The sequence below is a fragment of the Coenobita brevimanus genome, chromosome 86, assembly GCF_032717465.1.
Source record: "Coenobita brevimanus isolate Jiangsu-jjx chromosome 86, ASM3271746v2, whole genome shotgun sequence".
Classification (NCBI taxonomy): domain Eukaryota; kingdom Metazoa; phylum Arthropoda; class Malacostraca; order Decapoda; family Coenobitidae; genus Coenobita; species Coenobita brevimanus.
This window is the reverse complement of record NC_137039.1, coordinates 22,569,104-22,708,772: the sequence shown is the minus strand read 5'-3', so window position 1 is coordinate 22,708,772 and position 139,669 is coordinate 22,569,104. Positions and strand designations below refer to the sequence as shown.

The 139,669-nt window shown below is 41.3% G+C and overlaps 2 protein-coding genes and 1 non-coding gene across 3 annotated transcripts; 1 reads left to right on the top strand and 2 right to left on the bottom strand.

Moving 5' to 3' along the window:
* Window positions 1–32,014: 32,014 nt before the first annotated feature.
* Window positions 32,015–32,133, bottom strand: LOC145410872 (5S ribosomal RNA). The gene has a single exon (XR_013899324.1). It is a non-coding gene; the product is annotated as a 5S ribosomal RNA (ribosomal RNA).
* Window positions 32,134–35,257: 3,124 nt separating this feature from the next.
* Window positions 35,258–49,703, top strand: Polr1D (RNA polymerases I and III subunit AC2 l(2)37Cg). The gene is made up of 4 exons (XM_080280836.1): window positions 35,258–35,504; window positions 41,037–41,134; window positions 44,976–45,132; window positions 49,591–49,703. The coding sequence occupies exons 1-4, from the start codon at window positions 35,433–35,435 to the stop codon at window positions 49,651–49,653; spliced, it is 390 nt and encodes a 129-aa protein (XP_080136962.1). The 5' UTR covers window positions 35,258–35,432; the 3' UTR covers window positions 49,654–49,703.
* Window positions 49,704–58,928: 9,225 nt separating this feature from the next.
* Window positions 58,929–97,082, bottom strand: Rpn10 (regulatory particle non-ATPase 10). Its single transcript, XM_080280890.1, has 10 exons — window positions 97,029–97,082; window positions 92,733–92,873; window positions 91,151–91,262; window positions 87,418–87,573; window positions 83,960–84,091; window positions 79,133–79,222; window positions 71,752–71,920; window positions 70,787–70,996; window positions 67,423–67,496; window positions 58,929–61,373 (listed from the first exon to the last, which is right to left on the bottom strand). Exons 1-10 carry the CDS (start codon window positions 97,052–97,054, stop codon window positions 61,173–61,175), a joined length of 1,311 nt encoding a protein of 436 aa, XP_080137016.1. The 5' UTR covers window positions 97,055–97,082; the 3' UTR covers window positions 58,929–61,172.
* Window positions 97,083–139,669: the final 42,587 nt, after the last annotated feature.

Sequence of the window (139,669 nt, the reverse complement as noted above, 5' to 3'; positions counted from 1 at the left end):
CAACATTACTGCCACAAATACCACCATTACTACCAAACAATCACCACCACCCACCACAACCACCACCAGAGCTACCACCATTGTTATTGCAACCTGAAGTTAATATACACACCTGACAACCATCGTGACTGAAAGAGCTTAAATTCACAACGACCCACACTGCACTAGGCCGGGTGTGTGGATCCAGTGGGAAAAATGTTATAATTATGTGAAGGCCACACACCTTATGGACCTGCAGTGGCGAGGTAAGTTCCAGCCCTACACAGGTGAGAGTGCGTTACGGTTCGATGATATTACATCTTTTCATTACAACCATTACCACCACAACTAACACCACCATCACTAACATTCCTAAACTATCACAAACCACCATAACTACCACCACCATCACCAACCTCCATAAACTATCACAAACCATCACAACTAACACCACCACCATCACCAACCTCCATAAACTCTCACAAACCACCATAACTAACACCACCACCACCACGAACCTCCATAAACCATTACAAACCACCACAACTAACACCACCACCATCACCAACCTCCATAAACCATTACAAACCACCACAACTACCACAATAAAAACACGTTTCTCGACCACGAAACCCGCGTCGCACCACGAAACCGTCCAAGGAGGATAGTAAAGAAATAAGGGCGGGGTGAGGAAAGGAGTGGGTGGGATGGGCTGACAATTACTGGGCGGTGGGGCTATGAAAATGGGCGCTCAAAATATCGTCCGAGAGTGAAAGTAAGCGTCATGGGAGTAGGTAAAAAATAAATAAATAAACAAATAAACATGGGAACAAAAAAATGGGTGGGATGAGCTGGACATGTGATGGGGATGGGGAGAGGTCATGATAATATATGCCGAAAAAAATGGGTGCTTTGGATTAAATGGTTCCAGTGAAGTTTTCTAGTAACAAGTTCGGGCTATTCTCATTTACCTGGTTTGTTTTGTTTTTACGTAGCTAACAACTAGGCGTCAACAACCATCACCAGTAATCATGGCTACCACAACCACTACCACTGTCACCATAGATCATACACCTACCACTATCAAACCCACAACGACTATACTTACCCCTCATTAACTGCCACCCAAATATATCACTACCAGGATCACCTACCGCAACTACCACCTCCATCACCGCAATCACTACCACTATCACCAAAGACCATACACCTACCACCATCACAACCACTACACTTACCCCCATTAACTGCCACCCTAAAACACCACTATCAGCCTCACCTACCACAGCTACCACCACCATCACAACCACACACTTAAAATACCACCACCACCAGTAAACCATAACCCCCACTACTACTACCACCGCCATACACTACCACAACCACAACTACTTCCATAACGACTACCATAATCATTTACTCCCATTAACTGACTCCAAAAACGCCACCATCACCATCAATAACCACAGCCACAATTCCAACCACAACCACCACTACCATCATCGACAACCACAACTATCATTATCACCACAACCACCACTGCCAACATCAACCATCACTACCATCATCAGCCATCACAACCATCATCAACAACCATAACCATCACTACCATCATCAACAACCACAACCATCACTACCATCATCAACAACCACAAACATCACTACCATCAACAACCACAACCATAACTACCATCAACGACAACCACAACCATCACTACCATCATCAACAACCACAACCATCACTACCACCATCAACAACCACAACCATCACTACCATCATCAGTGCACATAGCAACCTCTACCACCACAACCACCACTGTCACCATCAGCTACCACAACCACCGCTACCACCACCAATTACCACAACTACCACAATTACCACCGTTACTCCCAATTAACTACCAAATTACTACCACCATCATCAAGTACCAATTACCCCATTACTAGGGTCCAAACTACCACACAACCACAACTACCACCATCGACAACCAACATTTCTGAACCTTTGGCCTGTCACCTCCTATGGCTTCCCTTAGATGTCGACAGTGTGAGGCCAGAGAAGTGTGTGTGTGTGTGTGTGTGTGTGTGTGTGTGTGTGTGTGTGTGTGTGTGTGTGTGTGTGTGTGTGTGTGTGTGTGTGTGTGTGTGTGTGTGTGTGTGTGTGTGTGTGTGTGTGTGTGTGTGTGTGTGTGTGTGTGTGTGTGTGTGTGTGTGTGTGAGAGAGAGAGAGAGAGAGAGAGAGAGAGAGAGAGAGAGAGAGAGAGAGAGAGAGAGAGAACCCAAACAGTAAACTTTAATGAATCCATACCCAATATTGACAGGCAAATACAGAGAGCATTTTGTCTACATAAAACATGGCAACAAATAAATAAATAAATGTCACTTAATAAAAATAATAACAAGAAAAATGGGCGACTTTTTAGGGGATAAGAGAACAAGACAGTTAATAATGAAGCTCAGTAATGTGTACAAACTGACATCACACGCCAGAGAGACCCCGGCGCTTCTGATGGTAAAAGCAACATTCTCCGCCTGAACTCCACTTACACTCAAACCAGCAGGTCATCAAAAAAACAACGCTGCCCCTGCCACACCACCCTGACCTGGCATTTCAAAGTTTCCTCCATGACCTTGTCCTATGACGTATTTTCACCAATATTTAATAGCTTCATCCGGGTCAGTAACAAGTTTACGAGGGTGGCTACATTACCTTAATCCTCTCAATCTGGTGACGTGTTTTCATTTTGGTTTGGCTCTTTTCACGCGATTTGGCTCTGTTATCTTGTTTTTTATTTTTTCTTCGAGGGAATAATCTGCGGACTTCTAGCCTTTGGTTCCTTCTTCCTTTAAAAAAAAAAAAAAAAAAAAAAAAAAAAAAAAGCTCAGGGAGAGAAGTAAGACTGCGAATGGACTATCGGTGACTATAACCACATCTCTACAAACAGTCGCTTCAAACCTTAACAAAATTATGTGGAAGTCCCGAGAATAAAACAGAAGTAACATGCTCAGGGTGAAGGGGTTAACCATATCAATACCACCACGTCAGTTTTAACTCATTCTTGTTGCAGAAATGCAATTTTATTCGGCTAAAAAAAAAAAAAAAAAAAAAAAAGTGGTGAAAGGGTTACGGAAGAATATTCGCAAATCCAATCATACTCTGAGCAGAAAAGTGTGCAAATGGTAAAATTAATAAGAGATATGTCGTTGTCAACATGCAGCTAAAAAGACATCCCAACTGATTTCTTTTATATTGTTTCAATACCGTGAAGCAGGATATCATTTTCGGCAACGCGCCCTATCCCGTGTGTGTGTGTGTGTGTGTGTGTGTGTGTGTGTGTGTGTGTGTGAACTACTCCTAGGCTATCTGATGGACTTGAATGAAACTTCCCAGATGAGTCCAGCTGGTTACTGGGAAGGTTTTCCACTATGTACAATTTTGTAGCCATGATTTTTTAGGGGTCAGCCCCTTCATCAAATCCCAGAAAAAGTGACAGTAGGGATGATATGGCTTTGATATCTTAGCACTCGGTGCACAATCAACTCTCATCCGCAATGTGACATTTGGGGAGCGTGACCTTACCCCCAGTGTTTCTTGAGGGACGTCAGCCTTCCTCCCAAAATAAAAAAAGATCCGAAATAAGGGAAGTGAGTGCACGCATTTCAGTGAAACGTATCGTGTCAGTTCGTCTGTTCCTTGATAATCTCTCCACTATATAAAGTTTTCCACCATTACTGTTGGGGGGGGGGGTCAGCCTCCCCTCACCAAATAAAAAAATCTCATAGTGAAATGGGGACAGATAAGACTTTGACAGCACATGTTTGTACAATAGACTCTCATCCGTAATGCGATATTTGTGAATTATGACCCGCTAGTGGTTCTTTGGGGGTCAGCCCCCCTCCCAGAAAGAAAGACGATCAGAAATACGGGAACTTTTGAATGAAGCTTCCCAGGCGAGTTCGTCAGGTTACTCTGAAGGCCCTCCACTATATATAGTTTTCCAACCATGATTTTTAGGGGGGTCAGCCTCCCTCACCTAATTAAAAATTCTCAGAAATGGTGAAAGGAGGGCAGATAATGATTTTTATATCTTAGTACATGTTGTACAATGAACTCGCATCCGTAATTCGATATTAAGGGAGCAAGATCCCTCTCCCAGTTTTCTGGGGGGTCGACCCCCCAACCAAAAATAAAAATTACCAGGAAATAGAAGAATGTCCACATACGGATTTCAAAGAAATTGGCACACACATCGCAGGGCTGGGTGTGGAGTTTCCAAGTTACCAGAATGCACAGGATGAAACTACATAGCTTCTTTTTTTCTATTATCTGGAGATGGTTTTGTTTGGCCTGGAGAAGACCTGGGAGTGGGGGGTTCAACACAGACATCATTAACCGCTGTTAATATGGCCTTCATTAACACCTGATATTACCTTCATTAACACCTGATATAGATTCATTAACAGTTGCACTATTTGGGTAGTCTCCTAACCTGGATATAATCGCTGGGTAAGAGCAAGTATAAAGATAAAAATTGTTCTCCAGCCCTCAAACAAGCAATTTAAGACTATTACAGAGAGAGAGAGAGAGAGAGAGAGGTAGTTCAGGCTGGATGGAAGTAATGCATTTTCAGAGTGACGGTAAACTATGGCTGCGGCAGAGCCCTTCTCTTGTGTACACACTACCGTCCACAATGGCACTGACCCGTCCCCCCTCCCCCCCCCGAATATCTCACAGAACACCTTGACGACCTCCTCACAAGACACAACTGCCAGCACAGTGATTAATTATCGGAGACCTCAACTATCGCCTAGTGCAAGCCTATGAAGACCTTTTGGCTGTGCATGGGTTAACTGTTAGCTAACCATACTGACTTTCCAACCCACAGCCATGAAGGCACCTTAAATCCAGTGATATCAAATCCCCCTGCCAATGTAATTACTTGCTCTCAGCCGGGTGTGGTGGGAACCCCCGATCACTCTGCCATCCTGGCACCCATCAACCTGTTCCCAGCATGACAAGATGTTCCAAGAAAAACTATGAATCTGGGAACATGCTCACTGACCCTCTATGACAAGGGATCTCACCTCCACTAACTGGGACAGCTCACTGTTACGCGGAGCCAATAAGAAAGCCGTAGACATCACAAACTGTCTCACCGAGATGCAGGAGTCTCCTCTGCAAGCACACGATATTTCTTCAAGACCTAATGACCTACCCAGGTTTGATTACCTGTGCAGTCTTGCCGCAGACCATAAATACGAGTATTGGCTGAGGTACAAGTTGAATCAAAACAGGCACAATAAAAGCCTCTTCTGCAGCACCTCTCAAAGAATGATGGCCACCAGCAAACGTGCCCAGCAAGGGTGGCAAAACGATATCTGCCATAAACTATCCATGCTAGAGGAAGCAAGATTTGGTGAAAACTTGTGAAAGACAAACAAGGGCACACCAGGCAAGAGAATAGCCCACCACCAAACAGGTCTATAAGACGGTAGTTTCAAGCAACCCACAAATGCTGAGCTACTGGACAGGAAAATCAAAGGAGAATAACATTCACTAAATCCCAACAGGTCATCCCCTCACCTCCCACATACACCAGGAACAAATGATTAACATTCACGTGCATCAGGACAAGGTGAAGAGATTCCTCTGCGACACTAATACCAAAAAGGTAGCAGGAAAAAATGCAGGACATCATGTCCTGTATAAATGTGCTATCAAATTCACAAATCCCATTACATTCCTCTTCAAGACGTGTGGAGAACACCTGGCCCTCCCTTTGGAAAGAAGCAGAGTAGTCTCAATCCACGAGAAACCAGGTCCAACCACAGCGACTACCGACCCATCTCTATACTCTCGGTTCTAAGAAAGATTTGTAAAAAGGTGGATGCTGATGAAATCAACAAGAATTCTGATCAACAAAATCTGCTATCAATCAAACAAATTGGCTTCAGACTCTCATTCAATGACTGATCTCAACAGGGAGTGGCAGGACGTCCTTGATGTAGGCCTCGACACAATATCGATCGCCCTTGATACTGAAGGGGCCAAAAACAGGGTGTGGTATAAAGAACTCCTGTCAAAACTCAATACCAGGGACATCCACGGTGAACTTCTGCGGCTCAAAGTGGTGGTTTCTAGTCAGACTTCACAATACCAAATCGGTGCATCTGTGCTAAAGGGATCTGTTCTTGAACTGTGCTCACTGGAGCATCTTCACTGACGACCTGTTTCAACAAAACCCGGAACTGTCAAAGGTATACTGACGACAGCATGCTCTTACAACCAAGATGACCCTCTACAAATAGCTGTGCACATCAGCAACACTTGAAAACCAACTGGCATTTGAAATTTGTTCCTGCTAAGACACAAACAATCGTAATCTCTATTCCGCTGCTTCAGCTGCCATTATGACGAGATGTAAGTAATGGACGAGGCAACCCCTCTGCAGAACTGGCTATCAACCCTGAGTGTTGACATCGACAAGCTGAGATACGAGAGGCGCATCAGCAAGATCTGTCGGACAGCCTATGTTACAAGGTGTCAGCCCTCAACTACCTGACTAGATACCTTCGGCAGTAGGTACTCACGACTCTGTACAAGGTAAAAGTCCACATTCTTGATGAGTATTCAGCTCTTGTCTGGATGTCCATTGTCACCAGACATCTTAAAAAAATAAAAAATACGAGAAAAGCCTGTCGCCTGGTTCATGGCTTCCATTTCCCTCCACAAGTAGCCTCATGAGAGCACCGTCATGATTTTGGAGGCCTGACGGTCCTTCACAAGACTTAAGTCCAGGAAATGCCCCACCTGACCATCCTTCGCCTTCCAACTCACGCTGCACAAAGGAGCATAAGAGCGGTGATCTCTAACCAGCTGTTAATAATGATGCCAAGATCGAGGTTAAGCCAGCACCTCCGGACCCTCACAGCCAGAAGTGCAGGACTATAGAATCTGTTATTACTATTCAAGCTTTCCCAGATAACCACTCAGTAGGCAGAGGTGGCTGCACATCACTGGAGGGCGACACAAAACACTACTTCTCCTCATCTATTATATGTTATAAGGCTAGGTCTTCAGGTAGTAATTCTAACTAAATACATTTTAACCTACCCCTGACTGCATTATAACCCACTACGTCAGCTATTACCCATGTCAAATAAGTACTTGACTGAAAAAAACTGAAACGAGAGAGAGAGAGAGAGAGAGAGAGAGAGAGAGAGAGAGAGAGAGACAGACAGACAGACAGACAAACAGACAGACAGAGAGAGATGCAGGAAAGAGCAGAGTAAAAGGGAGAAGGCAAGTATTAAAGAGAAAGAAAAAAGCGGCATGAAGGACAGCGCAAAAAAAACGGACTGCCAGGGGGAAAGGATGGAAAAATGAGAGAGAGAGAGACAGACAGACAGACAGACAGACAGACAGAGACAGAAAGAGAGAGCAGAATCCCTCAGGCATATAATAGTACTGTAGTCAAATATTGTAACTCACTCAAATATGCACACTTCCTCCAGCGTGCGTGAAATATGAAAGTGTGTGTGTGTGTGTGTGTGTGTACAAAGAAACACACACACACACACACACACACACACACACACACACACACACACACATTTACCATTACCCCTCTCAAATCTCGTAATCCCTTCCACCTAACACCGGGCGATTTATTTCATCTGAGATTTTAGTGACGGGAGGCTGAGAATTATCCTGTACAGCCAAAGGAAGCCAGTTTTTATCTTGCTGCCACCACACGATATTCTTCAGCTGTGGGGAGACATCACGTGCTGAAGAGGTTGATGCGGTGGACGGCCATCAACTTCACCCCACCCCTCCATCGTGGCCACCTCGTCCTATTTTATTCTTGCTGCGTCAAACGATTTCACTCAACGTACGAAGGCTCTCCATTAGTGACCTGGCTATTTAGGGTTGTAAATAACACTGACCGTACGAAAAGTCTCTCCTAAACAGAACAAAGCGGCTGGTTGTAGCAAGCACAACAAAGAGGTACCATACTCGTGGGGTTAAGCCCTGCTAGGATTTGGTCATGTGAACAAAATCGACAGATGATATAGACAACGCACTAAACACGTTAACACCGTATATGACTTTAACCCCAGCATTATACTGACTTTTTAAAACTACTCTTGCCGCTACAAGACGAACTGATTTATTTTAGGAGTACCACCTGGTGATCAATGGGTCAATGAGGGCTTATCTAACTGTAACCCGTCCAGTTCCAAAGGTGTCCAATGAACCGGATAAAATCGCCTGTAAATAACAACAAAATGTTAAAGACATCCTCGCGTTGTAGTTGTTTAAACGTGTGCCCGGCACTCAATATCATCCACATACCAAAAACAAAATAATAAAGAACTCCTGTAGTTGACGGCACTTACATTATTGTGTTGTGTTACTCGGTGAATTTAAAATCGGACGAGCCACACAGACCTCTCTCTCTCTCTCTCTCTCTCTCTCTCTCTCACACACACACACACACACACACACACACACACACACACATATATATATATATATATATATATATATATATATATATATATATATATATATATATATATATATATCACAATGCCGTAACACCAGGATTTTATTACAGGTAACACCACACGAGTTTTTTTTTTCTGACTGAGCTACAGGAGACTGAAAGTGAAAAGACTAGATGATATAACAAACATAAAAGAAATACAATGAATTGCGGTTTTGTATTTTATTCTTGCTTCCACAAGACGGTATTATTCAGCTTGGGAGAGACTATCCAAAGTGAAGAGGTTGGATAACATAGCAGTGATTAACTCCTTCACAACCAGACATTATTCCCAAGTCGAAGCAAACCCGTCTGGTGGCAGCTGGTTAATACAGGGGCTAAAATCATGAACCTTCTGAGAATATATTGTGGATGTTGTGACAGACGGAGAAATGACAGAAAAATGTCAACACCATCAGTACCATGACGTCTTATACATCCTATTTCCAGACTCGATTCAGCTGAGAAAAGACCTCGTTAGGGAGAAGTTAAGCAGTGCAAATACAGACATGAGTATAATTACAATAATGAGACAGCGATTACATTATTTTACGTATATGAAATAAAAATGTAAAATTCCAATGGGTCCACCTTCACTTGTCGGAGATTTTCGTCCTACTGTATCTTATTTTCCGTAGCTCAATGGCACAAGACAGCACTACAGCTCTTCATTCTCTCCATAGCACTTTTTCGTGACTAGCATCATTTTCGTGTTAATCATTTGTTGGAGCTCAGTAGCAGAGGATGACAATATTACAACTCTACATTTTGTAAATAGCACTTGTTCGTGACTAGCATCATACTGCAGTGTTAATGTGTAGTTAAAACAGAACTCACGATGGAGAGAAAAGTTTTAGACCACGATAAGGCAGACAGGTTAAAATTTGAAGTAATTAAGTACAGATAATGACAGCATGACAGTTAAGTAGCCCCAGTATACGTCGGTCCTGGTTGTTTCGGCCGTGTGCCATTTAGGCCGTAACGCCCAAAGTAGCAAACGGCCGAATCGCCTAATGCCTAAATAACCACACTTCACCAAGATAAAATTGCTGAAGTTAGGTTAGGTTAGGCCCGTATACAACAACCCAGCAAGGCTAGTAAATCATTAATGAGATCTGCACAAGCAGGTCATTACTGTGGCATCATTAGAGTACGCAATGAAACATCAAAAATTAAAACTGGGGATGCTTAGGACACCGAAAACTATACTGTACGCTTAAAACGAGACAGTGACGGATAATAATATGAAAGGAAAGTGACAGGTAAAGTTAATATTCCTGTACAAACGGTTCAGGATTAGTGTCAAACATTACACGTGAGTGTGGCGCCATATGTTGGTGCACTTTAGTTTAGAATCAATATTAAGGCACAGAAATGCATATCATCATAAAGCCTATAAGTAACATTGTAAGCAAATACATGTAGTTCCAGTAACAATAAACCATTATATAAACCACGATACTGATATCAGTACAATTACTTGGAATAAATCACAACTGACTTCATTAGGCATCTACAGAAAGCATAAACACAGGCATAGGCTACAACTAGTAATGAAAAAAAATAAAATCTTGGCATTACTTTAGACGTTGAGTAACAAAACAATGACACGTGAGAACCAATATCATTACATATATATATATATATATATATATATATATATATATATATATATATATATATATATATATATATATAATATACAGTATATATATGGATCATTTTGTAAATGCAACTGACTATAAACTATGCATACTCTGCAATACCATCACAAGTTGTTAGACACTTGGTGCAGCCGCAGTTTAGTACACAAGGATACTCGGGCATAGGTGAAAACGACCCAACATTATTTCCTCAGCCCCTCCGCAGCCTGTGTAGTTTGTGTTAAGTCTTATAAATCAGCATACAAAATCCATACCATTTACCCGGGTTTTAAACGCACTAACCCTACCAAATTCCGCAATTTTCGTCACATATATGTTAACATACAGTACTGTACGTCATATTCAAATATCCACTAATATATATGCAATTTTACCACTATTCCGTTCAGACATAATACTTCATAATACATAAAAACATAAGCATGATGTAGTAACATTAACAACCTCCCTTATAAGAGACAAAGTAAATTAATACCAAACAAACTAAAATTGCCACTGCCATCATTATCAACACAAGTCTGATAATTCAAAAATCCTAACACACACACACACACACACACACACACACATACACACACACACACACACGACACAAAGTTTGGCCAATGACCCCCCCCCCTCTCTCTCTCTCTCAATTTTTGCTAGAAGTTGGGAACTGCTGTTTGTAACTGAAAATCTCTCAACTACCGAAGCTAAAAACCACAATTACAGGATGATGACAAAACTGGGAAAGGAAACACAAAAAGACAAGGTATTTTTTAACCCCTTCACACCGATGGCGTACTTAATATTTTAATGGTGGTATTTCAGACGAATTTTCTAACCGAAGGGAGCAGATAAAACCTTCATTATACCTTTCACTGCATGACGTCCATCCCCATGTTAAATGAAAGATTTGGTAGCAGCAAGGAAAAACATATATAGAGAGATAGATAGACAGATAGATAGATAAATAGATAGATATAGATATATATATAAACAGATAGATATATAGATAGATAGATAGATAATTTTGTTTGTAGGCAGTAAACTGTAAAGGTATAGAAGCAATATCAAAGTTCTTTTCATAAAAATCAAATATAAACTTCAATCAAAACTCTTCATCTTCGGGCACAGGGAGGCACTTTCATTTTACTCTTGCCATCCCCTGACGAATTTATTCAGTTTAGGACAGACTCCTGAAACAAGAGTGGTTGAATGTACAGCTTTCATAAACCCCTTCAGTAAGAGACACCTTTCCTATGCTAAACAAAATCGTCCGTTATCATCAAGACAAAGGGCGTCACCCGGAGTCAAGAGGCTATGTTACTCCTTCACTCCAATGACGTACTTTTTATTCCGTTCTTGCTACCTTCGCTATGCACTCTGGGGGAGATCTTTCGAACTGGAGGGCTTAGATACAGCTTTCATTAACTCTTTAGCTACGAGAGATCTTTACTAAGTTCAATAAATTCGTCTGAAGGAAGCAAGAATAAACAAAACTAAAATGACGTCACCGAATACAAAGGGTTAACTTACTAATGCCGCATATGGCTTTTACACATTTTTTTTTCTAGTGCAGTACGTAATTAACCCTCTGAATGTAAATTACCTACTTTGCATTTCACTCCTTCCAACATCAAACGATATGCATTCCAATCACTGTGCGGCGAGACGGCTCAGCGTTTTCAGTGTGTAAGTTTTATAATTTGCTGTTTCCCATAACCCTTTACATGCTTACTGTGCCTGCTGTTTCACGTCCATTGATTGCATTGTTGATTACTAATTCCACGAGGCAGCCAGACAGAAGCAGCCCGAGCCGTACCCCCAACACACAAGACTGGACAGCGCACTTATACGGATTACCCTGTATGCTGAAGACTATTACCTTTAACGATTTGGTAGCGAGAATAAAAATCGGAGTGTATTCGAGCTTCCAACGGTGCTTTAAAATTTTGATAAAAACTAGAAGTCACTGCTGCCAAAGGGTGGGTTAACTCCTTCAGCTAGAACGTCATTACTAAGTTATTCTCGCTACCGCCTGACGATTTTATTCAGCTTTAACATCTAGACTTTTGCAACCAGAGGGATTTCATACAGCCTTCATTAATTCCTTCCGGGGGGCTCTCCCTTACTAAATAAATTTGGTGGCAAAGAAAAAAAAATCCGTCCTCGTCCTGAAGATATTAAGCAGCAGAAGTCGCCAATCTGATAAAAAATTCCAAATACTTCTTCTAAACCCTTTCGATCCAGTGATTTGTTTTTATATTTTATTTCTTTTGGCACCGTACACTTTTATCCAGCTTGAAATACTGGCCAAAACAAAACAAAACGCATCGATCACATAAAAATGGGAAAAGATGGAGAAGGAGGAGGAGGAGAAGGAGGAGGACACTGAATGAGTTAATGAAGGCTATAGTTAACACCCTCAGTTTGAAAAGCCTCTCCACAGCTGAACAAAAGCGTTTGGTGGTAACAATACAAGAATAACAGTGAATGTGACGATTTCTTCTATATTTTGGCTGCCACCGGACGATTTTACTCAGGTGAGGAGGGGCCGCGTCTTTATAATTATGCTTACAGCCTGTCTCAACCCCCAATGGAGGGCTGCGATAGAACAGGATGCCACCAGATGATTTCAAAGTTAAAACCTACCGAACTTATGCACGACGCTCCTCAACTTTTACCAATCCCTTCAGATCACAGACGTCTTTATTTAATTCTGGTCTGCATCTGACAGAATCTCCAGCAGTGAAAGGGTTGATGAAAATTATATCTAGGCCCACCAGCTCGGAAGCTTCCTCTATGATTAACCAAAACGTATGAAGAAAGCAGGAATATAATGAGACGCATCCTAGCAGTGAAGAGGATGATGCATGACAAACTTTTGTCCACAACATGAAGCACCAGACTTGCGAATCACTACTTTTCACGAACTTCCAAACGACTACTCTATATTTAGAACACAAAAAATTTTGGGGTTTTACGTTTTTCCTTGGGATTTTACTAATATATCTGCTTTATAACCTTTCCTCCATTTAGTGTGTGTGTGTGTGTGTGTGTGTGTGTGTGTGTGTGTGTGTGTGTGTGTGTGTGTGTGTGTGTGTGTGTGTGTGTGTGTGTGTGTGACTTTTTTCAGCTCAGTGCTAGATATTTTCAACAAGGTCTACATATATCTGGTTTATACCACTTCCTCCACCTGTGTGTGTGTGTGTGTGTGTGTGTGTGTGTGTGTGTGTGTGTGACTTTTTTCAGCTCAGTGCTAGATATTTTCAACAAGGTCTACATATATCTGGTTTATACCACTTCCTCCATCTGTGTGTGTGTGTGTGTGTGTGTGTGTGTGTGTGTGTGTGTGTGTGTGTGTGATAAACCTTCCAGCGTAACGCCAATCTGATTACCATGGATCAACAACCAAAGGCCTTATTTACAATTCCGTGTGACCATCGTGCTCTTCATCGTTGTCGCCAATTTTCACGTATTTCCCGGATTTCCTGGCTAGATAGGCTAGTTTCTCCTGTATTTTCCTTGCTTCCTCTTCCAGCTCCTTCACCTGCCTAGCCTCCTCCTCTTGCCGCGCCGTCTCCTGCTGCTCTTGCTTCAGTTTCTCCTTGAATTTCTCGTAATCACTCTTCATGTACGGATTGGATTCCATTTCCGAACTGATGCTTGATATAAAGTGTCCCGATAACTGTGCATTCAATGACCTCATGATCATTACCGAGTACCATCCAACAGCCGCAAACACTACCAGGAAGTATATTCCCTTCACGGCGTCAACCATTTTTGGTGACAGATGGAATACAGACACTAAATTACTGAAAAAGTGGACAAATGTTTGCTTCTCAAAATCACGGCTAATTCACGAAGTTCTGCACGAAGAGTACCAAGGGTGAAATAACAGTTGGGAAATGTAGGACTATAGTTCTTTCACCTTAACTTGCCCTGATTTTTGTCCTTTTCCGGCGCATTCCACGCAACTCCGTGGCAGAAAGCGACAGTGCTATGGCTCTACGCTCTTTCCATGGCGCTTCTTCGTGACTACCATCATATTCTAGAGAGAAGGTATCGTTGTAACAGCACTGAAGGTGGATAAATGGCAGCTTAAGGCCTGGTTAGAGTATACGAAGTGCAGTAATTCTGGCTATACACATATAAATAACAGTAGCTACCTATAATTAATTCAGGTGTGCATTATACTCCACCAGCATATTACTGGAAGGTACAGTTACGGACATTAATACAGTACGTTGTATCAGCTCACGGCCATATATAAAAAGACAGTGAGCAATGAATTTCGAAAGGCACTGATACAATCTTTGGAACCCAAGAAACTTATCAGAATACTGGCAAGTGTTTCATAATCGTTAACATATGGAGAGATGTTACTGCCCACGAGTGTACATATGCCCACTATAAATTCTATTTTGTGATATAAATGATCAGATATCCTATGGCATGCAGAAGAAACAATATCAGATTCACACGTTTAAATTCCACCAGCAGTGAATGCCACAGTCCAGAAATAGCCGACAAATAAACTACAAGGGACAGTGTCTATGTTTTCGTCCGCTCTCACAAAAATACGACACAGAAAAAGTCAGGAGCAACTTCGCAACCGCTGCAATGTTCAAATATCAGTTTCCCACATTCCACCAAAACAAGTGACGGTCCTCCACGCAGTATTGGCGCCTCAGGTAGACTCAACTGAAGTAGTCCATGAGCAACGCCCACGCCTGCTGCAGCTTTGGTAGACCGAAGGTGAGGAAGAGGACGAAGGACTGAGCAAAGACGAAGTATCTCATGTTCTCCACCACTCGCGGACTTTCCAGCCAGTTTTCGGGTTCTGCTGGAGTGGAGTCCTTTTTGGGGTCCTTTTCCTCGGTGTTTTTGGCCAGGTCGACGTCTCTCACAGGCGTCTTGTCCTCCCGTCGACGCTCCACCTCAAACTCGACCTCCTTTCGACCCATCACCCCTCGTCCACCTCCACACTCGATCTTGCGGCCAAAATTTCCGCCCCGGGGTTTATTTTTGCCAGTAACTTCAAGGTGCTGAATGTGGGCAGAATTTTTTGACGTCCGTGTCTTCACGCCCTGGTGCTGCCGTGAGTAGTGAGAGTGACGGGGCGGAGGGAGGAAGCGGGAAAAGAATCAGCAGCGCAGGAAGGAAGCCACAAAATGGAGTAAATCTTATTCCTCCACGCTGACGCCACCATACCGACAAATATAGACTACCACGCACCACCTGTCAGTATCAAACTGCACACAAGCGTTAAACTGACACTAATAAATTCGCACACTCAGCCAGACCGCATGTTTACGAAAAAGGTACCCAGCAATATACAGCCACAACGTCATCATCCTAGCCCAATGCTCTATGCTCATATTACCTCGTTCAGCCCAGGGACATCTCTTTTGTTATATTCTTGGTTACATCGGATCATATTTCGCTTGAAAAGCATCTGGGCCGTGAATGAATTATGAAGCCTGGATTAAGTTAAATCCCACAAGTTCGACAGGTTCCTCATACGCTGAATAGGCTATAATCGTCTGGATATCACACACACACACACACACACACACACACACATATATATATATATATATATATATATATATATATATATATATATATATATATATATATATATATAACACACACACACACACACACACACACACACACACACACACACACACACACACACGTCAACTGCTTGATGGTGGCATTATGGGGTGAAGATATATATACGATTTTTTTTTTTTTCATCGTTTCTGGGGCATGATTCTGAAAAGAAAAGAAGCTCCTGAGACATTAACCCCTCTTCTCCTGCAGCACACGGAGCTACGAGACTGCTTACAACACAAGTGATGGGGAGTGGACTCGTCATAGCCATATTCCAATATAAAATGGGAGTGGCGCCAGCTGCCACCGCCATCCACCTATAACGACACAGTGGCATATCGAGAACACTAAAATAACTTATATCCAGATACTGACGCGGAGTCTTATGGTCGTATTCTAAGAGGATTTAGTGACTTCGTAACACCTCTTCCTTGGCGATTTATTTTGCATGTTACATCTCAGTATATTCTGGTATGCTGTTGACATACACTACAAAGATATAAATAACACATTAAACTACTGGGGTACGTAAATATCGCTAAAAAAAAAAAAAAAAATGCTGCCAAGCCTCCGATACCACTTAATATTTGGACCTTAATTCATTTAGTTGGTATAATTTCCCTTTGAACAATGCACGGTGCAGTGAAATCAATATCTGACGTACACAGAACTCTCTCCATAATCTCAATTATCTGTCTGTAAACTATAACAACTTCAAACTTTTTCTTTTCCCGTGCTCGAGAAGCACGAACGGGTGTTAGGTTTTGGTGTGTGTGTGTGTGTGTGTGTGTGTGTGTGTGTAATTCACCGGGTCGGTCAGGATCACTTGATGGTCGTGATCGTCAGCTTTTACCCTCCCGGAAGGGAGCTGAGAGCTCATATAGTCCGATCTAAGGGCAAGGCTGTGATCTTCACACACGCACACACCCGTCCCCTTGCTCAAGGGGGACAGTAACCACCCACTTCGTCAGTGAAACTTTTTCGCAACCTGAGCGGGGCGCGAACTCTCGTCCACCAGTTGGCAAGCGAGAGCGTTACCACTGCACCAGCGTGTGCGTGCGTGTGTGTGTGTGTGTGTGTGTGTGTGTGTGTGTGTGTGTGTGTGTGTGTGTGTGTGTGAACAAAATTCGATTTTATCCGATTTTAATCACACTTGGTGGAAGGGTTGAGGGACAACCAGTAAGAAACCTTGTTTTACTGAACAACAGGTCAAAGGACAACGCGACATGGCTAGGTCACGAGCTGACCTAGCAAAATTTACTCCAGACTTGGAAGTGGTAGGTAGTGGCGTCCATAATCCACTCACTTTATGCAGAGCTGCCTACTTCTTTCACCTTTATCATTTCTTTTCTGTATCTGCCTTCCTCTCTTCCGATTTCACCCATCCTTCCTGTCACTTTTCAGTACTCTTCCTTCCACTTCCGGTGACTCTACAATGAGTGACATGCCTAATGGCTTCCTGTAACCCAGGAAACCATTTGCTTGGTGGTAATAACATCGCTAATTAGCTGGGGGATATGGAGCCTACTATGATGCCCATGTTAACTGAGTGAAAACGCAAATGTGATGTTCATCCAGGAACCAAACCTCCAAACTTTTCCCCACCCCTCTCTGTGGCGAGGCGTTATTGACCACAAAGGAATATCATTTCACTGCAAAGGAAGGCCCCGCAGGAGTAGTTGCTTCCCCGCAGTTGATGGGTCTGCTCAACCAGATAGACCAGGGTTACTCAACAACAATAACCCCAAACTTGGTGTAGGGTTCAAGGGAAGACAAGAACGAAGTGATCTTATTGTGAGAACAATCAGTTAAAGCTCGAGGTCATGAGGCAAAGTCAAAGTTCGATGCATGTGCCTATGAACAAAATATATATATATTTTTTTCTGATTTTGCTCAAACTTAACAAATGGGTTGAGGATCCACAAAGTGGTTGAATTATTGCTTTTTATAAGAAGAGGTCAAAAGTCAGAGTCACAAGGCAAAATCATCTTGCTGTTTTAATCCGATTCAGACCAAATGTTCTGGAAGGGTTCAAGATACGGCAAGAATGGAGGGATTCGAAACTGAGAACAGGTCAAGAGTGAAGGTCACAGGGAAGGGTCAAACATCAGTGAACTCAGTTTTTATCTCCTTTGAACCAAACCTGGCAGAAGTGTTGAGGGTCAGGTAATGAGGAAGGAATTTAGTTTTGAAAATAAACAGTCAGAGGTCAAGATTACAGGGCAAAACCAATTTAAAGTTTTTAGCTATCATATTTAGAATAAACTTTGTGAAGGGGTTTAGAATAATGCAAGGATAAAGACACTCTAATTCTGAGAACAAAGGTTATAGTTACAGGTAAAAGTCAAAGGTCAAGGCCACTGGGCAAAGTCAACTCATTCAAGTCAAAGGTCGAGGTCATTAGGCAAAGTCAACTCATTGAAGTCAAAGGTCAAGGTCACTGGACAAAGTCAACTCATTCAAGTCAAAGGTCAAGGTCACTGGGCAGTCAACTCATGTAGGTTTTATCTGATGTGAACCCAACTTCTTGGAAGAGTTAAGGATTAGACAAGATACAAGCAATTTCTGCATAAGAGAAACCAGTCGCAGGTTAAGGTCACTGAACCCTAAGACCAGTTCGTGGGTACCCATGTTGCACTTGGCTCCTCCATTATTTTCCTCTCTCTCTCTCTCTCTCTCTCTCTCTCTCTCTCTCTCTCCCCGTAAATCAAGGTATCACCTGACGATTTATTTCAACTTAAGGGAAGAACTCTCGCTGATACCAAGTAAATAAACCCTATATCAAACCCCCTCAAAATCTCACAAAAGTTTAATAAAATCGTCCGCAGATAACACAAACTAAAAATTAAAATATCATACAGGTGGTAAATTCCATAATGTACATAAAAAATTAATAAATTATGGCAGAGGAGGTTCATTCCATCTTGTACATGCAACAGTGGAGGCAATCTCTGGTAGGTTTCAAACGTGTAGATTATCTGTGACCGTACACTGATAACATCATGCAACCAAAGTATCTTTCACGTACACTCTTGGGCTTGTTCTCACCAGATAAAGAGGCTCCACAGCACCTTTTCCCAAAGCGAATTATTCGGCATGTTACACCTTAGTGTCTACTAGGCTACTTACCTATATTCTTTATCATGAGCCGCAGAAGTGAGACACAAGAAAATATTTAGCTTACCAGATGTAGAAATAAATTGTTAGAGAGGATGTATTACACACACTTCTAAGCAGACGAACATATAAATATATGCCTACGTTGTATTAACGCATTTTAAGTCGCAATGTCTTACTTTCATCATGTTTTGCCTTTTCATGTTTCGAAATATCACCAAAAATTTTTCATTCTAACTTTACTGGGAATATTTCTGTTCAGCAAAGATGAGCAGTAACATGTGAAAATTAATTAACCTAACTCTGATATTACATTTTGGCGACCACCAGATTCAGCTGAGGACAAATACTATATATATATATATATATATATATATATATATATATATATATATATTGTGTATATATATATATATATATATATATATATATATATATATATATATATATATATATATATATATATATATATATATATATATATATATTGTGTATATATATATATATATATATATATGGTACAGTGGTAAAGTGTGCGTTTTCATGCACTGAAGAATGAGGGTTCGCGCCCCGCCAGGGTAATAAACTTTGGGAGCGTTATTCTGGCCACAAACTGCTTGGCGGACATCAGAGGTGCTGTGGTTGAACCAGTGTCGCGCACTCAGTCGGCTTGCGCGGACCGATTACACTTGGTTCACAGACTACACACACATCCAAAGCCACTACAATACTACAATTACACTTACAAGCACTTCTCATTCTATATACAATCTCTACCAGACAGCCTAGGCCACTTGGTAGAGATACATTGGCTGTATCGCTCCCACCTTGGTAGGGATAGGCAGGTCCTGCAGTGGACACTCAAATGGATGATGAGATGAGATATGAGATGAGCTACATATATATATATACAGTACATACTGTATATATATATATATATATATATATATATATATATATATATATACATACATACAGTACATACTATATATATATATATATACGTACAGTACATACTATATATATATATATATATATATATATATATATATCCACAACCCAATCCTACATTGCCCCATGAGAAGCGTAGAAGCCCGGGGCTAGGCAAGTTGGCCCTGACATTTAAAATGAGTGAATATATATATAAATATATATATATATAATGAATATATATATATATATATATATATATATATCCATTCATCATCCAATCCTACGTTGCCCCATGAGGAGCGTAGGAGCCCGGGGCTAGGCAGTTGGTCCTGGCATTTAAGATGAGAGTGACCAACCTCACTCATCCCTGAGTGGCATTACGTGAGCAATAAACCCCAACTACCCCTTGGATATAAACCTTCACCGGCTCAATCCAACTGGAGCACAATAATTACACACACCTATATACTGTATATATATATATATATATATATATATATATATATATATATATATATATTTATATCCCATTGGATCCCAGGGGTGCTTGGCGAGGCATGGCGGTGGGTGTGTACTAAGCGTACCGCCCTCCGCCTATCAGCTCATAGTCGCAAAGCTCATAGGTCCCTACCCAGGTTTCTACTTTATAAAGACTTGAAAAATCCCAGTTCTCTCCAATATTTTGGACACCAGGCTCCAATGGGTTAAATATATATATATATATATATATATCTATATCTATTGCCAGATGCCTCAATCCCGTTCGGGGTGGCCACAAACAAATCGCCTCCACGTCGCCCTGTCCCTCGCCATTTCACTGCCCTGCTCCCAACTCACACCCCCCTCTCTCATATACCTCTCCACCCCATCCCTCCATCTCATCCTCGGCCTCCCCCTCCCTCTCCCCCCCTCCACCTCACTCACATACACTCTCTTCATCAGTCTTTCACCCTCCATCCTTTCCACATGGCCAAACCACCTCAGTGTATTCCTCCTAACGCTTCCTATCACATCCACATCCACACCACAACACTCCTTTACATCCTCATTTGTCAGCCTGCCTCTCCATGTGACTCCACAGTCTCCTCTTAAATAGCTCATTTCCACTGCTCTCACTCTTGATTTGTGTCCCTCCAACAACGTCCAACCTTCACTTCAATATGTTACAGTTGGTATCACAATACTGTCATGAAGTAACTTTTTCACTTCCATGCTCACTTCCCTGCTTCTTATCACTGCTTTCAAGGAACCAGCAACCTTTCTTCCCTGCTGTACCCTTTCATGCCTTTCACCCTCCAAACCTCCATCCTTACTCATCACACTACCAAAGTACTTAAACGTACTCACATTTTCCAATTCTTCATCATCCAACCTCGCTGTACATTCACTGACTTCACCTCTCTCAAAGACCATCACTTTACTCTTCCCTACATTCACCTTTAGATTCCGTTTCTTACACACTCTCCCAAATTCATCCACCAAGCCTTGCAGCTCCCCTTCATCTTCACTCAACAACACAGTATCATCTGCAAACAACAGTACAAGGAGTTTCCAAACACTACCCTCTCTCACCAGGGCCACTCCAACATCCACTACCCTACCTTGTACCTCTTTTATTTCCCCATCCATGTACAGATTGAACAACCATGGAGACATGACACATCCCTGTTTCAACCCAACCTTCAAAGAGAAAAATTCACTCAGTTCACCATCCACACGCACTGCAGCCTTAGCACCCTCATACATACTCTTCACGGCTGTCAGCAACTTCCCATCTACTCCATATACTGTATTCTTAATACTTTCCACAATCCTTGTCTATCCACCCTGTCATATGCTATCTCCAAATCCATGAAAGCCACATACAACTTCTTTCCCTTCTCTAGAAACTTTTCCACTAAAGATCTAAGAATGAATATCTGATCTACACAACCTCTTCCCTTCCTAAAGCCTCCCTGTTCTTCTCCAACTAATTCCTCTGTTCTTTCTCTAACTCTGTCAATAAGTATCCTACCATACACTTTTCCTATTATACTAAGAAGACAAATGTCCCTATGATTACTACACTTCTTTTTCCCCTTTTCCTTTGTACAAGGGAATACTGTAATTATATCTGACTTCCAATCCTCCAGGACTCTACCTTCCTCCCAGGCCAATCTGCACATCTTCCACATCCATTCTACTACTATCTCTCCCCCATGCTTCAGCATTTCACCACACACTCCATCAAATCCTGGGGCTTTCCCCAATTTAACTATCTTCACTGCTTCCACAACTTCTATCCTACTGATTTCTTCCTCTCTTCTCACCTCCCTCCTTCTCCCAGTCATTCCCCAGCCACTTATGCTCGCATTACTTCCATCCTCTATGTTCAACAATATATATATATATATGAGCCTCTGCGGTACAGTGGTAGAGTGTGCGTTTCGCATGCTGGTGAGCGGGGGTTCGCCTCCCGCCAGAGTTGTAAAAACTTTGGGAAGCATTCACCAAGCCACTTGCTACTTTGGCGGACACAAGGGGTGCTGTGGTTGAACCAGTGTCGCATACTAGTATGCTTGCACCCAATCGGCTTAAGGTGGGCCGATTACACCTGGTTCACAGACTACACACACATCCAAAGCCACTACAACACTACAATCACACTCACAAGCACTTCTCACCCTACATACAGTCTCTACCAGAAAGCATAAGCCACTAGGTAGAGATACATTGGCTGTATTGTCCCTGCTTCGGTAGGGATAGGCCGGTCCTGCAGGGGACCTCTACGGCTAATGATATATATATATATATGAAATGAAAGTAAAAGCAAAAAAAGATGAAACAGAACGAGTGGAATTAAATAACCTTATCAACAAAAGACAAAGAGAAGTATAAAGAAAGAGAAACATGGATCAAATCAAAGAAACCATCAAAAAAGAAAAAAGTCTGAAACAGGTCTGCAGTAAAATGGCACTTGGAAAGCAACAAATTACATCACTAAAAGATAAAAACGGTGAAGCCATTAAATGCAGAGATAAAATGTTGAAGAGAGTTGAAGGATTTTACAAAGAACTGTATGCATCAAAGACCGTAGTGCCAATAGCTAACTTTTCACTTGACACAAGGTAACACCAGACAAAGTACATAATTCTCTCAAAAATATGAAAAGGGAAAGCTCCAGGAGAAGATGGAATAGTAGCAGATTTACTGTTGGATGCAGGAGCAGAAGTACAAACTAGGCTTGCTCATTTATTTACTCAATGTATAAATAGTATTGTGATCCCTACCCTGACGTATGGAAGCGAGGCGTGGACATTGCAAGAGGGGAACAAGTCAAGAGTGAGAGCAGTGGAAATGAGTTACTTGAGAGGAGCATGTGGAGTGACGTGGAGGGACAGGTTGACGAATGAAGAAGTGAAGGAACGTTGTGGGGTAGATGTGGATGTGGTTGAAAAGATTAGGAGAAATACACTGAGGTGGTTTGGACATATGGAGAGAATGGAGAATGAAAGACTGACTAAGAGAGTGTATGTAGGTGAGGTGGAGGGAGGGAGAGGGAGGGGTAGACCGAGGATGAGGTGGAGGGATGGAGTTGAGAGGTACCTATATGAGGGAAGGGGGGGTGAGTTGGGGGGAGGGGAGTCAAATGGTGGGTGACAGAGTGACTTGGAGGCGTTTTGTCTGCGGCCACCCTTTGCGGGATTAGGGCGTCGGGCTATACAGTAGATAGATAGATAAATAAGAAGAAAATTCCCAAAACACGGTGATATGCAATAGTTATTTTACTTTACAAAAAATGTCACTCAAAAGACCTTAGTAACTATCAACCCATTAGCTTGCTATCAGTCATTTACAAACCCTTCACTAAAGTCCTTACAAACAGAATAGCTACAAATTTGGAGGAAAACCAACCTAGTGAAAAGGCAGGATTCCGAAGCGGGTACTCAACTACTGATCATCTACACACAATGAATCAGCTAATTGAGAAAACTACAGAATATAATAAACCACTGTACTTAGGTTTTGTTGATTATGAAAAGGCTTTCGACTCAGTGGAGCACATAGCAATTATAAATTCACTGCGAGAATAAGAAGTGAATGAGAACATTGTAAAAGTGTTCGAAAACATATATAAAATGGAAAATGCTACAGTTAAATTACATAAGGACTCAGAGAAAATTAAGATTGAGAAGGGCGTGCATCAGGGAGATACAATTTCACCAAAGTTATTTACAGCATGCCTAGAAAGTATTTTCAAAAAAGCTAGACTGGGAAAACAAAGGAGTGAACATAGATGGAGAAAAGCTACACCATTTAAGATTTGCAGATGACATTGTCCTAATCCCAGAAACAGCAGAGACATTGCAAGAAATGTTAAATGACCAAAACAGAGAAAGTCTCAAGGTGGGGCTAAAGATGAACCGGAGTAAAACTAAAGTAATGTTTAATCCTCAAACACCAAAGAGCGTCATCAGAATATGTGAAGAAATGGGACAAATACTAAAATTAATGAAAGATAATGAAAGCGAAATAAAATGGCCCATTACAATTGGATGGAAAGCTTTCGGTAAACATAGGGACATTATGAAAAGTAGCTTGCCAGTTTGCATGAAACAAAAAGTATATAACGAATGTACAATTCCAGCTATGATGTATCGTTGTGAGACCTGGAAACTGACAAAATCAATGAAAAATAAATTAATCCGTTCTCAGAGAGCAATGGAAAGGTCAATGTTGGGAATATCTATAAGAGACAGAAAAAGATCAACTTGGGTGAAAGAGCAGACTAAAGTCAAAGATATTATAGAAGTTATAAATGATCAGAAATGGAGGTGGGCAGGCCATATAGCAAGAATAAGGGATAACCGATGGAGCAAGAGGCTGACTGACTGGATGCCAAGAGATTGTAAGCGTAGCAGAAAAAGGCCAGACAGGAGATGGAGAGATGAGATAGAGAAATTTGCAGGGAAAACGTGGCAAAGATTGGCTCAGTCAAGGAATTCGTGGAAAAGGTTGGGGGAGGCCTTTGTTCAGCAGTGGACTAGTTATGGCGGCTGCTGCTGCTGCTGATGATGATGATACATACATACATACACACACACACACATATATATATATATATATATATATATTAGTGGTAGGTGGTGACGACCATCATCCACTCACGTCATGTAGTGCTGCCTACTTCTTCCTTAGCCTATATCATTCTTTTTCTGTGCCTGCCCTCCTCTCTTCCTATTTCTCCCATCTTTTCTGTCACTACTTATTGCTTTTCTTTCCATTACAGGTGGCTATACATTGAGTGACAAGCCAAATGGTTTCCTGTAAGCCAAGAAACCATTTACAACGCTGGGTGGTAACCATATAACCAAACCATACGTGCTCCCTACGTGTCAAGTGGGTTGATGGAGGGTTAGTGCCCCTCCCTGTAAAACAAATAACTCAGAGTCAAATGGCCACCCCATACAGGATTATGGCGTCTGGCAATAAACAGATAGATAGATATATACAATAGAACCTCTCTCATTCGGACTATATGGAGGGAAGGGTTGTCCGAATTAGCAGATTGTCCGGACCATCAGGGTAATCTCCAGTTCATACCAAAAACTATCTACATATGGTATGTTTGTTAATTATTAACATATGTGGCATTTTTAGAGTTTTTCTTTTATTTTCACCACAGTCACTGTTTGTAACATCAAATTTTAAAGCAAACTGTCTAATTTTATCTTTGTTTTTCTTGATGTCCGACACAGTTTGTTTGGTGATACCAAACTCGTTCACGAGTTTTCCTGGAGGAACACCAGCCTCCAGTTTATCCAGTATTTTCACTGTATCTGCAATACTTAGTGTTACATGCTTTCTTTTAACATCTTTATTCACTGCAGAAGCTACACTTGCATTAAGGGGCATGGGAAGGAGGATTAACTTTTGAAATACAATGTAAAAATATAAATGTTTGGTGAACTAGTTGATGGAACGAATGCTAGCATGTGTTTAAACAGGCGCCCATGTTGCGACCTAGCATGATCTGAGACTAAATGAATGACGATCGCTTTCCGCGCCAATACTGAAAATGACTTTAGAATTACTTTCGACATATTTTTGGAGCTTATTATTTTTAAATTTTGTCCAAATTAACAGAAATCCGGATTAAAGGGGTCCGGACCAAAGAGGTTCTACTGTATATATATATATATATATATATATATATATATATATATATGAGGTGCTACCCCAAAGTTCCAGTAATTTGAACAGAGGGAGCCAACTGTTTGCAGGTTTGCCTTTTGCCACTAGGAGGAGTCAGCAGAACCCCTTGTGCGTCACTGTGGCCCCGGCCGTGTCTGTGAACAGACGTGTTTCACGGAACAAAGAACTTGCATCAAGTTCTGCTTCAAGATCAACAAAAAGTCTGCAGAAACTCACTGGTTGCTTCAGCAAGCCTTTGGTGACAATGCCATGTCCCAAAGAAGAACTTTCTTCTGGTACAAATGGTTCAAGGAAGGACAAACGTCTGTCGAAGACTATGACTGCTCTGGATGACCATCAACGGCAACAACACCAGAAAATGTCGGAAATGTTCGTCAGGCTACCCTTGCAGACTGTAGACGAATTATCCATGATGTTTGTGATATTGTTGGATTGTTGTACAAGAGTGTGCAATGCATTTTGTCGGACGTGTTGGGCATGAGACGCATCGCTGCAAAATTTGTGCCATGACAAGCAGAAGGCACATCATGTTGCAGTCTGTAGAGAGCTCAAGAATCAGGTCAGAGACACCACGTTCATTTCCAAGGTCATAACTGGTGATGAATCATGGGTTTATGGTTATGACCCAGAAACAAAGCAGCACTCATCGCAATGGAAGTCTCCCAATTCACCGAGGCCGAAAAAAGCACGTCAAGTTCGCAGCAATGTCAAGTCGATGTTGATCATTTTCTTTGATATCTCAGGGACTGTTCACAAGGAATTCATCCCATCTTGTCAATCTGTCAATGGAAAGTTTTACTGTGAAGTTTTGCAGCGTCTGAGGGAGAACATCCCCCGCAAACGTCCAGAACAGTGGAAGAACAAGGACTGGGTCCTGCATCATGACAACGTCCCCGTCCACACATCAGTTGTTGTACGGCAGTTCCTGGCTTTCACTAACACGGCAGTCATTCCCCACCCACCGTCTTCGCCTGACCTTGCCCCCTGCAACTTTTTCCTGTTTCCCAAGCTGAAATTATGACTGAATGGGTGTCAACTGACTCAACTGAGGAGATCCAGACAGAATCGCAGGAGGTGCTGAAGACCATCATGCCTGAAGCCTTCCAGGGTTGCATGAACTCGTGGAAAAAACATTGGCACCATCGTTTGGCCATGTGGAGAGGATGGAGGGTGAAAGACTGACGAAGAGAGTGTATGTGAGCGAGGTGGAGGGGGGAAGAGGGAGGGGGAGGCCGAGGATGAGATGGAGGGATGGGCTGGAGAGGTATATGAGAGAGGGGGATGTGAGTTGGGCGCAGGGCAGCGAAATGGCGGGGGACAGGACGACTTGGAGGCGATTTGTTTGTGGCCACCCCAAACGGGATTGAGGCGTCTGGCAATAGATAGATAGATAGACCATCGTATACATGCCCAAGGGGACTACTTTGAAGGCGACAGTGAGAACTAGGAGGTAAGGTAACTTATTTTCTTACAATATTCAAATTATTGGAACTTTTGAGTAACACCTCATGTATTATGTGTGTGTGTGTGTGTATATATATATATATATAATATATATATATATATATATATATATACACAGTCACTACTTGTTTTACGTTGATTCGGTTTACGATAATTCGCTACAACAATAATAGAAAAGTTCCACCCCAAAATTCGATTTACAATAAATTTCCCGCTATAACGATTTTGCCATCGGAAAGCGCCAGGCACACGCAAGATGACCGTCACTTGCCACAGGCAAGATGGCGGCCCCGGCGTGCAGCGCATTGTTATAGTTCAGGTCACGCCACCGCTTCAAAGCCCTGTCTTTTCAACTTGTTCATGTGTGCCCCCCTGTTATTGTCACCTCTCAGCCAAACATCATACTACAGTACTGTGGATTTGAGTGTCCAGTGGTAAGATCAGTCCCAGTGTAGGCCCCAGTGCTATGGTTGGTGCAGGTATGGGCCCCAATGCAAAGGTTGGTGCAGGTAAGGGCCAGATTCCCCTCCCCCTAACCTGTTCCTGTCTGACTCAGAGGCTGACCACTAGTGCCTGTAAGCACAGGCTGTCCACCAGCCTCAGGGGGGACGACTCGGAGACAACTTGGACCAACACAGGAAGGAATGAAGGTGGGTTGTCATTTATGGTTCAGTCTTGGTAAGGTGACTTTGGGAAGTTGAGTTGACATAACCCCCCTTTTATAATGGGTTTCAATCTATCGATTTACAATAAAATCGGTATATGATAAGGTATGACCTGACGTAACCCCATTGTAAAACGAGTAATGACCATATAGTCCAAAGATAGATAAGATAGATATAGATAGATAAATAGATAAATAGACAGACACATAGACAGACAGATATACAGATACAGTAATCTCTTGATTATCCAATGTAATAGTGCCAAAAGCATGTCTAGAATGCGGATCCATCCAGATAATGGACTTCTCCCCTGGCCCCCCTTCGTACATAACCTAACTCTGAAAGCCATTGTAAAAGGCCACTACAGTACAGCATATCATACAACAATATTATTCTCCCTGTTGTTTAACACTATCTAGTCAAGCAGACCTATAAACCATAGCCAAGAAATTACCACAGTCAAGCAGATCCACCAACCACAGACAAGCAATCACCACTTCTAAGCCATACCCTGCAGTGACATGAAAAAAAATGGTTACACATAAACAATGCAGTGGGCACACAAACATGGCAGTAAAATGGAATAAAATCATGGTACAGTACAGTAAGCTTGAATAAAATCATGGTACAGTACAGTAAGCTTGAATAAAATCAATGTCAACATTCACAATTCCTCGCAGGGCATCGAGCTGAATGGCCCGCTAGTTCCTTGTCTCTGACTGTTGCACTACGGCTGGTAAAGCTGTTGCACTGCACAGTACATCCCGTGTGGTCTAGAAGCATACCCTGATAGGGTACGGAACAACCACAAATGAGGGTATGCGTGTCCAAAGGGGTTCTCACGCCAAATTACAAAGTGCCAGAAAACGCATTCAAAGTTCACCAATCTTCGCGTGACCATATCTTTGTTATTTGTCAATTTAAAAAAAAATGAAGGTTCTAGCTTAACAAATAACAAAGAATGGTCACACAAAGCTTGGTGAACTTTGACTGCGTTTTCTGGCACTTTGTAATTTGGCGCGAGAACCCCTTTGGACACGCATACCCTCACATGCCACCACAGGCGCTGTCAGCACAACTGTCTGAGAGAAGCTGTTCACTACACGGTCCCCAGGCAGGAACTCAGAACAGCTGAGGGGGCCTCTAGTGGACGCTGGGTAAACTACGGGGCCAGACAGCGTGGCGCTACAGAGCTAGCCTATTCCTGTCCAGGCGGGTGAAATGTTCACATGGCCATAATTTCCTCCTTGATGGAAGCATTATGTCTGGATAAAATGGAAAAATGTAGGTATAATGGTTTAATACAGCCAGATCACAGCATCCAGGTAATGGTTTGTTTGGATAATGGATGTCCAGATAATTGAGGGATTAATGTATATATAGGCTGTATACAATTCCACGGACATTATGGGCTCTGTTGATAAGCTAACTATTGTGCTTTCCTGGTTCTGTTTTTTTATCTGTCCTACCCCAGATATTCTGGGCAAGGATTTACAAGTCCATTCTCACTCACTTTCACATTCAGATTTGTTTCCCTATGTTTTTTTATGTTCGTTCAACTGACATTTTTTCCAACAAAAAACTGCCACTAAATTGGAGGGCTTTGTCTTCATCCCACAAATTTAATAACTGCTGACCAATCTGCAGAGGAAACGCCACGTAAGAAAAGTCAGTAAATACAAATGACACTGACACACGGATACGAGCCGTTCTCTTATACATCTATGTTTTCAAAGAAAATAATTTTAGTACTAGATCCATCTCAAGTGATTAACATTTGTTTTTCAACTTAACAAATATTGGGAACAAACAAAATATACCATACCTACTTAGTGATATTACAGAGAGCCGCCTGAATGTCCCCGACAGCATGTTTACTGCCGATCCTGCTGACTGGACATGATGTCAGCACACCAAAATACACAAACTCAAATGTATACAATTTAAAATCATAAAGGGCAGTGGAAGCCTAACTGGAAGCACTGAAACCTAGCTGGGGGCTTTGCTTCCCAGACGGCAACAATTATAACCTACCTAACAGCATACAAACTAAAATATGCATTAACCCAAGGCGTCCCGTCTTTGAGAGAGGTGAAGTCAGTGAATGTACAGAGAGGTTGAATGGTAAGGAAATGGAAAATGTCAGTACATTTAAGTACTTGGGGAGTGTGATGAGTACGGTAAGTATGGAAGTTTGGAGGGTGAAGTGCTTGAAAGGGTACAACAAGGTAGAAAGGTTGCTGGTTCCTTGAAAACAGTGATAAGGAACAGGGAAGTGAGCATGGAAGTGAAAAAGTTACTACATGATAGTATTGTAATACCAACTCTAACTTTATGGAAGTGAAACTTGGACATTGTTGGAAGGACAGAAGTCAAGACAGCAGTGGAAATGAGTCATTTAAGAGGAGCCTGGGGAGTCACATGGAGAGACAGGCTGACAAATGAGGATATAAAGGAGCGTTGTGGTGTGGTTGTGGATGTAATAGGAAGCTAGGAGGAACACACTGAGGTGGTTTGGCCATGTGGAGAGGATGGAGGGTGAGACTCTGATGAGGAAAGTGTATGTGAGTGAGGTGGAGGGGGGGACAGGGAGGGAGAGGCCAAGGATGAGGTGGAGGGATGGAGTGGAGAGGTATATGAGAGAGGAGGGTGTGAGTTGGGAGCATGGCAGTGAAATGGCAGGGGACAGGGCAACGTGGAAGTGATTTGTTTCTGGCCACCCCGTAAGGGATTAAGGCATCTGGCAATAGATAGATAGATAGACAGTCCTGTTGACGCATGGATACGTCACCACGTTTTGTCACAGTGACACCCGATGACGTATCCATACGTTTTGCAAAAGCGAGGTCTGTCATTTGCACATTTTTCAAGTTTCATGGGTGATTTTTAGTAGGCATATATGGTAGACCTTCCTCTACCTAATGCCAGGGGGGGATAATGCCTGGCCCCACCTGACCCCCCCTCCCCCCACATGCCATTTTCTCAGCAACTCACCTGTTAGCAGTGACCTGGCCAGCAAAGACATGTCAAACCATGGTCTCTCCAATGACGGAATTCGAGACGAAAGTGATTCTCAAGGTGGAGAACAAAGGAAGAAACAAGTCAGAGGAAGAAACAAGCAGAAGTGATGAGGCAGTAACGTCGTAAACGAAGGTGCCATATGGTGATGTGTTTAGTGAGTGAATAACGCTTATATCGCCTATATTACTGTGTGAAAACCAATGTACCCGTACTCTTGTACTACATATAAATTCCTATCAAATAAATAAATAAATACCATTTATGAGTGGTGTGGAATAGGCTAGTTACCTCTCCCACAGAATTTGTTTTCTCTGGAGCCTGGCTCATAGAAAACAGTAAGGTAAGGGGTACTGTTACCTGTATCCGGTATTTTAAACCTCAGGTGAGCGATTTCTCTATGAATTTTCAATGTTTCTTACCAAAAGCAGAGGTTTGAGCCCAAAATTTTTTTTCCAAAATCTGTCAGGATGGGGGGGGGGGGCAGTAGTGGAAAATCGGTCAGGAAAGGGAGGGTTAAGTACAACTTGCGCGCAAACAATATCATGCATTAAGGGTGTTCGATAATCATGACGCACTTGTCACATGACCTGGCAATAGCAAACATAGGTACGTTCATAAAGTGAATCTTTATATACGGTACGGTATGTCACACAGGTGATATTCACTAAAATATGATACAGGTTAGTAAATCATTTTTTTTCATTCATTCATTGCCAGACGCCATGTATCCCAAACGGGGTGGCCAAGGGCTCAGAGTTAATTGTTTTACAGGGAGGGGCACTAATCCTCCACCAACCCCACTTGACACGTAGGGAGAACGTTATGCCAACAGCATCTGGTGTTCCCAGACGGTCACCCATCCAAGTACTAACCAGACCCAACGTTGCTTAACTTCGCTGATCAGACGGGAAGCGATGTACTCAACGTGGTATGGCCGTTGGCACTCACTTGGCTATTATATAAACTCATTTCATATTCAGTATATAAAAGTTATGCACAGTATTATGAACAATAATGGAACCTCCTATTTACAAACTTAAAAACAAAAAAATTAACGCATACCATACCATGCATTTTTGTAATTTTATACCCACCCAATCCCAGACCAAAAACGGAAAAAAAATTTATTGCATAAAACAATCCAAAAGGACATATAAATCAAGGAAAAGCAAAAAAAAGTACCGGTACTCCTTTTAGGAGAAATAAGTGCAGGATGGCCGTCCATCGTGTTTCTAGTCCAGTTTCGCAAGCTGTGAGCTACATTTTCCCACCCAACTGGGCAGGATGAGAGAGAATGGGGGAATCCCCATTCTCAATATCCTTCTCCATTGGCTTATATTCCTTCCCAGAAGAGTTATCCAGGTCTTCCTCTTCTATAGAATCACTAAATGAAGGGACAGAGGGTCCATGGGACAGTTTCAACCGCCTCCTCCAGCCCAGTGAGGCGGAAAAATGGCGTGACTTCCGCGAGATTCTAACACTGTGACAGACAGTGGCACACTGATGTTACCCAGTCATGCAGAACCAAACTCAGTGCTACAAGTGCTTGTGCACAATGTTGGCAATACATTAAGCTACTCTTTAGCAAAAAATTTGCTAGATTGAAGCATTTAGAGACGAGCTACAATGCTCGAATTTTGCTGTTGGCACCATCACGTCGCTGGGATTATATACCTGGGACGTTTTGTACTGTCGGCACCATGCCGACGGCAGGATTGTACGGGTTAAAAACCCACTGTACGGTATATGCTAATCAATAAAAAATAACAAATGATCCCGTCAACACTCCATTGCATTTGGAAATCTGGAAATACTGAGACCAGTCGTACATAATTAATGATAAGTCATTTATATTGATGAATATAATTTTTAATGAAAATAAAATTTTTGATACCGTACCTTTTGAGAGTGATTTTATTAAACAATAAACAAATTCTGTGGTTAAAAAAAGTATGAAATTTACCACTGACATTTAAGTGAACAGTTTCTGTTCCTCAAAAAACAAATGACGTGTGTAACTTAAGCTGCAATTTCATGAGGCCTTTTTTTTTAACTAAAGACTGGTCAAAATTTTCTGGACCTACTTGATGCTCACAAGAATGGATTTTAGACCAGTTCCATCCTTAATGTGCTCCTACTGGCTGGAGGATGGAGCGGGCAAAGTCATGACAGAATCAGCTGAGTTATGTCAACAAAAAGAATAACATAGTAATAAATCAATTTTGCTATAAATCTCCTCGTTATTAGCGTACACAGTAAATGTTTCCGTCATTTATTTACTTTTTTTTTTTTTAACTTAGGTGTGCAGCATGTACCACTTTATGACCAGATGCCCTTCCTGATGTGTACCAATGACCCTTGGGTGGACTTGAACCTCCTACGCTTCGGCCAGAGTGGAGCACTCTAACCCACTGAGCCATGGGCATGGCTGCTACATATACAAGAAACTTGACAGCTTGCCAGTGTGTCACTATTGGATTCATGATGGTGAGTTTTCATTACACCATGAAGCGAAATAACTGTGCAGCTTATCTTTTCAGTTAAAAGAGAACTAATAACCAGAGGCAAAGGCAGTACTTGTACTTAAGGAACTACTGGGAAATTGTTGTAAGTGCCATCATTACCTTACAATAATCCATTGACACAAAATTTAAATTCCTCTCCAGACATTATTATCTTACTACTTCAGCCATAACTGATCACGTTTTAAAATTTTGGTTTAAACAAGTATTCATATTAACTAGCATCTGCAATATATCACCATCCTATGTTACTGTTCACTGTTATTTGTGTGAAATTCTATTTTTAAAATAATATTTAACTTTCATGTATGTCAGCCATCTTTGCCATATCAGCTGTTTACCCTGGGCACAGTACACTCCTACTTGTCCTCTCTGCCTGGTGCTACCACGCATCCTTCGTGCGCAGGACTAAGTAAACCCAGTCCTGGCTCTGGGGCAGGACCACTTAAAACCATTTATTTTTCTGAAACTTTCTTGCCAGAACAGCCATGAGACTAAGTTAGTCTTGACCAGTCTGAAAGCCTCACAAAAATGAGGCATTAATGCATATTAGTCTAACCCTAAGCCATCTACAATCCACAAGACACTAATGGCAAATGGTTTACCTTGTTAACTATATTTAACTAAATAACATTATACGCATTACAACTTAACTCGTTATACCCAATAAACATACTCTTGCCGTATACAAACAAGTTTTCCACATTCCGGCATAGTATACATTTACACCACAAAACAATGGACACAGTTCGTTATGCTGTCCTGGACACAAAACTGACAAGAACATGTTAAGTCAATCACAAATATCAACATAGTTAATTAACACTCACCTGACCAGCTACTGAAACACCTGGCGTCGTTTTCCCAACCCGCAAAGCATTTTCTCTTCTTATTTTCCCGACTTTCTTTTTCTTCCACACACTAATCCCCGCTTCTGAGATTCATCGAACGAACTTCCATTCCATGTCCATCTTATCACTCTATATACACTGCTCAATCAATGTCAAACCTTGATAAAAATGCAATATAAAGGCTAATTAGAAATTGTAGTGAAGTTTGTTTACAGGTGGTGTTTTGAACGGTGGACCAGCAGGGTCACAGCGTCCTCACCTACAGAAAATCGTATTTTGAAGGGTTAACCAAGGTAAATGCTTTAATTCATTTCATTTCCATTTTAACGTCCTTGGTTATTAGTATACCCTACTATGCTTGATTTGGAGTGTGTTTATGATTCACCATCGTAACCCTATTACCTATAATACTTGGGGTGGGAGTGATCCAGAAAGATTAACTTATATAGCCCACTATGTCTATTGGGTCACCCCACAAAGAGGACCTCCAAATTTAGCTAATATCATCATATAGTATTAATAAAAGATATTTTAATATGATATAAGTTTTTATTATTTCACTTTACAAATAAATAATGGTATATTAGAACGTGTTCTCTAGAAAAGCTACTGGTATTTTAATGTAATCACAGTAAGCTGGAGGGCCCCATGTGGCTCATGCCTAGCAAGTCTGCAAGAGTCCAGGACAAGAAAGAAGAAGACTGGACTCTGGAGGTGGTGTGTGTGTGTGTGTGTGTGTTTGTTATGAAACCTGAAGCATAAAGATCAATCTCTTTTAAAGTTAAAAATAATACTACAGTATCAGATCTCGACTCCCGAACAAAAACAACCGTCTTCCTTGACTGCCAAAGGAAGGACACTAGAAATCATGCCAGTGGGCGCTGACGGATTTCGCCTCCCAAATGCAAATGAGAATCAAGCAAAAAATAAACTGGAATGGGTAAGTTACAATTATTTTGCACGGAAACAACTAATGGTAGAGAATAACCTCCAAGTGGACAAGTGTAAGCTGTGGGTATACGGAGTATTAGCGGATCCTCATTTGTCGTTATTACATTTTTTTTTTTTTTTTTTTTTACAAACCACAGAGGTTCCCAATAAATGATTAAACCATGGTAATCCAGAAGGACACAGACGATTACCTCAAAAAAAAAAAAAAAAAAAGCGCAAAAGTTCATTTTCGAGTATCAAGAGGATCTGTCAGGAAACAAGGATAATATGATTACATTAGGGATATGTTTGGGTAGGATAAGTGTGATCAGGTTGGCACAAATTTGGCTAGTTTAGCATTAAAGTAGGTTAGGTCAGGAATAAATAAGATTTGGTTGTTACAAAATTTAGGGTAGTTTTGGATAAATAGGCAATGATATGGGTAATTTTGTTACTAAATGGCATTCAAAGATGATATTCATGTCTTCATGTGGCACAATATGGCATCCTTCTGTAAACAAGCACCACTGTTTTAAGCGCTTTTCACGCCTTAAGTATTAAAACTTGAAAATTCATTCATTCATTCATCCATTGCCAGACGCCATGTATCCCAAACGGGGTGGCCAAGGGCTTAGAGTTAATTGTTTTACAGGGAGGGGCACTAATCCTCCACCAACCCCAACTTGAAAATGCAGTCAGCAAATACGGTACTCAAAGAATTCTATGAAGATCTAAGGTAAGGGAAAAAACAGAAGAAAACTGCATAATAAGGTAGTCCAACATTTCCTCAAGGATTACTGAAAATCTTATGATAAGGATTGCTTTTCATAATGGTAAATTCACCTATGAAACTCGGGTTCCGCAGAAATATCATTTGTGTTACTAAAGATCATGTACCGGTACAGGTATTTCATTCATGACACTCAAATCCTGCGGTATAACTTTAGAAGTAACCAACGTTACCAATTTCCATTATATTACATCCCTGAACTATTCTAACTAAGACTTAGCTTTTAAGCCTAGTTTGAGTTGGGGGAGCAAATTTTGTAGGGATAGTCATATAGTGGCTTAGGTTAGGCTATCGCTCAGTAGCAGATGAATGTCGCGCCATATTGGCTGGTGCAGGCGTGTGCACTTGGTCTGTCAGGCCCTAGGTTAGGTTAGGTTAGTTTGGGTTAGTTTAATGCAAAATAGTGTGTTTTTAATTAATTTTGATCTTGATTTTGGGGGATAAACCCACTTTTGGAAATCTTACTCAAAATTCCAAAAGGGGGATTTTCCCCCCAAAATGAAGGTCAAAATTAAGTAAAACACAGTATTTTGCATTGGAAAACATAAAAATAATAATAAAAGAAAATGTTGGTTACTTCTAAAAATTTACCAATCCTGCAAAAATAACATGTTACTCAAGAGAACAAAGTTAGGTTTGTTGACATCAACGGTGACGCCCTAATGAGGGCAGTGGGCCGATTTGGACCCAAAAGGTATGTCCCCAAATCATTCAGGTTAGTTAGATTAGGCTAAATTTAGTTAGGTTTGGTTAAATTAGGTTAGGTTAGGTAAAAAAAAAAAAAAAAAAAAAAAAAAAAAAAATGGGTGGGCTAGGGAGATAGAGTGTATGTAAACTGACCCAGCAACTCAAATAGCCTACTCCAGTTCAATGCCATGAAGAACATTTTTTTGCAAGTACAGTAGGGGCCCGCAGCTAAGGTTTTTTTTGACTAGCGATTTCAAGTCTAGTGATAGGATAGGAACTGTCTTCAGCTTCATAACTAACGACAAAAACCTCGAAACTAGCGACTGTGTGGCAATCGTCATCTAGCGAGCGAGCCATGGCACACATTTCAACTCGTTTTCCTAGCAAGTGAGTCTCGTCTAGAGTGAGCCACACCTAGCGAGCGAGACATATGGCGTGTTCTGATTCAGTGTTGTCCTGCCTATTGCTACGCTAGTGCAACCTTGCCCTTTTTTATACCTGGCTACCCCCATTGTTCACTGTTTTCGCTAGCCTCATGGCTTCTGTGGCTGGTGGTGGAAAGTGATGATGAGATACTACAGGACATACGGAGAAAGATTGGTGCTCGAGAGGGTGGCAGTGGTGGTGGTGGCGCATACTCGTAGGAAGCATGTGCACTCCCAGCTCCCAACTTGTTCTTTCAGTAAACTGCATTCTGAGCATTTAATTGTGACTTTTTGTTGCCCTGTCCTAGTAATTATAATAAGAATATAAAAATGTGACTATTTAGTGGATAAAAATAGACAGAGATGGAAAAATAGTCTAACTTTCTGAATGTTCCAGTCAATTTTAATTTTTCGCTATAAAAAGTTTGCCTCCAAACTAGTGGTTTCACAACTAGCAAGGTTTTATCAGTCTCTTAAGAGCGCTAGTTGCGAGGCTCTACTGTACAACACAGGGTTACAAAGTTGGTACCAGAGTTGGCAAAATTACCTTACAAGGATACCGGGTAGGTGTAAATCCCTTGGCCTGCAAACCTTTGAGGACAGGAGGAAGGAGGGGACATGATTGAGATATACAGGTATACCCCAAGATGCGATACCCCGGCTTAGCAGGGGGGGTTGAAATACCACTGTACTCCGCCTAATGATGGCCAGACCCCGGTTTAATTTTTTTTTTTTTTTTTTTTTTTTTTTTTTTACCAATTTTGATATTTTAGACATAAATTTTGTGTTTAGGTTGATCTATAAACTGTTTTTAGACATAATGTGTTTTAGTCATAGGTGGGTTGAACATTGTCATTTTGGAGTACAGTTTATTTAGTTTAATTTTTTTCCTGACATTTTTAATTATTTTCAGATTTTATTTTTGGGTTTTGGGTGTAGGTGAATTATTTAGACTTAGTTTAGCTTGTTTTAAAGCCATTTGGGGGTTTAGGTGAGCTAGAAACTTGTTTCTGGACTCATTTGGGTGGGTTTAGGACTTGGTTTGGGGGGGGAAACCCAAGGCTCAAAAAAGCATCCCTATTCTTTACATGTTAAATCTACCCCAATACATGATACCTCACCTAGCGATGGGTTTTTACTAAACCAATTTCATCGTTAAACCGGGGTATACTTGTATAAGCTTGTCCACAGCCACGAAGGCATCTCCTTCTCTAAGGTCTTCAGTCTCAGCACCACCAACCTGAGGGAACACAGTCTTAAGCTTGCTAGGCTTGACCACTGGAGGACCACATTGAAGGGAAGCTGTTCTCAGTTTGGGGTTATAAACCAGTGGAACACACTACCAGAAAATGTAGTGACAGCACCATCAATAGCCACGTTAATTCTAGGTACAACAAACATATAGGGCTGTGTGTGGGATGAAGAGAAGATAAAAGGGAGTGCAAGGAACAACATGAAGGATTGAAGAAGTGAGACAAGCTGTGGTACAAACGAAGAAATCATGTAGTGAATGGAAAACAGAGGCATGGAGGAAGTTGAGAGACAAAACAGAGAGTTATATGTAGAGAAGAGAGAGGTAGGTGAAAAGGTTAGTAAGAGAGAGTAAGAAGAGAATGGATGAGGAGTTTGGAAGAATTTTGAGCGTAAAGTGGCGGGAATGGAAGAAAATGTTCTTGAAGGAGATAAAGAGAGTTAGAAAGGGTGAGAAAGAAGAGAGTAGGGGATTGAAAGACAAAAATGACAGAGATTGCTGGTGGAGAAGGGAGGAAAAGTGAACAGATGGAGAGAACACTTGAAGGAACTGTAAAAACTTAGAGAATGAAAGTAACATGAATGCCGTATAAATAACTGGGGAATTGCTCGGAGAAGGAGGAAAATGAGAAGGGAGGAAGAGATCAGTAGGATGGAAGTAGTGGAAGCAATAAAGAAAAGTCAGAATGGTGAAATCCCCTGGAATTGATGGAGTATGTGGTGAAGTGCTGAAGTACGGTACAGGAGATAGTAGTAGAATGGATATGGAAGATGTGCAGATTGGAAAAGAACAGGGAGGTTATAGGAAGGGAACAGGTTGTGTAGATCAGATATTCATCCTAAGTTGTTTAATGGAAAAGTTTCAAGAGAAGGGAAAGAAGTCGTATGCAACATTCATAGATTTGGAGAAAGCATATGACTGAGTCAATAGACAAGGCATGTTGAAAATATTAAGGGTTTATGGAATAAATTGGAAGTTGTTGGATGCCATGAAGAGTATGTGTGAGGGCGCAAGGGCTGCAATGCGTGTGGATGGTGAACTGAGTGAATTTTTCTGTCTGAATGTTAGATTGAATAGAGATGTCATGTCTCCATGATTGTTCAGTTTGTACAGTGTATGTATGAAGTTATAAAAGAGATACAAGGTAGGCCAGTGGATGGGCAACCCTAATGAGAGAGGGCAGTGTTTGAAAGCTTCCTGTTCTGTTGTTTGCAGATGATACTGTATTGTTAAGCAAAGACAAAGGGCAACTGCAAGACGTGGTGAGTTAGTTTGGTAGAGTTTGTAAGATATGGAATCTTACAGTGAGTGTAGGAAAGAGTAAAGATATGGTTTTTGAGAGAATTAAAGTCACTGAATGCACAGTGATGCTGAATAGGCAAGTGATATGGAAAATGTGAGTGCATTTAAGAACATAGGTAGTATGATGAGGAAGGATGGAAGTTTCAAGGGTGAAGTTCTTGAAAGGGTACAGCAGAAAAGAAAGGTTGCTGGTTCATTGACGGCAGTGATAAGAAATAGGGAAGTGAACATGGAAGTAAAAAAGTCGCCGCATGATAGTATTGAGATCACCACTCTAACGTAGGGAAGCAAAGCTTGGACCTTGTTGGAAGGACAGAAGTCAAGAGTGAGACCAGTGGAAATGAGTTATTTGAGAGGAGTATGTAGAGGTACATGGAGAGACAGACTGACAAATGAGGAAGTGAAGGAGCATTGTGTTGTGTTGTGGCAGTGGTTGTGATAGAAAGCGTTAGAAGAAATACATCAAGGTGGTTTTGCCATGTGGAGAGGATGGAGAGAGAGATTAATGAGGAGAGTGCATGAGTTAGGTGGAGTGGGGGAGAAGGAAGGGGAGGAGAAGACCAAGGATGAGATAGAGGGGTGGAGTGGAGATGTTTGTGAGAATGAGGGGTGTAACTTGGGGTTGAGTTGTTTGTGGCCACCACATACAAGATTAGGGCAGCTAGCTGTAGCTAGATAGTTTTTTTTCACTGTGCTCAGCGTGTGTGTGCTGTGCTACAGTACTGAAGGCAGTATCACGTTTTTAATGTTAATGGCATAATATCCTGCACGTTTGTCATAATATCTGTAGATTGGTTTTATATCTTTAGTTTTTGTGACATGAGGGGCATTTCATTTCAGAAATAAGCATATGAAAACTGAACAAAACATGATTTTCCAGTCCCCTCCATACCTGCCCCATCCCACCCCCCAGAAAAGCGCACAGATTTTTTTTTTTTTTTTTTTTTTTTTTTTTTTTTACCGTATATTTCTAATGTTCCTGTACATTATACCAATTTATGCCTTTACTTTTCATATTTAGTTAGACCCAGGCATTCATGATATCCTCATTATATTATTATCAGCACATACATTGTGTTCCTGCAGATAACGGGCCCAGGCCAGGATGAATACTGCCGCACTTTTGTCATTAACGAGGAGGACCACACACTTGGCAACGCTCTCAAACATGTTCTCATGCAGCAGTAAGTCACCAGCTGATTGTAATGCCCAGGCCTGCATGTCAACTGTGCAGCAAGTCCTCTCAGATGCTATACTAGATGTGTCCCAGAAAATGTGAATATGTATGAAATGTATGCAATTTCCCATGAAAATGGGTTGAATACACCGTATTGACATAACAGAAAAAGTGATTTTATAAATTTACTCGTGTATTCTGTATTATCATCAGTTCATTTACCAGTATTTGCATATATCTGCCTACAGTGTACAGTACTGGTACTGTATGTTTTAAAGAATAGATTCAGAAGTAAATGTGATAGTGCATAACGGGAATTTGCATAAATAGAAGCCTTACTAGTACGTTTTGACAGATATATACTCGTATTTATTTACCTTTTGGTCCATTTCACAAATAGAGTAGCTATAGAAATACATTTTTGGTAAGCATTTTGTGGTGATGGTGTTATCTGTCTATCTTTTTATCTATAACCAGACACCTTAATCTCATAAGGAGTGGCCACAGACAAATCACCTCTTTGTTGCCCTCTCCCCTGCCATTTGCCACCCTCCCCCTGCCTTACATCCCCGTCTCATATATATATCTCCCTGCTCCATCCCTCCATCTCATCCTCATTTCCCCTTCCCATGCCCCCACCCCACCTCACTCACACACACTCCTAGTTAGTTTCTCACTCGATCCTCTCCACTTGGCCAGACCATCTCTTTGTATTTCTCTTAATGCGTTCTATCACATCCATATCCACACCTTATTTGTCAGTCTGTCTTTCTGTGGAAGTCCACATGCTCCTTCTAACAACTCATTTCCATTGCTGTCACTCTTGACCTGTGTCCTTCCAACAAGGTCCAAGCTTTGCTTCCATACATTAGAGTGGGGATCACAATACAGTAAACTCTTATTTATCTGGCGTAATTCGGCCAACCCCCACGCCGTAAATTGCAGAACGCCAGATATTGCTTAGTAACCCCAATTGCCTATCTGTTTGTTGTTGAGCCAGATAATGTGTTACTATCCCGTCTTGACCACCTATCCTAAAAATATTCCTTCATTATTACCCATGAGTAAAAGATTAATATCAAACATAAGATACAATACAGTATTGATACAGTACATATAGTACAGTAATACAGCTGGGAGCAGCAGTGTTACTAAGGCTCAACAGTGGATGTTTTCACTATACTCGATATGTTTTGAGATGAGTGACTGTTTTTAGTAAATTCTGAATAGTTAAGTTTGCTTTGTTAATTGTTGATGCTGCGAGGTAAACATAGCCGACAATGAGGGAGTGATACAGATAGAAGAGGGTAGAGACAGCTCGATACTCTGTTCCCAAACAGCCTCGCTATATTGAACTTCATTTGTAAAATATTGTAATTTCCTCTTAGTTTAATGTGTATATACATGTGCTACATTATTATATTATTGAGGTATTTAGAGGTTAATCTGTCTATCTATCTATCTATTGCCAGATGCCTTAATCCCATAAGGGGTGGCCACAAACAAATTGCCTCCGTGTCGCTCTGTCCCCCGCCGTTTCATTGCCCTGCTCCCAGCTCACACCCCCCCTCTCTCATATACCTCTCCACTCCATCCCTTCATCCCATCCTTGGCCTCCCCCTCCCTTTCCCTCCCTCCACCTCACTCACATACACTCTCCTTATCAGTCTCTCACTCTCCGTCGTCTCCACATGGCCAAACCACCTTAATGTATTTCTCCTAACACTTCCTGTCACATCCACATCCACATCACACTGCTCCTTCACTTCCCCATTTGTCAGCCTGTCTCACCATATGACTCCACATGCTCAAATAACTCATTTCCACTGCTCCCACTCTTGACTTCTGTCCCTCCAACAATGTCCAAGCTTCACTTCAATACGTTGGAGTTGGTATAACAGTACTGTCAAATAGTAGCTTTTTCACTTCCATGCTTACTTCCCTGTTTCTTATCACTGCTTTCAAGGAACCAGCAACCTTTCTTCCCTGCTGCACCCTTTCAAGCACTTCACCCTCTAAATTTCCCTCCTTACTCATCACACTACCCATGTATTTAAATGCACTCACATTCTCCATTTCCTCCCCATCCATTCTCACTGTATATTCACTAACTTCACTTCTCTCGAAGACCATAACTTTACTCTTCGCTACATTCACCTTTAGATTCCGTTTCTTACACACTCTCCCTAACTCATCCATCAAGCCTCGCAGCTTGCCTTTGTCTTCACTTAACAACACTGTATCATCTGCAAACAACAGTACAGGGAGTTTCCAAACACTGCCCTCTCTCACTAGGGCCACTCCAACATCCACTACCCTACCTTGTATCTCATTTATAAACCCATCCATATACAGATTGAACAACCATGGAGACATGATGCATCCTTGTTTCAATTCAACCTTCAAATAGAAAAATTCACTCAGTTCACCATCCACACGCACTGCAGCCTGAGCACCCTCATACATACTCTTCATGGCTGTCAGCAACTTCCCATCTACTCCATATATTCTTAATACTTTCCACAATCCTTGTCTATCCACCCTGTCATATGCTTTCTCCAAATCCATGAAAGCTGCATACAACTTCTTTCCCTTCTCTAGAAACTTTTCCATTAAGGATCTAAGAATGAATATCTGATCTACACAACCTCTTCCCTTCCTAAAACCTCCCTGTTCTCCAACTAATTCCTCTGTTATTTCCCAAACTCTGTCAATCAGTATCCTACCATATACTTTTCCTGTTACACCAAGAAGGCAAATGCCCCTATAATTACCACGCACTTCTTTTTCCCGCTTTCCTTTGTACAGGGGAACAATTATACCTGGTAGAGGTTAGTGAGAGTGCATAATTAGTGATGGCAATGAAGTAGTGTTCAAGAGCTTGTTTGTAATATACCAGTCAGCTGTGCAGAAAAGACTTGTCATACAGTATTTCATTTGTATTTTGTTAAGGGATATTTTTTCAGTCAAGAAAGTGAAAGTGTTCTGTAGGTACTGAGACATCAGGGGCAAGCTACCATACAGTAGTCTCACGTTGTACTGAGTGAAGACTGAATGTGGAAAGATATCTTAATATTGAAAGTGTGGAGTATGAATCTGACAAGTACAGAGTACTTGTAGGGTAAATAAAATGCTGTAAACATTCACTGAGCTTGATTTTAAAAAAATTGTGTTGTCTGTGATTTTAAATTACATACAAGCAATTGATCTGGAGATAAATTGTATTTCAGTTTTTAATGGCCATCATATTGTCTTAAATGAATGAAAGAATGAATTTTATTGAGTTCAGTTGTTGTTTTCAGTTAATTTCAGAAAAAATAATATTTATTTCTCTATATTGATAAATATTAATTATACTTTAATGGAGATGAGCTTTAATTCTCAAATTATTGTACAAGAGAAGCTGGACAGTTCATAAACGTAAACAGTGTTAAGATGGCATCGTGGAACGAAGTAACTTTTTGTAAGGAAGGGATTCTTTGTTATCTTTTCTTGTTCTGTTCTTTTACATAAAAATAAAGAAACCAATGCCTGATCAGCAGTACTGAATAGAGATTCTGAAAGGTGAGCGTGTATTTTAGTTAAAACTACTCATATCAAGCAGCTTTTTTGTAGTCATGGTCAAAACAAACTTTTTTTTTTCCCCACCCAACTATCCTTCCAGAATTATGGTGCATCTTTAACGCTGCAGCATCTTATATGCTGTGAAATACAGTACTCCGTTATCCTTTTTTTTCTTCTTCTTCTTCTTCTTTTTACAAGTATTGCTATCCAAGCAGTCTTCCATTAATGTATCCCATTTGTATAATGGGACCTGCCTTATTGCGCTCTCGTCTTACCTTCCTCAGCCCAGCGGTGGAGGTGTGTGGATATACTGTGCCACATCCAATGGAGCGGAGTATTCATGTGCGAGTACAAACTCGGGGGATGCCAGCAGTCCAGGCACTCTATCAAGCCCTTACCACACTCAAGAAGCAGAATCAGCAGGTCAAGAAGATGCTACAGGTAGTAGTTTGTCTGTGGTTGTTTGTTATGATTCACATACCAGTTTGTGATTACAGATAGCTCTTGACTTATGACCGATTCACACTAACGACAAAGGCCCCATAGAGCCTTCACATGTACTTTCGAATTGAAACCGACAGCGTTCATAGTCCTATGCAGCAAATTAGGAAGGCTGAAACAGCATTCCCGAAGTTCAGTCACATAACAAACCGATTTTGCTGCCAGCAATATGAATAATGGTATTGACTATCAATTTATAGTACTTTAAGCTACAGTAATCCCTCGATTATCCGAACGCTCCATATCCCGTCATGCTCCATATACTGATGTTAGGCCTTGACTTTGTTAGGTCCATAGCTGGATTTATTTGTCCGTACCCAGACATAAAAGCTCCGCCGTCGGTGGCCGGCCAACCTACAAAGTAAAAAAAGTCCGATGGGTGGCTCACTGGCCTCTCTGTTCACAAGCGGGTAATAGACCATAACCCACAGGCTGAGTGAGAATGGCTGTCCGGCTGTCTACTGAATGGATAAAATCTTCCAGCCACCCGGTTCACGTGGATGCTACCAGCTGCTTATGGGTAGTGGACCGTAACCCACAAGCTGAACGGAAGTTCTCAGTACCCATGGGCCAGAGAATGTTTTGCCAACCGTGTTCCAGACATATTCATCCACAACGCTAAATGACTTACGTGATTTAGTGAGAAAGCAGTGGAAATTTTATCAGACAGAACACATTCCACAATAAATGTACATTAAAACAGTCACTCCCCAAACTTCTACTAGGGTACAAAACTCTTACTGGCAGCATGTTTGGTCTTGGACTCCAGGAGGAGAGCCCATCTAAACTCCAAATAAGGAGGAGTGATTAGTACTGGGCTGACATTGGTGAGATGAAAGATGAGCAGGAAAGAAAGAAATTCCTGCAACTGATTGTGCTTGCCAAGTGTGTGTTGACTCAGAATCATGAAAATGCTACCCCTGAAAGTGGGTTTTCCATCAACAAGTCTTATTCGTGCAGTTCATAGCCTTGGACAAGAAACACTCATTGCCCAGTGAATTGCAAAAGATCTTTTTGTGAATGTAGGTGATGTAATGGGCATCCCAGTCACTTCAGATCTTTTGAAAGGTGTGAGTCATGCTTACCAGAAATACCAAGCTGATTTTGAGGCCAAGAGAAAGGTAAGGGAAGATGAGCAAAAAAGAAAGAGCAATGAGAGAAAGAGGCCACAGAGAACAAAAGGAAGTTGGAGGAGATTAAGAAAATAAAAGAAATAGAAACATCAAGTTGAAAAGATCTGCATTCATAGTGGCAGATGCAGCAATTTCTGAGGGTAATCAGAAACTTCAAAATGCCCTTTGTCAGCATGTAATGTCCAGGACTGAATTGCAGAATGCTCAGGCACAAATTGACATGGGACTGGAGAGAAAATGTCCACTGGAGAAGGAAATCTCTGAGCTTGAGAAACGGATAATTGACATTGTTAAGAAACAGAAGAAACAATTATCATTTGCACTTGGGAATCTAATAGTGTTCCAGATGTACTATGTGATGTTGCATCTTTAATGTAGTAAACACAAAATGTTGTGCTATTAGTTTCATAGTAAACTAAGGTAGTTTGCTTTGAATATATGCTTATTGTAAGATTAGTTACCATCCACTCTGAAGAACATCTCAGCATATTTGAATTCAGTTAATGTTGCAGAGCCAGTACAGGATACTGATGCTTCAGTTTATACCAGAATAAATTGATGCATTATGTTTTTAGTTATGTTTCATGACTTACCACTTGATGATTCATGGTTAACTCGTAAGAAAGCACTAGAAAACTACAGATAGGAACATAAAGGCAGCATAGATTTTAATTGCCAGTGTCATAAAATCTGAATGAAAAAGAGCATCAGTTCAAAATGGGGGAAAGCCCTGGGAGTAGATGGAGTGCATAGTGAAATGCTGACATATGGGGGAGAGATAGTAGTAGGATGGATATGGACGATGTGCAGATTGGTCTGGGAGGAAGGTAGAGTCCTGGAGGAATAAAGTAAGGTACTGTATAATTATTCCCCTGTATAAAGGAAAAAGGGGAAGAAAAATGTGTGGTAATCATAGGAGCATTTTTCTTAGTGTAATGGGAAAAGTATATGGTAGAATACTTATTGACAGAGTTTGGGAAATAACAGGAATTTGTCAAAGGAAAACAGGAAAGTTTCATTAATGGAAGAGACTGAGTAGATCAAATATTCATCCTAAGGAGTTTGGTGGAAAAGTTTCTATTGAAGGGAAAGAAGTTGTATGCTGCATTCATGGATTTGGAGAAAGCATATGACAGTGGATAGACATGGAATGTGGAATATATTAAAAATATATGGAGTAAATGAGAAACTGTTGAATGCTGTGAAGAATTTATAGGAGGGCGTGAGGAGTGCAGTGTGTGTGGATGGTGAACTGAGTGAATTTTTCGTTCTGAATGGTTGATTGAAACGGGGTAGATAGACAAGGATTGTGGAAAGTATTAGGAATACAGTATATGGAGTAGATGGGAAGTTGTTGAATGCTGTGAAGAGTATGTATGAGGGTGCTAAGGCTGCAGTGTGTGTGGATAGTGAACTGAGTGAATTTTTCTGTTTGAAGGTTGGGTTGAAACAAGGATGTGTCATGTCTCCATGGTTGTTCAATCTGTACATGGATGGGGTTATAATAGAGAAACAAGGTAGGGCAGTGGATGTTGGAGTGGCCCTAATGAGAGAAGGCAGTGTTTGGAAACTCCCTGTACTGTTGTTTGCAGATGATACTGTGCTGTTAAGTGAAGACGAAGGGGAGCTGCAAGGCTTGGTGAATGAGTTTGGGAGAGTGTGTAAGTATCTAAATGTGAATGTAGCGAAGAGTATAGTTGTAGTGTTCAAGAGGAATGAAGTCACTGAATGCACTGTGAGGCTGGATAGTGAGGAGATGGAAAATGTAAGTACATCTAAGTACTTAGGTAATGTGATGAGTAAGGGTGGAAGTTTGGAGGATGAAGTGCTTGAAAGGGTGCAGCAGGAAAGGATGGTTGCTGGTTCATTGAAAGCAGTGATAAGAAGCAGGGAAGTGGGCATGGATGTAAAAAAGTCACAACATAACAGTATTATGATCCCCACTCTAATGTAAGGAAGGGAAGCAGTGACCTTGTTAGAAAGACACAAGTCAAGAGTGAGATGAGTGGAAATCCCCACTCTAATGTATGGAAGGGAAGCATTGACCTTGTTGGAAGGACACAAGTCAAGAGTGAGATGAGTGGAAATGAGTTATTTGAGAGGAGCATATGGAGTTGCATGGAGAGACAGACTGACATATGAAGAAGTGAAGGAGTGGTGTGGTGTGGATGAGATAGAAAGCATTAGGAGAAATACATGGAGGTGGTTTGGCCATGTGGAAAGGATGGAGTGAGAGACTAAATAGGAGAGTGTATGTGAGTGAGGTGGAGGGGGAGGGAGGGGGAGACCGAGAACGAGATGGAGGGATGGTGTAAGTTGGGGAGAGGGCAGTGAAATGGAAGGGGTCAGGGCGACATGAAGGTGATATGTTTGTGGCCACCCCGTACAGGATTAAAGTGTCCCCCTACGCTCCAGGTGTCGGTCTTAAGGATATCCCCGATGGGTGGATGTCAGGAGGGGGGCTTGTAGTATGGTGTTGTGATCAGTGTGTTGTATTGTCCTGCACATGAAGTGAGTACAGGTACGGTGTGAACCATAGGTGTTTTTCATTGCCAGTGTTGGAATGTCTGGATGTGGGATGTTATAGAGGGTTTGTTAATGTTTGTGCAGTGAGTGTTTTATGTTCCTGTGTATGCTGTGTGTCTTTGTCATTTGATGACAGGGGTGTTATGTATTGCCTTAGGCAGATTAATGGAATTGAATGCCCCTCATTTCAAGGTAGTCTCTGAAAGGGAGGACTCTAGTTTTAGAAAATGAGCTATGGCAGTGGTTATGGTGCAGCCATTGTTGATGCATAGGGTGCTGTTCTGTATAATTTTCAAGGTGATTAGATAGGATGGGGGCCCATGGCATGGAAGCATAGGATATCACTGATTTAATATATTGTTTGTAGAATAAGGAGAGTTTTGTTATGTTGCTCAAAGTCAGTTTCCCTGAGTGCATTGAATCTGGGGATGCACCACCTCTTGCTGTGTGTTTCATTTTGTTGCTCAAAGTCTTGCCCAATAGTTGCTCTGAGTGCATTGGATCTGGAGATGCACCACCTCTTGCTGTGCTGTACATGGTCCTTAATGGTGAGTCTGGTGTCATGGGCCACTCCAAGGATCTTAGTGGAAGGGGTGTGTGGCATATGTTCAGTAGTCTGTTGTTAGCCTAAATGCTTTTCCAAGCACTGATAGCACTAAAGAGTTAAACATAGACTAAGATATACACTGGAAGCAAGTAACATGCTTGGCATTCCATCCAGCAAGTTTCCTTTTTGCAGGATGAAGTGAAAAGACATACAGAGGATCACCCACCAGAAGACGCGGAGATGGACACTCAGTAGATGTAACATTTTTATTGTTAAATTACTTTCAGATATATTAAAACCATCGCATAATAGTGGTTTCAGTATCCTAAATTATTTGGGAGATTTTTGTTCTGGTAATTTTTCTACTCAAAGATGATTCCTTATCATCACCATCATCTTACTTTTAACTCGGTGTAGTATCTGACTGAAGATGACTCATCATCACCGATCATCATACATCTTAATGAAGTATCCCATTGTTAGTTGCCTGGTAACTGTTTAATTGGGGCCCAATATGGGGATTCCTTAAAAGAAATCATGACATCATTTTTATGTATGAATGTATGTAAGTACTGATGCATTGTATATGGGAGATAATGGAAAAGTGAAACCCCAGCCCTTCCTCAAAGTGCCCACGTGGACTCTAAGATCTGGAATGGAGAAATACAATCAACAGTCTTCTTCCAGAGATTAAGATCCAATAATTTTTCAACTCATTTTATAAGTGAGGAAGGAGTAGTTCTGGATGCACCTGTTTTGTGTCATGAACCAAGCATTGCCTGTCAGCATTGTGTCCATGAAGTAGACTGCTGTGGAGACCAGAAGTGGAGAACATACCTTGGCTTTCCCATTAACACTTTGAGCAGGTCTCAACTCACAGCATGCAATTGAGGCACTTTTGACACCTGAGTATATTGTCTTTGGATGGAGAATGGCAGTGACGGTAACTTCAAAGTATGCCCAGCAACTGAAGATGTTGCATGGGTTTCAAGGGAGACTGAACTGCTGAACATGAATCTCATCTGACCTTGCTGAATCACTTTTCAAATCACTTACTGACTATCATTCTGACTGGGCTGTGACTAGCCTAAGGTCAGAATATATGATTAAGTCTGTACCTAACTTGTTGGTTCTGAAAAGAATCTTTGGGTGATGCAATGGCTGAATGGAAGGATCTTGAACTGAAAACTTGTTCTTCCTATTTTGAAGGCCAGAAGTGTAATTGCGATGTGTCTTAAAAGCTATTCAGCAGTTGTTGAATAGGTGTAGTCTGTCTGAGTCTGTTGTAATCATTTTGAATGTCTTGGCATTAATGTATTTGCTGAGAATGCTGAGGTCTTGAATGAGGTGCCTCTTGCCTGAACCCTAGTTGGAAACTGCAAGTAAGTGAGAGAATATTAGAAAGGACATCTCTATGATTCCCCGTTGGTAGACTTAGAATGAATCCTCGGAATTTGACCTGAAACCTTAAGTAATTGAATGGGTGGGAAAGAGAAGGACACTTTATCCAAGGCCACATCAGCCTTTTTATGGCAATGTGTCTGCCCTTGGATCCTTTTGGCAATGGTTCAAAGGCATCCTGGGCAGTATATAGGTAACTCTTGTGGTGGAGGACTTGGTCTAAGAATTGATGGGAGATTTGGGAGTAGAGTGGGTAGTGGTTCCTCTTCCTTTGCTTATCATCCCAGAATCTCTTGGAGGAGGAGAGTGACAGAGAGCACTGGTGCCTTGGCTGAAAGGTTTTAGAGGGGTGATTCCAAGTAGAATGAAGAGTTCTGGAGGAGTCATCTGAAGGAGCAGAGGTCCTGTGCCTTTTGGTCAGCCTTGAACAAAAAAGCAGCCCAGCTTTAGTTTCCAGAACAATTGGTCATAATAGCATGACACTGCAGTAATGAAGGACCTGTTTAGAGATACCCCATGGATAGAACAGGCTTTCTGAAATAAATTGGTGAGCAATCTTCTTGAAGCTGCCTGAGCCCAAAGCTGTTAGAAGTTAAATCCTCAATATTTTTTATGGATTGTCTGGAGCCATGTGACAGATTAACAGTGGAGCCTCTAGTAATCTGAGAAAGGAATTCAATGGAGGTGATGTCCACCATGTGTCCATCCTTAATTTGTTTGCCAGGGATCAGAGTGGCATCATGGAATGTGGATAGTTTTAAGGGTAGAACAGGAATAGTAGATGAAGCTATGAGTAGGAGGTGGGTGGATGTTGGCTGTGTACACGTACCTAAGTACAGGGGAGGATCAGCCAGAATGATTGGCAAGAGGAACTGTAGAAATTAACAGTTTTGGCAGGGATGTGCAGATGAATTTAATGATGGTGAATTAAAGGATTATAGCAGTGAAATTCTGTTTGGTAGGCTGACAGTTTCATTTATATTGGCATATGCTCCAGAGGCTGGCTTGGATGATGTAGAAAAAGGTAGTTTCTGGGATGACTTGATACGTGTAGCAAGTGGTAAGGGGGATGAAGGTTGTAGTTTTGGGAGGGGACTTAAATGGTCATGTGGGTGAAGCAGCTTAAGGATATGAAGGGGTACATGGGGGGGTGGAAGGGGCAAGGATACTAGAATTTGAGGAGGCAATGAATATAGTGTGTGCAATACACATTTCAGGAAAAGAGACTAGGTTGCTTATGTATGAGTCTGGGGTAAATAGTAGCCAGATTGACTATTTCCTGGTCAGGAAGGCTGACAGGAAGTTGGTGAGGGATGTTAAAGTTATAGGGGGTGCAAAATGTGTAGCAAGACAAATTACTGATATGTGACATGGTGCTTAAGGAGTGTAAAGTAACCGGGACTGCTCCAACTGCAACCACTGATGGACAACACACTGCAAGGAGCCATCACCGAGTACCCACAGTGCACATACACAAGCCAGAGGGATACAGGAAGCTCAGGCACACAGCCACCATAACATTTTCTAGCCCGGAATCGTCACCCAGACACCATCATCGCCTGAGTCACCTGTACCAATGGCGACGGGAGCCCGGGGACTTGGTGCCTGCTAGAGGCAGCACAACCAGGCTTGCTAGGTGCGGCTTGGCAATACCCCGTGCTTGTTAGAGGTGGATTGGCAACACAGAAGGAGTTCCGGTTTTCCCTCGTGGTTGCTAGACAGTTCAGCAACACAGAAGGAGTTCCTGAATTCTCCCTTGCAATGGACATACTGAGGCTGGTCCAGGGACTCGAGGGTCACAGCACCCCCCCAGAGGCAGGCCGATTACTGCCCCTTACAGTACTGCAGCTTCTGGAGTGGACTTCCCCGCCATATGTCCTTCCCCCTACACTGCTAGACCTTGCCCCTCTACCACTGGAAAAGGAATCCCAGACTTAGTAATCTAAAACTTGTTGTCCCGACTATTTCAGATCCCTTCTAACTTCACTACCAGAGCCACTCCAGGCACAGACCACACCACCCTATCCCCAGGCTGAGAGAGAGAAAGAGCCAGATATCAGGCCTCCACTTTCTGGAGCCAGAGTCATAGTCTGTCTCTCCCTTAGTTGTACCGCAACTAACTTATACACCACAACACCCCTTACAGACGTAGAGACAATCCCGGCCCCTTCTGTTTTCCAGAGACCCTTGCAATGAGTGTCAGTGTTGTATTCGGGTCATCACCTCCAGACCACTCCTCCCTATTCCCTTCTCACCCTGACTGACCATTTCCTATGTATAATTCTCCCATATTGTATGTAAAGCTGTGTATAGTGTCCTCAACAATAATAAACCTTTTGTTCTGTTATTTTGAGTTTATGTGTGTACCCTATACTCTTAAGCTGTGTTGAATCTTGCTTTGGTGTTCCTCCCTGTTTAGAAGAACCCCACGTGACTGAAATTACACTGGTGGCTAGCGGTGGTTCTAAATACGGAGGGAAGGCAAAGCAGAGTTTCACTCACCAAGCTACATGGTAACACAGATGCCAACACGGCAGCAGCAAGGTCCCACACCCCCATTGTCAAGTACGATCCCGAATTGTATGATATTGCAACATTGGAAATGGTTAAACAGGTCTTGGATTTGATATATGAGGAAGATGTGCAGAAAATTGAAGTATTACTGCCCCACTTAGGGAAGTCAGTAGCACTGGCAGCTGGGAAAATTAATGTGGCCCTAACATGGGCCACATAATTTAACCTGGGACTCTATCAGATAAGTTTGTGTGAACCTACAGAACGTGGTGAATATTTTTGGCATAACAGATAGAGCCAGGATTCCAGGGGCTTCAGTGATGAGCGAATGGAAACGTGGCCCATTGGGTTGGGTAAATTTGGGCTGTCTGATTATTGCTACTCCTCACCATGCCCTAAGGTGAGAAGGGATGATGATGATGAAAAAAATCTGCTAAAATGAAATCCCTGCATAAAGAAACTTTATTTCTGCCAGCTGTGATAAATGTCAAAATAACAAAAATGTATATACAGCATTAAGAAAAAAAATTGTAGTCAAACCTGATACATTCCAGACACCTGAGTTTTGTAGGCTTTCTCTGAGGCAGTCTTAACTTTACCTAATATTACACCACTGTAGTATGAGAAGTAAAATTCCCGGGACTCCAGCTCAGACAGAAAAGTACAGTACAGTATACCACAATCCCGGCTCCTGCTGCTACCAGAAACCGCCACCAGGTAGCTGAAATACAAGTGTCTACACAAGGACACAAAGAGCTGGTGCACCCAGCACCTGGAAGTCACTTTAGCCCGGAGCTGCCACACTGCTGCCATCACAACCCGAGCCACCGGTACCAACGACAGCGGGGGCTCGTCAGCTTAATGCCTCCTAGAGACGGCACAGTCAAGCTTGCTAGATGTGGCTTGACAACACAGGAGTTCCAGTGTTCCAGGGTGCTTGCTAGGCACAGCACAACTGAGCTCGCTAGAGGCAGCTTGCCAACACAGAAGGAGTTCCAGTGTTCCGAAGTGCTTGCTAGAGGCAGCTTGGCAATGCAGGAGTTCCAGTGTGCTGACTAGATGCAGCAAACTGAGCTTGCTAGAAGCAGCTTGGCAACACAAAAGGAATTGCAGACCACACACTACCCAGAGTCTGGCAGGCTTCCCCAGTGTGATGCTGAAGCAGGTGTCAGTCTGCCCCCCCCCTCCCCCCCACCCACATCCCCTCACACACAGTAAGAGCACCTCCTACCCCTGGAAAAGGAATCCTGGGTTTAGTAATACAAACTTGTTGTCCCAACCATCTTAGGTCCCTTCTAATTTCACTGCTAAACCCACTCTGGGTACTGACCACACTACTCTGAATCCCCAGGCTGAGAGATAGAGAGAAAGCCAGACATCGGTCGGGTCTCCACTTTGCCAGAGCCAGTGTCATAGTCTAACCCTTGGTCCTAGCTCAAATAATACACTACACCCCAACACTCCCTACAGATGCAGACAAAACCCGGCCCCATCCTTTTCCAGAGAGGTCCTTGTGATGGGTGTCAGTGTTATATGCAGGATGTCCCCTCCAGATCTCCCCCTCCCAATTCCCCTTCACCCCAGTTGACCATTTCTTGTATATAAATCCACAATATTGGATGTAAGGTTGCATATAGAGGCTTTTGCAATAATAAATCTTTGGTCCTGCCATCTGTAGTTTCTGTGTCTACCCTGTACTCTTAAGGTGTGTTGAATCCTGCTTTGGTGTTCCTCCCTGTTTAGAAGAACCCCACGATACCAAAATTATTCAAACATAACACTGGTGACTATCGGTGGTTCTAAATATGGAGGGAAGGCAAAGCAGAGTTTCAGTTACCGATTTTTTTGACTGTTTGGTCAGAACTGGTCTTTGTGTGCTAAGTAATGGTGTGGAAACAAGATGGTATTTACAAACATTTTGTGATGGAAAGGCAATTAGTTAGTCCCACAAATTTTTGCAGGCACGCACTAGTGATTTTATAACATAGGGATGGATAAATGAATGAATATTTTTATCAACAGTGGAGTTCCTAAATACCACAACTTAAACTTCCACATTGCTTCTGCAGATGTTTTATGATGTAATGTTTTTATTTGTAGCTACAGTAGCTATTACCTTCAGATTACACTGTGATGGAGGGGTGTGTGCAGTGTCTTTGAAGAGTGTGGTTGCATTCACACATATGACAGGCAACACAGGACGGCTGCCAACACCAGACTCCAGTAATGTATGTAGTCATGGACCTAAACTCCCCTAATGAGCCACGTGCATGAGTAATATTTCATTCGTATTTGGTAACTGGTTTTTATTATCATTGCAAAATGAAATAATTTGCACTTCTGCGGTTATCGCACATTTTTAGGCCAAAAAACGTTATCACAGATCTGAGCAGACGTTCCAGAGTGGAAGATGCAAACATAGTACCCATTTTTTAAAAGGGTGATAAATCAGCTGTGTCGATTACCATCCATTAAGTCTAACTTAATAGTAAGAAAATTCTTGAGCCTAATTAGCAAATAAAATAAGAGAACTTAGTCTCATAAATGAAACTCAACACAGGTTCAGGCCAGGACAAACCGGCCTCATAAACTTGTTCACATTCTCCTCATAGGCATATGAGGCAGGAGAAAGCGATAAAGCTAAACGATATTATTTATCTGGACTTCAGTAGAGCTTTTGACAGGATCCCACAGGCAAGATTAATTAGTCTGAACGGTTCAAGCACACAGTACAGATGGTGATACTGTATCTTAAAATGGATAAAATCTTGAAGGGATGAAAGCAGAAATTTTTAATACAGTAAATTGGATTTGGGATTAGTAAATAGCTGTGTACCGCAAAGATCAGTACTCAGTCCCTTATTGTTATACATACAAATGATCTGGACTTGGGAATCACTAGAAGTATTAGCAAATTTGCTGAAGACAAAAATATGGTTAAGTGAACTGACAACTGTGTTAACCTACAAAAGGACTTTGATATATTGTACAAATGGTCCAGTGACTGGCAAATGGAATTTAACGTGGAAAAATGTAAAGTACAGTCATTACTCGTTTTACGATAGGGTTACGTCAGGTCATACCTTATCGTATACCGATTTTATCGTAAATCGGGAGATTGAAACCCATTATAAAAGGGGGGTTATGTCAACTCAGCTTCCCAAAGTCACCTAACCAAGACTGAACCCTAAATGACAACCCACCTTCATTCCTTCCTGTGTTGGTTCGTCTTCAAGTCATCCCTCCCAAGGCTGGGGGACAGCCTGTGCTTGCAGGCACGAGTGGTCAGCCTCTGAGTCAGACAGGAACAGGTTAGGGGGAGGGGAATCCGGCCCGTATCTGCACCAACCTTAGCACTGGTACCCATACCTGCACCAACCATAGCACTAGGGCCTACACTGGCACTGACCTTACCACTGGGAACACAAATCCACAGGACTGTAGTACGATGTTTGGCTGAGAGGTGATGATAACGGGGGCACACACGAACAAGTTGAAAAGACAGGGCTTTGAAGGGGTGGTGGGACCTGAACCATAACAATGCCTGCACGTTGGGGCCACCATCTTGCCTGAGACAAGCAAGTCACCTTGGTTGTGCCTGGTGCTTTCCGATGGCAAAATCATTATAGCTGGAAATTTATTGCAAATCGAATTTTGGGGTGGAACTTTTCTGTTATCATTGTAGCGAATTATCGTAAACCGAATCATCGTAAAATGAGTAATGATTGTTCTTAATGTGGGCAAGACCACCGGATACTAAATACAACTTAGATAATAAAGAAATTAATAAAACTGAATGTGGAAGAGATCTGGTAATCGTGATTAGTAAAGACCAAGCCAAAAATTGTATTAATTAGAGAAAAAAAGGCAAATCGGGTCTTAGGATTTATTTAGCGAAGCGCGAACAATAGGACATCTAAAGTAATACTGCAGCTTTATCTAGCATTAGTAAGGCCACATTATTTTACTATGCCAGTGCAATTTTGGTGTCAGTACTATAGAATGGATATTAATCTGAAAATGTAATGAGGGGAAAAAAAAAAAAAAAAAAAAAAAAAAAAGTACATGATGTTCGGAACCATACATATAAAAATAGGCTGAAAAAATTAAATTTGCACTCACTAGAAAGGCGTAGAGTAAGGGGAGTTTTATTTGAGGTGTTTAAGTGAATAAAGAGAAAAAACAAGGGAGATAACTGAAAGGTACCTAAGTGAGCATACAAAATAGAACAATTTCAAACTAGACAAATTCCATTTAGTAAGGAAATAGGTAAAAATTGTTTGGCAATACAGTAGTGGACGAATGGAATAAGCTTCCTAGTGACATAGTTGCTGTCCCTTCCACTGAGAGTTTCAAGCATAGGCTAGATAAGCATATGAAAAAAAAAAAAAAAAAAAAAAAAAAAAAAAAAAAAAAAAAACGGTGCTGATTCATTTTCAATTTTAGGTTTCACTGATACTCCCCCCCCCCCATCAAATATTTATGCCAGTTTTTCTAAACTGCATGGTGTTCTTTCTACTTTTTCCTGCCAGTTGCAGCTGAAGGGTTTGTTGGGTGGGGCAGTCTTCTTTGGTATCCTTGTCTTATTCTAGTAGTGTAATCACTGCAGGAGGCCACCTGGCCTACTGCAGTTATCCTCGTGAGTGTGTGTGTGTGTTTTGAGAGGGGGGGGGGGATTGCAATTCTTATTCCAAGCAAACCCCCAGAATCCTCTGGATCATGCTCACCTTACCATATATAGGGTCAGTGCAACTGATGGTCCTATGTTAGAATTAGTGTTCCACTTTGCCCCTAATGTTATGTGGCTGTTCATTTATGAAGAGGGATGGAGACACAGGAAGTACAGGGATCTGATTAGGAAGTTTAGAGAAAGCTGTAGACGTTCTTTAGTTATCCAGGGCTTCTCGGTTGAGTGGAGTGATAGGAATCAACTAGAAGGTGTGTGTAGGGAGGAGGGTGTGTTGTTTGGAACAACTCCAGCCAAGATGGGATTTTGTATGGAAGGTGGAGCCTTCACCTTAAAGAGAGAAAGAGAAAGAGAGAGAGAAAGCGAGAGGGGAGACAGCCAGACAGAGAAAGAGGAAAGCTAAGTATGGCAGGGTCCTGGACAATAGTGTTAGGCATGTTTTAGACAGAGATAGTGGTGATGAGATAGGGAGTTAATGGCATTGCTGTTAACACTCAAATACCCGAGGAAGGATAAGGGAAGTGAGGTCAAACTGCAAGGATAGCATGACACAGGTTGACCAGATCTCCCTCGAGGTACAGACAGTAACTTTGCAATTTTGTGGGTGAGTTGGGGTCAGGGGGGTAAATTAGCGATACTATTACATAAGTCTGTTTCCAGTTATATCGCCTAGGAATCATCTCCCCTTCACCTGTTATTCCAGGAAACCAATTTCCCCCATGGACCTCTGATCCTATGGACATATACTTTCCCTATGGACCTATTTTCCCACTTTGATCTGTTTCCTTCATGGATCTGTTTACCCTGCATAGACCTAATATTCCTCTATCTATCTATAGCCAGACAACTCAAAATGGGGTGGCCACAAACCACCACCACTTCATAGCCCTCCCCCCAGCTCAAACCACCTTCTCATATACCTCTCCACTACATTCCTCCACCTCATCCTTAGTCTCCCTCTCCCTCCCTTCCCCTCCACCTCACTCACATACACTCTCCTCATTAGTCTCTTGTTCTCCATCCTCTCCATGCGGCCCTCAAGTGACCTATATTTCCCTGTGGACCTATTGTCCCTAATCTTAGAAGTACAGTGGGCAAGCAGATAATCTGCATACAACATTATTTGCTGGTACATGAGGTAAGTAATAGATCCCTTGGTTCCTTGGGCTGTTACCAGGTGGTTGCACAAAATCACAACAGCACATTCATTCATTCATTGTTGTGGACTGGATGGAAAGAATTGGTGTGGATGTTTGGTTTCTGGACTGACACAGCATTTACGTCTTTCCAGCTGGTTTACACGAGCACCCATTGTAGGCTCTATGTCACCCTGTTATTTGGATGTATGTTTACCATCCAGCATTGTAAATGGATTCCTGAGTCACAGGCAACCAATCGTCCTATTACTCAGCGTACAGCCACCTGAAGTTGAAAGAAGAGTAACAAATAGTGACAAGAAGGATGGGACAAAAAAGAAGAGAGGAGGACAGACACTGAAAAAGAATGTCAGTCATAAAGGAAAAGTTGGCAGCTTTACATCAAATGAGTGGATGATGGGGCCCCCACCTACCACCTGGGTGAGGAGTGGAAATGAGTTAACGGTTAGACAGCAGCATGTGGAGTTATGTGAGATACATTGATAAATACCTCTGTGCAACCCTACTCTGAGTCAACTGCAATCTCTTCTTACCTTCAGCAATTCCCACCATACATTCTTCAGTGTTCTACGCTGTCATTTACTTCACTATTCTGAATCAACAAACACAGTATACTCTATACAAAAGTTTGTATTTATCATTAACCAAAACAGAACAACTAGAAATGAGAAAAACCTGCATAATACGACTAACTTATCTAACCACCGATAAGTTATGTGTCAAGATAAATACTTACTGAGATGTAAGTGGCTGAAGAATGGCATCAAGATATCACAAACAGAATACACTTCCCAACCAAAACCAAATTGTATGTTACAGAAAATTACTTTCACTGAATATAAATTAGTCATTAAATACACACTAGTACGATAATGAATATATTAGTACCCATAGTATTCTCAGGATATATTTAAATATCCACTGATGTACTGGGTTCTCAATTATCTGAAGCTCTGCAGACCACCCTTTATTCTTTCTTCATTTTTTTTCCCACCACCATTCTCTGCTCTTTTTTATTTCTATCCCTGCTTCACGTCTCTTGTTTATCCTCTCTCTTTCCCGGACTTTTTCTGTATATATCCTTCATTTTCAAACCAGCATTTATCTTTCCTTCCTCCCACTTTGTGTCTTTACTTCTGCTAATTCTAATCCTTAATGCACATGCATACCAATAAACTGCAAATTCAGGCTTTATCTTTAATCTATTATTACTTCATCCATGATTATTTCAGAGATTAGATGATGCTGATCTCTGCAGCCAAGCTAATTTTAATTTGAACACTGATGTACAAGTTCCCTCTTTACTAAAAACTTAAGCTATTCTTCAAGTTTCTATACTCAACAATGAAAATCTTATGAGGTCAATCACTTTGTTCTCCTCAGAAATAATCATGCTCGTTTTACATTTAAAGCGATACTATTCCTGTTTCTTCAAACATGGCAAGTCATACTTGCTCAATACATGGTAGACAAAAGAACTGGTAGGGGGGAAAATAACGTTGTGTTGGGTTTGTGTTCAGCACTGAGAACAAGAAGCTTGATCAAAATCTTGTCTTGTTTTTCCTCTTGTATACTGTACAACATTTCAACCAAGTCTGACAAACTCTCACTGCTATCCATGTTACATATAAAACAATTCTTAGTCAATATCTTTGACTCTTTCAAAACACCCTCCATTGTACTAAACTCTGCTCTTGGTTCTTACCCTTCTTCTTCTTGACCATTATTCACTTATTGTGTACTAGTGTCCTTACAAAGAATCATACTTTTTTACACAAATAACCTCTAGCTATGCTTAATCACATTGTCATTAGAAACAGTAATGTCTACTGTTAAATAACTACTCTTCTTGATAATTTTCTTGATTATTATTACTTTTTCTTCAATCTTAATTTTGCCCAAATAAAGATATTCATTTGCACTAAAGTAACCACAACTCTTGATGTCTACCATGTTACTTTTAACTTTTGTTTCTGATTCCTAAACTATTTTTAATCACTATTTTTTTATTCCTATTACTTTTTTTCTTCATCCTTTTTCTTCTTCTTGTCCTTCTCCTTGTCTTTCTCCTGCTGAGTAAGTGAGCCAACAGCCTGCTTCACCACCTGGCTCTGAGGGTCCACACCTGGCAAGTTCTGAAGCACACTCTCCAGGAAGGCAGGGTCAGCCATTACCTGTGAGAAGTCCTGGTCATCTAATGGCTCCTCCTTTTTGACCTGAGGTGAAAATATCCAAGTATTAATATCAGTCATAGTCTAATATCCCATAAATACAAAATAAGCTTCTTGACTTTGGGTTTAAATACTGCCACCACCATCACCATAACCCAAACATCCCAGGTTCCCAAATCTATCTATCCATCTATCTATCTATCTATTGCCCGATGCCTCAATCCCGTCCGGGGTGGCCACAAACAAATCGCCTCCACATCGCCCTGTCCCCCACCATTTCACTGCCCCGCTCCCACCTCACACCCCCCTCTCATATACCTCTCCACCCCATCCATCCATCTCATCCTCGGCCTCCCCCTCCCTCTTCCCCCCTCCACCTCACTCACATACACTCTCTTTGTCAGTCTCTCACCCTTCATCCTCTCCACATGGCCAAACCACCTCAGTGTGTTCCTCATAACGCTTCCTATCACATCCACATCCACACCACAACGCTCCTTTATATCCTCATTCGTCAGCCTGTCTCTCCATGTGACTCCATAGGCTCCTCTTAACCCCTTAAACGCAGCCGTGTACAGTCGCGCCCCCCCGAGTGGCGGGGTTGTATCGCAGTCTGAGTACCTGTAGGAAAATATTCGCCAAAAATCAGAGATTAACCCTAGAACATTATACTTGGTATGGCAGATAGTACTTACATTCAGCTTTCTCCAGAGACAGGTGCTGAGCCTTCGTGGACTACCCAAGGACTTGTGGAGACTTGCAAAGTTGGGTAACCAAATCTTCACTTTCACACCTCCAGCAACCCGGTTTCCCCTCTACCACAGCCTCATTCTGTCACAGTAAACTTTATAATACAACGTAAAGGTAGTTAGGAATCCGTATTTGTACAATAAGCACTGAAAATAAGGCTAAAATCAACGGAGCGTACGGCCGACATGCAGTGCGGCAGCGGTCTTCCCGTCACTCAACAAACATTTCCATTTTCACAGCTAAAAACATGTATACTGCATTATTTTCAATCATATTACTTCCCAAAAGATCACCACGGCGCGCTTTTTATTCTGCCTTACGCCCGTCACTTTATTCTCGTTCCTGTCAGCCGCTTGCACTGACTCGGAAGAACTAGAACTCGCCATAATGTCACTTTGAAAGCCTGCGGTAAACTGACGCTAAACAGGGGCAAACCGTGAGAAAAAAAGCTAGTGTTACGACTGGGGAAACAAGCGTTTCCTATTAGCATTAACTGCTTGTGAGAGGAGAGCGTAGATTTACAGTTCTGAGCACTCAGAGTGCTGCCATGTATCACAGCCAGGCTGGCAGGGGCCGTGGTGGGGGGGGGGACGGGGGAAAAACGCGATACTTGGCAACAACAGAGGTCAGTGGTACAAAGGTCAAGTGTGCTAAAAGTAGCTAAAGGGTGGTGGTACTGATAGACAATACCAGCTGGAGCCTGCCTGCCCGCGGTTATTCAAAATTTACTAGAATCGCAAACGCGACGCTCCGCTGTTATGTCCTTTTTGCCGAGTGTTGCAAACGCGACGATCCGCGTTTAAAGGGTTAAATAACTCATTTCCATTGCTCTCACTCTTGACTTGTGTCCTTCCAGCAACATCCAAGCTTCACTACCATATGTTAGAGTTGGTATCACAATACTGTCATGTAGTAACTTTTTCACTTCCATGCTCACTTCCCTGCTTCTTATCACTGCTTTCAAGGAACCAGCAACCTTTCTTCACTGCTGTACCCTTTCAAGCACTTCACCCTCCAAACCTCCATCCTTACTCATTACACTACCCAAGTATTTAAACGTACTCACATTTTCCAATTCCTCACCATCCAACCTCGCTGTACATTCACTGACTTCACATCTCTCAAAGACCATCACTTTACTCTTCCCTACATTCACCTTTAGATTTCGTTTCTTACACACTCTCCCAAACTCATCCACCAAGCCTTGAAGCTCTCCTTTGTTTTCACTTAACAACACAGTATCATCTGCAAACAACAGTACAGGGAGTTTCCAAACACTACCCTCTCTCACCAGGGCCACTCCAACATCCACTACCCTACCTTGTACCTCTTTTATTACTCCAACCATGTACAAATTGAACAACCATGGAGACATGACACATCTCTTTCAACCCAACCCTGAAAGAGAAAATTCACTCAGTTCACCATCCACATGCACTGCAGCCTTAGCACCATCATACATACTCTTCACAGCATTCAACAACTTCCCATCTACTCCATATATTCTTAATACTTTCCACAATCCTTGTCTATCCACCCTGTCATATGCTTTCTCCAAATCCCTGAAAGCCACATACAACTTCTTTCCCTTCTCTAGAAACTTTCCCACTAAAGATCTAAGAATGAATATCTTATCTATACAACCTATTCCCTTCCTAAAGCCTCCATGTTCTTCTCAAATTAATTCCTCCGTTCTTTCTCTAACTGTCAATAAGTATCCTACCATACACTTTTCCTATTATACTAAGAAGACAGATGCCCCTATGATTACCACACACTTCTTTTTCCCCTTTTCCTTTGTACAAGGGAATAATTATACCCGACTTCCAATCCTCCGGGACTCTACCTTCCTCCCAGGCCAATCTGCACATTTTCCACATCCATTCTACTACGATCTCTCCCCCATACTTCAGCATTTCACCACACACTCCATCAATTCCTAGGGCTTTCCCCAATTTAACTTTCTTCATTGCTTCCACAACTTCTACCCTACTGATTTCTTCCTGTCTTCTCACCTCCCTCCTTCTCCCAGCCATTCCCCAGCCACTTATACTCGCATTACTTCCATCCTGTATGTTTAACAATTCCTTAAAGTGTTCTCTCCATCTGCTCACTTTTTCTCCCTTCTCCACTAGTAATCTACCATTTTTATCTTTCTCTCCCCTGCTAACTTCACTTCCACCCTGTCTTACTCTTTTCATCTCATTCCAGAACATTTTCTTACAGTCCCTCCACTTTACACTCAAGTTCCTTCCAAATTCCTCATCCGCTCTCTTCTTACTCTCTCTTACTAATCTTTTCACCTCTTTCTACATATAACTGTCTCTTCTGCCTCTCAACCTCTTCCACGTCCCTATTTCTCATCCATTCATTGTATGCTTTCTTCTTTTATGCCACAGCCAGTCTCACCTCTTCATTCCACCACGCTGTTCCTTGCACACCCCACCACCTTCTCTTCATCCCACACACCACATCACATGCTGCACATATTTCTTCTGTAAATATCCTGCACACACCTTCCACGTCCCCCATCTGCTCCAATTCATAATTGCCCAATCGTTCCTCCACTTCTCTCTTATACTCTGCTTTTTTCTCATCCTCTTGTAACTTTTCACTCTCCTTACAAATACTCCTTCTTCCTGTCCTTCTCTTCTTCTATTTCTCCATCCTAATTGGACCTTGATTCTGGCCACCACCAAGTAGTGGTCAGAAAGTCCACTCCCCCAACCTCAACAAGCTTAATGTCATTACCTATCAGCAAGCCGAAGTGGTGACATGTAGAGGTGTGCGGTATGTAGGAGGACTACTGGGCCTTGAAAGCAGGCTGTGAAGCCTATGCCCAGAGTCGGTCACATTAAAAAAAAAAAAAAAAAAAAAAAAAAAAAAAACGTGCACTGTGTGCAAATGACGAATATGTCAGGTTTGATGCCAAGCCATGGAACATATTAGGTAGGTGCTGATTGTATGGCTTTTCATATGTGTGCATATATTTGATACCCTGCTCGTTCTACCCATAGCATATATACACACACACACATAGCCAATACATATAATACTTCAACTTTCACATGTACCAGGTATCATTTCCTATAGACACCTTCCCTATTCATACCTTGCCAGCAAGGAGAAGAGTTAATTCAGAGTATCACTCTCTATCCAAGCAGAAGCTCCAGTCCAGCAGTAGACCTACCATTAACTGATGTCTTCTTCTTCTTCTTCTTCTTTTTTTTTTTTTTTCTTTTTTTTTTTTTTAACACCATGTCCCCCTTTTTCGATAAGGTCTATCGCGTTGCCCCTAGGTAGAGGACTTAGGTCTGGAGCATGTAGCACCTTATGACCGGCTGCCCTTCCTGATGTCTAGCAATGACCCTTGGGTGGACACAAACCTCCAACCCTTCAGCCAGAGTGGTGTGCTCAAACCCACTGAGCCACAGTTGTTACAGAGACATTTGAGATGTGTTTTTGAAAATCAGTCATACAGCAAGGCCATTATAAACATGGGTTGAATGGGGATAAGTTTCTGGTCAATGGTCAACCACTAAACACAAGTCTGCAAATAAGCTACCAATTCACCTAAATTGACAGTTATTTCACTTCACTTGCTGCCTGATCTCCAACACCATACTACTGTTTGATCACCGACACTAACACATTCAACAGTGACTGAGTTCAAAGGTCATATTAGAATGCCAAATGACTGTAGCCTGTGTCAATGATGTAAATGTGAAAATGGTGATTGTACATGACCAGTGAGGCTTCACATGGGATTATAATGAAGTGAAAATGAGAAAGTATAATGAAAAAAAAGTGCCTAAATCATTGTTCGCTAACAGCATAAGCGAATTATCTCACACCAAACAATCACATAACATATTTTGGACTAATCAATAATACACAATTAGAAAACTGGAGTTGACTACAGACTGATGGGTACATAAATTTAACATTTTGACAATATAAAGGGGTTTCAAATTATATACATCATATTTACATTAAAAAAAAAAAAAAAAAAAAAAAAAAAAAAAAAAGTTACACTTAATATCTACTCATTTGTTGTAGTTGTGGCCCCAGGGTCATCTGGATGTGAACCTTTCACTTGTAGTCCACCATCTTCTTTTGGGTCACTAAGAGGGAGGTGAGAGATGTTTGCATAATTGAGCAGCAGAGTCATCTCACTACAGTACACCAGTTATGATCAAGTGAGGTGCATTTCTAACCCACATACAGTACAAGGTGGTACAGTATACAATATGAGTCTTTAGCAAAAGTTCTTGTGTTTATTTGCAACCCTAGAGTAATTTTATACTTAGGTAATTTCTACTTTATAGGTGGTAGGTGGGGGCCCTCACCATCCACTCACTCGATGTAATCCTGCTCTCAGGTGCCTGCCCTTTCCTCTCTTCCTTCCTTCCCCTTCTGTCTTTCCTTCCTTCATTCTTTCTTCTTCCTTCTGTCTATGGGTGACTCTACACTGAGTGACAAGCCAAACGGTTTCCTGTACACCAGGAAACCATTTACTACACTGGGAGGTAACCATACAACCAAATTATGGCACCTGGTGGTTTAGTGGGTAATTAAAGCCCTCCAATCGGATTGAGCCAGTGCAGGTTTATATCAAACGGGTGGTTGGGACGTAATGCCACTCAGGGTTGAGTAAAGCTGGTCACTCTCATCTTGAATGTCAGGACCAACTAGTCCCGGGCTCTTACGCTCCTCATGGGGCAACACTGGATTAGATGATGAATGAATGAACAAATGATTTCTGCCTTACAGTACATACTGCTTTAGCAAACAGAACCCTTAATCAAGTTATGGAACCATAGTATAGGGTCAAGCATTAACCCGTTAACCGCACATGGCGGTATTTTGGAGGTGTCCGTGTTGCGCAGACATAGGGGTAAAAATGAAATTTCCCAAAGGCCAAATTTTGTCTTAGGAATTGAGAGAACACATGCCAAAGTACATAGTAACGAAATATTAGCTCAATATTTACCTTGGTAAAGCCATGGATGAACATCGAAGTGTCTGATTCCCTACTGAAATGTATGGTTTTCGTTTTCTTTTTCTTTTTCGGTTTTGAAGGCTCAAACATGCTTGCATGGGTCGGCCTTGGTCACCATGGCACTATATTCGAAATTCACCTGTGCAGCCAGGGCTGTATTAAGCAGTCGCACTCAGAACAGCCCAGGCTGTATAGAGCAGTTAACAGATTACGAATAACCTGCATATTTTGAAGGGTACAAGTTTGAATATAAAGCTGGAATAAAAAATTCAAGCCAAGCTGAGAAGTTAAGAGCATTATGTCAGAAAGTGAACTGAAATGACATGAAGGACTACAATATACCTTAGTTGTTTCAGCTGGTTTTGAGGCAGAGGGTGGAGGGTCGATATCCATTGGCTCCTCTTCTTCCTTTGGTTCTGTTGAAGACAAATAAAATTATTGCCTGCAATACATCAACTGGGTAGTGCAACTGCTTCCACAAGTCAGCTAACATTATACAGGAATAATTTTTACAACTAGTTTATGACATATAATTCCATATGTCATGTTCTGCTGTGGATGGTTTTCTAAACTGCCTGACCTCGATCAGACAGACTGGATTAGTAAACAACAACAAAACCTACAAAATACGGTATAAATGATCACTTGATTTTCCTATACAGTACTTTTTTACTTCCTAATAAATCCCTTTAGAAGTTCACACATCATTATCATTATCCTGACCATTTTTTCCAACTTAAGGGTGAGGCTGAGTCCAAGCAACCAAGTTAAAGTCTGCTGCTCACCATCCAGGCAGAGGTGTAGCACTAGCACTCATGAATGTTCACCATCATCATCCTGCATCTCTTTCCCACAGTATATTTATTACTTTATTGAACAGCCATGGAAATATCATACAACCTTGTCTCACACCAGTACTGATCTTAAACCATTCACTTAGATGCCCACCTACCCTTAAGCACACTTCATTACCATTATAAAAACTCTTAACAGCATTCAACAATTTACCAGTACCATCTACACCATACATAAGCAAAACCATCCATAATGCTGTTTCCCTTGTCATATGCTTTTTCTAGATTCATAAATGCCATAAACAACTAATAATCCTCCTCACAAACCATGCTGACTGTCTGTCTCATAGCAAATATTTGATACATATATCCTCTACCACTCAAAAAACATCCCTTCTAATGTAGGCCTTCCTTTTTCTTATGTTTCTTCCGTAACTTCTAACCTTGTCCCATTTTTTTTTTTTTTTTTTTTTTTTTTTTTTTCTCCAAGAAAGTATTTAGAATTTCCATCAACAATAAATCAGAGTCACAGGTGTTATCAATTAGGCCATCCAGGTATAAATCGAGGTTTTGCAGGAGGAGTTTCGTCAATTTCTAGAGGTATCTTTACTATAAGTGTGTGTGTGTGTGTGTGTGTGTGTGTGTGTGTATGTGTGAGAGAGAGAGAGAGAGAGAGAGAGAGAGAGAGAGAGTTCCAAATGGGCAGATGGGTAGGGTGGGCTGGGTGATAGGTTGGTGGGAGGGGGTGAACTTTATTGGGTGGGTGGGGTAAGCCAGCTGATACATGGGTAGGTGGGTGAACTTTTTGGGTGTGTGGGAAGATGTGTGTTCCCAGAGGACAAAGCAGAAGATGGGCTCATGTTGCTTGTTTTCTCATTAATCTTGAGGACTGCTGCAGCTGTCCCCCCCCCCCCCAACTCTGGGCATAGACTTCACAGCCTGCTCTCAAGGCCCAGTAATCCTCCTACATACCATACACCTCTCTCCTCTCTACATGTCACCACTTCAGCACTAACACCCACTGTCCACATTGAATACATGCTAGGGCTGTTTCATACAGGACTGGTGTATTGGTATTAGCAGGAGTATTTTTACGACATGTCAGCGGGTCTTCTGGTAGATTGGTAAAGTCTGATTTTAATGAAATTCAAATTCTTAAACTGTTCCCTGCCCCAGCGGGGATTTGAATCTGGATCTGGTGGGACTGCAAGCCACCTCTCTACCGATTAAGCCACGGTTGTCTGTGTTGCTTTCAATTACTGGTCTGACAATCCTTTTCCATGAAATTCCCTAAGGTGACCAACCTGAATAATTTTTTCAGTCATGTGTATCACTCACCTCACATCTAAGGACATGTCCTTGATTTGATCTTATCCCCTATTGGGGATATGCAGTCACATATCAAATGCGCAGGTTGATTCCACTGTGGATATGCAGTCACTTATAAAATGTAGAGTTGATTATCTGACCCCTTGTCTCCAGTCAAGCTCTGATCACTTTGGTTTTGAAATTCCAATACCTTGTTCTTATAAAAAAGTTATCTGGTTCATACACTACATGAACATTGACCACAATGTGATTTATTGTGAAGATGATCAGCATTTACACTGCAATGATTCCTCTGATACTTCTTCTGATGATTTAGTGAACATATGCAGGTATAAAAATAATCTTAGGTCTATCTTTGACCATCACCGTCCCAAAGTAGTAAAGACAATAAATGTACGTGATAAGTCTCCGTGATAAGGTCCATCCATCAATTCTTTGCACAGACAACACAGAAAATCAGAACACAAATGGATTTGTCAATGGACTGAACTGACTCATTTACATCATGTGTCCGTGAGATGAGCTCTCGACTGCACTATAAAAGTTAAGAAAACAAAGTTTTCTTCATAGAATTCAGGTGGCTTGGCTTTAATCACGTCGTGGTACAGCAACACCGTGCCTGGCTCCTATTTAGGAGTCCCGAGTTTCATTCCCAGATAGAGTGTTAAAAACTTTCCACACATGTACACACATGTACCGTGTGTTTCTCCAACATACAGAAAGACGCTTGTGTACTGGCTGGATAGAATAAAACTGCTATGTTGCTTGCCGAGTTGCATGGAGCACAGAATCATCACATGGATTCAGTTTGAAGAATATCCTCCAATAACAGCATTACCTAATTCTTCACAAAATTCAGCAGAATATATAAATTCATCTTGGAGTGCATTTGCAATGGTAAACAAGATATAACTAATTAATGGATATGAAGGTTTGTTTTGTTGGACAAAATTACTGTGGTGGCAATTCCTATGTATTTACCTTATTATAAGCAAAATGCTGAACAGTGATGGATGGAATGACAACAGTAAGGTGAGGAAGAAATGGGCGGTCCACGGCCATATAAACAACTGATGTATGAGCAAGTCGTGATTATTCTACTGTACAACATTTCTTTCCATTTCATTTGTTCACCAATGACTGCTCGATATATCTTAGTCTATACTGACTTCCATGTTTTAATAACAATAATATTTAACAAAATGGACTTACTGTGTGCATTCTGACCTACAGTATTGCAAGACACTGCAAACGCATGTATTATGTCTAAGGGGTGTGTTTAAGAGGAGATAATGATTCAAATGGAATCTGTCTGCATGTCTCCCAATATGAGTCATGATTATTGTATATACTGCAATGATATGACCTATGTACAGTATATAAATCACATTGTATGTACAGTATATAAATCACATATTCAGGAAAAATAGGTAAAAAGGATGGTAAATTCCTTAAGCTTCCTGGTTAACTGGGATTGTAATGTATATATTAAACCTCCCCCCCCCAAAAAAAAAAGTCAGTATGATACGAATATACAATACATACAGTGGACAGACAAACACTGCAATGACAATGTCACTCACTACAGTCCTGCATGGAGATCTGCATCGCATAGGCAATCTGTTCTTCCTCAGTCATGGCAGAGAAATCAGGGATGAGAGCAGGTGGTGCAGGTGTGGCAGATGCAGCAGCTGCAGTGGCAGTGCCAGTTTTGGTAGCAGCTGAAGAAGCTCCACCAGCCTCCAGGGACATAGCTAAGGCTTGCTGCAACATCTCTTCCTCTGACTGCCCACCTGATATACATCAAATTACTCAACATCAAGTTGCTTCATTATTGAGATGCAATTCAACCAACATTTACAGCATCCCAAAATTCACTAGACTGTATTTTTCTTTTTTTTTAATAACACATCATCCATGAGCATTAAGAGGTATGTAGCACAAAAACATTTCACTTACAGTATAGAAGTATATTCTCAGCAAATGACCTATATTTTACATAGCTAGTGCCTGTACTGGGTTGCATCAGTCCTTCCAGAATTTATCTTATGGCATGATTATTTTACCCATCCATTTGTTATATCTTAACTCATGTTGAGATACAAATTTGCATTTTAAAAAGTAACATTATAAATCATAATTATAAAAAAATTTATATGATCAATTTAAGACAATTTCCCTGCAATTCTGGTTAAAAATTATATTTGGTAACATGGTCAGAGGAGGGTTCAAGAATGTAGAATATAATGACAAACTTTTTTTTTTTTTTCCTTAACAAGTTGAAATGTTTGTTTGCATGATACAATATTCCACATGGATAGTCCATTATTGCCCATCAACAGACTATCTCCCCACTTAAAAAAAAAAAAAAAAAAAAAAAAAAAAAAAAAATCAACTGAGTTATCAGATGAGCATTGGCAACTTTTGGGAGTTTGTGGCCAAGGCAATTCAAGAAGACATTCTGGTTACCAGCAGGAAAACATACTCAGTTGAGGGCACCAGCACAGCCACAATGATTAAAACCCAACAAACATTTTCATTCACTGACCTTCAGTGGCTGTGGAAGATGGCTGTGTGGTTGGTGCAGCTGGTTGTGGCGGCTGCTGGGGACTGGCAGTGGTGTCCATGGGGGTGGCAGAAGCGGCTGACTCCTGCGCGACTCGGCGCTCCTCCTCCTGCTGGCGCTGACGCTGCTCCTCCATTGATACTCGTAGAGCCTAAAACAATGCTTTACCGTCAATCCCTCAATCCTCTAATGTGCTTCCCATTATCCTACTTCCCACCATTACTTTATGTTAATCTCTCCTTCTATTCACTAGCTAACTATTAGTTTTGTTTTTCACCACATCCATTCACTCTTGAAATGTGCTTGCACTTTAGTCTTTGTTAACCATCTGCCTTAGCCCCTTAACCACGGGGCGTCACTTTCGTGATGCTTGGGAGCAAGGGATCATACCGCGGGGCATCGCTTTTGTGATTCTGTGTTATTTTGAATTCACCCGGGCTTCCAAGTGGGGGCTTGTATCATCTATCAGTACTGCCAATGTCCAACACTAGTCAGCACTCCTAATCTCATCTGTACTCCCATCCATTGTTGACAATTTAGCCATTTCTCCCCATTCTTGACTCCCCTCCCTACCCCCCCTCCATTACCCTATCTTCTCGCCTGCCCGGCCATGCTACGCTCAGTAAATCTTCCCTGGAATTTTTCACTGATTTCATCCATTGAAATAAGCCCTATGTCGTATTCTTATACCAAATAATATATACAAGAAAGAAATAAGGTAAGTGAGAGTGCCATACACCTGGAATTGGCTAATTATCACCTGACAACACCTCACGTGCACTCGTTCGCTAATTTTCGCTGTTTTTTCCCCCTTGAAATATGCCGTATAATCTATTTTCGTAATAAATATACATGTAAGGAGGGAAGGGAGAAGCCTAAGTGATATTTACATTCACCTGGAACTACCTAATTTATAATGTATTGTCTAGATTTCCTGCCAATCATATCAGTGCTACACAAAGCTGTTTCAAGATTTAACATTGGTAGCTCTGATTATATATCTCCTAAGTAGGCCTCTAATCTATTTTCGTAATAAATATACATGTAAGGAGGGAAGGGAGAAGCCTAAGTGATATTTACATTCACCTGGAACTACCAAATTTATAATGTATTGTCTAGATTTCCTGCCAATCATATCAGTGCTAGACTTAGCTGTTTCAAGAACCAATATTGGTAACTCTGAATAACCCCTAAACAGGCCTCCAGGCTGGCCCTGCCTTATCAGTTTACTCTCATCTTCCGAAGTGAGGGGACGTATGTTTTTTCTTGCTGACTTCAAGGCCTTTTTCCACCCCCATGCAAATGGCTCTGTGACCTTTACCCCCTACTAAACCTCGTGTGGAAAGAGGTAAAGGGCTGACAATTGATAAAAGAGTGACTACGATCTTTCTATTGAGTAAAACAGTGCAAGTGGAATTGTAAATAATGTGTAAATAATGTGTAAACAGCAAGTGAAAGTAATGAATGTAAATATACGTGAACAATGGAAAATAGTTTTATAAGTTATTTCAAGTGACAGTGCACAACACAGTGTAAATAAAATAGAAAATGTAAATAACGTAAATAAAATAGAGAACGTAAATAGAAATGTAAATGAGTAGTATTATAAGAATACAAGTATATACCCTAGGAGTAATGAAAGTGAAAGTTTCACTCTAGCATGTCTGAATGCTATGAGTTATGAGAGTGAAGATGAAAGTGACATTCACTCTCAATGCCAGTATACAGGACGAGAAAGTGAATGCTACGTATTTTACTGAAAGAAATTGAATCCCTACAGTGACAATAAACTAATACTACTGAAGGAAACTTATGGATAAAGACTGTAGATATATATAAGTGTTATATAGTAATAGAAATATAAAGTGTGAGGGGTTTTATGAATAATAAATGACAGAGTAACAAAAGCGAACTAGTGCCAGTGCGACGATCAGAAGCGCTCGTAATTTCCATTGCTTTCACAGTTTTTTTTTTTTCGAGTATGGATCCCAAACTACTTGAAAATTGTAGAATAGTGTTTATAGTGTTTGTATCTGGCTGTGGTAATCATATTACGGGTTGTCGGGAAGTGTAAAGTGGAGACTTTGTTACCCTACTTCAGAGGTCTCCACAAGTCCTACGGTAACCGACGAAGGCTCAACAATCATTCCAGGAGAAAGCTGAAGGTATGTGCCATAAGCATATGTAATTTTATTATTCTAGGACTAATAACTGATTTTTGGCAAATATTTTTTGAGAGTCTGTCGGAGCCCAAATAACCCCGCGGCACACGCAAGTCATTGGTAAACAAGCCCGCGGTGTAGGGGTTAAAGTACAAATCTGAGTCACACATCCCTTACCACCTGGACACCACTGTACTGTATTCATCACATGGACATTCTTTACTGTATTCATCACATGGACATTCTGATATACCTATATCTCCTACATTTTATTTTTCCAATATCCATCTGTCCATCACAGACACCACTGCCCCTTGGAAGTAAGAGGTCAGGGTTAGGCTTTGCATTTAAGGAAAGGGGGACCACAAATACTTGCTTATGTGGTATTTCCTGAGCAAAAAATCCCAAGCATCCTTTGGTTTTGAACCCTTGTGGGCCATGTCTGGATGGAGTGAATTAACCAACTATACCATCAAACATGCATTGTTGGTGGCTATGTTGTTACATCCAGTGGAGTAAACAGTTTCCTAGGTTACAGGATACCATTTTGCTTATCTCTCTGTTACCTGACAGTAGCACTACATTGTGTTAGAGGATGGTATGCCATTTTATATGGCTTAAGTGGGACTTTTGACACTGGAAAGGCTAAATCATCAGCAAAATACAATGGCATAAACAATCCAACAATGCCATTTTTAGTTCCCCCCCCCCCACTACTCATATCATCATTGCTCCATTGACTCCATCATGGCCAGGCCATTGGTGACCAAGCTGGCATCCCCACTGGTTTTGTCCATTGAGAACGGCGACTAGACACCCAGCAGGACAAAAAACAAGATGTGGCAAAGGGTGGATGAGCTGAGCCAATGGCCATGTAGCATGGTAGGTGAATCTTATTAGTCTTGGTTGGCAGTCCACTTAAAGGGAAAATTCAGAATGCAAACCTGAGGTCTGAGTGGGGTAGTGCCCCCACATTCCCATTTTAAATCACTTCGTTATGGGAGAATATTCAGTGAGCCTCGGAGGACCCAGTATATGTTCAGGCCCCCAACCAAATGGGTAGGTTTGTAAGGCCATGTATAATGTGGGAAGCATGAATGAGGAGAATATAAAGATGAAAGTGGCGAATGTATTTAACAGTGCTACGCAGACCATGATGGCATTGTAAAATGATGATGAAAGGGTGTGAAGTGGAGGAGTGGAAGATGTGAAGTGGAGTGGGAGGGTGTGAAGTGGAGTGGGAGGGTGTGAAGTGGAGTGGGAGGGTGTGAAGTGGAGTGGGAGGGTGTGAAGTGGAGTAGGAGGATGTGAAGTGGAGTGGAAGATATGAAGTGGAATGGAAGGGTGTGAAGTGGAGGAGTGGACGACGCGAAGTGGAGTGGGAGGGTGTGAAGTGGAGGAGTGGAAGATGTGAAGTGGAGGAATGGGAAGGAGGGTGTGGAGTGGAAGGGTGTGAAGTGGAGTGGGAGGGTGGGAGGTGGAAGACTGGGAGGGTGTGAGGTGGAGGAGAGGGAGGGTGTGAGGTGGAGGAGAGGGAGGGTGTGAAGTGGAGGAGTGGGAAGGTGTGAAGTGGAGGAGTGGGAAGGTGTGAAGTGGAGGAGTGGGAAGGTGTGAAGTGGAGGAGTGGGAAGGTGTGAAGTGGAGGAGTGGGAAGGTGTGAAGTGGAGGAGTGGGAAGGTGTGAAGAGAAGAAGTGGGAGGGTGTGAAGTGGAGGAAAGGGAGGGTGTGATGTGGAGGAGTGGGAGTGTGTGATGTGGAGGAGTGGGAGTGTGTGATGTGGAGGAGTGGCAGGGTGTGAAGTGGAGTGGGAGAGTGTGAAGTGAAGGAGTGAGAGGGTGTGAAGTGGAGGAATGAGAGGTTGTAAAGTGGAGGAGCAGGAGGATGTGAAGTGGAGTGGGAGGGTGTGGAATGTTTAAGACTGGGTATGAATGCACATGGAATATGCTGAAGTGATGAATGACAGAGGGGAATGGGAGAGTATGACTGTGTCAACTCAAGATGTACAATAAATACATCAAGTTCTAGCTCTGGAGAGTAAAAGGTGCACACGCACCTTCGATGATAGGTTTGTGGCAGAGAAAGATAAGTTCCGGGATGCACTGAATGAAGTGATATGACAGATGCCTACAGGTTATACAGTCCTTGCGATGGGTACCATGAATGGGAGAGTTGACACTAATCCTGTGGATGATGTAATGGGACAGTAAGGAGTACAGGGGACAAAAATAATGGAAGGCAACTGAAAGGAATGTGTCAGGAATTGAGCTTGTGCATTTGTACATCATATTTTAAGCATAAAGATGCACATACTATATATATAAATGGTTCAGAGGGACAGAGACAGTGTTGAAGGAGCTTGACTGATTATGTGCTTGTGGAAAGAACAATGCTTGGGAATGTTGTGGATATAATGAGGTGACAGGATGATGCAGAGGTACCGCTGATAACATGATTGTGATATGAAAGTGTGTGTGTGTGTGTGTGTGTGTGTGTGTGTGTGTGTATTTACCTATTTGTATTTACCTATTTGTAGTATACAGGAATTGAGCAATGCTCGTGTTGTCCTGTCTCCATATCCACATTTATCAACTCTACCTTTACACACATGAATGTTTTTCTCATGCACCACCTCTTTGTCTAAGTCGTTCCAAATATTTAAGTATTTACCTAATATACCTAATTCTGATATACACGGAATGTGCTATGCTCGTGGGTTTCCGTTGCTGTTTCTCAATAAGTCAAATTTAGCTTTAAACTCGTTTAAGTTTTTAGACTGGACGATCTCTTTGTCCAGGCTATTCCATAAGTCTATACTTCTGTAAGGAAAGCTATATTTCTTGATATCCTTCAAGCAGCTTGACTTTTTCAATTTCATTCCGTGTCCTCTTGTTGCTCTCTTATCCCATACAAACAGATCTTCTTTGTCAATTTTATCTACTCCCACCATGGTCCTGACTACTGCAATCATGTCTCCCCTCTTTCTCCTTTCCTCTGAGGAAGGCAAATCCAGTTTTTCCAGCCTCTCTCTGTATGACAGGTCTGTCAGACTGGGGACCATCTTGGTTGCTGTTCTTTGTATTCTCTCAATCTTGTTTATATCTTTCTTTTTGTGTGGGGACCACACTACCGCTGCATATTCTAACCTGGGGCGGATCATGGCCACTATCAATTTTTTTATCATCTCCTCATTCATATAATGAAGTGCTACTCTTATGTTAGTCAAGAGTTTATAAGTCTCTCCAACTATCTTGTTAATGTGCTTTTCTGGTGACAAACTATCTTGGACCAGCACTCCCAAATCTTTCTCTTCTCTCCTTTTTGTGATTAATTCATTACCCAACAAATAATTCAGTGATGGCCTCCTGTGTGTGTGTGTGTGTAGAGAGAGAGAGAGAAGGGGGGGGGAGTGAAATGGCAGATGAATACCAGGTAAAAGTAGTGGAGATGAGACAATGAATGGATCTGGACAACTTACTGAATACATAAAAGTGTGAATGTTTAGTTAGGAATGCCAAGGCGGAGGGTGCTATCGTGAGGTTGGCAAATAAGAAAGGCAGAGCATGGCGAGATGAAGAGGTTGAAAGAACAGTGGTGCAAATGAGAAAGTGTCTAAAGTGGATGCATAAAGGAATTCAAATGAAAGAAGAGAATATGGGAGCAAGTTGCATGCAAAGAGACTAGTAAAGAGGGAAAAAGAGATAAATGTTGATCTTGGAAGAAAAAATGAATGCAATTTGCTGTGAAAATAGGAAGCTATCGTGGAGGGAGGTACAAAAATGTCAAAGTGAAAGCAGAATGAAGTGTGAAAGTGTAAGCAATGGAAGTGGCCGAATACTAACAAGCGGAAACGATGAAAGGCACAGATGGACAGAATATTTTTGAAGCCGAGTAAATGAGATTAGAATGAACAGAGCAGCTGTAAACATGATTTAGTGGTGTGCAGTGAAGGAATGTAATGTTAGGAAATGCAACAGAGGCAAAATTGAAGAATGCTGTGATGTAACTTAAGAATGGGAAGGAAGGTGTTGATGGTTCAAGGAAAAATGATTACCATAAGTGTAGAGGAAAGAGTGGAATGAAATGTTTGTTAGAGTTATGTAAGAAGGTATGGCTGAGTGAAACTGTGAAGACATGGACGAGTGAAACTGTACCAACACAGTGGAAAAAGACTGTAGTGCACTAAAACACCCAAATAAAATCCAAAGGGAAGGAAGGAGAGAGTTAAATCATGTGCTCTGACAAGCAATGTATCTGCAGTCAGTGAACAGGGGGGGAAAAAAAAAAAAAAAAAAAAAAAAAAGTGAAGTGGAAGTCTGCTGTGAATGAAGGCTCTCATATCACATTCAGCAGTGTCAGCTGGAAAGAATACCCGTGTATTCCCATCTACTGCAGAGTAGGGAGTAGATACAGGCAATAAAATGAAACAAATTCTACCAGCAACTAATAGGCAAGCAACCACAAGAATTACCAGCTTAACAAAAATTTCCCATCACTCATTCTCAATTCAATATGATTACTGTTTTCCAATTAATTTTTTGCATAGTCTTAAAAAACAAAACAAAAAAATTGCAAGAAACATTTTCACTGATTTGTGTCTATAAGCTTGCTTACTATAACACTGGTGACGCCTCTGGGTTCGTATGGACAATCAACTCCAAGTGATGGTCCATACAAAATGCACCCCCCCATTTTTTCCAGTATGTTGCAAATATTGCATTTACCTTAACTATAGTTCTAAGAAGGGGCAACTAACACAGATTTTATCAACATGTGTTGTTTTTCATTTTTAACATTTTTCAGATTATATACAAATATTTTTCCACTAGCACTATGATCCAAGGCAACTATACCCTACTCTTCTGCAAAATACTGGTACCGTACTGTACTTAATGGCAGATCTTCCATGTTCTATGCCATCTTGTGGTACACAATATTCTCTATCCCACGATTACTTCATCCAATCCTTGTTTTTATCTCCTCACCATGTTCTCATTATTACGCAAATATACGTGTGTGTGCTTATTCTGTGTGTGTTTGGGGGGGGGGAAGGAAGGTGGGCTGCATGCACTTCTGAAAGTGGCTTACCATGCTGCTTCAAATATATGCCTCTGGACTGCCATGTAACTTTGGAACACCAAAGCATTAGGATGGAATGAGGGACCATACATAATATAACTGTGTCTGTCTTGAACCATACTTACCAGGGCCAATTCAGGGTCCTCGTTGGGATCCACGCCAAACTCAAAGCCACCTCCACTAGCAAAGCTGGCAGCCGGACCTCCATCCTCACCCTGATTTTTTTTTTTTTTTTTTTTTGAGGGGGGGGGAGAAAAAATCATACAATGTTACATATAACAAGCTTTTTGTAATACTGTACTATTAAGCAATAAACTTATATATCATTATTATGCGATACTATTACACAGCTAAGTACTTAAAGTTTTATTTAATACAGTAGCCTACAATAAGTCACTGTCCAACATGAGGATTGCATTGTTTTACCTCATGTGCAATAAGTTTTACATTGAACTAACTTCAGTTTTTTGTACATATTAACACTGATGAAGAATCCTGAAAAGAATGGCTAACCACTAACTGCTCTTTATAAGGTGATTAATTTTGTTTATAAAGGCTACAACATGCATGCATGTTTCAGCCCTGTCCCCTAAGGGCAGCTCTCCAAGCTGCTCGATCACTACCCGCCTCTCTACTACTATATCCAAGGTCACAATGCATGACCTTGTCCCGTCATTTTTGGTCTGTCTCGCACAACTCTACCCTCAATGTTCATACTCATACTTCTCACCCTCTGCACCCAGTTGTCATCCTCCATCCTCTCCGCATATCTGAACCATTTCAATCTACCCCTTCTTATCCCAAATCCCATCCTTCCTCTCAAACTCTTCATTCACAATCCTAAACTTCCCAAGCTGTCATTTAAGGATGCAATACACATCCATCTCACCATTCTCATCTCTGTACTTCAGGGCCTATGAATATCCTCCTCCTTTATTGTCCAACTTTCACCACAGTACAGTTTGTGTTGAGTAACTCCAGTCTATCTGAACAAGTAGACCCATCAACTACAGCAAGCAACTGCCCCTGTACGGGTGGTCCTGTGAAGAAAAAGTGTTCCCTCCAGCAGACAGTGCCTTGCCACAAGTCATGGGGGAGAGTGTGGAAGTTTGGTTCCCAGCAGGATACCGCATCTGCATCTCTCAAGCCAGTTAACAGTGACACCATACTTGGCTCCACATCATCCCTTTACTCGGTTATATGGTTACCACACAGCAGTGTAAATGGTTTCCAGGATTACAGGAAACAATTTGGATTGTCACTCAGCATGAAGCTGCCTGAATTAGACAGAAGACTCATAAAAAGTGATATGAAGGATGGGCGAAATCAGATGTTTCCTACAATTATGAGGCAAACTGTACATGACCACACACTTTTGGTTTTGACAGTATCACCACTAGGCCATGCTATCATCACTTTGTTTTATCCATGTTTACTCTCAACTCCTTGTACCTCATATCATCACTCCACTTCCTAAACCTTTCCTCCACAACTCTTTCATTTTCCAAGGTCAACACATCATCAGTACATCATATAACACCTTCCATGGGAGTCTAGTTCTGAAGTCACAGGAGAGAGCTTCAAGCACCATAATAACAATAAGGGACTTACAATTAAATTCTGATGCACACCAACATTCCTAGAAAATTCATCACTCAAACCTTTGTTCACTCTCACCTAGGTGCAGGCATCCTCGTCCACTGCCATAACTAATCATTTCTCAATCTCAACCTTTGTCATTGCCCAATGCAACACTTTCCTGAGCATTCTATCAAAAGCCTTCTCCACATCAACCAGAAGAAAGTACAACTCTCTCTTCCTTTATAAGTATTTTCCTCAAAGCTGTCGGACAATGAACACTGCATGAGTGGCCCCTTTGCCCACAATAAATCCAAACTGTATCTCAATATTCCCTCTTTCCCTTCTAATGTTTTCCAGGACTCTCTCTTCATTAACTTCACTTCATTATCTGGTACAAAAGCTTTGTCTCAAGAATTTCCTCTTTCTAGGACATCACCTTTCCCCTTATACACATCTTCAATCACACTCTTCAGTCATCTGCAATGACATAGCTCATACATAAAAGAATGTATCAAATCAAAAACTCAAACCACTCCTATATATCCTGGGGCTTTAAACATCTCAGCAGTCATCCCAGACACTCTGCCAGCATTCCCCAACTACATTTTGTTGATTGCCTTGCGCACTGTATCAAATCAACCAAAGGCCAAGAGCCAAACACTGAATCTTCCATCTCCAAACTTTTCCCATTCCAGTCAAATTCCTTGTTCAGTAAACCAGCTGTAATGGTCTCTCCTATCATCCTCAATATCCTTACTATCCACCACTACCCCTTCCATCATTCTTCAGTCTTCTATGATTACTGTTTTCTCTGATCATCACTTTACCCACCTTAAATACCAATTTCCTCTTTTCATCAATATTTTGGCTATCCAGTAGAAGTCTCTAGGACGCAAACTGCCCTATAAATTTCCTTTCTAGTTCTATGCTTAGCTGCCAAGAATTCCTCCTTATTATCAACCCTTTTCACTTCCCAAAAATGTGTCCTTTTTCTCTTTATCTGTGACTTCTACTCCCTCATCACCAACACATTACCTTAGGCACTGATGGACCCCTTGTCTAGCCACAGACTGAACTGTTTCTCTCAATGAGATACTTATTGAGAGTTCTACTGTATACTGCTCATATGCACTTCTGTCTACAGCTCCATGCTCAGCCACCACCACTCTACTCATCTTGCTAAAGAAGGCATCCCTTGCAGACTGGTTTTTCAACCTTCATATTTTCCTCCAGTGTATATAGGTTCATTTCTCCTCTACCCATTTCTTTAGAACTATATCAAATATTAGAATTCTGTACTGCTGCATAAACTTCACCCCTAAAACAATCACGATTTTTACTACCCTCCTGTGACAGGGTGACATGGAGCCTACTATGATGCCCCTATGAACTGAGTGGAGATGCAAATGTGGTGTCCACCCAGGAACCATACCCCCACATTGACTCCCATGTTTTGCTGTGGCAAGGCGCTGTCAGCCGCGTGTAAACACCAGCTCATTGCATGGGACAGTCCTGCAGGGGCAGTTGAATGCTCTGAAGCTGGGTCTACTTGATCAGACAGACTGGGGTAGCACAACAACAAGCCTCCTATCTGCCCTCCTGATTTGTCTACTATAAACCCTAAGATTCAAGCATTATTAGTCCATTCTCTCTAAAAAACTGTTGCACACAAACATGTTCACTCTCTCTCTAAACTCTGGTATCCTCTAATTGCATTTCTCATACCATATGTGCATTACCCATGCACACCATCATATCCACGTGCTGCTGCACCCACAAGGCCACTGACAGCTCCTCATCCCCCATATCTCCTACCACATATATCATATCATCCCAGAATCTGTCTTTTGCGTCAACATCCAAGCAGACTTACAAGGCACATGTTCATCTGGTATTACAGGTATTGTCATCATGAGTTTTCCAAACATTAACACAGTAATCCACTCAATTACTCTTACTATGTTCATATCTATTTCTCTTCAACAAGGATGTCCACCCCACCATATCCATCCATACTTTCCTTCCAGAATACCTTGTACAGTGCTTCCTCATTACCGAAATTTGTCTTGGCAGTTTCAACTACAGAGATTTTTTTTTTTTCAGCATGGAATTATCAAATAGTTCCAAGGCTGGCAAAAATTTTGTCCACTCTTTCCACAAGGCGTCCCTGGTAGCGTCTTTTTGCCAACCCTTGTCACCTGCTTTCGGCTCTAATCATTTCTGTCTACACATCTCACTCTTTAATAAATAGGTAAATATTTTTAGTGCCTGTAGCAACTTCTACAGAAAATAATAAAATGTTTACATAAATATGTATGCCAGTGGTGCCATTCTCTCTCCTTTGTGTCACGCAAAGTAGTCGTCTACTTTCGACTTTTTTCGTTTCCACCTACACACCTGACTCTCACTTTTAATAAATAGCAAAATATTCATAGTGTCTGTAGCTCCTTCTGTTAAAAATGATAAAATGTGTATGTACAGTACATATACATGCAGGTGGCACCAGCACGTTGCCACTGTCATGAACACAGTGGTTACTGAATATACACATCTCACTCTCACTTTTAATAAATAAAAAAATGTTTTTAGTAACTGTAACTCTTTTTGCAGAAAATAATAAAATGTTTACATAAATATGCATGCAGGCATTGCCAGTATGTCTGTCTTATGTTGTCACCTGCTTTTGGCTCAAATCATATCCATCTATGAATCATATGATTGCTTTTAATCAGTAACAAAATATTCTTAGTACCTGTGGCTCTCTCTGTGGAAAATAATAAAATGTTTTCATAAATATCCACACAGGCAGCATTAGCCTGTCTCCTCTGTGATATGTGCACAGCTAGTCGCTTGCTTCCAGCTCTGGTTATTTCCATCTACACATTTCGCTCTGCCTTCTAATAAATACCAGTGTTCTCAGTGCCTGTAAAAACAAATGTTCAATGTGGAAGAGACAGGCCTATGGTGGAATATGTATAAAGGAAATGCTTTTTTAATAATTAAAATCATGTTAACATATTGGTGATTGTGTAAGATTTACATACTGAATATATAAAAGCGTCCACCAGAAATTCAGTACCAACGGATTTTGCAAACTGATGGCATCTAAAACCCTTGTCGATAATGAGGGAAACCTTTACTTACAATTCTTCCAAACAAATCTACGTGGTACAAAGAAAAGAAATGAAACCACTGAAGCATCTTTCCTCTAGAAAGGCTACCACACATATAATATACAGTACTGTATAAGGCATATCAATAATATCAGTACTCCTGAAAGGTAAACTAAGCAACTAAAATATGTGTGATACCACACAGGTTTCTTGCATCTCAAAAAGGACAGAAACTGCATATAATGACTTAGTACTTACCTGAACAATGGGTGAGGAAAGGAGGGCATCAGCGAGGTGAGGTGAGGGTGGAACTGTGACCAGGTGGGAACTGCCCCCCTCACGCCCATTGATTGTACTCACCAGTGTCTCTAGCAATGGCTGATTTGCATCCTGAAAACATATTGACATCACCTAAGCCTTACCACTAATATACGGATTGGGAAGGAGACACAAACAGGAACAGGAAATAACAAAAGTAAGAAAATACGGACGTTGTTGGAAGGACACAAGTCAAGAGTGAGAGCAGTGGAAATGAGTTATTTAAGAGGAGCCTGTGGAGTCACATGGAGTGACAGGCTGATGAATAAGGATATAAAGGAGTGTTGTGGTGTGGATGTGATAGGAAGCGTTACGAGGAACACACTGAGGTGGTTTGGCCATGTGGAGAGGATGGAGGGTGAAAGACTGACGAAGAGAGTGTATGTGAGTGAGGTGGAGGGGGGAAGAGGGAGGGAGAGGCCGAGGATGAGATGGAGGGATGGGGTGGAGAGGTATATGAGAGAGGGGGGTGTGAGTTGGGAGCTGGGCAGTGAAATGGCAGGGGACAGGGCGACTTGGAGGCGATTTGTTTGTGGCCACCCCAAACGGGATTGAGGCGTCTGGCAATAGACAGATAGATAGATAGAAGAAAATACAGTTTAAGGGACTATTTTTGCAAAAAGATAAAGCAGAATAAGGCCTCAAATGGAACTGAAAATTGTTTGAAAGAAATTAAAATACAGTAATCCCTTGACTATTGCTCACTTGGTTATAGCAGTTTTTATTTTCAATGCAAGATGAAAATCTGCACTGCTGCAAAAACTGAGTTCTTTGGGGGGGGGGGGGACATTATTGTGCACCTGAGCTGGCTTCTGCTGACAATGACAGTGCAATACAGGCACAGGCATTCCAAGATATCCAACAGGTATGCATACCTATGATAGTAACAAGATATTGAGTTTGTTGGAATTCTAAGCAATTTTTCCCCATATGTTTCTCAAGAAATAGTGAAGATGCATTCCAGTTCCCACCCAAATTCACAAATATGTACTTATCAACAAAGGACATAAAATAAAACTACTGATATTTACAACAAGTACAATGACTGTCTACAGGATTATTTCTAAAAGTGACATGCATGTGTGTTCCAACAGTAACTAGTTGGGGTAGTCATTTCTTATACTCTGGGTACTGTGCAATTCAGTAAACAGCCAGTCCTGGGAACAAAGTGATACTCTAGGTTCTCTTCATTATAAAGCCTAACAGTGACAGAGCATATATTAATTTGTCTTTCTTCTCTCCCCTCCTCTTGATTTATCTCCCACTTTTCCTAATTCCTTTTCTCTTCCTGTTACTTGTACAGTACTTCTATCCCTCTCTCGTAGTAATTTTAAAGTCACATTTCATCATCTTCATCATCATCTGATCCTGTGTTGCCCAATGAGGAGCGCAGGAGCCCAGGGCTAGGCATGTTGGTCCTGACATTTACGATGAGAATGACCAGCCTTATCCCTGTGTGGCATCATGTGAGCAATAAACTTCAACCACCCCTTGGATATACACCTACACAGGCCCAAGCCGATTGGAGTGCCTTATTTACCCACTAAACCACCAGGTGCCATAATTTGGTTATATGGTTACCACCCAGCATAGTAAATGGTTTCCTGGTGTACGGGAAACCATTTGGCTTGTCACTCAGTGTACAGTAACCCGTAGACAGAAGGAAGAGGAAAGAATGAAGGAAAGAAAGCCAGAAGAGGAAGGAAGGAAAGATGGAAGAGAGGAAAGGGCAGGCACCCGAGAGCAGCGCTACTTTGAGTGAGTGGATGGTGAGCGCCCCCACATACCACCAAAGGTTATAAAAGAAAATTCAGTAAAAGAGAATGCACACAAGACATTTGCATATCTCATCTAGACAATGTTTACACAATGGCCACACATGCAACTGTCAGAAGGGATATGTACTTTTGCTCTCTTTCTCCTTTCCTCTTTCCTTTTTTTAATGCTCCTGCCACTTCAAATCCTCTCATTCATTTTTGACCCACATCCAAAGGTTACAAAAGAAAACAATGAAAGAAAATTCAGTAAAAGAAAATACACAAGAAGTTTATGTCCCTCACCCACTTCCTGGGAGACATTCACCTAAGCTCAGGCGGACAATTTTGGTCACTATCTGACAGACAGACAAATGGTTCTGGTTCTCTCTCCCCTGTTACTTCTACCTTTCTCTCTTACTCACATTTGAATCACATGCTAAGGTTAAAAGAAAATGATGAAAGAAAAATCATTAAAAGAGGAAATACACAAGAAATTGGTACCCCTCACCCACTTCCTGAGAGATGTTTACCTAAGCTCAGGCAGGTAATTTTGTCCTCTATCCATTCTCTCTCTCTCTCTCCCCAAGCATCATGACCCCTTACCATAAGTCAATCTCAGGCCTCTCCATGGTATGTATTTCTTCCTTATTGTGTCCTTTCTATTACTTTCCATTAACCTAATCATGCCTATGTGTGTTTCTGATACTTACCAAAACAGTATACCAGTATATACCGGTATATATATATATATATATATATATATATATATATATATATATATATATATATATATATATATATATATATATATATATATATATATATATATATATATATATATATATATATATATATATACACAATATATATATATATATATATATATATATATATATACAATATATATATATATATATATATATATATATATATATATATATATATACACAATATATATATATATATATATATATATATATATATATATATATACACAATATATATGTATGAGCCACGTTCTGATCCAGTCAGTACAATCACAGTCCCTCAGTATCAGTCCTGGTCCAGTCAGGTCAACTTCTATTATTAAGGTCAGCAAAGGTTCAATTACATCCACTCATACCAATTTTAGTTCACTAAGGTAGGCTATTCACATATAGAGGAATGGGCTGCCTAGAAGACATTTTCAACAGGGAGCAACTGAAAAATCTTGAGCTAGCTAGGCTGGCTAACACTGAAGTTCTTTTCAGCAACAAAAAAAAAAAAAAAAAAAAAAAAAAAAAAAGAGGAACTACAAGAAAATACAGTGCATCTGAACAGGGGGTCAATAGGTTGGTTTGGAAATTAATGCAAGATGAAAGCTATGTTCAGCACATAAGTTCAAGCCCCTCCAGCAAAAATAGATGAGGAAACTCCAGACACTGAGGACTTTGTATACCTAAGGCAGGCAGCTTAGGCTGATGCAGCCTATGATAATGAAATTAAGTAAAGAATAGGAATAAGTACCGGGAGGTATGAATTGCATTCTCTGTTTCGTGGTGTAAATACAGTGTGTTATTAATACAGAATATGGATTTTACTATACTGTGCTGTATCATCTGTATTAGCCCAGACAATTCTCAAGTGGCCCTACTTACTTACAGTCTCTCCAAAACTGATGATGTCAATGTTGACCTTCTCCTTCTTCAGTCGTTTGGCCACCTTCACCACCTCCCGTTCCTCAGCATCAATAGGGCTGCCTACGAACACCACGATGCGCATCTTGTGGTTCTTGCTCTGGCGGTGCTTCAGGGCCAGCTGTGGCAAATAAAACATTCTTTAACATTATTTATGACTAGAGAAATTAATTATATACCAGTACATAAATTTTGAATGGCAGTGTTCAATGAATTCATGGCTCAGCCTTTGTTCACAGAATAGCTACTTTTCAAGATGAATTCTCCTGTGGCACTCAGTCAGGTCCCCTGAGATTCATCTTTGGACCTTATCCCACATTTCTCTTAGTCTGCCAACCACAGCTCTCCTTCCATACCATACTCAGTTTTGTACAGTGTTTCACCCAGTTACTCTTGCACATTCCCCTCACATATCCAAACTACATATGCCCACCAGTATGCATCACTTCTCTGACATGCACAATACCTCTGGTATTCTTGATTCTGCACATACTACTGTATTGTCCCTCAGTATGACATAAGAGATCCATCTCCTCCATTCTCACTTTAACAATGTACATTCAAACAACATGACTAAGCACATTAACAATCACCACACAAACATTACCAGACCCTCTTCAACAATATCCCACATCCACACATTAACAATGCAGAAAACCTACATACTCGTCATGTTACGTACTGGGCTACATAACACTTCGATCAGAACACTACATTACAAGAACCCAATCTCGACATCCACCCATCGAAAATCAAAAGGTACCCTTAAATAGAGCTGACAGAGTTCACTTACCCCTCCTACTCAGATTTGGGCTCAGTGGAATCACAGATAACACATGCACCCCTCGCAAAATAAAACCGCACAACGTAACACACATAATGATGTATACAGTACACAGCACATGCCACACCATGACACACACATTAACAGTGTACAGAACCTACGTGATGACCCCGTCAGGGCAGTAGCCCACCTGTTGTTGGGTCTGCCTGACCAGACAGACTGTGGTTAAGCAACAACAACATTCAAATAAGCAGATATTATTATCATTACCTGCCACATTTCACTACAACAAAATATTAGAATCTCACACATGAAACACACATTTTCCCTTTCATGTGGAGCATGTCCCGTGTCAAGGAGACAACATTTTTGTAATTGTTTTATAACCACTTTCTGAATAGAAACAAAATTTTGCAACACCCTTCCATGAATCATGATACCAAAGTACTGTACTGTGACTCCACTTTGTGTGTAAGGTCAGTATGCACGGATTCATTGTGCAGGGAGGCTAAATGATCTACCAGGAGCACCGTATACAAGAAAAAGGATGCTGAATATGTGGTTTCATACATATTTCAAGCTTAATACTTTACGCCTCTTTAATGTAGCTGTCTTATGTTTGTTCTACTACTATACAGCTGACTGTATCCAAGGAAGCCTATCTGTAGTACTTATTTCCCACTTATCTACAGAGTCACTTTCATGCCACTGTCTTAGGTCTGCCACACCTCCATACAGTAGGTTACACTCTTCGAAAGCATATCCCTAGCCTAACTGGAATCACTGAAGGTTTTAAGTTGATACATAGAGGTCAGATCAGAGATCTTGTTGCACTGTTCATACTGTTCATAAAGGTTACAACAGGCTTGAATGCTTTGGTCTTGGTCACCCAATGGCAGCTCTCCACACTACTCCATCTCTGACAGCATCCCTATTCAGCCCCTTATCCCTGAGGTCACACTCTATGACCTTATCCCAGGTCTTTTTTGCTCTGCTTCTCATAATCCTACCCTCAACATTCACACTTCTCACCTTCTGCACCCAACTGTCACCAACTATCTTCTCAAGATGTCCAAACCATCTCAATCTATTCCTCATCACACCACCAATCCATCCAAGTCCCATCCTTCCTTTCAACTTTTCAATTGCAATCATAATCCCCATCCTCCCTGGCCTTGCATTCAAGGATGGACTACATATCTATCTAATCATTTTCATTTCTGTATGTTCGAGCCATGGACATCCCCTTCCTTTACTGCCCAGGTCTCACTACCGTACAATATTACACTCGTAACATGTTGCATATGACGATCCCTTAGCATGGAAGGAGAGCCCTCCAATTTTCAGTAGAGGCAACAGCACTCTGAACTTCCTCCAACCACTCCATATCCTAGCCACAGCCCTCACCCCCAGCACATAAGTTGCCTAAATAACAAAGATCCTCCACACACTCAAGAGAGACTCCAGCATGATCAATCTTTTCACATCTCTCAATCTCTACATGCTCTCCATGATACACCACGCACACAAAAAATCACCAATATTTCACAGCTTACACCTAATACCACTACCTCTCTTATGCACCCACTTATCACAACCACTGCACAAGATGGAGTTACTTCCCACCCTCTTTTGGCAAACTGCATTGGCCACACTCCCTCTACTTTAACAGTACCAACACCAGCTGTAGATATCATCACTTTACTTTTATCCTTTCTGCAGTTATGCAAGAGCTTCAAGCAAATAACAAATATAGTTTATTATACAGTCAGGCCTCATCATACATTTGTCGTCACCCACCTTTAGCAAGGCGAGGCGATAAAGTTTTTGTCACTGTGTGTCTCTGCGTGTATGCACACGTTGCCAAAATATTTCAAAAAGTTCTATCTATCTACCTGTTGCCAGACGCCTTAATCCTGTAAGGAGTGGCCACAAACAAATCGCCTCCAAGTCACCCCGTCCCCCACCATTTCATGCTCTGCTTCCAGCTCACACCCCCTTCTCTCATATAGCTACCTCTCCACTCCATCCCTCCATCTCATCCTTGGCCTCCCCCTCCCTCTTCCCCCCTCCACCACACTCACATACACTCTGCTCATTAGTCTCTCACTCTCCATCCTCTCCACATAGCCAAACCACCTCGATGTATGACTCCTGACGCTTTCTATCACATCCACATCCACACCACAACACTCTTACACTTCCTCATCTCCATGTAACTCCACATGCTCCTCTCAAATAACTCCTTCTACTGCTCTCATTATTGACTTGTGTCCTTCCAACATGGTCCAAGCTTCACTACCATACGTTAGGATTGGTATCACAATACTATCATGCAGCGACTTTTTTACTTCCATGCTCACTTCCCTGTTTCTAAACACTTCTTTCCAAGAAAAAGTAACCTTTCTTCCTAGCTGTACCCTTTCAAGCACTTCACCCTCCAAACTTCCATCCTTACTTATCACACTACCCAAGTACTTAAATGAACTCACATTCTCCATTTCCTCCTCATCCAACCTCACTGTGCATCCAGTGACTTCATTTCTCTCGAAGACCATAACTTTACTCTTCCTTATTTCTTACACACTCTCCCAAACTCATGAAACTTTATGAAATCTGATACAAAATGCAGCTTTTGTTAACCTCTCACACTACTGGTATCAAGTCCACAAACAGAAAAAGGCCAGCATGAAGCAAGCAGCTGCTATACTTGGCAAAGTTTATCTAGATGGGAGAAGGAGGGAGTCCAAAACTGAAATAAAGTTACCTCTTCATTCAATTTTTTGCATATCATTCTGGTTAATGGTAAATTATTTTCTTCAAACTCAGATAGGCATTCTTGCCATGGATGTATTTTATTCAATTCTGGCCATCACAAGATATTAAACAAAGCTCTGAATTGTAGCTAACTTACATGTGCAATGCGGATGCCAGTAAGGAGGTTGATGGTTCCATTAGGGAGAACTTTGTGCAGGGGTGTCAGGATCTTACCCACATCAGTTGTCAGTGTAGCCAAGACATCCGTTCTGGGGACAAATATAAGTCAGAACAGTGATAACTGGGAAAGAGCACAGAGAGAGAGAGAGATAATCTATTACTAGACACCTCAATCCCATAGGGCATGGTTAAAAACATACCATAATCATCTCCATGTCTTCCAAGTCCTCTGCCATTAAGCTGCCCTTTCCCCAACTCACATCCTCCTCTCCACTCCATCCTTAATCACCCCTCAATACCCCCCCTCCTCACATGCTGTACTCTCCTACTCGATCTCTTTCTCGATCCTCTCTACATGGATGAGAGTACCTGACATAATCCATAATAATAATACTGTAATAATAATAAAAATAACAATAATAATAATAATAATAATAATAAATAATAATAACTGCTGGGTGATGACAATATAATCAAATTGTCTGATGGTTAGTGGTAGGTGGTGGCAACCGTCATCCACTCACTTGATGTAGTGCTGCTTACTTCTTCCTTAGCCTTTATCATTCTTTTTCTGTGCCTGCCCTCCTCTCTTCCTAAGTCTCCCATCTTTCCTGTTACTTCTTATTGCTTTTCTTTCCTTTATAGGTGGCTCTACATTGACTGACGAGCCAAATGGTTTCCTGTAGGCCAAGAAACCATTTACAACGCTGGGTGGTAACCATATAACCAAACCATACGTGCTCCCTATGTGTCAGCAAGTGGGTTGGTGAAGGGTTAGTGCCCCTCCCTGTAAAACAAATAACTCAAAGTCAAACGGCCACCCCATACGGGATTATGGCGTCTGGCAATAGATAGATAGATAGATGTCTGATGGTTAGAGCATTAAGACACTTCAATTGGATGAAACCTGCGTGGATTCCATCTGATAGGTGGCTGGGGTTTATTGCTCATGTAATGCCACTCAAAGTGAGACTAGTCACCATTGTCTTAAATGTTGGGACTGAGTAGCCTTGCCCAGCCCCTTCTACCTACTGAATGCTCTAGTTTGTATAAGGGTAAAATTAGTGTGTACATTTGGCTCCACTTCCACGCAACCCACCCTGACCTGCCAATGTTGTCTCAGTAGCTGCTTGGCACTAAGCTACAGGATGGTACACCAATTGGCAATGCCTGGGGGTCATATAGGAGTGGAGTCATGCGTACACTTGAGAAAACTTCTGCATTTTGCATTCACGCACTAGTCTGAACCTCTAAATATCTGACAAGTGTAAATGAAGCAGTAACCAAACCCTTGCCTATCTGGTAATGGAATGAGAGGTAGAGATGTGAGATGAGTGCTAGTGTAGCAGTAGCCTGACACAAGCCCATCTGGTAACTGTGTGAGGGTTCAAGGTTATAGGAGGAGAAGGAGGGTTAGGGGTTGTCTAAAAGTATAATGCAGAATTTTCCCTGAAAGAACAAAGTAGTACCATTTGTGATATTAAAACAAACAATACTGTAATACCAGAATTCATCACACATTATACAAACATGCAGACACAAAACACAAATGCTCGTACTTGGCCAGAGTAAGAAGACCGACATTATTCTCGGGGTTGGAGCGCAACTTGAATTTGCAGATGGTGTTAACAGCATCCTGTTGCGCTTGAAGGCGAGTTGGCAAATAATCACCATTGCGCATGTACTCACTGTTGTCCACACTGAGGGGAAAGACAAAGACATCCAGGAATTAATATTCTTAGCTATCTAATACATAGTAACCATTTCAGTAATCTGGAGTTAATGTGATTGAAATGACCCCATGACAGTTGAACTGCAACTCAACTTTGTGACTGACCAAGTCACCTGGTACGCAGCATTAGCAATAATCCTGTGGCCATCTGATACTTCTACTGTGACTGATCACTGCCATATCAGATAAATTTCCTACTGTATCATGACAGTCTTGGCTTTTAAACACAAGAAAACTGTACCTAAATACAGCAATACTGTACAGTCAGACTCGGTATATGACAGCTTGGCATGCAATCAATTGATAAAATGAGGAAGTAAAAGTTATATCCAGTTTCAAGTTAATGATCATGAAATTGGCATGTAAGATGATTGCAGTGGCAGCATACAACAATCCTGTGTGTAACCAGTGCCACCTGTGCAAGTGGATCGTCAGACATTGGAGCCAAGATGGCTGCCCAGCGTTTATCATTTTTTAATTCTGTTTCCCATGTGTAAGGTCACTGAAATATCACTGCCACTTAGCAGTGCAAATGTGCAATGAACAGTGCAGTGTTCAATATTAAGTGGAGTGAGAACTTCTTGTGTGAAATTCTGAAAATTGTGACTTGGAAATCACATCTTGCTAGAATACAACCCTTACTGGAAAGCGAGGTGCTACTGACGGTGCAGAGGGGAAGCCTAAAAGGTTAAGGTTTTTGAGATTTTAAATTACAATACAGGAGTGTGTATTGTTGTGTGCAAGAGGTGGAAGGAGAGTATAAGAGAGTATGGATCAGTTGGCTCAAGGATTGTGTGGGTATGCGCAACCACAAGATCATGCAAGTAGCCTAGAGTGAATGAAGCGCTCTGGATAAATGTGGAAGTGTGCATGGAAAAGTCTGAAAGGAATGTGAGAGTGTTTTTGATTGGAGATATGAATGGATAAGTAGGGAATGTGAAGGTGGATGGAGTGGTTGGTGAATGGGGTGTGCCTGCAGAAGTGGATGAGAACGGCAGTGCTCTTGTGGACACATGCCGGGAGGAGGCTGGTAATAGCCAATACCCTCTTTAGACAAAAAATGATCCACCAGTATGCGTGGCGAGTGATGAGAAGGGTGGGTGGTGAACTGAATGAACAGAAGGCAACATCTGATTGTTTGTGTGTGGATGATAGAGTGAGATGGTGTGTAATGGATGCAAGAGCATATAGAGATAGGGGGAGTGGACTTTCTGACCACCACTTGGTGGTGGAGAAAGTCAAGGCTCAAATGAAATCAAGGAATAGGAGAGATGGACAGGAGGAACTAGTTCATACAATGAAGGTAGAAAGTTTGCAAGAGGATGGAAAAAAGGCATAATATAAGAGAGAAGTGGAGCAACGATTGAGTAAAATTAATCTGAAGCAGATAGGGGAGGTGGAAGGTGTGTGCAAGATATTCACTGAAGAAATCTGTGCAGCATGTGAGGTGGTGTGTAGGGTGAAGAGAGACGAAAGAGGGTACAAGGAACAGCATGGTGGAATGAAGAGGTGAGACAGGCTATGGCACAAAAAAAGAAACTATACAGTGAGTGGATGAGAAACAGGGGCCTGGAGGAAGTTGAGAGGCAGAAGAGAGTTATATGTAGAGAGGAAGAGAGAGATGAAATAATAAGAGAGGGTAAGAAGAGAGTGGATAAGGAATTTAAGTAGGCCTATAAAGCAGTGGGAATGTAAGAATATGTTCCGGAAAGAGGTAAAGAGAGTTAGACACAGTGAAAAAGTAGTCAGTAAGAGAATGACAATGGTAGATTGCTAGTGGAAAAGGGAGAAAAACTGAGAAGATGGAGAGAACACTTTAAGGAATGTCGAACACAGCGAATGAATGTAATGCGAGTATAAGTGGCTGGGGAATGGCTGGGAGAAGGAGTAAGGTGGGAAGAGAGGAAGAAATATGTACGATGGAAGTAGTGGGAACAATGAAGAAAGTCAAAATGGGGAAAGCCCCAGGGACTGATGGAGTGTGTGGTGAAATGCTGAAATATGGGTGAGAGATAGTACTAGAATTGATGTGGAAGATGTGCAGATTGGTCTGGGAGGAAGGTAAAGTCCTGGAGGATTGGAAGTTAGGTATAATTATTCCTCTGTGCAAAGGAAATGGGGGAAAATGAAGTATGTGGTAATCATAGGGTCATTTGTCTTCTTAGTGTAATAGGACAAGTATATGGTGGGACACTTATTGACAGAGTTAGGAAAATAACAATGGAATTAGTTGGAGAACAAGCAGGTTTTAGGAAGGGAAGAGGTTGTGTAGATCAGATATTCATTCTTAGGTCTTTAGTGTAAACGTTCCTAAAGAAGGGAAAGAAGTTGTATGCGGCCTTCATGGACTTGGAGAGAGCATATGACACGGAAGACAGACAAGGAATGTGGAAAGTTTTAAGAATATATGTAGTAAATGGGAAGTTGTTGAATGCTGTGAAGAGTATGTATGAGCGTGCCAAGGGCCAAGGCTGCAGTGAGTGTGGACAGTGAACTGAGTGAATTTGTCTATTTTGAAGGTTGAGTTGAAACAGGGAAGTGTCATGTCTCAATTGTTGTTCAATCTGTAACCTATATGGATGGGGTTATAAAAGAGATACATGGTAGGGCAGTGGATGTTGTAGTGGCCCAAGTGAGAGAGGGCAGTGTTTGGAAACTCCCTGTACTGTTGTTTGCAGATGATACTGTGTTGTTAAGTGAAGACGAAGGGGAGCTGCAAGGCTTGGTGAATGAGTCTGGTAATGTGTGTAAATAACAGAATCTAAAGGTGAATATAGGGAAGAGTAAAGTTACCGGTATGGTTTTGGGGAGAAATGAACTCACTAAATGTATATTTAGGCTGGATGAGAGGAAATGGAAATTGTGAGTTCATTTAAGTACTTGGGTTGTGTGAAGAGTAAGAACTGAAGTCTGGGAGGGTGAAGTGCTTGAAAGGGTATAACAAGGAAGAAAAGTTGCTGGTTCTTTGAAAGCAGTGATAAGAAACAGGGAAGCGAGCATGGAGGTAAAAAAAGTCGCTGCATGATAGTATTGTGATACTGTACCAACTCTAATGTACGGAAGTGAAGCCTGGCCCTTGTTGGAGGGACACAAGTCAAGAGTGAGAGCAATGGGAATGAGTTATTTGAGAGGAGCATGTGAAGTCACATGGAAAGAAGACTGACACATGAGGAAGTGAAAGAGCGTGACACTTATTTCAGTAGAAAATATGGAAAGGCCACGCCTGTTTGGTAAAGAATTAATCAAATGAATTGGTAATGACTTCTTCTTGTGGGTTTGAGGGACGCGGCCAAAACAATGGCCCAATGCCCTTCTGATGCGACTGATTACCTCATGTTCTATATGGGAGAGCTGCCTAGATTTATGGATAAACTCAGACATGTACCACACAACATGTTGCCAAAACCAAGGATCCCCATTACCCTCTCCAAGGAGAATGTGGAGAGACAAGCTGAAAGCTCCCAGAGATGCCAGACAGTCTCTCAATGGTGTGCAAAGGAAGTGGAACCTAGGGCACCATAACATGAAATGTTCAATGGTTTCTTCAACCCAGGGACACCACTGGCACCAAGGGTCCTCTATCATACCCAAACGATACAGGCAGCCTGCAAGGCCGGTGTGGCCCAACCATAACCTGGTGATGACAATATCAACATCCAAACAGGGGTGGCAAGCCCAAGGGAGTGCAGTCACTGCAGTGGAGTCATAGCAAAAATGTCCCAGGTGGGAGGCCTTTCTGTTGCTGAAACTAACGTTAAACCGAATGTTTTCCTTATGAAAGTCTGGAAGTATAGTATGACAACAACAACAGTTCATTATCTACCCAGTTTTATTAAAATATGCATTAGAAAATCATGATACAGATCTGGACACACAGGATTACCTACAACCAACAGCAAACTAAGTAAATGTTATGTAGGAGGATAACATTATATATGTTAATGCTGGGGTCATTAGTTCAATTCTGCCTTGTCATGACTCAACGCTTACTTCACCCTTTAAAACTTCCACTGTTTCATATATATAGAGCAGGACCTCTCATTGACCTGGTACTATGTTTAACCACTTACTCCTGTACAGAAAATAATACACTTTAAGTTCAGTGAACAAGTGTTAAACTTACCATATAATTGTACTTTCCAACACCATCCTGCCTTTGTTGTGATTTGTGATTACTGCTGGCTGGACAACAACTGTGGCGCCACCTACATTCAACGCAAACTACAATATACACTACTAAGAATATTTACACCTATTTTTGCATGTATTGCTAAAATATATGATACTATATTTTTCTAGTACATATCATCAGCAAGTATACATGATAACAGTTGGCGGAGGGGTGGGTGAGAAAAGGAATTTTACATTGGTGGGAAATTCAAACTACAGTAGTACACTCGATCCAAAGGCTAGTACGCTCACAAGTTTTAGACAGGATTTCTTGCAGGTATATAATTTTACTCGCTTTCTTCTAGTTCATTCTTTCTTACCTGCTTAATCCTTGCCACGCCATTCCATTATATACTCAAACCTCGATTTAAGGGACTTCCATTTAAGGGATTTCGGATTTAAGGGACTCCATATTTTACCTGACAAACAGACAAGACCATTCAAAAGTGGTATGTAATGTCTAGATTATACACATTAATATGTTTCTTTATACGGTAACCGTAAAATAATATTCATAATCATATAAATTAGTAAGAAGCGTGAAACAATCATTGCATTTCATAATAAGATTGTCTTTAAATGTGGTAAAACAATGGACTTTTTCATGTGGTGTGTGGACGTTTTCAGCCTTACTCCGGGGTTTTTCTACATTTCTGCCGATTGCTTATCTATTTCGGTACTGGGAGGCTAAGAACTTAAGAGTGAAGATGGAACAATGCCTGGGAAGGACAAGGAAGGTGAATTGAGCCATCAAGGAGGTGGGAGAGTTGGAAATATTGGCGTTTCTACTGTGTTGTCAAGGGGCGCCGAGCAGCAGGACCAAGCAAGCAGTGGTGGCGACGGTACTATAAGAGAAAAAGATGTTTGTGGTCACTGTCATAACAAAGTTACTAGTCGTGTTAAGGGTAGTGATGGTTTGCTCAGTGATTATTGTGGTTTCTGGGTGCATGCATCATGTGAAGGGATGAGCTCAGATATGTACAACCTTTAAAGTGGCACAACAGGTTTTCAGTGTCATACAACTGTACATTAAAGCATTGTAAAATAGTTACTGGGGAGATACTTGGAGCAGCTTGGACCCATTAGGCAAACAGTGGATGAAAATTCCCAAAGAATTAGAGATTTAGAAGAGAAAGTCAAGGAGCAGGATAGAGTTACGCAGTCCAAAATACAACAGGAGGACTTGCAAATACGGTAGCGAACACCATTGACGTCAGGTAAAGAAAGTATGGGAAACTGAGAGAGATAGGGCATCTAGAGTGAGAAATGTTATATATCAGAATGTAAAGGAGTCAGATGCAGCAAATGCCCAGGATGAATTTATTTAATGAGACCTTTCAGACGGGGGAAAAAAAGGGTCCCTTGTTGGTCGAAGGCTACTAAAAGTGTGTTTTGATCAGGAGAGTGATGCAAACAAAGTGCTTCGTTCTGCACCAAAATTGGATTTATCTGATGATGATGATATCAAGAAAATGAAAGTGTTCAGAGATGTGTCAAAAAGATAGGGACAAGAGGCGTAAATTGGTGGACGAAGCTAAAAGCAAAAATGATGATCTGAGGAAGGACAATGTAAGTGATTTTAAATGGATAATTCGTGGTGAGAAAGTAGTGAAAATAAAGGTCAACCCAGCAGGAAGAACCCAAAATTTTTAAATGATGCTCGCACCACGGACGGTGTCACAGAACCAACTAAATTTAAGTGTGTATTTGCTAATGTTGATGGTACTGTAAATAAGGTGACAGCGTTTCAGAACCTTGTAAACAATCTGAATCCTGTTGTTTGTTGAAATGAAACAAAACTCAGGGATCAAATAAGCTCCACAGAAATTCTTGATGCAAATCAATTCACTGTATACCGCAAAGATAGGAGTATACAAAATGCACCTGGTGGTGGGGTAGCTATACTTTTGAGAAAGGGTTTATTGTCCTCGGACATTAGTGTTACGTTTTTAAACGAGCACGCCTATGATGAAGCAACGTGGTGCGAGGTGTTTTTGCAAGGAAGAAGAGTTCCTCTAGTACAATTTACAGCCCTCCTGCTCAAACAAGAGAAAAAAATGATCTTCTGTGTGACCTAATTAGATTAAGTGATGAATATAATAAGGGGGCCCATGTTTTGTTCTGTGGAGACTTTAATTTTGGCGATGGGTGTTGGGAATCAAACACTCCTCTGAGCAATGGTCAACATGTGATCGATGCACGTAAGTTAATGGACACTATAAACGATTGCTTTTTATACCAACATGTACCTGGACACTCACATAATATAGATGAACATTAACCCTACTAGGCTTGATCTGGTTTTCTCTAGAAGCATTCAAGATGTTGAAAATATCAGTTTACATGTCGTAAAAGACTTTGTAGTTAATTGTAGAGAAGTATATGTTAGACTTGTGGTCGAGCGGCTTTTATATCTTGTAGTAGTTTCCCCACCAGATGTCATGTAGTGACGGGAGAGGTAAAGAATAGTATGGGACTATCTTTATTTGTCTTAGAAATATTAAACAGGTATAATAGTATAAGTCCTGGGTAGCTACCTCCCTGTCTCGCTATCTCTCTCTCTCTCTCTGTTCTCAAGCTAATCTCCGTCTCGACCTCTCTATAGGGTCGCTTGTCTCCTTCTAAACTCTCTTTCCTCACATCTCGTGTAGTAGGGTGTGTGTGTCACGTATCTTCCTCGTGGCAACAGAACTTTCTCACGAGAGGACTGCTGACAGCTAACTGAATCATCTTACTGGCCGCTGTCGTCAGCTTTCCCCCGTGTAAGCGTTTAGCGCTGCTCGCTTCTCGCAAACACAACACCTTCTCATCGTTTGACTTCCTGCTTCTATCTGTCTCTCTATCTATCTATTTATCTATCTATTTATTATGTAGTCCTATATTTGCTCGGCCGCGCGAAGATGACGTACCATCGACATTTAATAGTTATAATATATTAATACATACTACATACACATTATAATGAACTTATAAGCTAATTAAGTGAAATACATAATATTGTAAAGTAACATAATTGTATGAATATTGTATACATATATTATGCATAGTAAATAGTGATTATTCAGTAATATTACATTTTAAATAAGTTGAATACATATTGGAATAAATGCATTAAAGTAAATTATTTAACTGTAATACAGTATGTACTTGGGTTATTATAGTGAATTGCATACATGCAAGAATAAAAATAGTTTAAAATTAAGAATATTGTAAGAGTTACTAATATTTCATTTAAAGATAATGGTACTGGTCTGCCATATATGGGTCATTCTTCTTTGTGTTATTATTATTATTATTATTATTTTTTTTTATTTATATAATGAATACTATATACAAAATATATACACTTCATTCAGGGTGGTTAACTGTGATGTTAACTCTCCCCACTAAACAATGACTCCAAATTAGCAATTCTTGCATGCATTCTGTGCATGGCCAACAGCATTACTGCAACCACAATGCAGATAATTATGAAGACAGAAGGTGCTTGGCTATACACATAATATGGGTTGAACATACTCAAACTCAAATCTTCCCAGGGCTTCATTGTTTCATTGATCAGCTGCATAGTTTCAAACTTAGGTGAAGTCAGCTTAATACTTGTGCTCATGTTTAAGTCCATATCAGGCAGTGGGTGGAAATGTTTGTGTGTATGATTGAGGATGGCGTAGTGATTGATGGTGGAAAAAGTAGACATGGATGGTGTAAATACCGCACAGTAGTCTGGTGCTATGTATAATCCTGAGGCTGATGTATGAGATGGTGGTATATCTGGACAGACTATGTAAACTGATGTGTTATGAGGGAAATAAAAAAACTGCGAGTGTCCAATGCGTTGATGGTGTACAAGTTTATCTGGAGCAAAAGTGAAGTTGCAATGATGATGAATATTGTTATTGCTGATGATAGCCATTTCACAAGGGACCGTATCAGTAGGCTGAAACGTGAAAATGTACGCAGGACAAAGATGAACAGCATGTAAGGATGTGCGGCACTTTCGCTCAATCGTTGACTCACTTGCGAAAGTGACAGTGTCTCGTCTCTTGGAGACCATGATGAGTTCGGTGTCTGTGTTGATGTTGATGATGACTAAAGTGTTGTTGTTTCTATAGGGGAAGGGGTGTATTTGGTATACTGTGAACAGGTCTTCCGTGATGAATGGTACATGAACTATCACTGATGTTGGTGTTAGTGTTGCTTCCAAGTACGGGTAATATTGCATAAATTCCCTACTGCGGAACAATGGCTTCAATTTATGTGTATGTATGCCTTGACTAACTATCTGACGTAGCTCATGAACTGGGAGTAAGTCATTTGTGATCTTGCCATCACCAGCATTCGAAATTCCTTGCATAAGTGCCCTGAAATGATCTCTAGTGTTCTCTAATTGTAGTAGAATCGTGTCAATATGTTCTGTGATGATGGAGAAGTGCTGGAAAAGGGTAACGTTACCCTCCAAGTTATTTATTTTATCTATACTCTCGAGAGCTACGTTTTCTGCTTGTTTCAGATTTTTCACAATTGTTTTCATTGCTGAGTTCTGTCCTGTGATGAATTTATCTTGGTATGTTAGTACCTGAGCTATCTTATTAAATTTTTTGTTTATTTCTTTAAGGTCATCCTCTGTAGCCAATCCAAAGATGTTCCCAAGAATTGCGCCGCCCAGATCGAACAAACCGCGCTTTTGGCGAGTACGTGTGATGTTGTTCCTGTCGCTCAGCACCTCTGTTCCAGAAGATGGGAGATCTTGGATCATGACGAGCATAGTTGACTTCGCCTGTTCTAGTTTCCATTTCGCTAACTTCACCATTTCATCCACTTCCTTGGTGATATGTGATTGTGAAACATAATTCCCTATCTTGAAGTCCAGAGTTCGCATCGGCGTCGCAAGTCTTTCTATATAAGTAGGTAAGTCATACAAGTAATCTAGACTTATTTCAGTACTCATGACATCCTTGACGATTGTAGTCGTGGCCGTTGGAGCTATGAGGCATCCTTGTCGTACTATATGCTTGGGGTCTAGGTGCGCATATACTCTTACTATGTATAGGAGAATCCATAGCATAAGTCCCTTCATCGTAACCTACCGAAAAAAAAAATCTATTAATTTCCTATAAAGCTGTGGTTGATGATAGTGATGATGTGCGTTACGGTTGGCTGTTATTTCATTTATAGAAGGAGTTTAAATCGATATTTAATTCTCGTAAATGATGTACTGTAGATTTCATTGGAATAGTTGCACCTATGTTCGATTGTTTGGTATATGACCTTAATTTCTTTTTGTAATCATTGTTGTGTTCTTGCTTGGTTTCTTGAGGTACGTTCACCTGTTCGGTTGTATCCGAGGCTGAAGAATTATGTGATAATTCCCTTGAAACTCGTTTTAAATGGTCAATATGAACTTGTTTTTCCTCGCCACTTGAAAGTGACTTAATTAAAACTTTGTTTGCCTTTATGTTAATTACTCTGTATGGGCCCTCAAATTTAGGGGATAATTTATTGTCTCTCGTATGAATGACTCCGTAAACAATGTCTCCTAAGCTGATAGGTGAATCTTTTGCCTTTTTTGTTAAATGCCTCCGTCATTTCTTCCTTGGACATCGTTAATTGTTTTTGCACTCTTTTGTGTATGTCCTGGAATTCACGTAAACGGAGTTTAGAGTAATCATCGTAATTGTATATAGGCATGCTGTCACCTTCTAGGAGCTCATATGGTAATTTTTTATCCGTGCCATATATAATGAAATGTGGTGTGTCACCAATGGATTTATTTATAGACCCATTAATGGAGGCCTCTACTCTGGGAATCCAATCATCCCAGCTTGCATAATTTTCACTGAGAATGTGTCGTAGCACATCTAATACCTTTTTATTTTGTCTCTCTACCAACCCATTCGATGCTGGGTGATAGGCCAAAACGTTAACCTTTTTAATGTTGTATTGTTTACATATTTCTTGTAAGATCTCAGAATTAAATTCTCCTCCATTATCACTTATTAGTACCTTAGGGGTAGTAAAGCGACATATTACATTATCTGTTATTGCCTTTGCTACTGTCTCTGCTGTCTTATCTTTAATTGGAGCTAAAATGACATAACGGGAAAAATGATCCGTTGCTACGAATAAGTATAGGTTATTATTGTATGATAATGGCATCTTGAGTAAATCAACAGCGACAACGTCCCATGGCTGATGTGGTACTGGGTAATTACCCATCGGTGCAGGTGTGATTGGGTATCCTTTGTGTTTCGCACATGATTCGCATCTGTCTATATGATTGTGTATATCTCTTCGTAATGAAGGCCAGTAATATAATAGCTGGGCTTGTTTGAATGTCTTATCCTTTCCAGGGTGTCCTGCATGTGGGCTGTCGTGTATCATTCGTAATACTTGGGGTATCATGTCATTAGGTACTACCAACTGGTTAGTATTTCTTTGGCGTTTTGGTTGTTTAGAGTTAATTTTGTATAATGTATTATTGACCATTGTGAATTGTTCAAGTGGGACATGCAGTTTGGGTAATTGTATGTCATCTCCACTTTCTAACTTGTATATTACTTTTGACCATACTGGGTCAAGTCTTTGTGCCTTTGCGATATCCTCGTGGTTTGGGATATTTCCTTTGAGATCTAACGCCGCGACTTGAATTGTGTTCGGGTTCCTAGATAATGCGTCAGCTACTATATTCATTTTACCTTGTATATAATGTATTTGTACATTGTAGTTTTCAACTGTACATTTCCATCTTGCTCTCCTCCCAGAAAGGAGTTTTTCTTTAAACATACCCACCAGTGGTTTATGGTCGGTGAATAAGTGGATTTCGTAACCATATACCAAATCTCGAAACTTTTGTAATGCAAAAATCACTGCAAGTGCCTCTAAGTCTGTAGTGCTATAATTTTTTCTGCACCTCTTGTTTGTCTGCTGGCAAATGCAATTGGTTGATTCTTTCCTCTTTTATCTTCCTGCATCAGTACAGCCCCTAATCCTTTAACTGATGCGTCTGTACAAATAAGAAATGATTTCGTGTAATCTGGATATGCTAAACAAGGTGCATTCGTTAGTTTAATTTTTAGATTGTTAAATGCCCTTTTTTGTTCTTCTTCCCATTGGAATACAGCATCTTTTTGAGTAGTTGGAATAGAGGGAAGGCTATATGAGAGAACTGTGGTACGAAGGACCTATAGTACCCAGCCAGACCTAAAAATTGTCTAACTTCGTCAGTCGTAGTGGGTTCAGGAAAATCTCTCACTGCCTGTATTTTGTCATCAGTGGTGTGAATACCATCAGAGCTTAATTTGTGGCCTAAGAAATTTATTTCCTTAAAGCAAAATTTGCATTTAGAAAGTTTAATTTTTAATCCAGCATCACTAAGATTTTGTAAGAGTAAGTCTAATTTCCTGAGATGATCCTTAATATTCTTCGTTGCGATAATAATATCGTCAAGATAAACAAATATTCCTTGTCCTAAAATTCCGGACAATACGTAATTCATAAGACGCTGGAACGTACCAGGGGCTGTCCTCAGTCCCATTGGCATTCTTGTATATTGATAATGGCCTCTGTTTGTTGAAAAGGCAGTGTATTTACGTGACTCCTGAGATACCGGAATCTGATAGTATCCGTTTAGGAGATCGATGGTCGAGAATATATTATTCTCAGGACCAATATTCTGTAGAACATCACTTAGCAATGGCATGGGAAATCTGTCTGGGATGGTGTGATTATTTAGTTTACGGTAATCTACTACCGCACGCATTTCTCCATTTCTCTTGGGCACAAAGAAAAGGGAGCGTTCCACGGAGAAACTGAAGGCTCAATAATTCCAAGCTTTAACATTTCATCGACATACTGATTAGCAAGTGTACGTTGGGAGTGTGGTATGCGATAAGCTGGTACGAAAATTGGTGGTGTTTCTGGGTGCACATTAATCATGTGATTAATCAAGTTAGTACACCCTAATCGTTCTCCGGGCAAGGCTACGGTGTCCCTGTGTGTTTCCAGCAGGGTTAACAAATCATTTTCTTCGTCAAATTCACCTGAGTGAATTAAATTCTCTTTTATTCTTTCTCTATCCGTAGATTTTATCTCACTTGTTACTCCACCAATATTTATTTCCTTCACAGGGGCGAAACATTTTTCAATATTAACTATGCAAGTTCCCTTCTTCAACTGAACTTCCCCATTCATGTGATTAATAATGAATATCTGAGTTAGCCCTTCGTCGTTCGTATGACATAATGCGTTTTCTACTGACAATCCTTTTACTTTACATAATTCTTCTAAGACAAGAACAGTACTATTCCGTAATTTGCTCTTTATGGTAACCTTCATGTATGAATTAGGTGGTATAACCAAATCATTAGTGAGATGGGCTGGAAAAATTGATAAATCAGTACTGTTATCTGAGTCACTAATTCTGGAGGATGGGGTTGCTGGTGTAAGTGGATCTATACACTCATCTGTTTGTGTATGTTTGTTTAAGCCTTTAATATTACCAATTCTTTTGGCTCTCTTCTACTAATCGGTGAGGGCTCTGAAGTTATTTCCTCTATAAATTCATTATCAAAGTCTATTCCATTCATTTGTGGGAGTATAGTTATGTTCTCAGTTCTCATGGATCTTAAGCCCAGTAACATATGAGCTTTAATTGCTAAGTTTTCAACGATATAGAACAATGCAGAGAATGGTCTTGTAGTTTCTGTGAAACTGAGATTTAATCTTATCATACCTTTTACTGTAATCTCTTGACCATCTACTGTGTTTAATTCTAAATCAGCTTCATCCAGAAAAGTTACTTTCTTTTTATTTTTAAGAATTCTATTTAGTTCTTCATGTGTTATTAAGTTCACTGGAGAGCCTGTATCTAAAAATAAGGAAACGTTTTGATCCTCACATACAGCTGGTATCAAGATACACTCATTTCCCAACATGCCTCCTATGTGAAGTTTAACCTTGTTCTTTTTTATGTTTGTTCGTTTTTTGTCATGACTTGGTCTTCCCCGATTTGAACATAGACACAATTTTTTCTACTGTTTTGCAATCACTAGTCCAGTGCCCTTGGTATCTATGATGCCTACAGTAAGGACCAAACCCTTGTGTCTTTTGATTATCCTCTTTTGCCTTGATAAAGCATTCATACCTTGTGTGTCCTGGTTTTGCACAGTAATGACACAGAATGGACCTATCCCTTGACTGTGACCTACGAGGTGATTTCCCATAAAAGTGTTGTTTATAGCGCGAGACCTACTCGGGCTGCGCGAAAACTTATGAAACTGCCTGTAGGAAGGCGTGTGGGAACGAGGTCTAGGCGTCTTTGCTTGTTTGGGCTGCCTCATTTCAGGTCGCGATCGATTTTGTTCTCTGTTTGGGGTCGGTGTTGATGTTTTCACAGCTGATACTGTCTCAGGTACCCTGATTCTACCAGAATGTGCATGTGTGTCGACCACACCTGCTTTACTGCACCTGCATCTCTACCTCGTTCATTAAGTCTAGTAAGCACATTCCAGGGATGTACGCGATTGTTTTGGCGATCTTAAGGGTTCTATCAGGTAATTTACACAAGGCAGCTACATAACCAATGATGTCCACGACGAGGTCTGGGGACATCTTTCCATCATCTGTTATCCACTTAGAATTCTCCAGAGTAGCTAATAGGGTTCTCTTGATTGTGGAGACATCAGCAGTTATTTCACTGAGCACATGGTTTGTAGTGTGCTCCCTTACAAGATCTACAATTTTATGTAATTCTGGAATTATACCTGGCAAGAAGTTCATACCTCCAGAAAATTTCTTCAGAAATTCAGTTTTAAATTCATCATATGTCCTAGCACGATGTAGCTTATCGGAGCGCAATAAATTGCTTGCTGGACATCTTTCCTGGCTTATGCAAGATGAAAAAATAGCAATTTTCTCTTGTTCATCTAGTATATGGCGCTTGATGAACATTTGTTCGCACTGACTGATTAATGAAATGACATCAATGCGATCCTTGTCTGTGCCAGAGAATTTTGGGGCAGTCTTATCCTCGTGATACACAAAAACGTGAGGTGTGGTTTTTAGATCAGCAGTATTTGTTTCTTGATTCATCTTTAATGATTGCCCTGTTAATTCAACTTGTACGAGTTTATCGTTATGTGAGGGAATGGTAGAATATGTATGACCGGACCGGTGAACCCTGTTAAGTATATTGGCATACGTATTTAAGGCAGCTGCGAAGTCGCTACTCTCAACATCTGAAGGGGTTTCCCACTCATCATCCGAAACTCCCGTATTTGTTTCCTTATCTATAACGTGTGGTGTGGGTTGTACAATGGGTGGGCTGTCTCTTAATTGTGAGTCTGATGTTGTGGCAATTTGTGTGTCATCTGGTATTAACGTGGGTGGTTGCGAAAATATTCCTGTCATTAAGATATGATGTTATGAAATATGCCTCTTGTTTATTTATGTCCTAGCAAACTAGATGATTAAATAAGTTGAATATAGCTAATTTTAGCACTGAGAAGAAATGAGCAAGTATAATTTTACCCACTTGATACAGATCGTAGAGGTGTGTCGATACAAAAGTCGATCCCGGAAGAAAATACAGGTTTGATTGAAGATCTCTTGATAATTCTAGTGGTGTGTTGATGGACGATATTACTCAGGAAACTCCATGGCCTGGTATTTGTAGTGGTTAACGGCTGTCCCAGGCAAACCTCAACATAGAACGTCGAATTTCCAACTTAACTGTGAAAATAAGTGAATATGAGTAGGAGCTATGTGAATAATGAGTAATGAGTAGTGGGTGAGAAGTGCCTGGTGTCCGTCACACGTTGCTTGGCATGGCAGACTCGCGTTGTGATGTCATCTCAGCACATGGTGACGTCGGCTTCCCACACTGGTAGCTGTGGTGAGTGAATGAGTAGCGATGAGTAACTTGAGTGAAGACGAGTGAGTAAGATGAGTTGTAAATCGTGTCTCACTCTTCGTTTGTTTGTTCCCTTTATTCTATGTGGAAGTTTTCTCTGTCCTTTTCTCTAGTGATTTATTCGTAGAGTTGTTAATTGTAGTTGATTGTAGATGGCTGTAGTTGATTGTAGATGGCTGTAGACTTTGTAGAACTGAAGCTAACCTTGTAGTCTCGGTTGCTTTTGTAGAAATTTGCTTTTAATTCGGAGACGATGTCCGCAGATTTGCTGGTTTGTCGTTAAGCTACTTGCAAGGCGTCGAGTGATCTCTTGACCTCTGCATCAGCGTAATGATCTGGGAGACGGAGGGGGCAGGAGCTGATATTGTTGGTTGTTGTCAATCTTGATATTTTGTAGGAATTTAATGTTGATTCGTAGACGAGGTTCGTATACGTTCGCTGCCACCAAATGTCGTAAAAGACTTTGTAGTTAATTGTAGAGAAGTATATGTTAGACTTGTGGTCGAGCGGCTTTTATATCTTGTAGTAGTTTCCCCACCAGATGTCATGTAGTGACGGGAGAGGTAAAGAATAGTATGGGACTATCTTTATTTGTCTTAGAAATATTAAACAGGTATAATAGTATAAGTCCTGGGTAGCTACCTCCCTGTCTCGCTATCTCTCTCTCTCTCTCTGTTCTCAAGCTAATCTCCGTCTCGACCTCTCTATAGGGTCGCTTGTCTCCTTCTAAACTCTCTTTCCTCACATCTCGTGTAGTAGGGTGTGTGTGTCACGTATCTTCCTCGTGGCAACAGAACTTTCTCACGAGAGGACTGCTGACAGCTAACTGAATCATCTTACTGGCCGCTGTCGTCAGCTTTCCCCCGTGTAAGCGTTTAGCGCTGCTCGCTTCTCGCAAACACAACACCTTCTCATCGTTTGACTTCCTGCTTCTATCTGTCTCTCTATCTATCTATTTATCTATCTATTTATTATGTAGTCCTATATACATTCCCCATTAGGGAAAAGCCATCATGCAGTTATTTCTTTTGACTTTGTTGTAGATAGTGGTACTTGTAATGCTAGGTGAAAAAGGCCCGACTTCTCGGTCCTAAAACACCTAACGTGTAGCGGGGTTCTCTTTCAAGACCGGGGCGTGGTGCAATAAAGAGAGGTAGGGCACAAAAACTCCAAGCAATAACCTTTACACGTACATTACCACAGTCAGACACAGGACAAATTTAGCAGATAGTACAACACAGTATGTGACAAAATAATACCTTAACAAGGATATTAGTATCTCGCAGGGTACTGGCTTAACAATATCAATGCCAACACAATAAATAATGATCCTGATGTGCAAGGGAATACAGACTGGGGCGCGAGGAGGAGGTGAGTATTGCGGGGGAGAGAGAGAGCGGGGGGGGGGGGAAGGGATGACGCACGTAGAGCTAGAATGTATTTATGGTAATATCGAGAGGGGGAGGGTGTTACTGTTGCAGATTTACTACTTCCTGATAGTACAAGGGTTTTGGCGATTGACTATATTTCTTATTCAAGTTAATATATTCACACAGGCTGTCGGGGAGGAGATTCCTGAAGGGAGGCCCGGACAAGGAAGGGGGGGGGCACACTAATACAGTATTTATACAGGAGTATTAAACACTTCCTCTTCACTGTTCCCTGACAATAAATGATATTTACCAGTTTCTCAATGGGACGATTTGTAGGGTAACACTCTGGCGTTTTCTGTAAGGGTGTCACTCGTGATTTTATTTAGTCTCTGTATCCGCCCGTAAGTATTTGCCCGTGATCTCACTCGTCCGAAATCACTTATTCCCAATCACTATATCACTTGTCTGAGGGCACTGTCTACTTAACCTAAGTCACTTCATTTATACTGAGGGCAACACATTACACAGTTCACTTATCTGTGGTGGGTGACAGGGCGGTACGCCGGCGCGAATTAGCCCCGGGGGAGGGCACCGTCAAGAGAGGGCGTGCCGAGAGGGCACGGGACTGTGCGCAGGGGTGTCCTCTCACATCCAGGGCTGCAGGGGGTGGAAGAGCCGGCGGTCTCCGGACTGGGCTCAGGAGTATGGCCCTCAGGACTATAGTAGGACTCGCCTAAGTTTGCGGCTGTGGTGTGGCCCGCACCTGTGTACAGTGTTGCCACGTTTTCTATACCGTTATCTCTCTCTCTCTCTCTCTCTCTCTCTCTCTCTCCTGGCGGGAGATGTGAGCCACCCTTAGTACTTTTGATTCTTTTATAAGTTGTTTATAATTGTGCTTTCATTTGATAATTTGGTTTTGTTATATTTAGAGATATTTATCATTTTTTGTATACGGCAGCAGATGACCCGTTACTGCAGTACCATGACTGATTTTCATTCATTCATTCTCTTTCTCTGGGTGTGGAAGTGTTGCTGCTCGCGAGTGAATAATGTTTTTTTTTTTACTTCGGTATTGGCATATGCTTACTATTTTGTCCTACATATTAGCTTATGATTATAAATGTGATTATTCCTCGCCCTTAAAATTACGGTAAAAGCCAGTAATGTGAGCATTTTTCCCTAGCAACACCTGTACAAGCTATGCTTGGGTCTACGGAGGGGTACGTACTTTACCTTAGGCCAGACTGGGTGTGTCATTGTTGCCACACAAGAATTATATGAATTATTTCTTTTACTTTGGATATTGGCATATTTCTTCTTTTTTCAGGCTCATTCTCTTATATCCATAACTGTAATATTATTACCCACCCTAAAACTACGCTAAAAAAAACATTGAAAGTGACTACAATTTCTTTTAGCAACACTGTACAATATGTATGCCATGTTTCTGTGTTACTGTATAAATATTTTATGCCTAATAAGATTACTGTTGATTCATCTATCAAAATACACAAGTGTAATTTTTATTCATCTGAATTTATCGTATTTGTGTTGCCTTGTACATAAATAGCTTCCGTTTCACATCGCAAGTTGGGGAAACGTGGCACCATTGTACACAGGTGCGGGCCACACCACATCCGCAAACTTAGGCGAGTCCTACTATAGGGCCGAATAACTCCCGGAACCGCTGGTGTAGGTCCCAGCCTGAGGTGGAGGCCTTAGGCCATCTAGGGGGCGTGGAGAGGTGGCGTCCGGGCGTCCTGGGGAGGGCCTAGAGGGACAGCGGGCTGTGATCCCTAGCGTCGAAGGGCGCCGTCAGGGGAGGGCTGCGGCACCGGTCCGGACTAGGGTCTGTCAGGTGCGTCTGCTCCAGGGCCAGGCAGGGGAGGCTGTGGGGCCTGATAGGGGTTCTCGGGGGGCTGGAGGGCCCGACTCTCACCTCACACTGGGGCTGTGATGTGGGTGATACCTCCTGCAGGTCGTGGGGCCCGGCAATCAGCCGTGGCTGCCCAAGGGAGCAACTAGTCTGCGTCAAGGCCTGGCAACTGGCCGTGGCCTGCACAAGGGGGTCAGGACGCCTCTGGTCACTTCCTGAGTGGCAGTAAACCGTCTTCTTCTGCAGGAGGGAGGAGCAGCCGTAGGCCGTCTCCTTCGGCAGGAGGGCAGTAGGCTGGGGCAGCGCCTCTAGAGTGGCAGTAGGCTGTCTCCTTCAGCAGGAGGGAGGAGTGGCAACCGGCCATCTCAGGGGCAGCGCCTCTAGAGCGGCAGTAGGCCGTCTCCTTCAGCAGGAGGGAAGAGCGGCAGTAGGCCGTCTCCTTCAAAAGGAGGTAGGAGCGGCAATCGGCCATCTCAGGGGCAGCACCTTCAGAGTGGCAGTATTGGCCGTCTCCTTCGGCAGGAGGGAGGAGCGGCAGTAGGCCGTCTCAGGGGCAGCGCCTTCAGAGTAGCAGCAGGCTGTCTCCTTCAGCAGGAGGAGGGAGCGGCAGTAGGCCATCTCAGGGGCAGCGGCAGTAGGCCGTCTCCTTCGGGAGGAGTGGCAGTAGGCCGTCTCTTGCAGAAGAGTAGAGCAGCAGTAGGCCGTCTCAGAAGAAGCACCTTCAGTACGACGCTGGGCCGACTGACGAAGGCGGGAGCGGCAATTGGCCGTCTCCAGACGGGCGCTGTCATGAGCTGAAATCTCAGCTCCACCCCGGGCTGACTTGGCGACCCCACTCCTCGAAGGTCGTGTCTTTTTCCTGCTGGGATGGCGGTGGGGCGGCTGGGTGTTATAGGGGCGCACTGCCCGGGCTGACTTGTGTCGTTGTTGCCTGGACGTTCGGTGTTCGGCTGCGGCTACTCCGTGGGGTCCGTGTGGGGGTATCGGTGGTTTCTCGGGGGCACTAAACTCTAAGGGTGTCGGTGGTTTCTCGGGGGCACTAAACTCTAAGGGTGACGGTGGTTTCTCGGGGGCACTAAACTCTAAGGGTGTCGGTGGTTTCTCGGGGGCACTAAACTCTAAGGGTGTCGGTGGTTTCTCGGGGGCACTAAACCCTAACTCACGCATTTCAGTACTGTACAATTAAGTGACAATGATTCATACAAATAGTGTTTTCATAAAGGAAATTATGAATGCATCAGGTTAAAGTTGTCAGAGGTAGACTGGCAAGAGAGTTTTGCTGACAAATCAACTAATGAAATTAATGAAACGCTTGTGAGGATCTTGCATGATTTAATTAAGGACTTTGTGCCCAAGATACATTGTGGGACTAAGAAAGTTAAACCAAAGTGGATTACTAATCTAATGAAAAATCAAATAGATGCCAAAGAAAAAGCATGGAAAAGACTTAAAGCAAGGAAGACGCTCGAAAGAGTGGAGAAGTATAGACAAGAGAGAAACAAAACAGTAAGTGCCGTAAGGAGAGCTAAGAAGGTCTTCTGTAAGAGACTGAGTGAGGCAATCTAGGTAAACCCAAAACATTTTTGGACTTATTTAAGAAGTAAAACTAATCTAAAAGGAAAAGTAATGGCAATTTGACCGAGAATGGCTATGAGACAGCTAGTGAATCCAATAAAGCATTTCATGGTGTTTTTGTTAAAGAGTCTTGACAGGATATACCAAGTTTTTACATTGCCTACAATGGTCCAAAGATTGAAGACATTAATGTTATTATTGGCATGGTAGAGGATCTTTTGAAAACACTGGATGTTAACAAAGTCATGGGGCCAGACTGTATACACCCTAAACTTTTGTCCGAGTGTCATAAAGAGCTGGCTTTACCAGTTTCAATGATTAAGGTACCAAGTCTGTGGAAAACATTTAAAGTGAGCCCAATTTACAAAAAAGGTGATAAATTGGATCCATTGAATTATAGACCAGTGGCTGTGACATGTGTCCTCTGTAAAGTATGTGAGATTATGATAAGGTGTAAGTTGGTAAAGCACTTAGAAGACAGTTATAAAATCAGCGACAAACAACACGGTTTTAGACAAAGAAGTACCCTAACTAACATTCTGGTCTATATGGAGAGCTTGACAGTTGCAGTGGATCGTCAAACACCAGAAGATGTAAATTATTTAGACTGTAAGAAGGCTTTCGATACAGTACCCCAAGTACGATTACTGACTAAGTTGAAAGCCTTTGGAGTAGAGGGTAAGTTATTAAAGTGAATAACTTACTTCTTATCTGACAAAGTACAGTTGGTGGAAATTAGACGAGTGAGGTAAGGAAAGTTGGAAGTAACTTCGGGAGTGCCCCAGGGATCAGTACTTGATCCGGTTTTATTTATAGTGTTTATAAATGACGTGGCTGAGGAGTTGGAATGTCGAATTCTTCTGGTTGCTGATGATGTTAAAATTTTTAAGGAAATTAACAACCATCCAATCTATGCAGAGGGACTTGAAACTTCAAGAGTGGAGTAAAAAAATGGTTGCTTGAGTTCAACAGTAGTAAGTGTGTGACGATTGTTACGGAACAGAGAAAGATAATGTACACTTTAAGTGAGAATACTAAAAATCACTACTGTCCCGTAAAGTTCCAGGTTCAAAACAAAAGAGTTAGGTAAAATTACAAGTTAAAGTTTAATGCTCAAACTAACAACAAAACATTCAGGACTCATAAGGATAATGTAATGGCAAAAAACAGGTTAAATATATGGTTAACTGCAATAGCCTCTATTAACATGAAATTAGCAAGAGTAAATTTACCTAAGTCAGCCCTGATAAAATGAAAATACACTGGGTAATGCTCAGTTAATGCAAGATAAATTATTACAGATACAAAATAATATTAAAACTGGCTGACAAAATGAATCCTACATAAATTACCAAAAAAACTAACTAGGCCTACAAATCAACACCTTATGCTATACAGTACAAGGAAAAATGTAATAACTGTTATACTCAAATTACACAGCTGCTAGATGGTTGGAGACTTCCGGAGCACTCACAATAATAATAACGGTACAAGGGAGGACAGAGATGTGAACAAAATGAGGAGTAGATCTAAGTGGCAATGATGTAGAGACTGAGCTCATTATATAGAGGCCAGCAGAGCTTGATACAGCTTGTAAGAAGGACGCGCAAGTGAAGCCATGGGGACAAAGAGTTGACAATCCCGCTCTGAACAACAGAAAGAACGACTTACTCTACTATAACGGTAGAAGGGGGGGACTGAGGCAGAACACGCTCGTGATCAAACATGCAGCATACTGTGCGTTAAAATTACACAAAGGATGATGAAATCATAGGCTATGTAACACCTCCCCACAAAGAAAAAGAAATTTACAAAGGAAATTTCTTATTACTCTAAAACAATCTGTCTAAAGTCTAGATAAGCAATCTGCAATAACATTTTCTTTCCCCTTGACATGTTGTATGTCTAATGAATACTCCTCAAGAAGTAGACTCCATCTTGTCAATCTCTGATTTTTATCTTTAAACTTACTAAAGAATTTCAGTGGGTTATGATCGGTATAAATGACTATGGGGTCAAAACCAGAACACAAATAAAATGAAAAATGCTGTAAACCCAAAATCAAGGCCAAAAGCTCTTTCTCAATAGTTGAGTAGTTCTTTTGAGGTGGAGTGAACTTCTTTCTGTAATAAGATACAGGGTGTTCAATACCCTGATCATCATCTTGCAGCAAAACAGCCCCAGCTCCTGTATCACTTGCATCAACAGCCATCTTAAAAGGCTTAGCAAAATTTGGAGTAGCGAGCACTGGCTGACTTAATAGGATAGCTTTAAGTTTGTTGAAAGAGGATTCACAGTTATCGGTCCAGACAAATTTAACTCCCTTTTTCAGTAGGTCTGTAAGTGGTGATACAAGAATTGAAAAATTAAGAACAAATCTCCTGTAATAACCTACCATTCCCAAAAATCTTTGTAGCTCTTTCCTAGTTTTAGGTCTGGGAAGATCACTTATAACCTGAACCTTAGCTCCTGGTGGTGCAACATGTCCATCACCAATTACGTACCCAAGGTACTGAACTTTAGCTTGACCAAACTCACACTTTGATAAATTAGCTACAAGATTAGCATGAACCAAACGCTCAAGAAATTTACTGACATGGCATAGGTGATCTTTCCAGTTGTCACTGAAGATTAATACATCATCAATATAAACAACACACCCTGCCAAACCCTCTGTTACAACATTCATGAGCTTCTGAAATGTGGCTGGTGCATTCTTCATACCATATGGCATTACGGAACATGCAAAAGTCTTTCCTAGTGTTACAAAACATGAGATCTCCCTAGCACGTTCAGTCATAGGTACTTGCCAGTATCCCTTTAACAAATCAAACTTACTTATGTACCTAGCCTTTCCGATCTTGTCTATGCAATCTTCCACGCGAGGGAGAGGGTAAGTGTCTGTTTTGGTGATCTGATTAACACGTCTGTAGTCGATGCAAAGCCGCTGTGACCCACCTGGCTTAGGGACTGGAGTGACAGGAGAACTCCACTCGCTCTGACAGGGCTCAATCATCTTGTGGTCCAACAGGTAGCCAAGCTCCTTCTGGATGAGAGGAACTTTCACTAGGTTCACACGGTAAGGAGGCAGTTTAATTGGCTTTGCGTCTCCAACATCGACATCATGCATCAACACAGTAGTTCTTCCTGGAGTGGCACGGAACACTTGCGGGTACTCCTGCAGTAATGCCGAAAACTCCTGCCTTTCCTCGGGAGGTAGATGAGAAAGCTTAGCCTGGAGATCATTCATGATATCAGGATTCTTCCCCAAACTATCACTCAGGCTCATGCTGCATGGGAGAGCTTCACTTGCAGACTCGGGTGGAACAGCTACAGTGCAGACTGGATTATTTTCGTCCCGCCTGTGATATAACTTTAGCAGGTTGATGTGACATAGTTGCTTGTTCTTTCTACGATCTGGTGTGGCGATGACATAGTTGACATCACTGAGTTTCTTCTCCACGAAATAAGGACCACTAAACTTGGCTTGAAGAGGTTGCCCATGAACTGGTAGCAGAATCAAAACCTGATCTGGCTGAAAGTGGCGTAACCTGGACTTCTTATCATACCAAGTCTTCATCTTCTCCTGAGCAGCTCCTAAATTCTCTCTCGCCAGCTGTAAAGCAGTGGACAGCCGTTCTTTGAACTTCATCACATACTCCAGCAGGTTGACGTCATCTTCCTCCGACAGCCAGCATTCCTTGAGTAGCTTAAGGGGTCCTCTTACTTCATGGCCAAACAGTAGTTCAAAAGGTGAGAAGCCCAGTGATTCATTTGGAGATTCTCTTGCGGCAAACACAACGAATGGAAGACCTTTATCCCAGTCTTTCTGATGTTCCAAACAGTATTTCTTGAGCATCGATTTGAGTGTTTGATGATATCTCTCCAACGCTCCTTGGGTCTGGGGATGGTAAGCTGAAGACGTGATCTGGGTGATGCCCAACTCTTTCAGAGACTGCTTGAAAACATTCGACATGAAATTACTTCCCCGGTCTGACTGTACCTACTTGGGCAGACCAACCTTTGTGAAGAACCCTAGCATTTCCTTAACCACGTTCTTTGCTGAGATATTTCTAAGTGGAATGGCTTCAGGATAACGAGTAGCCATATCAATCAGGGTCAACACATAAGAAAATCCTGAAGAAGTCTTAGGAAGAGGGCCCACAATATCCACCAACACACGGGTGAAAGGCGCCTCAAAAGGAGGAATGGGAACTAGAGGTGCAACCTTTTCGGTCTGATTACACTTCCCCACAACTTGACAGGTGTGACAAGACTTACAATACCAGGAAACATCCCTGAAGATACCTGGCCAGTAGAAGTGTTTCAAAATGCGTGCCACAGTCTTCCTCACTCCAAGGTGTCCTGCCAAACTGGAATCATGAGCCACTCTAATGATATCCTGCCTACAAACACGAGGGATGACAACTTGATGTACAACCTCCCATTCACAGTCGGCTGATACTGTTGGGGGTCTCCACTTTCTCATAAGTACTCCTGACTTTATATAATAACAAGTAGAAGCACCAGCTGACTCTTCCTCACTGCAAGCAGAGTTAGCTAGACCTTTCAACTCAGGGTCAGCAACCTGCAACTCAACCAACTCTTGACGAGACAAATTATCAACACTACGGGGTACTGTCTCATCTGGTGAGTGGTCCAAATTAGCAAGAAAAGTGTCAGCTAGGATAACATCATCATCATCATTATCCTCTAAATCACCAGTAACTTTAGACTTAGCCCTAGTGACAGCACATGCAGGGAACACATCAGGGACATCACAATCCTGGGACACAGCCACTGGCTCACTAGACAACTGAGGAGCTGGACACACTTGACTTCCACCAATATCATTTCCAAGTAAGAAAGTTACACCTGACATTGGGAGTGTCTCAACCAACCCAACCATAACGGAACCATTAACAAAACCAGACTCTAAATTCACTCTGCACAGGGGGACAGAGAAGTAATTATTCCCTACACCTTGTAAGATTACAGTTTCATCAGAGGAATTAACATTAGAGCCTAGAACACTGGTCAGCATAAGGGATTGGCAAGCACCTGTATCACGATATATTTTAACTGATTTCCTGCCATTACTGTCCAGAGGACTGACAAAACCATCAGACAGGAAATTAGCACATGAACTCTTGAGAGTGTCACCCACGTTACTGCTCAAAAGAGGAGCTCCATCATGAGAATTTAAGTTACCCCTCAAAGCAGGTTCAGTTAACTCAGTTAAAGGATTCTGGGAACTCTCAAGGGTGGGCACTAGACCAATTGACTGAATATTTAAAGACTCCTTTTTGTTCACATCACGCTGTCTCCTGAAACATTTCTCCGTAGTATGACCAAGCTTACTACAATAAGTACATTTACGTTTCTGAAATCTAGAGGTGAAGCTGGTATTTACTTCCTGAGGAACATCATCTTTATTCTCTTTCCTGTTACCTGTACTCTGAGTAGAGGCAACGTACTTACTCTCAGCTTTCCCTCTTTCTCTAGAATATCTCTTGTGAGTGAGAACATATTCATTAGCTAAAACTGCAGCATCAGACAAATTATCTATTCTTCTCTCATCAAGATATAGGCTTACATCTTTATAAATACACCTCTTGAAGTCCTCCAGCAAAATCATCTGCTTAAATTTACCAAAATCAGAATCCACATTCTTAGAATTTAACCACTGCTCTAACAGATCTTCTTTGATTTTTGCATACTCAACATGGGATTGCTTATCTTGCTTGTAAGTTGTCCTAAATTTTACTCTATAAGCTTCAGGAACAAGCTCATAGGCCTTAAGAATCAAGCTCTTAACTACATCATAATTATCAGATTGATCCTGAGGCAAAGATGCATAAGTTACTTGAGCTTTACCGGTGAGAACAGTTTGAAGGAGTACTGGCCAATACTTTTTGGGCCAATTAAAACCTGTAGCTACCCTCTCAAACAACTGAAAATACTTTGTTAAATCAGATTCATTAAAAGGAGGGACAAGTTTAACATTTTTAGCCACATCAAAATCATCAGAGCTAGATGATCCAGTTCCACCTTGTTTCATGCGATACTCATGGTCTGCCTGAATCCTAGCAAGTTCAACTTGTGCGTGAAACTCAGCCTCCTTAACACAAGCCTCCTTACCCTGAGACTCAGCCTCCTTAGCACGTGCTTGAAATTCAGCTTCCTTCACACGAGCCTCCTGCAGGGCTAGCTGTAACTTAGCTAATTCAATCTGCGTTTGCTCATTTGGAGGAGTTACATTAAACAAGCTTTCATTAATCATGTCAACAATTTGATCTTTAGAATGATGAGAGCGAACAGCAATTCCCAATTGTTGAGCAACAAGCTTAAGTTCATTCTTTGTTCTGTTTTCTACATCACACACTGTTTGCACATTTGACAAAAAATCTTTGGCTTCATCAAGTGTAGTAATAGTAGACATCATGAATAAGTAACAGTCACAAAATATCAAGCAATATCCTTATGATAATATCCTGAATATCCTGATATGAGGTCGCCAAATTTATGTTACGGAACAGAGAAAGATAATGTACACTTTAAGTGAGAATACTAAAAATCACTACTGTCCCGTAAAGTTCCAGGTTCAAAACAAAAGAGTTAGGTAAAATTACAAGTTAAAGTTTAATGCTCAAACTAACAACAAAACATTCAGGACTCATAAGGATAATGTAATGGCAAAAAACAGGTTAAATATATGGTTAACTGCAATAGCCTCTATTAACATGAAATTAGCAAGAGTAAATTTACCTAAGTCAGCCCTGATAAAATGAAAATACACTGGGTAATGCTCAGTTAATGCAAGATAAATTATTACAGATACAAAATAATATTAAAACTGGCTGACAAAATGAATCCTACATAAATTACCAAAAAAACTAACTAGGCCTACAAATCAACACCTTATGCTATACAGTACAAGGAAAAATGCAATAACAGTTATACTCAAATTACACAGCTGCTAGATGGTTGGAGACTTCCGGAGCACTCACAATAATAATAACGGTACAGGGGAGGATAGAGATGTGAACAAAATGAGGAGTAGATCTAAGTGGCAATGATGCAGAGACTGAGCTCATTATATAGGGGCCAGCAGAGCTTGATACAACTTGTAAGAAGGACGCGCAAATGAAGCCATGGGGACAAAGAGTTGACAATCCCGCTCTGAACAACAGAAAGAACGACTTACTCTACTATAACGGTAGAAGGGGGGGACTGGGGCAGAACACGCTCGTGATAAAACATGCAGCATACTGTGCGTTAAAATTACACAAAGGATGATGAAATCATAGGCTATGTAACACGATGCACATAGGGCACAAAAATCCTGGTCACGTGTACGAATTAAATGGGTTTGAATTAAAATCATCTGAAGTGGAAAAGGATCTTGGAGTGTTAATATCATCTGACCTTAAGCCGGCCCCGCATATTACAAATGTAGCAGCCAAAGCTAACAGGATGGTAGGACTGATCAAATGGAACTTCTCTCATATGGACTTGGACATGTGTAGAACTTTGTATTCATCCCTAGTCCGACCTCATTTGGAGTATGCGGTGCAAAGCTGATCACCGTATTATAAAAAGGACATTATCAAATTTGAGAAAGCACAGAGTGTAGTGCCACAAATTTAATATTCATGTATGTGTTTAGAGGTACTATAATTTTTAAGTTAGATAGGGTGTAACCTGAATACTAGTCTATAAATTCCTATCCTAAGTAGTAATTCATATGTTAATGATTAATGTAGGGTTACCTTTATTTTTATATGTATGTATCTCTGTATCTATGCATTGGGTGATGTAATTGTGGATGTTGAGCTATGGGAATTCCTCCGTCTGGTCGAGTAATGAATAACAGATGCGCGCAGCTTTTCTCCTTGTCGTTATTGGGCGCCGAGTTTAAACCTCAAACAGAATAATAATGAGTATAAAATTCTTTCCGTATCCTAGTTGTGAAATGTTTACTAATGAAGCTGCTAGAACCCAAATATGTGAAATTAACAGTCAAAAAGGCCTAAATAATGTCATTTGTGAGGATTTAATAGTCCCGTTTGCCTTAGCCGTCACTAGATGGCATAAGCTGCCCCAAAATTCAGGGCGGGATGGTGGTAAAATCAGTGTCTAAATTAAGTAAGGATTGAATCCCAAATTTTCCCCAATTCAATCAATTAAAAGTCCTGGCGTCATGTGTACACTGTTAAATAAATTGTGAAGAGAATTGAAACCCACCATATTTAAAAAACACCACCTCATTTGACCTAGCAGTGGCGTCGAGGACGTACCAAGGAAGCTCCACTTGAGGCCCAGACGTCGTGTATAATGGACGTTGGTTCAGGTGAGCTGTCCACATTTCTCCTTCCCCCTCCCCCCTTTTTTCTTTGTTTAATCCTTACTTGACATGGACCATATGAAGTAATATTGTTGAAAGCTTAACGTAGACTTGAGGCCCAGACGTCGTGTATAATGGATGTTGGTTCAGTCCCCAGACAGCGGCGACGTCAGTGTGAGCACGAGGCCTTCCCGTGGTATTGTCCATAGACTAGAACATACACACACTACCCATGAAGTATTTTATAAACCAAATGTAATTGAAATAGTATCATTGATCTATCAAGTGAACTTTTTTTTGTAAATAAGGAATAGAAATTTAAAAGTGATGTAATCTGGTAACGGAAAGGCGAAATTCAAAACCATTAACCGTTTTCTTTCGTAAATTAATGTTAGAAAATTAGGAGCGTGGAAGGGAACTTAGTGATTGTGAGCAATAATGTAATTTTGAATTGTACCTCGAGGCTAAACAAGCCCGAGTGATTATGTATTCTTGGTGATTATACAATTTTTTTTAATTGTACCTCGAGGCTAAAGAAGCCCGAGTGATTACGTATTCTTGGTGATCATGCAATTTTTGAATTGTACCTCGAGGCTACAGAAGCCCGAGTGATAATGCATTTTTGGTGATTATGTAGTAATAATGATTATGAACTATTAATAATTATGAATTGAAAGTGTTTGTGGATTATCGAGAATTACATGATGAGAGCATACTATTCGGACGAGATAGAACACGAGTAATTATTTTTTTATTGGTTCGAGGCTAGGGCAGCCCGAAAAGACAATCCAAGCTCGTAAACAGGTCCCTGTCTTGAGGCTATTGTCGAGCCCAAGAATAATTGACAAAAAAAGAAAGTAAGGTACAATGACCTCATAAATCGCTTGTATGTATCAAATTGATTTCACCTGGTGACAATGTTGGAGGAATGATCACCCAAACCATGGTTTTAATGTGCAATCTTCTTTCATATCACAAAGGGTCATGTAATTAAAATGTCTTTTGAAAACCAGCATAAAAAATTATTAGAGTAAAGTATATGTCATTTTCTTTCTTGGTGTACCTAATCAAGGAAATTATGTCCTCATGCCTAATTCACTCCCCTTCCAATTCAAGATTCCTTCGCTGAGGGAACGATGACCACCTGTGGTATTAACTAAATCTAGGCTCGGCCAAAAACTACAAACGCTACCAAAATTCTCTTAAACAATTATCATCTACCATACCAAGTCAAAATACCACCCCCTCCCCCCTTTTGTTTTATTGAAGTGAATTTTTTTTTATTTCTATTAACCAAGGAGGGGAGACTAAGTCGAGTACCACCTGAATTATCAATGGGTAAGTTGACCAGTGCCAACAACCGGTAAGATTATAAATCCGTCATTACACTGGATGAACCATAACGGTGGGATTGAAAATGCCTACCGTTACAAGAGTGGGATGACCAAGCTTGTACCTGAACTCAAGGACTTGGACTATGAGAAACGATGTGAGCGACTGGACCTGTTAACGTTGGAACTGAGAAGACGTCGAGGAGATTTAATTGACGCCCTCTCCTTCTCGGGGGACGTCAGTTGGACCTCGTTCACAGTCATCAATACTTGGGAGTATGGTTCGACAGAAACCTGTCCTTTGCCACCCACATTCGTTATCTGCGGGAGAGAGCTGCCCCTAGGATCAATGCACTCAGAGCGCTCTCCAGCCGCACTCTAGGAGCTTCGAGTCGTGTCCTCCGAACCTTCTATATTCACGCCATCCGCTCCCTTGTCGACTATGGTGCCATCTGCCTTGTAGGGCTCTCTGGTGCCCAAGCTTGTGCGCTTGAGACCCTCCAGAGCAGGGCACTACGTGTCATCTTGGGAGCCCCACAGTGGACACGGCTCAAAAACCTCAGAGTCGAAAGCATCCTTCCATCCCTCCAACACAGGATTTGGAGTCTATCGACAGCAACGGCCGCGTAGCTCTGCTTGCACAGACCCTCACTGCCTGTCTCGGGCTGTCTTGCTCGGGCCACTGCAAGACCTCCCAACCCATGGCCAAGAAAGGACTGGGTACACCTCCTTACCAACATCATTCACAATCTGGGCCTCTCCCATGCCTTCAGTGAAGGTCTAGACCTCCACCACGATGCCTACTCCCCCCCCCCACCCTGGCGGCCCCCCATAATCCAAACCATCACTTCCACATCCGACAGTCCCAGAGCTTCCCATCCAGCTCTACTCCGACAAGATGCCATTGCGAGGATCTCCTCTCTCCGGACTCCTAACACACAGGAGTACTACACAGATGGATCAGTCTCGCGTGACGGATCTGCAGGTGCCGCATTTGTCAGCGAAGATCATGTCGAGACCTGGCGACTCCCCACGGGAGCCACCACGTATGAGACAGAGCTCGTCGCCATTCTTGGCGCCCTCTGACATGCGCTACCACTCCAACAAAAGCGTATTATCATCCACACAGACTCGCTCTCGTCCATACTAGGTCTCCAGACATGTCACTTCGCTGACAGTGTGAACCTGTTGACCACAATTCATGCTGTGGCCGATTCAATCTTTCGCCGGGGAGGTGAGATCCTCCTGCATTGGCTACCTAGCCATGTTGGAATTGCAGGCAATGAACGTGCCGACTCTGCAGCCAAATCCGGGACCACCCTACCACAGACTATGTTCCCCCTCAGGCCCAGCCTCTCCCAAATAAAGTGAGAGGCAAGACAACGAGTGTACGAGCGTACCATCACAGATCACGAAAGCCTAATAGCTGAGGGCTCGTACTCCGCCACGTGGCTCGCAAGAGCCACTGCATACAGGCCAATCACACCCCCACCACACACGCCTCATTCACCTGTCACCCGCATCCACCGACTCCGACTTGGCTACCCATGCTACTCACAAATCACCCGCAACAACCCCACTCCTTGTCCACACCGCCACGTACCAGACGAGTGGCCCTTACTGCACTATATCCTCGACTGCCCTGCCACTGCCACTCTTCGCTCAGCCATCAGTAGCAATCTCACCAGACACATCTCTCGAACCTTCACTGCAGCATAAATCATCCAAATCTCTCTTTCTTTACTTCTCCACTTAGTTTAGTTTCTACTTACCCCCCACCTTCTTAGCAACCATTTCCCTGAGCATTAAGTGCCTCCACCCACCTCTTGTTCCATTTCATACAACGCTCATCTCTCTGACGGGCTTCTTCTGCCCGTGTCCACTCTTCAGACGAAGGTGGACGAATCTACATCATCATCATCGATTTAATTGAAACTTATAAAATTCTGAAAGGGACAGAGAATGTTGATTATAGTGTTTTCTTTGAATACAGCAAAGTCAGTACCAGGTTGAACACCTGCAAGTTAAAAAAGAGAGGACGTTAACTAGGGCAAATTCTTTTAATGTGAGAGTTGTTAATGATTGGAACTCCCTACCTGAAGAGGTGGTCACTGCCCCTACTATTAGTGTGTTCAAAGCTAGGTTAGACAGGTGGAAACCAGCACCCGCACCTGAATCTGTGTAACAGTGTATGTAATGTGAAGTATTACTTTTAATGGGGGAGAAGTAAGGAGTTTTGTGCGACATAATGTGATCCTGTATGATGAAGTCCACATTCAAAGAATGGTCGATAGATGGGAGCCCCAAAAGAAACTTAAGTCTGATAACCTCCCAGGTACTTGAACTAGGTAGGTTTAGTCCCTTTAATCGAGGTTTGAGTGTACTTTTTCACATTTTTCTTTTAAGATATGGAGTAATGAGGCTTTCAAATCCACATTCCATATTTATATAAGCATTCAAGGTGAAACACAAAGATAGTTTAGTTATGTAGTAGAGGAACTGGAGAGGGGGGAAACAACCCCATCAGGTAAATATTGCCCATGGACCGAGTTTGGGTGAAGCAAAATGGCGAGGAGTGGAGTCAGGAGTAATGTTTACTTTCTGAAAGCGCCAGGAGAAATACGCAGAGCCATTCTCGTTGTGTTTTCAAGTATGAAGAAGATCCATTAATAAACAAGGAAAATAGGATCGCATAAGGGATAGTCAATACCCGGCTGTTTGTGGTGTGGTCTCATCTGGATTTATGCCAACTCAGCTCCGTTGCTGAATCCATCAACCCTAAGACCTGGTAGGCCTGACTGAATGCAGTAAGCCAAGAAGGCTGGGGCAAGCGGTAGAGACGGCTAGAACACTGATAAGGTATGAAGGTAAGATGTGTCACCTCAGTGCAAAACTGAAGCCAAATTTCCATGTGGCACCTGCCAAGATGAAATTGGAAATGTTGACTCCTTAGAATGTCGTTGCATAGTATGGACCCATGCACAAAAAGAGTGTAGTGGGCTCCTATACAAAGTTTTCAAAATCCCTGACTTTCAAAATGTTGGTGTATCATACGTATGTACTACATGTAAAACTCAAGACAAGCTAACAACAACAGTTCACAGACACTGACACAACTTTTTAAGACTGTGAAGGGGTTGGACAACTCTGTTAACATTTTACGTCGACAAGTCAAAAGCACTGCAAGAAGCACCTAAAAATCACTCCCCTGATCCATCTTATTCTCAATCCATCTCCCACATCAACAATCCAGGTCTTCCTGAGATTAGGCAGATTCTACATAAGGAGGCCAAAGAGATAAGAAAGAGAGAGAAAAGAGTAAAGTCTGTTGTGATTAGGGGACTAGGTGACAATCCACAAGAAGCTCAGAACAAATTCAGTAATGTACTAGCTACTATTTTACCTGGGGCGAATATACTGTAGTGCTCCATGAGACTGTCTCAAGAAGCCATGACTTAATTATTGCCAAAATATTATATTCACCCCTCAAGAGAGCCCTATATAGAGGCTTCTAAGAAACTGAAGAACTCTCCTCTAGTGTATACATCCAAAGGGACCTCACATACAATCAGAGACGAGAAATACAACAACGCAGACCCACCATATAAACAAACATCAGAAACCAGACCCAGACTAATACCGAGCCTTCACTTATCACTGGTACAAATGTCACAGACACAGACCAGGGAACCAACTACGGGGGCGGTGCGACTGGTGAAACGGATCCAGCTGCTGGCATGGCAGATGATGGGGGATGCCACCACGGTAATGCAGCAAGTGAGACTGACGCAAAGAGGATATTGATGTTTTTTGTGTAACAGAGACAGCATCAACCAGTTATGAATTATTCTGTTTTCAGTGTTAAGGGATACTCACTCTTCCGTAAAGGCTTAATATTAATTAGACCAAAATATGGAGTATGCGATTAAATTAAGAATTGCATCAAAGCTTTTGTTCTACCAGAGGGACCCCCCAGTACACTTGCTGTCCATCTACCGTCACGTAAACTTTATTTCCTTACTGTATACTGCCCTCCTGCATATAGTCATGATGAAAACTTGGCCTTGATCGACTGGATCTATAATTTTAGTCTAGGTAAGGAACATAGCATTCTTGGAGACTTCAATCTTCCACCAGTGTGCTGGGTAGATCAGATTATTGATCTGTCTATCACGTGAACTAATGCTTTCTTCCTTGACCTTTTCAGTACTCTGGAACTACACCAACATATCAATGAACCTACTGTCATTTCACCTGGTAATACCCTGGACCTTGTCCTTACCGCTGATGAAGGCAGAATAGTAAACGTCACGACTCAACCCCCGTATCCTCATTGTGGTCATGCTCTCATCACATTAACTACCATTACCAGTATTTTTACTCCCCGGAATTTAACTACATGAATGACTCTCTTCGACAGCTTAATTGACCCAGACTTAAATATACCAAGATTAGACAAGCCGTGTTGAGTTCATGGATCTAAGCACAGACGAAATTGCTGAACATCTGACAGATTCTACATAGGCTTTCCCTGCAGAACATACCCACTAGGAAACAAACTCTCTCCCACCATGGCACAAAAAATACCCCCAAACCTAACAAAACTAATATATAAAATATGGCATGAATACAAAACTTCAAGAACTCAGTATGGTCGCAGATCCTGACTTTACAAAAACTTTATCTCCAGTTCTATAAACTCCCAACTTAGGACATCTGTTATTGCTTCCTACCTCAGTTATGAAGAACACCTAATATCACAGCGTCATACTAAACCCAAGCTATTCTACTCTTATATACGAAACAAGCATACAGCTAGACCCAAAGTTAGACCCGTATTCGTAATTAATGAACTACCTGATGATCCCATGACCATGTCCAACAAGTTTGTACAATAATTTGCATCAGTATTACTAGTCAAGTAACTGCACAATCCAAGCCCGCACCAGTTATGTAATGACTCTGCTATGAACCTTACTGTTACTGACGTGGAAAAACTGTTTAAGTCCCTGAGAGTGGACAGTGCTATGGGACCAGACAGCCTAAATCCCTTGCTTCTCAAAGAGTGTGCTTCGGTCCTAGCTTACCCCTTCTACCTATTTTTCAGGAAGGCACTCTCTACTGGTGTCCCTCTTCTTGGAAACACTTCGCCCATCATCCCCATCTACAAGAAAGAACCTAGAAGAGACCCCCTCAACTACATACCCGTAAGTGTAACACCTATTCCAAGCAAGTCTCTAGAACGTATAATCTCGAAGACACTGAACAGCTTTATAGAAGATCATCTTCTGTTTGATGATGCTCAGTTTGGTTTCCGAGCCAGCAAGTCAGCAACAGACCAGCTCCTTCTCACATACAACTCTGTCACATACTGGTACGACCTAGGCCACGCTGTTGATTTAATACTGTTTGACTTTGTGAAAGCTTTAGACAGAGTCGACATTCAGACCTACTTGACAAACTTGTTTCTCTTGGAATATCTGGTAGCCTGCTTGAATGGATTAGAAGCTTTCTTACTGGTAGATCTATGAAAGTTTCCCTAAATGGAGTCCGAAACTTGTCCAAAGTTCTTAGTGGACTTCCGCAAGGGTCGGTGCTGAGACCATTGTTGTTCTTGATCTTTGTTAGTTACAGTATATTGGAGCTAGTCAAACCTGTAAGTATATATTTGCTGATGACCCAAAACTTTATCTTAACCGCTCTCTAAAATTGAACATTGCTTCTGATCTTCTCCAAGTGAACATCAATATTCTGTTAGCCACAGCGGTCTCATGGGGTCTAAACTTTACACCGAACAAATGCTTCCATCTGAAGTTCTCCAGGGCTCGGCGTAATGTCTTAAATGATGATGCTTATTTCCTAAATGGCACCCGAATCTAGCCCTCCATGTCACAAAGACCTCGGTGTCAAGGTTGATGCACAGCTGAAATTTCATATGCACATTAGGGATGTGGTTTCTAAAGCCGGGGATGTTGCTACTAGTTTACTTAAATCCACAATATGCTTATCTAAGTTCATGACTCCCCTTCTTATCTCTGATATTAGTCCCATCATAGACTTTGCTTCCCCAGTTTGGAATCTTGGCTTCGTGGTTGACCTTAAGCTACTGGAATCAGTTCAACGCAGATGGACCAAGCATGTCTCAGGGCTTTCAGAACTCCCATATGTGGAGAGGCTAAAAAAATTGAATATTTTCAATCAGAGGCAGACTACTTAGGTGCGACATGATCCTATGCTATAACGTATTCCACGGTCTTTCTCCCATAAAACTCACTGACATTTTCCACTTGGCCCCTCACCAAGGGACTCGAGGCCATAGGTTCAAAATCCACACACAACACACCCAGGTTGAGGCCCGTAAAAGATTCTTCTGCTGTCGTGTTACTGTACGCTACTGAAACTCCCTACCATCAGATGTAGTTGAAGCACCAACCCTTTCCCAGTTCAAATCTAAACTTTCAATTACTCTTGCCAATGAACTCTTCACCATTTAATTGCCCATATACTGTACTCAGTACGTACATTCATAACGCTCATTTCGAACCATCTGCTACTAATTTTTTAAAAATATTGTTAAAAAAATTTAGCACAACTTATTGCAGGATACATCAAACCTGTCAATTAGATAATTATCATTAGAACTTTAGCCATACATCATCAGACTGGAGTATCCTCGCAGTTTCTTTGGCCGTGCATCTTCCCTCAACTGTCTGACTGCCGGAATGTCATGGCCCGCAGGTGAGTAAACAGAAGGTGAGTATACATGTGATCCCCTGTGCGACGTATTACTGAATCGGAAGTCGTTTACGGAATCGGCATTATAATTTTTATCAGCATATAGGTTCATACACAATTATATGAGATCCGGTCAAAAATTGTGTTAAAGTTAACCATTCGTAAAAAATAATCAGGATTCAGAGCAAAAACGGAAGTTTCGCTTTTAGATCGCCAACTTGCCTTGACAGATTTCTTTTTGCAAAAATGTTGATTTAAATGCAACTAAATGTATTAAGCATATTTTAACCAATTTACCTATATTTTGGTAATTATCCATACGTATTTTCTAATACATTTTTTTTTTCCCCTGGATTTGCGACGTGTGTTTTTGGGCTATATTTAGAGCAGTAATGCGATCACTGGGCTATTTCTTGGTGGCTAGGATAAACTCTGGCATTAAAGTACCATTTAGGGAGTTTATGTTACTAAAACTGTGCCTAGAACAGGTAATCATAGTACGCTTAGTAGTGATGGTGGTAGTGGTAGAGGAGAAACTCAAAATTTGTCCTAGAGAGACTTGCCTCACTACATCTCGCGTCCTCACTTTCTCGTCGGACAAAGCTCACTAGGACAAAATCTTCATAGGGCAAAAGCCCAACCAAACCCCCAAACACACACACACACACACACGGCATCGTCAGAGGTAGACGTCTGTTACCGGCGCTCCATACCAGCTCAACACAGCCAGAGGCATTACCTAAATAAGTATCTTTGAATGAGTCAAGCTCTGTACCAGGTTAGACTAAATGATTTTTCATTATTAAAAGGAAAAGAAATAATAAGTTTAAATAAGACTGGTTCAAACAACAAAGAACCACGTTGCGTTGAGTCAGCTGGGTTTGTTTATACTACAGCAACAAGGGGAAAGCGTGCATACTTTGTAAGTAAATACTCTGTTCATTTAGTATTACAAAATGGATCCATACTTCAGTAAAACAAATTTGGAAAAGAAAAGAGATAAAAGTAAAAAGCAAAATGATGATTTCTACCAAGAACTGGTTGAAGTGGAGACTCACAATAGACTGGTTGAACATGTACACAAACTAGAAATAGCTTTCAAAAATGAAATTGAAATAAAGAATCAAATGCACTTGCAAAAGGAAGAGATAGAAAAACTGGGAAGGGAGGCCAATAAGAAAGACACAACCATCAGTGAACTAACAGTGGAATTGAATACGCTTAGGAAGAAAGTGAGTGAAATGGGAAGTACAGTAGTTAATCACGAGAGTGTTATGGAAGAGTTAAAAAATGACACAGAGACAATTAGACAAGCAAGCAGTCTTATGGACCAGAGCAGTGATATTGAGGAGAAGATAACACAGGTGAATGAAGCTGTGCAAAGCTACAAAAATGATGTAGAAACCACGTATGCTGAAATGGTGAAAGTAAAGAAAGACTTAGAAACAAGGGTGGAGGAAAAAACATTAAAAAGGAAGTGAAAAGAATAATCCAAAACAATCCAAAGTTAGTCAGAGATTCAGTAGAAATAAATAAATCAATAGTAATCACTGGTATAGAAGAGGAAGAAATTAAAAACAAAATCACTAGAGACAAAAAGGAGATGGCAAATGTAATGAGCTTACTGAAAGAAGTATCAGAGGAAATCTGTAGTAAAGACATAGAGGAACACAAAAGGTTAGGGAAATACGAGAAAAGCAAGACAAGACCTCTAAAGGTGACTTTCCAGAGTGTAAACACTGTGGAAGAGATACTAAAAAAATGCAAAGAATCTTATGGAAAAAGAGGAGTTCAAAAATGTATGGATAAAAAGATGCCTAACACAAGAGGAACTGGAATTACTGAAAGAGAAAAGGGAGGAAGCAAAAACAAAAAATGAGGGAAGATCAGAAGAGGACAAGAAGAAATTTTTTTACAAAGTAATAGGATTGCAGGTACGAAAGTGGTACACAAACAGGATGGAAGAAAAAGGAGGAAGTTAGTAGAACCATGTCATGACAAGTATATAAACAAGATGTTAAAGTTGATGTACTCAAATGTGGATGGAATGGTATCTAAATTGCTAGAGATGAATGATTATGTCAGAGAAAATGAACCACAAATAATATGCCTAACTGAGACAGAATTAACACCAAGGATATCCAATGACATACTAAACTTAGAGGAATACAATATATGGAGAAGAGACAGAAATTTAAAAAAAGGAGGAGGAATTATAATATTAACTAAGAAAACTCTAAAAGTCAAGGAAATAAACCTAGATATACCATCACAAGTAGAACTGATTGCAGTAGAGATCGACACATCTGAAGGTAAAGTAATTGTAGCCAATTTGTATATGCCACCCAGATCAAACACATGGAAAAGAGACGAATATGAGGACCTGGCAGAGAGTACAATTCAGAGTATAAGATCCTTGCTACATAAAATGGAAGAGAAATCGGAAAGAATTATACAGACTGGGGACTTCAATACAAATATAAATTGGAATACTCTAGATATAAATAGCCAAGAAAGCTGTTGGGACCAAAAGCTCCTGGATCTCGTACAAGAGTTTTTCTTAACGCAACATGTGAGGGAAACCACTAGAAAAAGAGGACTTGATGTACCTTCAGTGCTAGATCTAATATTTACTAGGCAAGAAAATGACATTGACAGTTTAATATATCACCCTCCACTCGGTAAAAGCGATCATGCAGTACTAAATTATAACTTCAGGATAGCATATGACATAGTAAACAGCAATGACAGTTATAAAAAGAGACTAAACTATAAAAAGGGAAATTATCAAGACCTAAAGAAGTATTTCTTAGAAGTTGATTGGGAAAATGAGCTTAGAGGACAAGATTTAAATGCTGTATATAAAAATTTTTGTGAATTTTATGAAATAGGAGTCCAGAAGTACATCCCACAGCACAAAGAAGCAGATAAGAAAATACAGAAATGGTTCAATACAGAATGTAAAAAATCAAAAGAAAGAAGAGATTTGTTGTGGAATAGATACAGAAGACACAATAGTGAAAGGGCGTATAATAATTGCAAACAGGCAAGAAACGACTATACAAGAATAAGGAGGGAAGCCCAAAAACAGTTTGAGTAGGATATAACAAATAAAAGTAGTGATCACCCAAAGCTGTTTTACATCTTTATCATAGGCAAAACCAAAGTAAAAGATATAATACAATCCAACACGGACGAGGGAATCACTTATACACAAGAGAAAGATATTTGTGAAGCACTAAATAATAATTTCCAATTAGTTTTTACAGAAGAAAAAAAATTTTGAGAGGGAATATGTGGAACACGCATGTCCACACATACTACCAGATATACAAATAGCAGAAAAAGTAATACAGGAGGAGTTAAGTAGATTAGACAGAGGAAAAGCAAGTGGTCCTGATGAAATTTCATGTTGGGTGTTACGAGAATGTGCAAAGGAGTTAAGTAAACCATTATTTTTAATTTTCAAGAAATCCTTGAGTCAAGGGAAACTACCTGATATTTGGAAAAAAGCAAATATAGTCCCCTTATTCAAGAAAGGAAATAGACAAAATCCTCTCAACTACCGACCAGTATCACTGACCAGTGCTGTCAGCAAGGTATTAGAAAAACTTATAAGAAAAGCTTGGGTAAATCATCTAGAAGAACACAGTATGATAACAGAAAGACAGTTTGGTTTCAGAAAAGGAAAATCATGTGTTACTAATCTGTTGAGCTACTATGACAGAGTAACAAACACAATACAGGAAAGGGAAGGATGGGTGGACAGTATCTATTTAGATTTCAAGAAAGCTTTTGACACAGTACCACACCAAAGACTTTTATGGAAGCTGTACCATCAAGGAGGAATTCGAGGCAAACTGTTTTGTTGGATGCAAGACTTACTCATAAAAAGAGAAATGAGGACAGTACTAAGAGGAAACTACTCATCATGGAAAGAAGTGACTAGTGGAGTACCACAGGGTTCGGTGCTGGCACCAATCATGTTTCTAGTGTATATAAATGATATAAACAGTAACACTGGAAATGAGAGCTATCTGAATATGTTTGCAGATGATGCAAAAATACAAAGGAGAATTACTAGCACAGACTCTTGTAGGGAGCTACAAGAAGAATTAAATAAACTTCATGAATGGAGTAGTACATGGCAAATGGAATTCAATGTGGACAAGTGTCATGTAATCAAGTTTGGTAAAAGTGGAAAAAGACCTGATTGGGATTATAAGTTAGGAAATAAAACCCTATACACATCAGAAAGAGAGAAAGACCTAGGTGTGATTATCAATAACAGACTATCTCCGGCTGACCACATCAGCGAGAAGGTACGGAACATGTATACACTGCTTGCAAATATGAGAATAGCATTCACATACATAAATGAAGACATGCTAAGAAGGATAATAACATCATTCATTAGACCAACCCTGGAATATGCATCAATAGTCTGGAGTCCTCATCTCAAAAAGCATATAGACAAGATTGAAAAAGTTCAAAGGGCCGCTACAAGATGGATACCAAGCTTAAGGGACCTAAGCTACGAAGAAAGACTAAATAAACTGAATCTACCGACACTACAGGAGAGAAGGAAAAGAGGTGACATGATAATGCTATATAAGTGCATATCAGGAAAGGAGAAAATAGACATAAATGATTACTTAACATATGGAGAAGCATCAGCAAGAGGACACTGCAAAAAACTGCATAAGAAGAGAGGTGATAAAGACGTAAGGAAATTCAGTTTCCCAAACAGAGCAATTGATCAATGGAATGCACTACCGAATGAAATAGTGTGTGCCAAAACAATTCATAAATTTAAGGATATGTACGATAAATATGGTCTAAGACACGGGACAATACGAGCTTGAATCATTCCTGTAAAGATACAATTAGGTAAGAACAATTAGGTAAGAACACACACACACACACACACACACACACACACACACACACACACACACACACACACACCATCTAGATTCTAGAAGAACACAATATGATAACAGAAAGGCAGTTTGGTTTCAGAAAGGAAAAATCATGTGTTACTAATCTATTAAGCTATTATGACATAGCTGCAGAAACATTACAGAAGTGAGAAGGGTGGGTGGACAGTATTTATCTTGATTTCAAGAAAGCATTTGACAGAGTAACGCACCAAAGACTTTTATGGAAACTGTACCATCAAGGAGGAATCCGAGACAGACTGTGCTGTTGGATGCAAGATTTTCTCAGAAAACGGGAAATGAGTATTAAGGGGAAATTACTTATCATGGAGAGAAGTGACTAGCGGAGTTCTATAGGGCTCAGTGCTAGCACCAGTTATGTTTTTAGTGTATATAAATGACATAGTTACATTGGAAATGAAAGCTATCTAAATATGTTTGCTGAAGATGCAATAATACAAAGGAGAATTACTAATACAGACTTTCGTAGAGAGCTACAAGAAGAATTAAATAAACTTCATGAATGAAGTAATAAATGGCAAATGGGATTCAGTGTGGACAAGTGTCGTGCAATTAAGTCTGGTAATAGTGGAAAAAGACCAGATTGGGATTTTGAGTTAGGAAGTAAAACCCTACACATATCAGAAAGAGAGAAGGACCTAGGTGTGATTATCAATAACACTACCTCCAGCTGACCACATCAGTTAGAAGGTACAGAACATGACTGTATACACTGCCTGCAAATATGAGAATAGTATTCACATACATAAATGAAGACATGCTGAGAAAGATAATAACATCATTCATCAGACCAACCCTGGAGTATGCATCAGTAGTCTGGAATCCTTGCCTCAAGAAACACGTAGGTAAGATTGAAAAAGTTCAAAGGGCCGCTACAAGATGGGTACCAAGTTTAAGGGATCTAAGCTACGAAGAAAGACTAGAAAAACAGAATCTGCCACCATTACAGAAGAGAAGGAAAAGAGGAGACATGATTATGCTATACAAATGCATATCAGGGAAGGAGAAAATAGACATAAATGAGTATATAACCTATGGGGAAACATCAGCAAGAGGACAATGCAAAAACTGCATAAAAAGAGAGGTGATAAAGACGTAAGGAAATTTAGTTTCCCAAATAGGGCAACTGATCAGTGGAATGCGCTACCAAATGAAATAGTGTATGCCAAAATAGTTCATAATTTTAGGGATATGTATGATAAAAGCAGTACGAGCTTGATTCATTCCTGTAAAGATACAGTTAGGTACGAACACACACACACACACACACACACACACACACACACACACACACACACACACACACACACACACACCTACAAATATATATACCCGTACACACATGCAGGAGCCTGTTGAGAGCAATCCTCACGAAGAACCTACAGAGACAAGGGCCCGTATTCTCATCGGTTAAGGAAGCTCTCTAACACCTTGTCCTAAACCATTTATTTTCCTTATTACACCTTGCTGTCCTATTCTCTGTTACATAAATCCTTCCAGCATCATCATACACTGCAGAAATGACGTTCCAAAGAATATTGACGAACCGTATTCAAAAATAAATCGCTTAGGATAAGATGTTAGGGAGCTTTCTTCAGTGACGAGAATACGGGCCAAGATGTTTGAGAAATTGGTGTGTACTCTGCTGGCTTTGTTGGTTTCGGTATGGGGGTTATGATGGCCTTTTTGCAGGTTTTGTTGGTGGATCCATAGCATGTTGTACAGAACATGGAACATACACTGATCATAGCATGAAACTTCATAACATTACTTTTTGCAAGGAAAAAGGAATCAAAGGACAGAACCCCGCGATACTGTTCCTTCCCAGAAAAAAAAAAAAATAACAGACCCAAATTTAAGATCCTTTTGAGATGCCTTGACACACTGTTTAAAAGACTGGAGAGCATGGTAGAGGGAAATACAGACAGTAGAAGACAGTTCCATAGATGACCTGTTGCATATATGAAGGACTGGGAGTAACGGTTAACTCTTGTATTGGAGAGGTGGACAGAGAAGGGATGAGAGTTTGCTACTAGACAGGTGCTGCTGCACTGGTGATTCCGTCCATCCCGAGTGCTGCTGATCCTCTCGCCTTGAATTCCTCTTCGCTGAGAGGCTTGGCGTCCATTTCATGTGCCTTGCATAGTGCGTCGCCTACATTGTTAAACTTCGTGATTCATTTCCGTTTTACTTTGAGCCGTAGGTTATTTTCATTGTCCATAGACGACCAATGCTGTATGAATTCCTCTACCTTCGCTGTTGGATTACTGTGTAGTGGCTGTCTCTTTTTCATTCCTTGGATGATACTGATCTTCCTCGCTGTCCCTTGCTGTGATGTCTAATGGTTAATGGTCTGAAGGATGTTAGACCAGTATATCTCCCTCGCCTTAAGCTTTACTTGTTCTACCTGCTTTTCCATTGTCTTAAGAATCATGAGGTTTTTAGAACTCGGATCACTTTACCATGTCTTCTTTACTTTCTTTTATGCTGTCTGTTGATCTTTTGAAATGCCTCGTCTGTATTGTACCATCTCAATGGCGTTCGGCTGACATCTCTGTCCTCCCTTCTTACTGGTGTTAATTGCTGACTTTAGATTGTTTACTAGGTCCTCGTTGAACTCGTCAGTTGATGTAGGTGTGTAGTTCTCATACCAACGTTCCATCTTGTTCCTTATGGTTCCTTTCTGTTTGGCAGGTATGTTGATGCATGTATTTTCTTGGTCTGATGATTCTCCTGTTTGTTGTACTCGTATTGATCTGTATTACTGTATATAATCCTAAATGGTCGGAGGTAAGGGTGTCCACAATTTCGCTGCTATAATAATCCTGGGTCATTGGTGGTTCGGATGTAATCTAGTTAGTTTTCCTGTATGTGAGCTGGTTGTGGTTGACTGAGAAGCTTGAGTACGGAATGAGTGCTTGTGAGGTGCGAATAAAAGGGTGACTCCATTAGGGTTTGGCTTGCCTGGAGGTGTTTCTGTCTGACTTTGCACGTACTGCGTTCAGTCCTCTTCACAGCACCAATACACTCCAGTCTAATCCTTCCTTTCAACTATTCGATCGTAAACTTAGCCCCCCCCCCCCAGGCCTCACATTCAAGGACGCACTACACATCCACTGTAGTAATTTCTTAGTTATTTATATTGCATTTTACACTTATTATACTCAAACGTTACTGAGGGAAACTATCTTGATATTAAAGTGTTACTAATGTTATAAATGAGGAGAAACTGAAGGCAGGAAGAAGTAAAAGGTGATAAGGGAGGGAAGGGGAGGGAGGGTGATAGGGGAAGGGAAAAGGGAGGAAATGGAGAGAAGGGAGTAAATGAGAGAAAAGGGTGAGGAGCTGAGGAGAGGGATAACGAGAAAGGAGGAAAGAAGGGTGAGGGGAGAATAGTAGGGGGTGATGAACGAAAAGAGAGAGATGGAGAAAAAATAAGATGATGGAAGGGGGAGATACTGAGAGAGGTGGTGGAGGGATACAAGGAGGGGAAAAGGGAGCAGATGGGGGCAGGAGGTAGAAGGCGGATAGAGAATGGGAGGCGATGTGGGGAATTTTGGGCGGGAGAGAGGGAAGGGGAGAAGAGGGACAGGACAAATGGGAAGAAAGTAGAGGGGGAGAATGGTGGAGTTCTAGAGGGATGCCCACATATTTTTTTTTCCTTCCACCAAGAGTCTTAGTTTCTTCCGGACACCCTATTATCTGAGGTCAATCATCCATCTGTCTACCTATTTGTCTGTCTATCTATAAGCAGACACCTCGCAGGGAATAGGCTGTAGCACCAGTCGAACAGGGCGTTACTCCCAAGGTGGATGGAGAGCTGATGACAGGGAGAGCTAGAGCCCCCGTTTAATCAGCCTTCGGGACTAGCTTCTGACCATCCCCCCTTGCTGTACTTTTTCAGTGTTTCAGTAACTCAGAGAGTAGGCCATCATGCTTTCGATCACAAGTTCCTCTAACTGTTAACACCAAACTACATGCACATTACACACTACACTTCCTATTCAAAATTTTGTTAATAATTGCATCCATTCACCAATCCTCGGAGTCCCAAGTGGAGGGGGGGGGAGGGGACCATAATAGACATGATCATCCACCCCTCTCCCGGTGACGACCACGCGAGATGCCTAGAATTACTCTTACTTCTTTATTTCTCCAACATTCCCGACCTTTCCTCTAACTTTCTGTTGAGCACCGTCTCTCCTCCACTAAACCTCACCTTCTCTTCCTCACAGAGAACAGCTGTCTGAAACATCTGACACCAAACCCTTCTCTATCCTTCTACATTCTCAATACTCATTTCAAAGCCGAGGGTGGTTGTTGTGTTTAAGTACACAACATTATCTTGCTCTCATGTTACTGAACTTGACTCTTCTGAATTCTCTACTCTGGCTTTGGCATTCCTGTCATTCTCTAACTAAATATATTTGTGCTGTTTACTTATCACCTAATTCTACTGACTATGGAAAATCTTCGACTATCTTACTTCTAAGAAGAAACATCCTATCAATTTCTCCTTTATCTGAAATCTCCATCCTAGGAGATTTCAGTGTTCACTACCACCTATGGCTCTCCTCTCCTTTCACTGATCCACCTGGTGAACAAGCCTACATCTTCTCTGTCCTTAATGATCTAGAGCAGCTTGTACAGCACCCTACCCGTATCCCTTACCGCATTGGATAGAGTTCCAACGTAACCGACCTCTTCCTTACAACTAATGCTTCTGCTTATGCGGTGAATCTTTTCTTTCTGCTGGGCTCCTTCGATCACAACCTCATCACCTTAACCTGTCTTGTCGCTCCAGTAAGGCCTGACCCCCCCCCCCAAGAAGCGGCAGTTGTGACACCTTCGAGCTGCTGATTGGAAGACCCTCAGGCTTTACTTTGATTTTCCCTGGAATGATTCTTGCTTCCATGGCCGAGAGACATCTGAGTTTGTCTTGCGCATTGCGGAGGTTATTCTCTCGGGCATGGAAACATAAATTTACTTATGTCTAATGAAAAAAAAAAAAAAAAAAGGCCTTATCACAAAGAGAAAGCCTACAATATAGGTGCCGGAGGCAACCCACCCCTGAATCTCATATCTTTTATGTTTCTGCCCGGAATCGTGCTAAGTTCTTTGCTCTGCTGAAATTATTTTCATTCGTACTAAATGCTTTGAACTCTCCAACTCAAATTCTTTCCGCTCCTTTTGGCACCTTGCCAAAAACCTTTCTACCAACTTTACTTCATCCTTCTCGTCTCCCTTTTTCCATATTGATGGTTCTGTAGCTGTTTCTTCCTCTGATAAAGCAGAATTCTTTTCTCTGACTTTTTCCTCCAACTCCATCTTAGACGATTCTGGTGATGTTTCTCCATCACTTCCCCCCTCTGACTTCCTCATGGCTGACATTAAGATTTCTTCAAGTGATGTATTTACTGCCATCACTGGCCTCAATACTATCAAGGCATGTTGGGCAGATGGGGGTTCCTCCTGTTGTCCTCAAGA

Bases quoted from the DNA above. Each gene is read 5' to 3' on its own strand.
- Rpn10 (XM_080280890.1), bottom strand. From the start codon at position 97,054: ATGGTGTTGGAAAGTACAATTATATG. The intron at 92,874-97,028 runs GTAAGTTTAACA...CTTTCCCCTCAG, and splicing joins TTGGAAAGTACAATTATATG to TGTGGACAACAGTGAGTACA. The intron at 67,497-70,786 runs GTGAGTGACATT...TGTCTTCAACAG, and splicing joins GATCTCCATGCAGGACTGTA to AACCAAAGGAAGAAGAGGAG.
- Polr1D (XM_080280836.1), top strand. From the start codon at position 35,433: ATGCCAGTGGGCGCTGACGGATTTCGCCTCCCAAATGCAAATGAGAAT. The intron at 35,505-41,036 runs GTAAGTTACAAT...GTGTTCCTGCAG, and splicing joins CAAAAAATAAACTGGAATGG to ATAACGGGCCCAGGCCAGGA. The intron at 41,135-44,975 runs GTAAGTCACCAG...TACCTTCCTCAG, and splicing joins AAACATGTTCTCATGCAGCA to CCCAGCGGTGGAGGTGTGTG.